Raw genomic sequence first — 144,179 nt, 5'->3', positions numbered from 1 at the left:
TAATTAAGTTCTCCTTGAATATTGCCCTGCTCCTGTCAATTACTGTGATTTATTTATTTTGTGTCAGATGTCCAATTGAATTGCGCCTGCTTCATGCATTCCAAGACTGCCATCCAGGTGTGATAATTTATTGACTGAAACAATATAAGAATAAAGCTGGCTGTGTAACAGAAAATGAGGTCACTGGAGCACATTCTGCTCTAATCCAAATGCCATTATGTGCCAATGAAGGCACTCAGGGGTCCTGCAGGGAATGTTTTGAGGTCATCTCTCAATCTTGCTGGGAGCTGATCAAGCTCCAGCAAAGAGAAAAGGTCCTAGCTTGCGCAACATGTCCACCAATCACTGAGAAGGTAGTCAAGAAGGCATACGGCATGCTTGCCTTCATCGGTCGGGGCATTGAGTATAAAAATTCGCAGGTCATGCTGCAGCTGTACAGAACCTTAGTTAGGCCCCTCATTTAGAATATTGTGTACAATTCTGATCGCCACACTACCAGAAGGATATGGATGCTTTGGAGAGGGTACAGAAGAGGTTTACTGGGATGTTGCCTGGTCTGGAGGGTACTAACTATGAGGAGAGGTTGGATAAACTCGGTTTGTTCTCACTGGAACGACAGAGGTTGAGGGGCAACCTGATAGAGGTTTACTAGATTATGAGTGGCATGGACAGAATGGATAGTCAGATGCTGTTTCCTAGGGTAGAAAAGTCAAATATTTGGGGACATAGGTTTAAGGTGTGCAGGGAAAAGTTTAGAGGAGATGTGCGAGGCAAGCTTTTTACACAAAGGGTGGTGAATGTCTGGAACGCGCTGCCCGGGAAGGTGGTGAGAGCAGGTGCGATAGCGGCATTTAAGGGGCAACGAGACGAGTACATGAATAAAATGGGAATGGAAGGATACAGACTCCGTAAGTGCAGACGGTTTTAGTTTAGGCAGGCATCAGGGTTGGAGGGCCGAAGGGCCGGTTCCTGTGCTGTGTTTTTCTTTGTTCAGTTGGTTTTAATTCAGGAAATCTGCTCAGAGATAGTGCAGAGAGAAGGCAGGAAACGGGAATGTCACAGGAATGATGGGCGGTTGTTCTGAGGTTTGAGTTCAGACCCTACTTTTTTGCTGTAGTGTGGGAGGAGATGTGTATTGTATTATTCCCTGACATTTGCGGTAAATAAAACCTCAGAACTCGCCTGGCATGTTAGTCCCTCAAACCACTCATATTTTGAAGGAAGGATCTTTTTTTAAAAAAAAAAGTTACAATGCAACCTCCTTGCCACAAACGCCTGGAGGAGGAGCAGTTCTTATCATGACTGGATCTCATCTAGATTTTGAGCTCCTACATGAACTTTAGCAGAGTTTTTTTTTAAATTGCATATTAGGCAGCATAACAGAGTACCATTCAAGTCAATTGTAATTTGTTAGGCAACTTCAGCAATCAAAGAACACACATTGTGATGGATGGTGTGATCTCTTTCTAGTTATGAACAGAGGAAGATAAAACACAGAGACAGTCAAGCTCTTTGATAGGAAAAAGCCGTAAGAATTCTAGGTCCAACAAAGACTTTGCGAGGGTTAGAATGCAAGACAGGATCGTTATTCTGTTTAAGTCAAACAAGACAACTGCGGCAGTTGGAAATCTGAAATAAAAACAGAAAATGCTGGAAATACTCAACATTTGGACATCAGGGTTCTGATGAATGACCATCAACCTGAATTGTTCACTGCATTTCTGTTGAGCATTTCCAGATTTTCTGTTTCTATTTCAGACAACCTACTGATGTGCGGGAAGCATGGTGTCTTCATTATGTTGTGCTAAAAGCAAATGGCAATCATTGAAATAAGTCATTAATCTCATCATGAAATACTCCGGATGCTGGAATCTGAAACTGGCAGAATTAGGCCATTCAGCCCATCAAGTCCATTCCAGCATTCGATCATGGCTGATATGCTCCTCATCCCCATTTTCCTGCCTTCTCCCCATAACCCTTCAACCCATTACCGATTAAAAATCTGTCTAACTCCTCCTTAAATTTACTCACTGTCCCAGCAACCACCGCACTTTGGGATAGCGAATTTCACAGATTCACAATCCTTTGGGAGAAATAGTTTTTCCTCAACTCTGTTTTAAATTTGCTACCTCTTATTCTAAGACTATGACCTCTCATCCTAGAATGACCCACCAGTGGAAGCATCCATGCTATGTCTACTTTATCCATACTTTTTACCATCTTGAATACCTCAGTTTGATCTCCCCGCATTCTTCTAAATTCCAGAGCGTATCGGCCTAAACTGTTCAATCTCTCTTCATACGACAAACCCCTCATCCCTGGAATCAATCTATTGAACCTCCTTTGAACTGCCTCCAATGCCACCACACCGTTTCTCAAATACAGGGACCAAAACAGTGCACAATACTCCAGGTGTGGCCTCACCAATTGTGGTGGACCTCAGTTGTGCCTTTGTCCTATATGGACCACCGTTGTGTGTGTTTGTCATACCTGGACACATCCCCTTCCAGTTTGGTTCCTCCCCTCAGCACCTAGTATAAAGGTGGCTGTCTCCTCCCCCTTGTTCAGTCCAGGTCGGTTAATTGTTGGGATCTGCTCCTGATTCTGTTGTGAATAAAAGCCTACACTTATATTGGCATATCGGTAGTCTTTCGCCTTATTGATAGTGCATCACCAATACCCTGTAACGTTTGAGTCTGGATGACTCTTCATCATAGCTGAAAGCAAAGAAAATCAAACAAGATTTAGACCATGAGGGTGGGGGGTAGGGAAGCGGTGAGAGGGGGCGGGAGGGGGGGGGGGGGGGCGGTGTGGAAGCAGGTGTTGGTGGGGGTTCTGCATTAGGGGGGGGGGATGTAATTGGAAATATGGCTGTGAAAGCCAGTTTTGATCGAACACCAGGAAAGAAAAATGGAAATCAATGAAGATGGACAGGGTGAAAGAGACAAACAAATTCTGTCGGAGAGAAGAGCAGTACTTCTTCAGAAAAGGCATTGGTGGAAGAGAAATGGCAGTGAGATTAATCTAATCATTACATGCTTAAATCTTGAGAAACAAAGCAGCTTAACAAATACTGTCTGGTTTGAGGAAACACCCATATTCAGCTCAGATGACAGGAGGATACTATTATTGGTCATAAGTGGCCACCACTCTCAATCCACCACCATTGATGAGGAGATCCAACAGCAGATCAGCTGGGCTACCCTAACCTTCTTGAAACTACAGCAATGAGTGTTTGACAATAAAGACCCACTCAGGTCAACAAAGGTCCTAATGTGCAGAGTAATTGTCATCACCACATCCCTGTACTGCAGTGTGACTTGAACTGTATCTCAGCGACTCATAAGAGCATGAGAGAAGTTCCATCAGCAATGCCTCTCTGCCGCAACCTCTGGATTTCATAGAATTCCTACAGTACAGAAGGAGGCCATTCGGCCCATCGAGTCTGCACCAACTACAATCCCACCCAGGCCCCATCCACGTAACTCCACATATTTACCCCATTAATCCCACTAATTTACACATCCCGCGACACTAAGGGGCAATTTAGCATGGCCAATCAGCCTAACCCACTGGACTGTGGGAGGAAACCAGAGCACCTGGAGGAAATCCACGACAACACGGGGAGAACATGCAAACTCCACACAGGCAGTGACCCAAGCTGGGAATCGAACCCAGGTCCCTGGTGCTGTGAGGCAGCAGTGTTAACCATTGTGCCACCATGCCGTCCATCTTCAATGGGACGATTTTCGAATGAATGTGACTGTCCTTCTTGAAGGCAGTTCCGCCAACATTCAGGCAAAGCGCCTTCAAAGTCAACCTCCATGGAGTGAACCCTCTGTTCAAAATGCCCGAAAACCACCAGGTCCTGTTTGTTCAATTCGCCAATGGCCAACATTCCAGGGGAGAAGAAAAAAACCACTAAAAGACATTCTTAAGCTCCCCGCGAAGTGCAGCAGTACTGACATTAATGACTGACAAGACCTTGTTACCAATTGTTCAAAATGGCAACAACATATTCATCATGTTTTGAGTCGCTTGTCTTAATGATTAGGCAGTGCGGCAGCAGAGAAGGAAGCAAATACTGCACACCAGATCCCAATGCCTCGTGGGACTTACTGCTCCATGAGCCCAAAGATATGGAGGTCATTGAAAGACCTGTAGAAGAAACTTGTGACCCTGAGTAGACGTCATATTGAGGGACAGCCATGACTGACAAAGATTATTACACTTCTAGGCTACACAAGATCGACACTGGACAGTCTGAATACAGCTTTACTGTACCCAGGTAGCAACAACAAATTCCATTTGTATACCGAATGGCCTCCTTCTGCACTGTAGGATTCTAAATATATTCTAAATAAATATAGCGCCTTTAACATAATAAGCACCCCCAAGGAACTTCACAGGAACATTATAAAGCAAAATTTGACAGTGATTCACATATGATAGTGTTAAGGAAACTGGCAAAACGTTTGACCAAGATTTTATGGTGTGTCGTAAAGGAGGAAAGCGAGGTGGAGAGGTGTAGGGATTGGGATTTTCAGAGCTTAAGAGCACAAACAGCTGAAAGCATGGCCGCCTCTGGTGATTGTGGAATGTTCAGGAGGCCAGAATGAGATGTGCATAGATATCATGGAGGGTGTAGGGCTATAGAGGAAGTTATGGAGTTTTGAGTAGGGCAAGACTGTGGAGAAATTTGAAAATAAGGGCTTTAAAATCAAGATCACTTGTAGGAATGGATAACGATGCTGTATCCAAGAGAATAAAATGTTTAAACATTTATTTATTCGTCGCAAGTAGGCTTACATTAACACTGCAATGAAGTTACCGTGAAAATCCCCTAGTCGCCACACTCCGGCGCCTGTTCGGGTACACTGAGGGAGAATTTGTACCTAACCAGCACGTCTTTTGGGGGAAACGAGAGCACCTGGAGGAAACTCGGGTGCTCCTGATGAAACAGAGCGCTCCGGATGAAGGGACAGCACTCTGAAAGCTCGCGATTCCAAATAAACCTGTTGGACCTTAACCTGGTGTTGTGAGACTTCTTACTGTGCAAACTCCATACAGGCATTGACCTAAGCCAGGAATCGAACCCGGGTCCCTGGTGCTGTGAGGCAGCAATGCTATCCACCGTGCCACCATGCCACCCCCTATCTAATATATAATCATATCCAATACCTAAAGCAATGCCCTATTTGTAACAGTCTCACAGTTTAGCTTGAAGTCAAGACTATTTCAAACATAATTAAGGGAAAAAGATACAAAAGTCTGAGGTCACGTACCAATCGACTCAAGAACAGCTTCTTCCCTGCTGCTGTCAGACTTTTGAATGGACTTACCTTGCATTAAGTTGATCTTTCTCTACACCCTAGCTATGACTGTAACACTACATTCTGCACTCTCTTGTTTCCTTCTCTATGAACAGTATGTTTTGTCTGTATAGCACGCAAGAAACAATACTTTTCACTGTATGTTAATACATGTGACAAGAATAAATCAAATCAAATCAAAGTCATTTTATTCACTATGTCAGTCTCGGAGCAGTGCTGGCATTTTTCTTTCTGAGTCAGAAGGTGGTGAATTGTGAGTAATTTTGACCACTCTCTGAAGGCTCACCAGTGCCTGACAATGCTACCATAAAGGACAGAAGTATTTGCAGGCACCAGCTATTATTCATTCACAGGGCCTGAAAGTAGCTATTGTGACAACCAACTTTTCGGGAAGAAAAAGATTTGTTCTTGCTAATGCGACATGGAAGTATGATATAAAGAATCCTGTAAAACAAGGCAGAGCTGCAGAACACCTTACACACCATAATAGTCAATGTGCACTCATGCGAGCAAAGTTTGCATGGTCTACTGAACTCATTCTACTATGTAGATCTACATCGACTGTGGCTCCACAGATATGAAAGCTGTCCCTCAATCCACATTAACGATGGTATTAATTGACGCAGATTGTATTGCAAAACGCTTTGCCCACAAGCTTAGCCAGCATTAGGTATAGCTTGTAGTCCTTGCTTTGTGGGAGATTGTCAGCAATTTGGGATATCATCTACCATTGTGTCAGCCAAGTAAATGGCTTCCCCGGATGTCTGGAGGCTACAGTGCGATTAAATGTTGAACATCGTAGTCAGGTCAAGAGCTTGTCAGTGGCGATGACAAATTCAAGTGATGAGGCACTTGCGAAAGATGACAGAAGTCATTCAGCGAGTCAGCCAAAGGCTTTAGTGTCTTTGAGGAAAGGCTTCAGCCCAATGGTACAATGCCATACATCACTCTGGTTTGAAATTAGATTTGTCTAGATTGCGTATTAACAGTATTACGTAAAATGAGACAGAAGAACAGAAATACATCCAACTGTGCACACACTGAGGAAGGTTACAGGTCGTCATGGGAATGAGAAAAAACACAAAATACCACAAACAGAATTCCCCATGCAAGACAAGTTTGAAATGCGTGTAGTTTTACTAAATCAGAGAATCCCTACAGTGCAGAAGAAGGCCATTCAGCCCATCGAGCCTGCACCAAAAACAATCCCAGTGATGCGCGATTAAATCACTCGGGAGGCTGCATCGTACCTGGGAAATAAAGGCTTTTATTACTAACAAGAATGGAGCATAATATATACAATACAATCCCAGACTAAAGGGTCACCAGGCAGTGCAGTGATCTTTATACTCCTCCAGTTAGGCGGAGCCAACTGGAGTGTACCACAGAACAATATCAACAGGTAGAACAGCCCAACCCTAACCCCAACAGTGACAACAGTAACATATCTACAAGTACCCATAGTGCTGACCATCTATGGTTCAGTACTCATAGTGGTAACCATCTATGGTTCACCACACTCAGCAACCCCATGTATTTAACCTGCTAATCACCTGGACGCTAAGGGGCAATTTAGCATGGCCAGTCAAACTAACCCACGCATCTTTGGAGTGTGGGAAGAAACCGGAGCACCCGGAGGAAACCCTCGCAAACACGGGGAGAATGTACAAACTCCACACAGACAGTGACCCAAGCCGGGAATCGAACCCGGGTCCCTGGTGCTGTGAGGCAGCAGTGCTAAGCACTGTACCACCATGCCACCAGGTAAATGCTAATTATGAAGCAATGTTCTTAAAGAAACCACCTTTACCGCAAATCATTGTAATCTTTAAAATGAAAATTCCGATTTCAAACTAGTTCAGCCGGAGTTGTCTTGCTTAGAGACATTGAAACAAGAGGAGGCCATTTTACTAGTCTGGCAACTGTTTGTTTTAAATATGCCCAGATCAAGTCGGCATGAATTCCCCTGACAGCTGACATATCAGGTTGAATCCTATGGGGGTGCCGAGGGCTGCCTTTGTTCAGAATGGGTTAACAGACCTTCCAATTAAGTACTAATTTGATGTCAATTAGTCAATAGAAATCACTAATATATAAAGGGGCCACAGGTGGCATTCAGTTGCTGGTGGAGAATTGTATTTATGTTGGATCAAAGAAATAAAGGTAGTTTATGAAGAAGCAGAACTCCTTTACTGAACTGCAACCGGCAAGGCTCAAACAACCTTCTCTCACAAGAAGGGTGGGGCTGTGGCATCGCCAATGAGAAGTTCAAATCCTGAGTCATCTCTTGGCCACTTACTGTGCCTCAGTGAGGCCTGTGTCCATTTTGACAAGCAACTGTCATGTTTGCACAGACATGTCTAATCATAATGTTCTTCACTGACCTATTCTGTTCTCCCTCCTCATGTGTGGCTGACCCCGAGATATCTATCTTGACACCCACGTAGGAACCACTGAGTGATGCACCTATGTCACATCTGCCTTCTGCATCAAGCACAGCACAGATACAGGCACGCCGGTGAGTTATATTGGCTCCGCTTGGAGTGCACTGTGGTGAGGGCACATCACGCTCACACGAGGAGTTGGTGGAGGCAGAGAGTGCCTAGCGCATCGGCAGGCGGAGGGCTGCTGGAGGTAAAGACCATGCTGAGTCCCAGGTGGAAGTTGAGCCTGTGGAGACATCTGTCAGGCGGCAGATGCCAGATGCTCAGCGAGATGTCAGGGGAATATGGCAGAGATTTCAGAGCATCTGCATGCCATGATCTCTGTCATGGAGGAGTCTGTGTGGAGTGTGAGCACTGTGTTTGACCCCAAGCACAGGACACACAGCCTCCTCCATTGATACAGTGGCACCTCTCACAGAAAGCAGCACCAGAAACGGATTCAAAAGTTGCTCGGACCTACAAAGCCACACATCAGCTGTGACCTCCAGAGGTCGCTGCCAATGTGAGAGTTGGATGCGGCTCCAGTGTCCCTGTGAGGCACCTGTCCATCAATGATGAGCAGCGAGGTCCAGATATACCTCACGCTGGCGGGAAACCCACCTATCATGATCTCTTCTATCAGTGCTTCTGATGAGGGTGGCTACTCTTCTGCCCCTCTGCCAGTGACTGGCACCTTCTGAGGCCGCAACAACTGAGGAGTGCCCAGCCATGTCGCTGGTCACACTTTGCAAGGCGGAGCTTTCGCAAGCCCGGCCGGCTAGAGGATGACCGCCAAGGTCATCAGGGTCATCATGACACCAAAGCCAGCAATCTACATCCAATGTTGCTGTCAATGAGTGGGAGCACCATGTTAGCACTGCTACCTCACAACGCCGGCGACCCAGGTTCAGTTCCAGCCTTGGCTGACTGTCTGTGTGGTGTTTACACGTTCTCCCCGTGTCTGCGTGGGTTTCCTCCGGGTGCTCCAGTTTCCTCTCACAATCCAAAGATGTGCAGGTTAGGTTGATTGGCCATGCTAAGTTGTCTCAGAATTTGTAGGTGAGGGGGATTAGTGCAGTAAATGCGTGGGTTTAGGGGACAGGGTGGAGGGTGGGCCTCGGTAAGATGCTCTGTCAGAGAGTCGATACAGACTCATTGGGCCAAGTGACCTCCTTCTGCACTGTAGGGATTCTATGAGAACTAAGACGTAGCAGTTGCAGGTATAACTTTAAGGCAGAATGAACACAAGCCGGAATGTTCATAGATGCATCCAATGTATTAGCGAGGGTTTCAAAGCCTTCATTTTATTAGGAAGGTTTAGAGACCTCAGACAGAATCACAGAAACCCTACAGTGCAGAAGGAGGCCATTCAGCCCTCAAGTCTGCGCCAACAACAATCCCACCCAGGACATATCCCTGTAACCCCACATATTTACCCCGCTAATCGCTCTAACCTATGCATCCTGGGATACTAAGGGGCAATTTAGCATGGCCAATGCACCTATCCCGCACATCTTTGAACTGTGGGAGGAAACGGGAGCACTTGAAGGAAACCCACGCAGACACAGGGAGAACGTGCAAACCCCACACAGGCAGCGACCCAAGCTGGGAATCGAACCCTGGTCTCTGGAGCTGTGAGGCAGCAGTGCTAACCACTCAACCACCATGCCGCCCAAATTAAAGTTGTGTGAATGCACTGGGGTTGAGTGCACAGCTGTGGAGACCCCAGCTTCTCCCTCCTGGTGAAATTGACATCTCCTCTGTTAGGGGACTCCAAAAGGGTCTGCTCACACCTGCAGCTTCTGTCAGGGAGAGAGGGATATCCTTGCTACAGAATGGAGTACTGCAATGATTTAAAATCCTGCCGGGTGACCAGGGGACATGAAGGCTAAAGGGACCCTGGCTGTTTCAAAATTTTCACAGCTGACAAGTAGGAATGTAGATGTTGATCACAGGGCTGCCTGAGCTCACCATGGTAGGGGTAATCTTCAGGTCTGTCAGGGCTGGAAGAGGCAGTCCAGCCATGAGACCCCCATCCTGGGGCAGAGTGGCAAGGTCAACCGCTGAACCTTAGCCTGAGCTGACCCAACCCGGACCTTTGGGGGGTCCCTCCAACTGCAGCATGAGGGGAAAATGCCCACTGGACCTACATCCTGACCACCCTCAGTGTCAGTGCCAGGAGGAAATTCCCGGTATGTGCTGTCCCTTTCCTGGAGTGGGAAATCCCGGATTTAGGGCCTACGCCAGGCCGTGCCTCACTGCAGGTGTGGATTATTCACACTAAGCGGCAAATTGCAAAGCTGTTTTATTCTCCGCACTGCCATCTCATGATGATCCCCATTTTAAACCACAGAAGGGAAAAGTTGGATGGCGGCATTGTATAAGGGCAATCTTGTGTGAACAGCTTAAAGGAGGATTGTTTAAAGCTTGCTCCTAACATCTCTGAAATCATTTTTTTTTCCTCCCCTCCTGTAGGATATCTTGTCAAACATTATCTCTTTCTAATTAAACCACAGAAGCCGAAATGAGAAATCACGTGAAAACTCAGCCAGCAATGCGATTTCCTTGAAGAGGGTTTAATCTTTACATATGTTAATTCGGACTATCTTCGAAATGCACTGGTAACCGGCAAGAAAAAAAAATGCTGGAACTCACCAAAGAACAGAAATAAAATGCAGCAGTAATATCGAGCAACGGGGAACAAAAATGCCTCTGAACTATTCATGAATTGAGTGCCTTCTACTGGGGTAACCTTTTCGAATGTTGGAGACCGAAGGAGTTTTAAAATTCCCTTTTGCGTGTGGTTTAAAGTTAAGTGCGCTGTGGCCTATTTTGCTTCAGTATATTGAATCTGCAACAGTGCTCCGCGGCAGCAAGGGGTTTCTTCCCAATACTTCTCCTCATCCTCACTCCATCCCTGGTCTGTCGTGAGGTAGCTCATCCCTGCCAAAGCAACACTGGAATGCTAAGGTTTCCAATCCTGACTGCTGGAAAAGTTTAAAGTCTATTTATTATTGTCACAAGTAGGCTTACACTAACACTGTGAGGGATCCTATATATGTTTCGCTCTGTTTGCTTCAGTCTATGCAAAGAATCATAGAATCCCGACAATGCAGAAGGAGGCCATTCGGCCCATCGAGTCTGCACCAACCACAATCCCACCCAGGCCCTACTCCCTGTAATCCCACATATTTAGCCCGCTAATCCCTCTAACCTACGCATCCGGGGACACTAAGGGGCAATTTAGCATGGTCAATGCACCTAACCTGCACATCTTTGAACTGTGGGAGGAAACCGGAGCACCCAGAGGAAACCCACGCAGACACGGGGAGAACGTGCCACCAAAGACTTCATTTTAAGATATTCCTGCCCATGTAACTAACTCTGCTAAGCTTAAAAAAAAATTGACTGCTAAACTTGACTACATATTAAAACTCAGAAGGCATGCTAGGTTGGCTAAAAACTAACCGCATTCCTAAGAAATACATAGCAAGCAAAACAAGCTTTGATAATGCAGTTGCAAAACCTGTTTTTGCCAGACAGAGACAGGCTGCAAGGACACTCACAATAACACGATAAGAATTAAGATATAATTTGGAACTGTGTGTTTAGTAGACAGTTTGTTTCTTTTCAAGATCCTGTCCAGTACAGTGCAGGGACTGGCTTAGCAGCCAGTCTTGAGCTGTTCTCTCTCTTTTCGCTTTTGTAATGATTTAATTTTAAGTTTTGTTTAATAAAAGAAATTCATCGTCCCAATGCTGTCATCCTTTGTTCAAAGGAATGAATGGACCCGACACACTGCAATGAAGTTATTGTGAAAATCCCCTAGTCGCCACACTCCGGCGCCTGTTCGGGTACACTGAGGGAGAATTTAGAATGGCCAATGCACCTAACCAACATCGCTTCGAGACTGTGGGAGGAAACCGGAGCACCCAGAGGAAACCCACGCAGACACGGGGAGAATGTGCAGACTCCGCACAGACACTCGGTGAATGGTCACTTGGGCAGTGCAGCACAGACCCAAGCCGGGAATTGAACCTGGGTCCCTGGCACTGTGAGGCAGCAGTGCTAACCTCTGTGCCACCATACCAGAAAAGGTATGGGTGAGGAAGGGAATCAAGTTTAACTACAGTGTCCAACAATCTCCGTCACATTTCTTTTTCCTTCAGTGTTGTTGGAACACCCATGAAAGCTGCAACACGCTTAAAACAAAACAGCAGTAATGAGGATTTCTTTCCAATTTCTCCTTCCTGCTCGGTGCTTCATCACCCATAGCTGTTACCTAGTGATCAGTCCCTTTGAGGAGTTGAAAAACATTTTAAAAATGACAGGAATTCGTGTTTTCTTTTAATTCGTTGAATTAAATGTTCTGTGGTTGCGTGCATTTATGGAGCTTTTACTTCACAATATTCATCACCATGAATTTACAGAAAATAATTACATAACAATCATTTTTAATAGCTGCTAAATTGCTTTATATTCAGAAAGCTTGAAGGAAATTATTCCTGAGCAATCGGCTGTTGTAGAGAAATGTTAATGAGCTGATTTGTGCGAGAATCTGCTTCAGCGAAGATTGAGGACGGGGAAACTTTTTTCTTCCTTTTGAGTTCTTTATTTCGCCCCCTTCCTTCTCTTGAACTGGAAATTTGGCAGAGTAATTCTGGGGCGGCTGTTAAAACTTGCTGCACTGCCCAAGTGACCATTCATCGAGTGTCAGCCTAACTGGTGGCAGGTAACTTAGACCATAAGACCATAAGATATTGGAGCAGAGTTAGGCCATTCAGCTTATCGAGTCTGCTCCCGCCATTCCATCATGGCTGATAAGTTTCTCAACCCCATTCTCCCACTTTTTCCCCGTAAACTTTGATCCCCTTACCAATCAAGAACCTATCTATCTCTGTCCTAAGTACACTCAATGACCTGGCCTCTGCAGCCTTCTGTGGCAATAAATTCCATAGATTCGCCACCCTCTGGCTGAAGATATTCCTCCTTATCTCGGTTCTAAAGGGTCGTCCCTTTACTCTGAGGCTGTGCCCTCGGATCCTAGTCTCTCCCACTAATGGAAACATCTTCCCCACGTCCTCTCTATCCAGGCCTTTCACTATTCTGTAAGTTTCAATGAGCTCCCCCCCTCATCCTTCTAAACTCCATCGAGTACAGATGCAGAGTACTCAGACGCTCCTCATACATCAAGCTTTACATTCTCGGGACTTGGCCAGGCTGAACCTCAGAAGCTGCATGGGATCTGCAGGAATGGTGCAGCAAACAAGGCACAGTGGTTAGCACTGCTGCCTCACAGCGCCAGGGACCCAGGTTCGATTCCCAGCTTGGGTCACTGTCTATTTGGAACTTGCACATTCTCCCTCTGTCTATGTGGGTTTCCTCGGGTGCTCCGGTTTCTTCCCACGGTCCAAAGATGTGCAGGTTAGGGTGGATTGGCCACGCTAAATTGCCCCTTAATGTCCAAAGATGTGTAGGTGAGGTGGATTAGCCATGATAAATGCGCAGAGTTACGGGAATAAGGCAGAAGGGAGGTTCTGGGTAGGATGCTCTTTCAGAGAGTCACATCCACTTTCCTGCCCTTTCCCCATTAATCTTGATTCCCTTACTGATCAAATATCTATCTATCTCAGCCTTAAATATACACAAGGACTTTGCCCCCATAACTCTCCATGGCAAGGGCTTCCAAAGACTCACAACCCTCTGAGAGAAGAGATTCCTTCTCATCTCAATCCTAAAATGGTGCCCCTTTATTCTAAGACTATGCCCTCTGGTCCTAGACTCTTTCATGGGGGGCAACATCCTCTCAGCATTTACCCTGTCAAGCCCCTTAAGAATCCTGCATGTTTCAATGACATCACCTCTCATTCTTCTAAATTGCAACGAGTAGAGTCCCAACCTGTTACCTTTCCTCATAAGATAATCCCTCCATACTGAGAATCATCTCAGTGAACCTTCTCTGAACTGCCTCCAATGAAATAATACCTTTCCTTAAATAAGGGCACCAAAACTGCTCACAGTGCTCTAGATGTGGTCACACCAGTACCTTGTACAGTTGCAGCAAGACTTCCTTACTCTTATAATCCCACCCCTTTGAAATAAGGGCCAACATTCCATTTACCTTTCTGATTACCTGCTGTACCTGTGTGCTAGCTTTCTGTGTTTTGTGCACAAGTCCCTTTGTGTTGCAACTTTCTCAATTTAAATAATGCTCTGTTCCTTTGTTTACCCTTCAAAAATGAACAACTTCACATTTTTCCCACATTATACTTCATTTGCCAACTTTTTAATCCAAGCCTGGGGTTGGTCATGCAAAGACATATGTAAATAAAATGATTGGAGGAAAAAAGATTGAAGACTGCAAAGCAATAGTGAAAATACAATGTCGAGGGCATTTTGTATCTTTTGGCTTTTGAACCCTTTTGTAAAGTTCTCTCCAGCTGCTGGGTTTGAAAGTTTCGCTGTTCGAATTCACAGACACTTCACAAACATGCTTTTCTTTGATTTCTGCATTGTATTTTCTTTGAATTAATTTGCCATGTGTTTGTGCCTGTCTGTGTGATTCTGGGTTTATACATCCATCTCTTCCCCCTGCATCACAATTTTCCCTGCTTTCTTAGGAGAAAATGTATTTTTAGGATTTTTGCTGTTTGGGAAGGGAGGAAGCCTGAAAAAAGTATGATACAGGCATCTAGTCCCTGTATCCTGGAAGGTCAGCTCCGGAAGTGTATCAGATTTTTTGATTTGATTTGATTTGATTTATTATCGTCACACGTATTAGTATACAGTGAAAAGTATTGTTTCTTGTGTGCTATACAGACAAAGCATACTGTACATAGAGAGGGAAATGAGATAATGCAGGATGTAGTGCTACAGTCATAGCTAGGGTGCAGAGAAAGATCAACTAAATATATGGTAGGTCTATTTAAAAGAATAAACAATTCAAATTGCCGGATGTCAGCTTCGAATGTAGCCGGTTTTTGGGTCCTTCCAGGTCCAGTATCTGTATTGCACAATGCAATATTTCTGAAAGAGAAAAAGAAAATCTTTCATTTATGTTTTGCACATTGTCCCCATGTCTGCGTGAGTTTCCTCTGGGTGCTCCAGTTTCCTCCCATGGTCCAAAGATGTGCAGGTCAGGTGGATTGGCCATGCTAAATTGCCCCTCAGTGTAGAAAGTTATGTAGGTTAGGTGGATTGGCCATCCAAAATTGCCCCTCAGTGTCCAAAGATGTGCAGGTAAGGTGGATTAGGGGTTTATAGGGATCATGCAGGCAGGGTTTGGACCTGGTTAAGATTCTGAGTCAGTGCAGACTCAATGGGCCAAATGGCCTCCTTATCCACTGCAGGGATTCTATGATTTATAAAGCTCCTTTCCCAGCCATCTCAAAGAGCGTTACAATCTATGAAGTAATTTTGAAGTATTGTAGTAGAAGAAATGCAGCCACCAATTTGCCCACAGCAAACTCCCACAAACAACAACGTGATCATGACCAGATCATCTATCCTTTTTGATTGAGGGATTAATATCGGCCAGAGCATTGGGCATAACTCCCCCTGCTTCCCTCAAAATAGTGTCAAGGACAAGATCCAAGGTATAGAAATTCCAAGGTATAATATGAAGTTAGCCTAGACCCTACCTTTTCCTTTTGATTTTGGCATTAGGGTGAGCATAACATGCTTCGTTCCAGGTATGATTCCAGTGACCCACTCAGAAGCTTCCGTCAAAAAAAAGTTTATTTAAGAACACAGTTAAAATATAGCAAAAAGAATTAGCATAATTTTTACCAATTGGAAAATACTTAACCATGACAAGGTATAATTCTTAACAGCTAGCAATCTCTATAGTTCCAATATAAGCGACATGCCCCCATAGACATAAATCCTTTCTTAAGAACCAATTAGCAGCAAAAACAGATATGCACTTCTGGATTCTCGATTTCCAGCCTTTTAAGACCACTGGACAGACATCCAGACAGACATTTGTTTACTAATTCTCATACAGCAAACTCCAGAAATAGATTCAGCCCCAAACAGTAGAATCTCAGAGAAAGAGACTTATTTTCTGGCAGATTCCAGAATTTAAATCCAGAGAGAGAAAGAGAGACTGGGAAACCAAACTCTCTCTAAATATCCCAAATAGCCGACCTTGAGAGAAATAAACCTAATCCCTGGCAGATCCCAGTCTCCAGACCTCAGATACTAAGAGCTGCTTCTTCTTTCTACAGCGCCCCAAAAAGCAAATGAACCTGCTGATACTACTGTCAATCAACCCAATCAAGTCCGACTCTGCAAAACCTCGGGGGGGGGAAACACTTAAAACAGCAGAACAACATTAGTTCAGATTAAAACAAACATTCAAGCAATTAGAAGCAATTATGCTGCTGCAGGAACAATAGGGGATGCTAGTTGCAGACCCAATGGCACCAATATTTTTTTTCAAAACTACATAAACAGATCCTACACAACTAAAATGCATTTCTTAAAGGCACAGTGTCATCACAATAATAACATGGGATTGATTGCATCCACCCTTGCAGGCAACTAGAACCTGAGATTAACATCTAATTGCAAAGGCAATGCTTCCAACCATGTAAACACTCCCTCAGTACTGCACTTGAATGTTGTCCTTGCTTCTTATGCTCAAGCCCAGGAGTAGAACTTGTGCTCAGAACCTCAGAAACAAGAATGTGACAAAAGGCTGACTGACATCGTGACACAAATGCTGATCAACAAAAAAAAACCACCGGCGGATTCCTGTAATAGTCAAAAATCATTTGTGTTCCAGGTGAATCTTATTTTCTTTGCGATAAAACCCTCGTAGGGAACGGCCAGAATTTTAAGAAAAACAGAAGAAGCGAAGAATGCTGTGACCCCTGACACTTTTCAGGCGAAGCCAATAATTTCTTACCTGCCAGAATGGCAAGAAAAATTTAATGTGATTGGCAAAAGGACCAGAGGCAACATACCTAAACGTTGGTGTTGTGCAGTGAGGTGTGACCTGGAATTCACTGCCTGAAAGGGCACTGTGAGCAGATTCAACGGTAACTTTCTAAAGGGAATTGCATCACAATTCAAAAGGAAAAATTTCAATGCCTCGGGGAAGAGCCTGTGGAGTCTGTATTGGAGGCCTACCAAAAAACCGGAACATGCACAATGGACCAAGCTGCTTTCTTTGACGTCGTATCATTCTGACATTCTCTGAGCTTACAGGATGAGTCAGTGCCACCCCAGGAAGACACTCCACACTGATTACCAACACTGATCCAAATACAACATAATTACGTACGCCGGCATCACAGAGTGTGAGTTCTGCTCCCACCCGACCCTGACCATGACGTGGAAAGGCTGCTGTTGAGATTTTAACTGGATTGTCATTTTCCAGTTGGCCACAGGGCCGCTATGTTTTTCCATTTTGGTCAGAACTTTCTCCTTCAATGAGGTGTAAAATTGCCAGTAGCTGATTGGGCTGATTGTCGACACGGTGGCACAGTGGTTAGCACTGCTGCCTCACAACGCCAGGTCCCAGGTTCAATTCCCGGCTTGGGTCACAGTCTGTGCAGAGTCTGCAGATTTTCCGTGTCTACGTGGGTTTCCTCCAAGTGATCTGGTTTCTTCCCATAGTCTGAAAGATGTGCTGGTTAGGTGCATTGGCCATGCTAAATTCTCCCTCAGTGTACCCGAACAGGCGCCGGAGTGTAGCGACTGGGGGATTTTCACAGTAATTTCATTGCAGTGTTAATGTAAGCTTACTTGTGACACTAATAAATAAACTTAAAATCATGCCCTTTACTATCCAATTGGCCAATTTATTTGATCATCTTTTGTATGTTCAGTGCTTAATGATGCCTCATGTTCCAAGAATGATTTATTTTTTTAGAATCATAGAGTCCTGCAGTGCAGAAGGAGGCTATTCGGCCCATCAAGTCTGCGCTGACCATAATCCCACCCAGGCCCTATCCCCATAACCCCATGCATTTACCCTAGCTAGTCCCCCATGCCAGTCAGGAGCAATTTAGCATGGCCAATCCACCAAATCTTTGGACTGTGGGAGGAAACCGGAGCACCCGGAGGAAACCCATGCAGACACGGGATGGACGTGCAGACTCCGCACAGACAGTGACCCAAGCCAGGAATCGAACCCGGGTCCCTGGCGATGTGAGGCAACAGTGCTAACCACCGTGCCACCATGCCACCCTTTCAAATAGTCTTTGATGGGATGTGAGTAATTGTTGGCAACGCCTGGCATTTGTTGCCCATCTCTCACTGCCCTCGCGAGGGTAGTGGTGAACCTGATGTAACATTTGTCCTGGAGGTGCTGGCAAGAGATCATCCTCGCCCCTCCAACTTCTGACAGGGCTGGAGTGATGTAGAGAACCACAGCTCCGACGGAGAAACACTGCGGGGATGGAACGAAAGGACATTTTTAAAAAATGATGGCAGAGAAATTTCTGAAGTTACACTGCAGGAAGTGGAGCTAAATTGTGTTTTGTGTAATTAGACACAGAAACAGTTCATCAAACAAAAACACTGCAATCAAATAATCAGAGTAACTCTTGGAATAGTGGCAAAAAAAAAGGCAAATTATATGAGTTAATGGGAGCACTGCACACAATTACATTGTGCATGGCGTTTTGTCGGCAGTCTCCACTGGTACACACTTACTGGGCACAATTAATTGAGTGTAAAAGTCTGTAATTGTTGCAGCTGTAATGTGCTACATTTGATAGAATATAGGAAATATCCCAGAAATCAGATTCCCACAGGAGACTGCAGCAGATACATCCGAATCTGTCACTTCTGGTAACCAGCTGTTCCCTGACTAACAGCATTGTGGCAGAGTAAAGTCGTGTGATTACCTGAATGTCCTTCATCAAAAAGAAAACATCTGCTTCTCATTTAGTTTCCATTGCCGGGGAAAGGGGCGGAGGCAGATTATTGCAGGTGCATTTCTTCAGAGCGCAGAGGAAAAGTGTGACAATTTTCCATTCTTTGGGGCGGCATGGTGGCACAGTGGGTTAGCACTGCTGCCTCACAGCGCCAGGGACCCGGGTTCGATTCCTGGCTTGGGTGACTGTCTGTGTGGAGTTTGTACATTCTCCCCGTGTCTGCGTGGGTTTCCTCCGGGTACTCCGGTTTCCTCCCACAGTCCAAAGATGTGTGGGTTAGGTTAACTGGTCATCCTAATTTGATTTGATTTATTGTTGTCATATGTATCAGTATACAGTGAAAAGTATTGTTTCTTGCATGCTATACAGAGAAAGCATACTGTTCATAGAGAAGGAAAGGAGAGAGTGCAGAATGCAGTGTTACAATCATAGCTAGGGTGTAGAGAAAGATCAACTTAATGCAAGGTAAGCCCATTCAAAAGTCTGACAGCAGCAGGGAAGAAGCTGTTCTTGAGTCGATTGGTATGTGACCTCAGACATTTGTACCTTTTTCCCGACAGAAGAGGGTAGAAGAGAGAATGTCCAGGGTATGTGGGGCCCTTAATTATGCTGGCTACTTTGCCGAGGCAGCGGGAAGTGTAGACAGAGTCAGTGGATGGGAGGCTGGTTTGCGTGATGGATTGGGCTACATTTGTAGTTTCTTGCAGTCTAGTGTCAAGGGGATCGACAGGGGAAATACGTGGGGTTACGGGGATTGGGCCTGGGTGGGATTGTGGTCAGTGCAGACTCAATGGGCCAAATGGCCTCCTTCTCCAGTGTAGGGAGTCTATGATTCTGTTGAATGAAATTGGTAAGATGTACAGTGAATGAACGGTTTTCATGGAATGGGGTGTCCGTGCTATCGAACTAAAGCTGAAGGACTTCTTCCGTCCTCCAGAATGTGACTGCACTTTCCTTTCACGTCATAACTCTGCAACCATTTGCTTTTTTTTCTTTGAAAGTCGGAGGCTACAAAGTAGAATCAGAAAACAAAAAGCTACTGAATTTCACAACCTTTCCTAATTCATAGTAATCTCGGATAAAGTATTTTCTTACAGTTTTCATACAGTTCAGCAACGAATGGTGCAGATTCTGGGTATTAACCCAGTGATTACTGAGTCACCCTTTTTGGGTGGGAGGTAGGTGGTTGATGGTAGGGGAGGCTGAAGATAACCCTCTCTGCCACGTTTCTGTTTGGCTGAAGAGATTGGACTGCACCAAGTGAGTTCGCAATGTCGCATCCCCGATCTGTATGCTAGTTTCCAATGTGGTCCCGCCACCCAGTGATTTTGGCAGAGGTGGTGGGACCTGTATAGCCATAGAACCATTGAATGCCTATAGTGCAGAAAGAGGCCATTCAGCCCATCGAGTCTGCACTGACCCTCCGAAAGAACATCTTATCCAGGCCCTCCACCCCCGCCCTATCCCCATAACCCTGTGCATTTACCATGGCTAATCCACCTACCCTACACATCTTTGGACACTAAGGGGCAATTTAACATGGCCAATCCACCTAACTTGCATATCTTTGTATAGATAGGGTATAGATAGGGTGAACAGTGGGAAGCTTTTTCCCAGGTCGGAGGTGACGATCACGAGGGGTCACGGGCTCAAGCTGAGAGGGGCGAAGTATAACTCAGACATCAGAGGGACGTTTTTTACACAGAGGGTGGTGGGGGCCTGGAATGCGCTGCCAAGTAGGGTGGTGGAGGCGGGCACGCTGACATCGTTTAAGACTTACCTGGATAGTCACATGAGCAGCCTGGGAATGGAGGGATACAAACGATTGGTCTAGTTGGACCAAGGAGCGGCACAGGCTTGGAGGGTCGAAGGGCCTGTTTCCTGTGCTGTACTGTTCTTTGTTCTTTGTTCTTTGGAGTGTGGGAGGAAACCGGAGCGTCCAGAGGAAAGCCACGCAGACACGGAGAGAACATACAAACTCCACACAGTCACCCAAGACTGGAATTGAACCCGGGTCCTTGGTGCTGTGAGGCAGCAGAGTTAACCACTGTGCCACCATGTCACCCACAAAGCTGCCCCCCCTCCCCCACCCACAAGCCCCCACACAAACATGAAGGCAAACGAATTAAGCCCCTCTATTTCCAATCCAGCACACAGTGTATCCATTGAGTCAGGAGGCCACCTGTGAACGTGTGGTGTCCCCAGTGGGTAGACATCAGATCCAGAGGTTCCAATCTATTTGAAAGGTGCAGGTATAAAGATTGACCACAAACACGTCCCATTACTGTGGGGCGCTTTCCCACTGCTTTCTGAAAGCCCTGACCCGCCAGGCTTCATACTGAGCTGAGTTATGGCTGGCGGCCAGGAATGAAGGCAGCCTAGCCTCGCCTCGCCCTATAGGCATCTTACGCACCAACCTCTCACGGTGGGCCTGCCGATCAGTTAATGCCAGAAGGTCTCCTACTGGCTTTTGAGTCCATCACCGGTGCTTAATTGGACAGGTTTTCCTGAGGTGGTCACTTCATTGGCCAAGTCCTTCAAAATTGACCTCCCGGTCTCACCATCAGCATCTGTAGATTACCAACCCGCAATTAAACCCGATGACAGAATTGGAACTGGGAACAAAACTTCTTTCTTTTTTATTTCATGGGAATTGGGCACTGTTGGCATGACCAGCAATTGTTGCCCATCCCTAATTGTCCTTGAGAAGGTGGTGGCGTTGAACCATCTTCTTGAACCGCTGTAGTCCATATAGTGTAGGCACACCCATCGTACTATTTCCGTAACAGTTTTATAGAACAGAGTGGCTTGTTAGGCCATTTCAGAGAGCAGTTAAGAGTCAACCACTGGGTCTGGAGTCACATGTAAACCAGTGTCGCTAAGGATGGCAAATTTCCTGCCTTGAAGAGGATTAAGCCTCAGTTTGCATTGCAAGTCCAGGTTTTCATAACAATCCAATAGTTTTAAATAATTATAAATGAGACCAGTATTCTGCCTTGGTGAGCTCTGAATTTACTCTGGGGGGGGGGGGGGGATGATGGGGTACTGGTAACATCACTGGATTAATAATCCAGAGGCTCTGATTAATGCTCTGGGGACATAGATTCAAATCCCACCATGGGTAAAATTTTGCATTCGATTAGTAAAATCTGGAATTGAAAATTAGTAGCAGGGGACAGAAAAGTTATTGTTAATTGTTGTAATTCTTTAGGGAAGGAAATCTGCCCAGTTAGTTTATTTGTGACTCTAACCCGCCCTCTGAAAGGGCCTAGCAAGCTATTCAGTTCAAGGAGAATTAAGGATGGGGAACCAATGCTGGCCCACATCCTCGGAAAGAATAAATTTAAATAAAGGACATTAGTCCTGGCTTTAGGATTATGAAATGCTATCATTCCCCTGGTCAATGATCCAAGCTCTCTGCAACCTGGATACATAGGAGTTACTCCACAATCCCACCGAAACACAGGAAAAAGCACACTGAAATGTGCTTTTTCCAATTCCAATACTCCTTCTTGTTCACTGGCACCAAACATTTTAAGTGAAAGAGTTAATTTCAGGTTACAAAAAAATTAAACAGCTCATCACCTGATCCAAACAGTTCTGAACTGGCCGCTTGAAAGCTCTGGCTCTCCCCGCTCCCCTCCGCCCCAACCCACCCCCCCCCCCCCCACCGCCATTCCCAACAAGCCCACCGCACCGATCCCCCGTTGGAGAATGTGCAGAATCCACACACACACAGTGACCCAAGCTGGGAAGCAAACTCAGGTCCCTCGGGCTGTGAGGCAGCAGTGCTAACCACTGTGCCACCGTCCCGCCCACGGGATGCCCCACAGGGGATGCGCCACAGAAGCTGGGACCACACAGAATGTCTCAGAGAAGCTGGGACCATAGGGAATGCCCCACAGAAGGCAGGGTACAGCACTCAGGTCCATATAGCAGTCCAGGGTTGGGAAGACAACACAACTCCCCCACTACTCTCCCTGCAGAGAGTCACGATTAGATGGAGAATGGGTTAGATATGTGTCTACAACATAAGTTCCCAGAAACTCCAAGCCCCTACTTCTTGTGGGTGGGGCTGCTGGGACTCCTTTTGTCACAGAATTACCCCTTACAGATCCTCAGCTATCTCCACAAGAGTTATCTTTTGAGAAATTATACCATTTAGTTCTTCATTCCACTTTCCAGAACACAGTAAGCTGCTCTCGCAGTCATTCTAACTGTTGTATTTATTTCCATAATGAATTGATAAGAGTTTATGCCATAATTATTCACCTTCCCACTCACAGCAGGGAATTCCACTCTCTGGGAGCCCATTCTGGGAACTTGGCACACAGACACTGCACAAACTTTATCCAATTATTTACAATTAATCGCCAGTAAATTGTATGCAGTAAATAGCTAAAGTTTCCATCCACTCTCCCTGTTGGCAAGGTTCCCCATTGACAATAACTCCTTAGGTGCCAAATGTATATTTTACGAAGCCCTGGTACATTTTGATTATAAAGGAAATGAACCAAGTATGTAGATGCATTAAAGTTCTTGGTACAAAAGCACTTGTGAGACCATCGTTGGTCTAAAGGCTCAGGGAATCAAGTCGGTTCTTGCTCGCTGGGTCAGCTCCTGCAGTGAGTTACCCATCACCGTGCTGGTTCACATTCTCCTTTCCAATCAATCCCTGAGTGATTGTAAATATGCAAATCTGTCAAAAATGCATTGATCATCGAAGACCTACAGTGCAGAAGGAGGCCATTCGGCCCATCGAGTCTGCACGATCACAATCCCACACAGGCCCTATCCCCATAACCCCATGCATTTACGCTAGCTCGTCCCCCTGACATCAAGGGGCAATTTAGCATGGCCAATCCACCTAACCCGCACATCTTTGGACTGTGAGAGGAAACTGGAGCACCTGGAGGAAACCCACGCAGACACGGGGAGAATGTGCAAACTCCACACAGACAGTGACCCGAGGCCAGAATTGAACCCGGGTCTCTGGCGCAGTGCTAACAACTGTGCCACCATGCCGTCCTGGAGTGATAGGAGTTGCCATGTAATTTGTCAAAGATCTCTGGGATCTGCAATCTACTCAAAATGTCTAAATCATGGATGCTTCCTGGATATCTGGCACAAACCTGCAGGGCTTGTTTGTTATGGTTCCACACCAGTTGTACATTCAGGGATTGGAAGCCTTTCCTGTTTGTATATTGCAGTGCTGGCTGCCAGGGAGCTTTGATCACTGCACGAGTACAGTCGATGGCATCCCATACCTGTGAATACCAAGAAATCTCAGCAAAAGCCAGTGCCCTGGCATCCTGGCATGCTTGATTTCTGACAAAGTTCATGTGATTGTGGACCTTGGCAAAAATGCATTTGTATATGGATGTCAGAGAGATCTCACAGAGGTCCCTGGTCAAGCCCTGGAAGGAACCAGGAGAAGTGAGTGCTGCTGTTCCTTTGCTAGTGACTGTGAGAGCATATCCTCCGAGTCCACGTGGCACCAATTCATGGAGAATATGGCAAATGTGAATTACCAGATACCTGGACATGAGGAGGCATCAGCAACACTTGTTCTTAGTCAGCTGCAGATAAGACAGGCAATGTCGGTATGGGCTCAGTGTAGTGAGGCACCTACGCAAAATGTTTCTATTTCCCTGAACCTCTGATGGACCTTCGTCTTCAGGGTTTTCTAAGTTCACTCAAGGGTGGGCATTGTTGGCTAGGCCAGCATTCAGTGCCCATCCCTAATTGCCATTATAGGAAGGATGTGGAAGTGTTGGAAAGGGTGCAGAGGAGATTTACCAGGATGTTGCCTGGTATGGTGGGAAAATCATATGAGGAAAGGCTGAGGGGCTTGAGGTTGTTTTCGTTAGAGAGAAGAAGGTTAAGAGGTGACTTAATAGAGGCATACAAGATGATCAGAGGATTAGATAGGGTGGATAGTGAGAGCCTTTTTCCTCGGATGGTGATGGCTAACACTAGGGGACATAGCTTTAAATTGAGGGGTGATAGATATAGGACAGATGTTAGAGGTAGGTTCTTTACTCAGAGAGTAGTAAGGGCGTGGAAAGCCCTGCCTGCAACAGTAGTGGACTCGTCAACATTAAGAGCATTCAAATGGTTATTGGATAAACATATGGATGACATTGGAATAGTGTAGGTTAGATGGGCTTTAGATTGGTTTCACTGGTCGGCGCAACATCGAGGGCCGAAGGGCCTGTACTGCGCTGTAATGTTCTATGTTCTATGTTCTAATGAGAAGGTGGTGAGCTGCCTTCTCGGTCCACCGCAGTCCATGTCACGTAGGTACACCCACAGTGCTGTTCGGAAGGGAGTTGCAAGAGTTGCAAGGGGGCGGCACGGTAGCACAGTGGTTAGCACTGCTGCTTCACAGCTCCAGGGTCCCGGGTTCGATTCCCGGCTCGGGTCACTGTCTGTGTGGAGTTTGCACATTCTCCTCGTGTCTGCGTGGGTTTCCTCCGGGTGCTCCGGTTTCCTCCCACAGTCCAAAGATGTGCGGGTTAGGTTGATTGGCCAGGTTAAAAAAATTGCCCCTTAGAGTCCTGGGATTCGTAGGTTAGAGGGATTAGCGGATAAAATATGTGGGGGTAGGGCCTGGGTGGGATTGTGGTCGGTGCAGACTCGATGGGCCGAATGGCCTCCTTCTGCACTGTAGGGTTTCTATGATTTCTATGATTCTATGATTTTGACCCAGTGATAGTGAAGGAACGGTGATATATTTCCAAGTCAGGATGGTGAGTGGCTTGGAGGGGAATTCCCAGGTGGTGGTGTTCCCATGTATAGGCTATTCTTATCCTGGATGGTAGTGGTGGTGGGTTTGGAAGGTGCTGTCTAAGGAGCCTTGCTGAGTTTCTGCAGTGCGTCTTGTATTTTGTACACATTGCTGCTACTGTGCATCGATGATGGAGGGAGTGAATGTTTGTGGATGAGATGCCAATCAAGCTCCTGATTTGGCAAGCCAGTCTCCTCCGTCACAATCATCTCCCTGTTTTCTTATTTCTGTCTGCAATTATGCAGCACCCATCTGCCCTGTGGCCTATTCCCTGCGGTATAAATGAGAAACATACGGGAGTCAGAACTCATCTGTAACACTAATCTTGATGTTGTCCCAATGGCGGCACGGTAGCACAGTGGTTAGCACTGCTGCTTCACAGCTCCAGGGTCCCGGGTTCGATTCCTGGCTCGGGTCACTGTCTGTGTGGAGTTTGCACATTCTCCTCGTGTCTGCGTGGGTTTCCTCCGGGTGCTCCGGTTTCCTCCCACAGTCCAAAGATGTGCGGGTTAGGTTGATTGGCCAGCTTAAAAATTGCCCCTTAGAGTCCTGAGATGCGTGGGTTAGAGGGATTAGCGGGTAAAATATGTGGGAGTAGGGCCTGGGTGGGATTGTGGTCAGTGCAGACTCGATGGGCCGAATGGCCTCCTTCTGCACTGTAGGGCTTCTATGATTCTTCTATGATTCAGGAACAGGAAATTAGAATTGGTGGCACTTGAACCCACAACCTTCTGACTTAATTAAAAGTCCCACTTTGGGAATTGAGCCCAAATACCAAGGCTGACACTCCAATGTAAAACCTAGGAAGTGCTGCACTGTCAGAGATGCTGTCTTTCAAGAACAAAGAACAAAGAACAATACAGCACAGGAACAGGCCCTTCGGCCCTCCAAGCTCGCGCCGCTCCCTGGTCCAAACTAGACCATTCTTTTGTATCCCTCCATTCCCACACCGTTCATGTGGCTATCTAGATAAGTCTTAAACGTTCCCAGTGTGTCCGCCTCCACCAACTTGCCCGGCAGCGCATTCCAGACCCCCACCACCCTCTGTGTAAAATACGCCCTTCTGATATCCGTGTTAAACCTCCCCCCCCCCTCACCTTGAACCTATGACCCCTCGTGAACGTCACCACCAATCTGGGAAAAAGCTTCCCACCGTTCATCCTATCTATGCCTTTCATAATTTTATACACCTCTATTAGGTCACCCCTCATCCCCCGTCTTTCCAGTGAGAACAACCCCAGTTTACCCAATCTCTCCTCATAACTAAGCCCTTCCATAGCAGGCAACATCCTGGTAAACCTCCTCTGCACTCTCTCTAAAGCCTCCACGTCCTTCTGGTAGTGTTGCGACCAGAACTGGGCGCAGTATTCCAAATGTGGCCAAACCAACGTTCTAAACAACTGCAACATCAGACCCCAACTTTTATACTCTATGCCCCATCCTATAAAGGCAAGCATGCCATATGCCTTATTCACTACCTTCTCCACCTGTGACGTCACCTTCAAGGATCTGTGGACTTGCACACCCAGGTCCCTCTGCATATCTACACCCTTTATGGTTCTGCCATTTATCGTATAGCTCCCCCCTACGTTAGTTCTACCAAAATGCATCACTTCGCATTTATCTGGATTGAACTCCATCTGCCATTTCTTTGCCCAAATTTCCAGCCTATCTATATCCTTCTGTAGCCTCTGACAATGTTCCTCACTATCTGCAAGTCCAGCCATTTTCGTGTCGTCAGCAAACTTACTGATCACCCCAGTTACACCTTCTTCCAGATCATTTATATAAATCACAAACAGCAGAGGTCCCAATACAGAGCCCTGCAGAACACCACTAGTCACAGGCATCCAGCCGGAAAAAGACCCTTCCACTACCACCTTCTGTCTTCTGTGACCAAGCCAGTTCTCCACCCATCTAGCCACCTCCCCCTTTATCCCATGAGATCCAACCTTTTGCACCAACCTACCATGAGGGACTTTGTCAAATGCTTTACTAAAGTCCATATAGACGACATCCACGGCCCTTCCCTCGTCAACCATTCTAGTCACTTCTTCAAAGAACTCCACCAGGTTAGTGAGGCATGACCTCCCTCTCACAAAACCATGCTGACTATCGTGAATGAGTTTATTCCTTTCTAAATGCGCATACATCCTATCTCTAAGAATCCTCTCCAACAACTTCCCGACCACGGACGTCAAGCTCACCGGCCTATAATTTCCCAGGTTATCCTTCCTACCCTTCTTAAATAACGGGACCACATTAGCTATCCCCCAGTCCTCTGGGACCTCACCTGTGTCCAATGACGAGACAAAGATTTGCGTCAGAGGCCCAACGATTTCATCTCTCGTCTCCCTGAGCAGCCTGGGATAGATTTCATCAGGCCCTGGGGATTTGTCAGTCTTTATATTCCCTAAAAAACCTAACACTTCCTCCTTTGTAATGGAGATTTTCTCTAACGGGTCAACACTTCCTTCCGAGACACTCCCAGTCAACACATCCCTCTTCTTTGTGAATACCGACGCAAAGTATTCATTTAGGATCTCCCCTACTTCTTTGGGCTCTCAGCATAATTCTCCACTTTTGTCCCTGAGAGGTCCGATTTTTTCCCTGACACCCCTTTTGTTCCTAATGTATGAATAAAATGCCTTGGGATTCTCCTTAATCCTGTCTGCCAAGGACATTTCGTGACCCCTTTTTGCCCTTCTAATTCCTCATTTGAGTTCTTTCCTACTTTCTTTGTATTCCTCCAGAACTCCCTCCGTTTTTAGCTGCCTGGACCTAACGTACGCCACTCTTTTCTTTTTGACCAATACCTCAATTTCCCTGGTTATCCACAGTTCTCGAATCCTACCCTTCTTATCCTACTTTTTTACAGGCACATGCCTATCCTGCAGCCCTAACAACTGTTCCTTAAAAGACCCCGACACGCCAGGTGTGGATTTACCCTCAAACAGCCTCTCCCAATCAACAGCTGCCAATTTCTGCCTAATCCCATTAAAGTTAGCCTTCCCCCAATCCAACACCTTACCCTTGGGACACCACTCATCCTTTTCCATCACTATCCTAAAGCTAACAGAATTGTGGTCAGTATTTGCCACATGTTCCCCTACCGAAACTTTGAAGACCTGACCGGGCTCATTCCGCAGTATTAGGTCCAGTACAGCCCCCTCTCTAGTCGGGCTATCTACATATTGTTCCAAAGAACCTTCCTGTATGCATTTTACAAATGCCTCCCCATTCAGACTCCCAGCCCTACACGATTTCCAGTCTATACCAGGGAAATTGAAGTCTTCCACTATAACAACCCTATTTTTCCTGCACCTATCCATTATCTCCTGACATATCCGTTCTTCCACTTCCCTTGGGCTGTTGGGGGGCCTGTAGTATACCCCCAACATAGTGACTGCGCCCTTCCTGTTTCTGAGCTCCACCCACAGTGACTCATTACATGACCCCTCTGAATTTTCCTCTCTGTGCACCGCTGTAATATGCTCTCTAACTAATACTGTTACTCCCCCACCTCTTTTGGCCCCTCCTCTGTCTCGCCTAAAACACTTGTATCCCGGAATATTCAGCTGCCAGTCCTGTCCCTCTTTCAACCAAGTCTCTGTCACCGCAACCACATCCAAATTCCTCGTAAGCATTAAGGCCCTAAGTTCGTCTGTCTTTCAAATGAGATGCTCAGCTCTCTCCATATCCTTCCCAGGTGGGCATGGAAGATACCTTGGAATTATTTCAAAGAAAAGCAAGAGAGTTAATCCCAACATCCGGGCCAATATTTATCCCACAATCAGCATCACATAAACATTATCTGGAGTTTACCACATTGCTATATTCGGAGCTTGCTGTGTGTAAATTGGCTGCCACATTTCTTATATTACAACAGTGACTGCAATCTAAAGTCCTTCATTGGCTGCAAAGTGCTTTGGGATGCCTTGAGATCATGAAAGGAGCTATACAAATTCAAGCTTTTCTATCCTTCAATTAGCGTACAGCTGTGCTTGTGCGTCGATCGGGTGCGTATGTGTATGGGGCGGCACAGTGGTTAGCACTGCTGCCTCACAGCGCCAGGGACCCAGGTTCGATTCCCAGCTTGGGTCTGTGCAGAGTCTCCATATTCTATGTTTGCGTGGGCTTCCCCCGGGTGCTCCGGTTTCCTCCCACAGTCCAAAAGACCTGCTGGTTAGGTGCATTGGCCGTGCTAAATTCTCCCTCAGTGTACCTGAACGGGTGCCAGAGTGTGGCGACTAGGGGATTTTCACAGTTACTTGATTGCAGTGTTAATGCAAGCCTACTTGTGACACTAATAAATAAAGTTTAAACTTATTCACCATGTATAATGGAAGGTAAATAAGTTTATTTTTTAGTGTCACAAGTAGGCTTACATTAACACTGCAATGAAATTATGTTTTGGTCTCAGCTACTTTCTGCAGTAGTGAATTCCACACATTCACCACTCTCTGGGTGAAGAAAAATCTCCTCACCTCAGTCCTAAAAGGTTTGCCCCTTATCCTTAAACTGTGACCTCTGGGCTTGGGTCACGGCCTGTGTGAAGTCTGCACGTTCTCCCCGTGTCTGCATGGATTTCTTCCATGTGTTCCGGTTTCTTCCCACAGTCCGAAAGACAGTCACCACATTCCAGCGACTGTCCTAAGTGGTCTTTTGTGTTATAAAGTGAGGCAGTTTACTGTTTAGTTTAACTACTGCTGCTCAAAACAAGCTTCAGACACTGTTCCAACAACTCTTTTAGGCCCCAGCCTATGCACCAGGAGTCCAGCTTCTTTTATCCAGATCAGCAAACACACACAAACATCCATAAACTAATGACTCAGCCTCCCTACCCCTCTGCTGCTTCAAGCCACAGTTGCAAAAAAAAATGCGCCATTCCTATCTCTCCAACTATTTACATTCATCTGGAGCCATCGCTTAATTCTATTGAGTTCCTAATTCCTGCAGGAGCCATTTTATATCAATGTGAAGTTAATTGTTTCTGGATTGAATATTTTCACGGAATATCAGTCTTGGCATTTCCTGAATAACCATGCTCACTGAAGGATTGAAGATGGTTATTAAGGCTGACAGTTTTAGTGTCACTGGGATCTATGACAGCATCAGCAGATTACAGCGAGCCTGTGACAGTATTTATTTATGTAGAATTGAGACATATGGTCAGAATCATTCCATCTCTCTCCTCTGTAATTAAAACATCTGGGATCACAAAAGACCTGTAAAATCTCCCTGCTAAATAATGCAAGGCTTGGCTCTACCAGGCTGGTACAAAGAAGGAATATTTTTTTACAAGAATGTCAAAAATGCAGTGCACAAGGAACATGTCTCCTTAGCTTGGGCCCCTTGCCCAAATGAACTGATGTACGAAGGATTATAAGTCTATGGGACAACTGAACTTGTTGTGCAGTTCTGCGCACTGATACATGTCCAGACTGAGACATGATTCTCTGCAAAGGATTACCATTCTTTTTGAAAGATAAAGATTTCTTTGTGAAGTTACTTGCCTTTAACATTACACATTGTTTGATCATTGGTTCTATACATTGATGGGGGAGTCCAGAACTAAGTTTAAGTTTATTTATTAGTATCAGAAGCTGGCTTACATTAACAGTTCAATGAAGTTACTTTGAAAATCCCCTAGTCACCACACTCCAGCGCCTGTTCGGGTACACTGAGGGAGAATTTAGCATGACCAATGCACCTAACCACTATGTCTTTCGGACTGTGGGAAGAAACCGGAACACATGGAGGAAACCCATGCAGACACGGGGAGAACGTGCAGACTTCACACAGGCCGTGACCCAAGCCTAGAGGTCACAGTTTAAGGATAAGGGGTAAACCTTTTAGGACTGAGGTGAGGAGAAATTTCTTCACCCAGAGAGTGGTGAATGTGTGGAATTCATTACTGCAGAAAGTAGCTGAGGCCAAAACATATGATTTCAAGAAGAAATTAGATACCGCTCTTGGGACTAAAGGGATCAAGGGATATGGGGGGAAGGGAGGGATCAGGATATTGAATTTGATGATCAGCCACGATCAAACTGAATGGGCAGAGCAAGCTCAAAGGGCCGAATGGCCTCCTCCAGTTCTATTTTCTATGATTCTATGTTTCTGTTGCCAAACGTGGCAGGGCAAGTCTTATTCATTGTTAGGGATGTCCAATGGCTGCTGCAGGGAAGATGCAAGCTTCCAGCCAACAGCAGTATGCGAAGTCCCAGAGCAGGATTTTCCGGCCGCACACACCATAAAACCGGAAAATCCCACCTGAGGTGTCTCCCCACCTCCAACCCCCCCCCCCCCCCCGCCCCCCCCCCCCCACCCTCCATGCCCTTTCATCCGGTGGGGTTTCTTCTATATACGGCCTTCACTCTCGAAGGTGGTGAGTGCTGCTGGGGAACAGGTCCAAAGATGTGCGGGTTAGGTTGATTGGCCATGCTAAATTGACCCTGGTTTCAGGGGGATTGGCAGGGTAAATGAGGGTTATGGAAATAGGGCCTGGGTGGGATTGTGGTTGGTACAGACTCGATGGGCTGAATGATCTCCTTCTGTACTGTTGGGATTCTATGAACAGTCTACAGTTCTGAGAGCTCTGTTACAGCTCGCCCAAGGGGTCACATTAACTGTGCTAGTTTAGACAATCTGTTCCACAATGCGAGGCAAAACTACAAAGCCATTATTGGGCATTCATTTTCATCCATAGTCATTGAACAATGATTCCTGACTGACGATTGTGGATGACTTCCGTTCAAACTAACCCAACAGAATTGAGGCCAATGCAGTAATCCCACAGTGTTCAGCAGATCAGACCAAGAGCTGCATGTTATTTGAACCAGGATGGAGTCCTGAATACAACATTATACACAATTACATCTAGTCCATTTTTGCTGAAGTCTCCTCAAGACGACCTTGTTGCAGGGACATCGCTTCTGGGGGTGGCGGGGGGGGGGGGGGGGGGGGGGGCGGAGGGGGGGGACATCCTCCCCCCACTCCTCCGTTAAATCCTGTCCCAGAGATGCACTTGTATTAAAATGAACTAACTCCCATCATCATCAATAAGCATCGATAAAAAAGTCAGTATCTTTAGTATTTGGAGTTCAGGTTGGACTTCAACAGGGTGACAGCGATGTCACTTGGTAACACGCTCCCCTCTGTGTTAACAGGTGGTGTACTGAGGAAGTGCTGCACTGTCAGAGGCACTGTCTTTGCTATGAAATGCTGGCTGTCTCTCATGAGGACCCATAACACGACTGGAAGAAGAGTAGGTGAGCTACCCTCTGCCCCTGACCAATATCGAACCCTGAACCTGGTCACCGTAGCAATGCTGTTTGTGAGAGTTTGCAGCGTGCAATCTTGCCCCTGCGTTTTCTGCAATCTAAGTGTAACTATATTTCAAAATTACTTCAATGGCTGTAAAAGCTTTGGGATGTCTCAAGGTCATGAAAGATGCCACATAAATGGAAGCCATTTTTTCTTTAAAATGACTGCAAGTGCTTATGTTTCCCAGAGCTGTCAATGTTTATCCCTTTCACCTACAGTCTGTTCCATTACCAGATAGTCAGACGTTGCTTTCTACCAAGTTGCTCACTCTAAGATTAGTTATTTTAATGGCAGGTTTATCTATGTATCTGTTAATCTGGGCGTGGTGGAGTGGAGGAAAGGAAGCAATCTCCAGTCTCAAGAGAGACACTCCTCACTTTCAGTTGGCAAATGTATAGCAATTTCATTAACATTCAATTACATCCATATGACCCATACCCCTCAGCATTGAAGGGATGTGGATCATATCGCTTTCATTCTTAACAGTGGAAACAATGTTCATTACAATCAGTCCATCCTCACAAAATAGCTTTCAAAAGTTTCTGTAATACTCAAGTGTCCAGTCAGGGGTAAGTGCTCAGGGTTGCACACAATATTCAGATTGTGGCATTACTGGAGATTTAGGAGCATTTGAAAGAACTAAATTCATGGATTTATGATAACCAAATAAGTTACATTCCATGGGACTTGAAGGACTTTTTGGGGGAATCGTGTACCTTCCATCTGGGGCGGCACGGTGACACAGTGGTTAGCACTGCTGCCTCGCAGCACCAAGGACCCCAGGTTCAATTCTGGCCTTGGGTGACTGTCCGTGTGGAGTTTGCACATTCTCCCCGTCTCTGTGTGGGTTTCCTCTGGGTGCTTCGGTTTCCTCCCACAGTCCAAAGGTGTGTAGGTTAGGTGGATTGGCCATGCTAAATTGCGCCTTAGTGTCCAACGACGTGTAGGTTAGGGGGATTAAATACGTGGGGTTACACGGATAGGGTCTGGGTACGATGCTCTGTCGTAGAGTCGGTGCAGATTCAGATGGACCGCATGGCCTCCTTCTGCACTGGAAGGAATCTATGAAATCCTTCTCTGGTTTTCCAAAGGGAAGCTATACTAAACCACGTAGGAGTGAACCACTCCTGGTGGGGAGTGCGGTGGGGGGGGGGGGCAGATGCTACTAGGCCCAGAGATTTCAGTCCTGGGCCTGCTAATGATATTTAAATAGTATGGAAATGATAATTTTAAATAAATAAATCATGCAGCTCCATGTCAATATCTGGTGTGGAGCTGGTGGTTCCGGAAATCCATCCAGTTGAGTCCCCCGGCTCGGTGTGCTACAAAAGCAGCGCAGTGGGCTGGGGGAATCAGCCTAACATCTGAACTGATTGAACAAAAGATCGTCGACTTTTAACTCGGCTTTAATCTCCACAGATGCTGTCAGACTCGCTGAACAGCTTCTGTTTTTAATTTCAGATTTCCAGCATCTGCAGTACCTTGCAGTAAATAACTCGGTTTGACTCACAATCTAATGATCTTGCGATATAAATCTATTTGATGAGCTTTGCTAAGAACAACCTCAAATTGACTGGATATTCTCAGATAGCAATTATTAATCATATCAAAACCCTTTTTTGTTGTCTTTCTTTGCTAATGGTGTCCATGTATTTTCTGTATTAAAGTGCATTACAGTAATTTTTTCCAGACCAAGCATCATCTCCCATTCTTTAGAATCTCGACTTAGTTTGTCCAGGCCCCTTTCAAATGTAATAAATCACCTTCCCCGTCACATTCTTGGTTTGTTATCAGTACATTTGATATTAAAACCAGAATTATTGTCCTTGCTGTATATCAAAGTGTACAGGGAAAATAGCCACAAGTTCAGAGTTAGCTCTTGCCAAGTTGCACCCCAGCAGCTTGGTTCATTTATAATCGTCGGTTGCTCTCTCCCATCCGGCCAATTTTCAATCCAGCTGAGTAGTTTATCAGTCATTCTGCATGCTTTTATCTTTGACAAAATTAGCAGAAGTGAACTCCTTTAAATGCCTTCCAAACGTCCAATCCTATTATGTTCCTTGCTTCAAAGAGTTCCAGTGAGTTTATTAGGCATAGCAGGTTGATTCCAAAACCATGTTAAGTACCCTTACTGTTTATTTCCTTGGGGATGCTAGGGTGCTGACCGTCTGGTCTAGGTGCCATGTACGTCTTTAATGATTCCATTCTCTTCACGACATATGGATTACTCAGTGACATGTGTCCGTAGGTTCCTCAGGCAGTTTGACAGCATCTGAATCCAGGGTTCCTTCTTCATGAAGACAAATGTGGAGTATTGAGCACATCTGCCTTTTTTTTTAATTCACGTAGTTTTAACCAGTCTATCCCTTCAATCTTTTGAAGCATAGATGGGACAATTAAAGTGGGAAATGTAGGTCTGTGGCCTAGGAAAATCTATCTGACCTTTAACATGATGGCACTGTGGCACAGTGGTTAGCATTGCTGCGTCACAGCTCCAGGGACCCGGGTTCAATTCTGGCCTCAGGTCACTGCCTGTGTGGAGTTTGCACATTCTCCCTGTGTCTGCATGGGTTTCCTCTGGGTGCTCCGGTGTCCTCCCACAGTCCAAAGGTGTGTGGGTTAGGTGCATTGGCCATGCTAAATTGCCCCTTAGTGTCCTGGGATATGTAGATTAGCGGGGTATATATGTGTGGTTACAGCGATGGGGCCTGGGTGGGGATTGTGGTCGGTGCAGACTTGATGGGCCAAATGGCCTCCTTCTGGACTGTTGGGATTCTATGAAATCTATGTTTATTTCATGGAAAACATTTATTTTCAATAGATATTCATTCTTACCTCCTTTTATATCCATTACTTATTCTTAACTGACGGCACAGTGGCACTACTGCCTCACAGTGCCAGGGACCTGGGTTCAATTCCCGGCTTGGGTCACTGCCTGTGTGGAGTCTGCACAGTCTCTCTCTGTCTGCGTGGGCTTTCTCCGGGGGGTCCGGTTTCCTCCCACAGTCCGAAAGACGAATTGGTTGGGTGCATTGGCTATGCTAAATTCTCCCTCTGTGTACCTGAATAGGCATCGGAGTGTGGCGACTAGGGGATTTTCACAGGAACTTCATTGCAGTGTTAATATAAGCCTACTTGTGACACTAATAAATAAACTTCAAAAAATCATTCCACCACTGATAATTAACTTGGACAAAGTCAATCTTCATATTATGTTGATATTGTACAGAGAGAAACTCCCCTTACAGTCAGCAATTTCAGTGCAATTGCACTGCCACTCCTATTATCCTAAAAATATTTGCGACTTCATTAAATCTAATGTAAATCTTGTATCACTGCATGAACAAAAAGGAGCAAAAGGATAGCTCCTTACAGTTGAATGGGAGGCTATACCCTTGGGATAAATTTTTCTTTTGCAAAAATATACCTTATTCATATAAAATCTGAAAGACACATTACAAAACATTTCAACTCATTATAACACTAAAGTGCAATGATATTCACATTTCCTCCAGAGATCAGGATGCACTCGGAGGTGCTTCAGTTCAGTAATGAGAACATTCCAAACATTTCAATATCTTCATCGCAGGGAGTACAATTCTTTTCAAACTGTACACATCGGTCATGCTGCACTGGGAGATGCTTCAATACAGTTACGTTCATTTGGATAAAATGTGGGCAATCTCAGTCCAATGGCGATTAAACTCTTATCCACAGTCAGTGGCTAAGCAAGGGAGCTTGCCTTCCACTATCGAAGCCATTCTTGCTGGGAATCTAGTGACCCCTCTGGTGGGGATTTCTGCTCTATCAGCATGCAGTGAGACTGCGAACTGATTGCAGCATTCTCTGCTGATTTCCAGCAGGAAGCTAGGGTGATATCATCAGGCTGTGCAAGGGATTTTCTGTCACACTGATAGATGCTTAACTCGGAAACTAAGCACTTTTAAACATTTTTGCATGGAGCTAGTTGGAGATTAGGACATACATAGGAGATGGGTGTGGATGCTAAAATATTCTGAAAAATCTTTTAAATTGAGTTTATTTGATAGTTTAACAGCACTCCGTGGACAGGAAGATTTTTTTTCCAGGGCCCATTCTGTTGGTTGACAAGTTTTATTAATCACATCAACCTTTGAAAATCCCAACTAAACCCGACTGAACATGGGGAAACTTTTTATGAGGTTTCTAATAGTGATGTGGGAGTGGGAAAGTTGAAATCTTGTGGCACGGTGACACAGTGGTTAGCACTGTTGCCTCACAGTGCCAGGGACCCGGGTTCGATTCCCGGCTTGGGTCACTGTGTGGAGTCTGCATGTTCTCCCCGTGTCTGCGTGGGTTTCCTCCGGGTGCTCTGGTTTCCTCCCACAGTCCAAAGACCTGCTGGTTAGGTGCGTTGGCCATGCTAAATTCTCCCTCAGTGTACCCAAACAGGTGCCGAAGTGTGGTGACTTGGGCATTTTCACAGTAACTTCATTGCAGTGTTAATGTAAGCCTACTTGTGACAAATAAATAAACATAACATAAAACATCCTGGATAATTTTTGTGATTTCCAAGTCTGCGGTGTTCACAGCACAACCTGTATAGCGTCCATACAGTGCATAATGAGACCATTTGGCCCATCAAGTCTGCAGTGACTCTCTGACAGAGCATCCTACCCAGCACCCACGCATGGTAGCCCCATACCATGGCTAGTCCACCTAACGCTGGACACTGAGGGACAATTTAGCATGGCCAATCCACCTAACCTGCACACCTGCATGACAGATTGCCACTTCAGGATTCCTGCACTGCTTATGCCCAACATCTTGAGGTCGTGGCCAAGTTCAGAGTGGCAATGGTCACTCACTATCCATCTGCCCTCCTCCACCCCCTTGCGAAAGTTATAGAATCATAGAATCCTGCAGCGCAGAAGTAGGCCATTCGGCCCATCAAGTCTGCACCGACCACAATCCCACCCAAGTCCCATGCCCATAACCACATGCATTTACCCTAGCTAGTTCCCCTGACACTAAGGAGCAATTTAGCATGGCTAATCCACCTAACCCACACATCTTTGGACTTTGTCCGACCTTTGCTGCACATATATAAAAATTTTCACCCACCCTGCACTGATCGGTATCAGGATCACAGTCCTTTTTAAAAAGTATGCACTGAGAGATGAACTGAATGAAGTGCCGGAACACTGAGGCAGTTTTTCTGAATAGCTCGGCTCCACAATGGGCAGCTTTGGCACTGGTTCTAGCAGGCAGCAGGCCTGACATTTAATCCAGCCTGTGCTCCTCTCACCAAAACAGAAACCAGAACTGTGGGCAGCCATTTTTGCAGAGCCAGGAATTTTCACATCCTTGTGCACCCACTCAGGAGTGTAATTCGGGGCCAGGGTATCTATTGCAGACTTTAATTTTTCTTTAAAATATACTCCCATTTTTTAAAATCCATTCACTATATATAATCATACAATGCAAAAGGAGGCCATTTGGCCCTTCGAGTCTGCACCGACCACAATCCCACCCAGGCTCCATCACCATAACCCCATGCATTTACCCTAGTTTATCCCCCAACACTAAGGGGCAATATAGCATGGCCAATTCAGCTAACCCGCACATCTTTGGACTGTGGGAGGAAACTGGAGCACCCGGAGGAAACCCAAGCAGACACGGGGAGAATGTGCAAACTCCACACAGACAGTGACCCAAGCCGAGAATTGAACCCTGGCGCTGTGAGCCAACAGTGCTAACCACTGTGCCACCGTGCCACCCATTTTTACATTTCTTTAATGGCGGGGGATGCAGCAGGCCAGCCAAATGTCCATTGACTTTTGAAGGGACTGGAAATTCCCAGCAGAAGGTAAGATTGGAAAATCCCAGCCAGAATCCCTTATAAAAACACACAATCCATTCAAGTATTTAATCCCTTATAAAACAAACATGGGAATTTATAGTCCTATCTCAAAGAGTCTATAACCATTTGGAACTATCATTCAAACTGTGAAATAAAAGGCACCTTACTCCAATAATGGAAGGTAGTGAACTCGGTCACATAGTTCAAATCCAATAACAATAACCTTCAGGCTTCTGTGAGCAAGCAGAGTGAAATAGCAGGAAAAGATTTTTTTGTAACCCTCCACACAGTTTATTCAAAAATTTAAAGGGCAGGAGTTTTGACTGTTCTGACAGCTTGACAATTGGTTTTGACACTTTTGACAGATTCAATGTCCCTGATTTTACCGGCACGCCCGCCCCAAAATCGGGTGAGGCTCGCAGAACGGCATTCTCCTCTGAGCTCTGGCATGATCTTACGAAGCTCGGGCGGGCGGGCCAGTAAAATTCTGGCCATTGAATCTATGCAATTTTAAATGTCCACTCAGGTCCACTTTTTAACAATTCCAAGGGCAACTGACCTCAACCAAAGGTTTCCCAGACCATATCCAAAGGAGCACCATACCCACCTCACCAAAGTACTCCACAAATTTTAGGCCTGCTCCAATCAGATCTACCCTGCACATGCCATATTTTCCAGTCCAGTCTAATAAAAGATCATGATGTGGAGATGCCGGCATTGGACTGGGGTAAACACAGTGAGAGTTTTAACAACACCAGGTTAAAGTCCAACAGGTTTATTTGGTAGCAAATGCCATTAGCTTTTAGAGCGCTCCGAAAGCTAATGGCATTTGCTGCCAAATAAACGTGTTGGACTTTAACCTGGTGTTGTTGAAACTCTTACTGTAATAAAAGATCAGACATGATTGGAGGTAGCTGCTGTTTTTATATGGGCAATTTCCTCTGCGAAACACACATGTATGATACGTGAAACAGTGATTGGCACTGCTGCCTCAGAGCACCAGGGACCCGAGTTCAATTCCAGCCTTGGGTGACTGTGTGGAGTTTGCACGTTCTCCTTGAGTCTGCGTGGGTTTCCTCCGGATGTTCTGGTTTCCTCTCGCAGTCCAAAGATGTGCAGCTTAACTGGATTGGCCATGCTAAATTGCCCCTTAGTATCCAAAGGTGTGTAGATTAGAGGGATTAGAGGTAAAATTCCACACAGTTTATTCAAAAATTTAAAGGACAGGAGATTGACTTCTTTGACAGCTTGACCAACTTGGTCTGGCTCCTGCTCTGCCCAAGATTACAAGGAACTACAGAAGATCGTGAATGTAGCCCAATCCATCACGCTAATAAGCCTCCCATTCATTGACTCTGTCTACACTCCCCGCTGCCTCGGCAAAGCAGCCAGCATAATTAAGGACCCCACGCAACCCGGGACATTCTCTCTTCCACCTTCTTCCGTCGGGAAAAAGATACAAAAGTCTGAGGTCACGTATCAAGCGACTCAAGAACAGCTTCTTCCCTGCTGCTGTCAGACTTTTGAATGGACTTACCTCGCATTAAGTTGATCTTTCTCTACACCCTAGCTATGACTGTAACACTACATTCTGCACTCTCTCATTTCCTTCTCTATGAAAGGTATGCTTTGTTTGTATAGCATGCAAGAAACAATACTTTTCACTGTATGTTAATACATGTGACAATAATAAATCAAGTCAAAACCTTCAGATTTTGACCTCCTCCTCCTATTCAGCAGTGATGGAGACTTTCTCTGTCATTGCGAATATCCAGGCTCTTGTCCTTCTTTATTTCATGGCAGTAAATTATTAATTTTCTCTTGGAATAGTGGCAGCAGTGTTATTTGTTTACAGAGAATAGTAATCAAATCGTGCACGCTTATGTTATGAATCAGAAAGCTGTATGAAAGCACATCCACATTCTGCGACAGAATGAATGGTTTGACAAATAATTAACTCAATGAAACAGGAGTACATATTTTGCCTTTTAGGTTAATTACTGCTTAAACCCCACTGAGCTTGTTTTGTACTTAAATGGGTTGTAACACATCATAATTGGGGTTAATGGTCGGGCAGTTATCGAAAGGCTTCTCCGCAATGCCCATCACAGAAGCTAGAGCACACCTCAGCCTGGAGGCTACGGGCCCTATTAGGGAGATGCAGGTCCAGTTCTCATGGAGAAACCACAGACATTTCATAGTTACCATAGCATAAAGGCATAAAACACGGGAGCACTGGTGCTGAGGCCTTCCATACACAACAGCTTCTTCCAAAAAAAAAGCTGCCTTTAAAGAAGTTTAAGTCTTAAGTTTATTTATTAGTGTCACAAGCAAGCATCTCCTAGTCGCCAGACCCCGGCGCCTGTTCGGGTACACTGAGGGAGAATTTAGTATGGCCAATGCACCTAACCAGCACATCTTTCAGACTGCGGGAGGAAACCGGAGCACCCGGAGGAAAAGCACACAGACAGGGGGGGGAACACGCAGACTCCGTACAGACAGGGACCCAAGCCGGGAATCGAACCCAGGTCCCTGGAGCTATGAGGCTAACCACTGTGCCACCACGCCGTCCAGATATAAACAGGAGATGAAGCTGGCTTACGTCAGTGGCAGAGAATAGGCTTGTATCCAATCAGCAGCCTGTCATAAACAGTGCCAGTTCTATTCACCATTGACATGGAAAACATTGACAAGATTTATAATTTCAGCAAGCGAAAGTCAGAGTGAGATTAGGAAATGAATCTCCAAGAAGTGTTTGAACTATCATCTGGCAAACTTTACTGGAAAGAATATCAGAGTAAGGAGTCTAACAACACCAGGTTAAAGTCCAACAGGTTTATTTGGTAGCAAACGCCACTAGCTTTCGGAGCGCTGCTCCTTTGTCAGGTGAGTGGGAGATCTGCAGATCTGCAGGCGTTTCCCGCCCAGCCCCAGGGGGAAACAGTGATTGTCATAATGATGCCCCTTAATTGGCAAAACGGGCCTTCAGGGGCCTTCTGACTTAAAAGGAACAACAGACTGCAGTAAGTCGGAGAGAGGGCTTCAATGGGGACACCTTCTCTTCAGCTTTTTAATGTCAAAATTAATAGTCTATCTTGCAGCCGGCCAACCTTTGTGTGAAAAGTGGCGAGGAGCTCTTCAGCAGAGCCGCCTATGGCTGTGCCAGACAGGCAGTGAAGGCCCCCAGTACAGTAAATGACCAGACACTGGAATCTGAAACAAAAACAGAAAATGCTGGAAAATCTCAGCAGGTTTGACAGCATCTGTGGAGAGAGAACAGAGCCAACGTTTCAAGCCTAGTAGAGCCATCCAGACTCAAAACATTGGCTCTATTTTCTCTCCACAGATGCTGTCAGACCTGCAGAGATTTTCCAACATTTTCTGTTTTGGTTGTGAAGGGCTCCGGGCCTGGCTGAAGCATTGTCCCTCTGACCTGCTGCCAGGAGGTCAGCTCCAGACACCAAAACTGGCCTCTGCCATCTGTGGGCAACTGGATATCAACTGGAAAATCCCATTCAGCCTCCTTTACCAATTTCTACTGATGCACCATAGAAAACATCCTTTCCGGATGTATCACAGCCTGGAATGGTTTCTGCTCTGACCAAGACCGCAAGAAACTACAAAGGGTTGTGAACATAGCCCAGTCCATCACGCAAACCAGCCTCCCATCCATTGACTCTGTCTACATTTCCCGCTGCCTTGGAAAAGCAGCCAGCATAATCAAGGACCCCGCGCGCCCCAGACATACTCTCTTCCACCTTCTTCTGTCAGGAAGAAGATACAAAAGTCTGAGGACACGTACCAACTGACTCAAGAACAGCTTCTTCCCTGCTGCAATCAGAATTTTGATTGGCCCTATCGCATATTGAGCTGATCTTTCTCTTCACCCTATCAGCAAATGTAACACAACATTCTGCAGCCTCTCCTTTCCTTCCCCCTATATACTTTATGAATGGTATGTTTTGTCTGTATGGTGCGTAAGGAACAATACTTTTCACTGTATCCCAGTACATGTGACAATAATAAATCAAATTTACTTGGCCTCAGTTGATTCTTAATGAGCTATAATGGCTACCCATGTCTGGTGGCCCTGCTCCCCACCTCCCACCAAATTCCACCTCCACAAAAATGGCCCAGAGCCAAGATGAACCCGTGGAGTTGGAACACCGGCTAGGAGGCTGTTTCTGGCTCCCATCCACTTTCATGGGGGTGAGTGAGTGTGCATCACTAACTAATAGAAATAGCTGCGTTTTTTAATATCCGTTGATATATAAGTTTGACTCCCACAGCCATAGGAGCAGTACATAGTGGAACCAACTTGTGATCATTTGATTATTTGAATAAAAACAATGTGCAGGGATAAGGGAAAAGCCAGGGGATGGCATTAAGTCATGATGCGTCATTGAAGAGCCGGTGAGGAGGGTCAAATGGCCTCCTTCTGTGTCATAACAATTCTGTGATTCTGTTTAATGGAAGGAAAACAGAGCGTTATCATAAAAACGGCCTTTTCAAGTTGGCAGGCAGTGAATAGTGGTGCTCCACTACAATGCGTCTGGGGCCTCTGCTCTTTAGAATCTGTATCTAAGTACAGTGACGTTGCTATGCTTGCTGATGATGCCAAGCTAGGTGGGAAGGTAAGCTGTCGGGAGGACAATTTCAGAGAGGCTGCAAAGGATTGTAGACAGGTTAAGTGAGTGGGGAATAAAATGGCAGATGGTGAAATAGGGAAATGTGAGGTTATTCACTTTGGCCATAAGAATAAAAAAACAGAATTTTAAAAAAAAGATGAGGGACTAGTAAGAGTTGATGTTTAAAGGGTGCGCTGGTAAAGGAATGCAGAAAGTTGACATGCAGTTGCAATAAACAATTAGGAAGGCAAGTTGGCCTTTATTGCAATGGAATTGGGTACAAGAATAAAGATAATTTTCATAGAATCAACAGTGCAGATGGAGGCCATTTGGCCCATCGAGCCTTCACCGACAACAATCCCATCCAGGCCCTATTCCCGTAACCCAACGTATTTACCCTCCTAATCCCGCTGACTAAAAGGGACAATTTATCATGGCCAATCAACCTAACTTACACATCTTTGGAGTGTGGAAGGAAACCAGAGCACCCAGAGGAAACCCACGCAGTCACGGGAAGAATGTGCAAACTCCACACACAAAGTCACCCGAGGCCGGAATTGAACCTGGACCCCTGGCGCTGTGAGGCAGCAACGCTGACCACTGTGCCATCGGGCCGCCCAGAATCTTGCTGCAATTGTATAGGGTTTGGTGAGACTGCACCTGGAGTAGTTTGTACAGTTTTGGTCTCTACATTTAAGAAAGGATAGATTTGCACTGGAAGCAGTGCAACAAAGGTTCACTAAACTGATCCCTGGGGTGAGGGGGTTGTCCTATGATGAGGGACTGAGTAAATTGGGCACTGGAATTTAGGAAAATGAGAGGCATTCTCATTGTAACCTACAAAACTCCGAAGTGGCTTGATAGGGCAGACGCTGAGATTGTTTCCATTGCTGGTGGAATCTGGAACAAGAGGGCACAGGCTCACAATAAGGGGCAGTGGCATTTAGCACGGAGATTAGGAGAAATTTCTTCACTCGAAGGATTGTGAAGATTTGGAATTTTCTCCCGCAGTGGGTGCTCCATCACTGAATATATTGAGAGCTGGGACAGACACATTTTTGGCCTCACAGAAGAATGGGGAGCGGGTGGGAAAATGGCCAAGATCGGCCATGATCGATCATATTGAAAGGTGGAGCAGACTCGATGGGCAACGTGGTCTACTCAGAGCAAAGAAAAGTACAGCACAGGAACAGGCCCTTCGGCCCTCCAAGCCTGTGTCAATCTTGATGCTCTAACTAAACTGAAAAAAAACCTTCTGCCCTTACTTGGACCATATCCCGCTATTCCTTTCCTATTCATGTAGCCATCGAGATGTTGCTAATGTGCCTGCTTCCACCACCTCCTCTGGCAGCGCGTTCTCGGCACCCACCACTCTGTGTGAAGAACTTCCCCCACTACCCACTGTTCAGTCGTAGTGACAGAATCAACTTCCCTCAGAATTCTCCTCCACCGCCTCTGTTGGATGCTCTTCCTCCTGTTTATTACTGAAGGGAGGGGGAGAAAAACATAAGAACATAAGAAATAGGAGCAGGAGTAGGCCATCTAGCCCCTCGAGCCTGCCCCACCATTCAATAAGATCATGGCTGATCTGAAGTGAATCAGTTCCACTTACCCGCCCGTTCCCCATAACCCTTAATTCCCCTACCGATCAGAAATCGATCTATCCGTGACTTAAACATATTCAACGAGGTAGCTTCCACCACTTCAGTGGGCAGAGAATTCCAGAGTTTCACCACCCTCTGAGAGAAGAAGTTCCTCCTCAACTCTGTCCTAAACTGACCCCCCTTTATTTTGAGGCTGTGCCCTCTAGTTCTGGTTTCCTTTCTAAGTGGAAAGAATCTCTCCACTTCTACCCTATCTAGCCCCTTCATTATCTTATATGTCTCCATAAGATCACCCCTCAGCCTTCTAAACTCCAACGCGTACAAACCTAATCTGCTCAATCTCTCCTCATAATCTACACCCCTCATCTCCGGTATCAACCTGGTGAATCTTCTCTGTACTCCCTCCAAGGGAGGGGGGGGGGGTTTCTTCCACAACCCACTGTTCAGTCGTGGTGACTGAACCGACTTCTCCCAGAATGCTCCTCTGCCACCTCTGTTGGAGGCTCCTGCTCCTATTTCTTATGTTCCCCATCCAAAAAACCCGACTTGTCTTCAATCCAGCATCCATTGTTTCTTCTTCTCGGGGAACACGCTCATAGTCCCAGCAGCAGCTAGTACTGAGTTCTGGCACTGCTGGGACTACACAACTGCCAACCAATCGAATAGGCTGGCAATGCTGAGGACAAGACTTTCACCTTGTTAAGGCCACACCCGCAGTGCATTATCGCTGTAAGGCCTGAGGCCTACGACAGAGGTTGAGAGGCGATCTGATAAAAGTCTACAAGATTATGAGGGGCATGGACAGAGTAGATAGTCAGAAGTTTTTTCCCAGGGTCGAAGTGTCAATTACTAGTGGGCATAGATGTAAGATGCGAGGGGCAAAGTTTGAAGGAGATGTACGAGGCAAGTTTTTTGCAAAGAGAGTGGTGGGTGCCTGGAACACACTGCCGGGGAAAGTAGTGGAAGCAGATACAATAATGACTTTACAAATACATGAAATACATGTCTTGACAAATACATGAATAGGATGGGAATAGAGGGATATGGTCCCTGGAAGAGTAGGAGGTTTTAGTTCAGTCGGGCAGCATGGTCGGTGCAGGCTTGGAGGGCCGAAGGGCCTGTTCCTGTGCTGTAATTTTCTTTGTTCTTTGTTCGTTACTAATTTTAGCAATTTTATATTTTCACATCTTATTTCTGCCTTGCTCTTGATTTTAAGAGATCCTGCATTAGGTCTGCACTGAATATGTAAAAGTTACTTGGTCGATTTTGATTTAAAACTTAAGTGTGGTTATGCTTTCATTCAGTTAAATAATCGATCAATAGCAATGAGTGGTGATATTATTAACTACGGATTTGTTTTTCCCAAGGCTTTGTTTTCGTGCTGCTCAAGGCAGCACATGTTCGCAGCTGTTATTTTGTTGAATGCATTGTTTTTCCTTGACTCGCTAAAATAAAAATTGTTGTGGTTTGACAGGAATTAGTTCCTTGCTGCTTTCGATGACCCTTGAACTACAAGCCAAGGCAGTGGATAACCTTGCACATGAGGTGGTAAACTGGAATCAAGAGGTGGAGTTTAATTGTTTGATCACATCACCCTATTGATGGTAGATGGGAGATACCATCAAAGAGTTGCACAAGCAGCTTTAATAGTGCAATGACTCCAAGCCTTTCGGTGCCTCTGAGAGGAATTTGATACGGACTCATGGTTACCGGAGTCTCGTTTTGAGAAAGTCTGGATAGAAGCCTCAAAAGGCTGGAATGGAGACAGGAATTGGTTTCTAAGGGCGTGCAACATCCAACTTTCAGGGCCAAAACCAGAGTGGATTAGTCTACCACTGACCTCCTAGCCACTGGACCACTAAAATTCAGCAATGGGAGTCCCACCAGCGGAGTTGTTGATGATCCGTCGTCTCAGAATAAGGCTCAGGTTTCCAAATTTGCCGGGAAGAACAGAGGCCAGCCAAAGCAGTCAGAAGGCAAGTCATGATTCATGTCAGTCGACACGCTCGTTTGTGGTTTGTGGTGTGAGGAATGTTGTAGCGAGCCAGTTGGGTCCCTGGAACCGTTCTCTAAAATTGGACTCCTGTCTTATCAAGTGTATGTAGAATGAGAGATCATCCAGAAACACAGAGACCATTTGGGAAAAAAGAGAGAGATCCGAGTGGCCAGTTTTTCCATCAGGAAGTATATTACCATCAGGAAATGTCGCCGACTCTCTCAGCACTGAAGTACCTGGTCGTCCTGTAGCAGGCACAACCGACGTCTCCATGGAAACAGACAGAACTGAACTGCATGTACCTGAAGAGGCACCTGTCATTGACGTTTTGGTTGACAGCAATCCTGTGGAAGCATCCCAGACCGAGGAGTTACACCTCATCACAAGGATTCGGAAACCCCCTTGAAAGACATAATTCATAACTGGCTAAATTTGTGTCCTAAATGTTTACTTATCTTAGTCTGTGTAAATGGAGTATTGGCATCTGTATGAAAGGACTTAGAGGGGGAGGGGTGTGGTGATTGTCCCTTTAAGGGTTAATCTGTAGAGTAAGGGTCACATGACCTGGGGAACCATTTGGGGAGCAGGATGGGAGAATGACCTTCGTAAGCATAGGCTCCTGTACTCAGAGTCATCTCGGCGGCTGATCGCAACCATATGGTTGTAAGTCGCTATATAGTTTTGACCTGTAAATAAAGGAGTTGTGTTTTCCCTAAACTGGTGAATGAGCATCTTTACACTATTTCTGATTTGATTTGATTTGATTCATTATTGCCACATATATTGGGATACAGTGAAAAGTATTGTTTCTTGCGTGCTATACAGACAAAGCATATCATTGATATAGTACATAGGGGAGTAGGACAGAGGAGGGTGTAGTGTTACTCAGTCATAGCTGGGGTTGAATTGATTTTATTTGATTTATTATTGTCACATGTATTAGTATACAGCGAAAGTATTGTTTCTTGCATGCTATACAGACAAAGCATACCGTTCATAGAGAAGGAAAGGAGAGGGTGCAGAATGTAGTGTTACACTCATAGCTCGGGTGTAAAGAAAGATCAACTTAGTGCGAGGTAGGTCCATCAAAAGTCTGATGGCAGCAGGGAAGAAGCTGTTCTTGAGTTGGTTGATACGTGACTTCAGACTTTTGTATCTTTTTTCCAACAGAAGAAGGTGGAAGAGAGTATGTCGGGGATGCGTGTGCTGGCTGCTTTTCCGAGACAGTAGGAAGTGTAGACAGAGTCAATGGATGGGAGGCTGGTTTGCACGATGGACTGGGCTTCGTTTAGGGAAAACACAACTCCTTTCACAACACTATGTAGTTTCTTGCGGTCTTGGTCAGAGCAGGAGCCGTACCAAGCTGTGATACATCCGGAAAGGATGCTTACTATGGTGCATCTGTAAAAGTTGGTGAGAGTCATAGTGGGCATGCCAAATTTCCTTTGCCCCCTGAGAAAGTTGGTGGGCTTTCTTAACTATAGTGTCTATAGGTCAATAACTATAGCGTCACTGAGGTGTTTTCCCACTTCCATTAGAGTGTACCTACTTGTCAAAGACATATACCCCAGAGGGCTGTTTGGGCCTGCCAGTTCTTCCTAAGAAAAAAAAAAGAGCTCTGGCAGTTCTTTTGAAGCTATTGGTCATCTTTTGCTCATTTCACAGTTTGGCAGAGATGCAAGTGCAGCTGTGTATCTATTTTGCAAAGATAATTTTATGAGTCAGTGTTCCCAACGGGGAGCCTCGCCTGCTGGGAGTTCATAGCTAAACTTGGGTATGCATTGCCCACAGTTTTTCAATCATTAACCTGAAATTCCAATATATGTTCCCAGCAGGTGCTGTTTCCTGCCAGAAGTGCAAACTTACAACGCGACTCCCAAATATTTATTCAGACCTTTGAAGTGAACACCAATGTTTCCATTTCTTAGTCTTTCGCTAAGACACAAAGCGAAGGCAATTGAAAATCATGTTGAAGTAAGTTTGAGCAGACTCCGCTGTGTGGAACAGGTATAGGCTGGCCCACAGCAGAAAGCTGCACAGAATTTGGAATCGTTCTGGCACTGCAGTGGTTAAGATACAGGACGACTGAAGTTGGAGAGTTCAAAGCCCTGCTTGCAAATTCGAGCGGAACGCTACAAAACCTGAAAACAAAACGCTGGCATTTAAAGTTTTATAAAAAATTTATTAGTGTCACAAGTAAGCTTACATTAACACTGCAATGAAGTTACTGTGGAAAATCTCCCAGTTGTCACACTCCGGCGCCTGTTCGGGAAGAACTATGTTCTCACTGAGGGAGAATTAAGCATGGCCAATGCACCTAACCAGCACACCTTTCGGACTGTGGGAGGAAACCCACGCAGACACGGGGAGAACGTGCAGACTCCGCACAGACAGTGACCCAAGTCGGGAATCAAATCCGGGTTCCTGGTACTGTGAGGCAGTGGTGCTAACCGCTGTGACACCGTGCCGCCCGAGTGCGTGATGATTGTTTTAACACTGTAACAGCTTTATTCACGATCATGTTCTTTTAGGAAGGAGAGCTGCTAACCTTACCCATTCTTGTCCAGCGTTTCTCAAACTTTCTCACCGGTGGACAACAGGCAAAAGGCCCTTTGGAGCAGCGACATGTCCTACACCATTCACTTCCGGTTACTACCAGCTAAAGAAAACATTAGAGTCAATCGGAACTTATGGAAGCAATAAATATTTCACTGCTCTTTTGCTACCAAATGTAATGAGTTTGTGTGCATTAATTCTTCTTTACTAAATATCATAGAGAAATTATTAATTCATGCCAGAAACTAAAGTGTATTTTCATATTGTAAATATTAATAACCTCATGGGAACGAGTGGAACTTGGGGTATCCCATTTAAGATGAAGGTGGGGAGATTTTTCTTTCTCCCAAGAGGGTCATTAGTCTGTAGTCATTAGTCTCTTCCCCAGACAGCAGCGGAGGTAGAGTCGTAGGAATGTAGGAACAGGAGTAGGCCATTCAGCCCATTGAGCCTGTTGCACCATTTAATGAAATCATAGCTGATCTGTGGCCCAACTCCATATACCTGCCTTTGGCCCGTACCTTTGCTGAACAATTCCTGGCTTGGGTCACTGTCTGTGTGGAGTTTGCACATTCTCCTCGTGTCTGCGTGGGTTTTCTCCGGGTGCTCCGGTTTCCTCCCACCGTCCAAAGATGTGCAGGTTAGGTTGATTGGCCATGCTAAAATTGCCCCTTCGAGTCCTGAGATGTCTAGGTTAGAGGGATTAGTGGGTGGGATATGGGGATAGGGCCTGGGTGGGATTGTGGTCGGTGCAGACTCGATGGGCCGAAGGGCTTCTTTCTGCACTGTAGGGTATCTATCTATCTAAAAACTTTTGGGTCAGATTTAAAGATAGTAACTGATCTAGCATCAACAGCCATTTGAGGACGAAAGTTCCAAACCTCTACCACCCCTTGTGAGCAGGAGTCCTTCCGAACATCTCTCCTGAAGTCTCTGACCCTAATTGGTAGACTATGCCCCCTAGTTCTAGAAAGTCCAACCAGTGGAAATAGATTATCTTTATCTACCCTGTCTTTCCCTGTTAGATTTCAATCAGATCACCCCTTCTAAATTCTTCCTCAGTGTACGCGAACAGGCTTCGGAGTGTGGCGACTAGGGGATTTTCACAGTAACTTCACTGCAGTGTTAATGTAAGCTTACCTGTGACGCTAATCATTAAATTTTAAATTCTAGAGAGAACAGGTCCAATTTGTATAATCTCTGGATATTTTTAAGGCTAAGTCAGGTTGATTTTTGATTGACAAAGGATATAAGGGGTAGGCAGGAAGGTAGAGTCAACAATCCAATCATCAGGATCCTATCAAATGATGGTGCAGACTTGAGGGGCCGAATAGCCTACTCCTGATCCACATACATGTGTGTTTGTGTGTAATGCGACAAGAGGAATGCATGTATCTGATATATGTTTTAAAATGATCACAATAATCTTCTTCTGAGAAACTAATACTTATTTACATCTGTGTCGCCAGGACCCAAGATGGAATAAAATAATGTGGAAATCCTACCCAGTTAGACAACTAGAATGGAGACCATTTTGGAGTCATCCTGCAGCAGTGGATGCTGAGGCACCTGTCTGGGGCACAGACGATGGGCCATACTTGTTCTATACTGTGTTCAACCAGGATGATTATCCTCTTCAATGATTCCAGAAAAAAAACCGGCTAACCCCTATTTTGTTGGGGTCGACAGATGCAACTCCAGAGCACTTTAATTATAGGATCTCTACAGTGCAGAAGGAGGCCATTTGGCCCATTGAGCCTGCCTCGACAACAATCCCGCCCAGGGCCTATCCCCGTAACAGTGCATATTTACCCTGCTAATGCCCCTGACAGTGAGGGGCCATTTAGCATGACCAATCAACCTAACCTGCACCTCTTTGGACTGTGGGAGGAAACCAGATCACCCAAGCGGTGACCCAGGCAGGCACAGGAAGAATGTGCAAACTCCACACAGACAGTCACCCAAGGCCGGAATCAAACCCGGGCCTCTGGCACTGTGAGGCAGCAGTGCTAACCACTGTGCCAACATGCCGCCCTACATTGGACACTGCAGGAAGTTGATCACTTGCAAAGCAGAGCAGGCTGGACGCTTGTTAAATTCCCTTTCATCCTCCCCAATGAGAGGCAAATAATAAAATTTGTCACTAAAAATAGTATCTTCTGAACAGGGTTCCTAGTGTTAAGGCTCAAGGGATGTCGAGTCATTAACAATTTAACTGATCTTTATCCACTGTGACAGACAAAATAGAAGGTGTTCCCCACCATGGGAAAATCATTATGCAGGAATCGGATATAGAATGGAGGGAGTGGGTTGGGAATTCAAATCGAGCCGATTAAAACGATTTTCTACTTGACCAGGTAATTCTGCCACTTACAAAAAGGTGACGAAATCCAGATGGACTGTTGTGGCCCAGACATCACCAGCGACAGTAATCTCTACTGTGTTGTGTGAGGGTGACTCCGTCTGTCAGTAAAAATATAGCAAGTACTCCATGTCTTCCATAACCTGCAGGCAAACCAAGCGGCTTCTCGCGACCTAACTCCGACATTGTGATGGATGCAATGTTCCTGGTAAACTGTGGGCAGCTGCTCAGAATATTGTGGACCAATAACTTCAGGCCTGAGGGTAAGCGTGCAGCCGAGCGTAATGCAATGTTTTTTTTTTCAGGACTGACGGCAGTAATGTTGCCAACTTCTCACTGATGTGTAGCAACGCTCGAGACCTTAATTGCATCTGTCCAAATTCTCGTCTTTATGCTTCACTTCTCTGTGAAGGATATGTTGGAGAACTCAGAGTTATACAGTAACGTCCCAGAGTTGGGTACTTAGAGAAGTAACTCACCTTCCTTCACAGAACTGTGACAATACTGTCTGAAACACTCTGCAACTGTTCATTATTTTAAGTCTTTTTTTTCCCCCATTGTGCATTGTCCATTATACGAATAGTGACTTGGCACATCAGCACTCAAGAAAATCATCTAAAGTTTTTTTTTGTCTATTGTGTACCTCGAACTGACAGAACTTGGTTATCTTTATCTCAAAAAACCTTTCATTTCCGACAGTATTAACGTTAAGAACAGATCTCTTGTTAATGCTGCCAGAGTCAATCGACATACTGTGCCTCAGAGACTTACTGCTACCAAGTGTGACTGCAATCTCTGATCTCAATTCACTCAATAATTTTCCTTTCCACTTACACCCACACAGCTCTGTGCCAACCCACATCTTACTCAGTACAATGCAAGAGGCATTATTCCTTGGAACAAAAAAAAGAAAATACTGGAAAATCTCAGCAGGTCTGACAGCATTCGCCAATCTGATGAAAGGTCACCCAGACTCGAAACGTTGGCTCTATTCTCTCTCCACAGATGCTGTCAGACCTGCTGAGATTTTCCAGCATTTTCTGTTTTGGTTTCAGATACCAGCATCCACAGTATTTTACTTTTATATTATTCCGTGGAATATCACCATGGAGATACCTTTCAAAGTCTTCATCAAACTTGTTCTCTAAATTAGCATCATTGGTTCAATCTTTTTTCAGTTCCAAAGGGTAAGTTGAGCAAAATTCTGAGTTTTTATCAAATTTCCGCTCTGCCCAAGACCGCAAGAAACTACAAAGGGTTGTGAACGAAGCCCAGTCCATCACACAAACCAACGCCTCATCCATTGACTCTGTCTACACTTCCTACTGTCTCAGAAAAGCAGCCAGCATTATCAAGGACTCCGCGCACCCCGGACATGCTCTCTTCCACCTTCTTCTGTCGGGGAAAAGATACAAAAGTCTGAGGTCACGTACCAACCAACTCAAGAACAGCTTCTTCCCTACTGCCATCAGACGTTTGAATGGACCTACCACATATTAAGTTGATCTTTCTCTGCACCCTAGCTATGACTGTAACACTACATTCTGCATTCTCTCCTTTCCATCTCTATGTACGGCATGCTGTATCTGTATAGCGCGCAAGAAACAATACTTTTCACTGTATACCAATACATGTGACGATCAAATCAAATCATTTGGGAAAAAATAATTGTCTGCATAGATTGATAATTTGGACTATTTGAGGAGACAAAGCCTATAAAGCAGGGAGTTCTTAAATCAGCCGTGACCCAGTCTATTGCCCTGTGTCTGAAAGTCAGAGCAACGTAGACACTCATAAGTTCATAGAAACATAGAAACATAGAAGATAGGAGCAGGAGGCCATATTACCCTTCGCGCCTCCTCCACCATTCGTTACGATCACGGCTGATCGTCCAACTCAATAGCCTAATCCCGCTTTCTCCCACCATGAACCCTATAGTTCTGCCCCCTAGTAACAGCTACATCCACCCACGGAAATTGTCTCTGAATGTCCACTCTATCTATCCCCCTCATCATCTTATAAACCTCTATTAAGTCGCCTCTCAACCTCCTCCGCTCTAAAAAGAAAAGCCCTCGCTCCCTCAACCTTTCCTCATAAGACCTATCCTCCAAACCAGGCAGCATCCTGGTAGGTGCAGAGGCACCTCTGTAGAAACGTCTCCTCATCTCTGTTCAGAAACTTAAGAGGCAATGTGGGGAATTTTAATCTCAATTGTGATTTGTAAATACTTTTCCTTCCTTCGTCGCCAATGTTCATTGCGATGAACCCCTAACCCAACGCACAGTGCTGCACATCGAGGGGTTAAAGTAAAATGCACAAACCACTCTATGTAGGAATGCTTTTGAGCCTTGTGCATTAAGCTACAACAAACAATCACGCTCTTGTCAAACTCTTTCATCAAACTGGCGATAATCCAATCCCGTCTATTTAGTGACGGCATCACAGCATTTAGTTGACCTACAGGGCTGGGGATGTAATTATAAATCATGCAATATTCTTGCTGTGAGCAATCACTGTGGTTTGTCCAGAGTCTTAGATGCACGATGCAACTTGTAGATACAAATGTTGCCATGTTTGCAACACAACAGGGTGATGAGAGCCGATATCACGTGGGGATTCCCTATCCCTCTATAGCAATTACATGAACAATACTTGGTCTGTTTAGAATTTCACTGTTATTATCTGAACTAACCAATGATCAAAATAGTTCTTCACATCAGTAACATGATACTGTAAGTGGAGGAGTCGGGTTTTTCTGGATTGCTGAGGGCAGGATTCTCCAATCTCACCCGTTCCTGCCCCGCAGCCAGTGAAAAGGGGAGAACTTGGTGCTCAGCCGAAGCTCCATTCATTGCAGAGGCACCGGAGAATCCCAGACGCGGTTGAGGTCGGTGGTTTTCTGCACCGAACTAGGAAACATTGCTATCAAAATTCTGAGGGATTCTTTCAGTCTCCAACTAGTCTTCCCAGCGACCATCTCTCTGACATAGAAACATGGAAACATAGAAGATAGGAGCAGGAGGAGGCCATTCAGCCCTTGGAGCCTGCTCCGCCATTCATCACGATCGTGGCTGATCGTCCAACTCAATAGCCTAATCCTGCTTTCTCCCCATAACCTTTGATCCGATTCACCCCCAAGTGCTATATCCAGCCGCCTCTTAAATACATTCAATGTTTTGGCATCAACTACTTCCTGTGGTAATGAATTCCACAGGCTCACCACTCTTTGGGTGAAGAAATGTCTCCTCAATTCCGTCCTAAATGGTCTATCCCGAATCTTCAGACTGTGACCCCTGGTTCTGGACTCACCCACCATCGAACATCCTCTCTGCATCTACCCTGTCTAGCCCTGTTAGAATTTTATAAATCTCTACAAGATACCCCTTCATTCATCTGAACTCCAGCGAAAACAATCCTAACCTCGTCAATCTCTCCTCTCTTGGTGGTTCTGCTGAAACTGCTCAGTTGCTAACCCTCTGATTGGGCCGTCAGCTCTTCGGGGCATTACTGCCATCTTTGATAGGGTTGCCAGCCCCAGCAGGAGCCATTTAATAGGTGAGTGCCTTTAGAATGAAGTTCAGGGCCCCACATAAATGCTGCAGTAATGTTGGTACTTGGTGAGGCAAGGTTCAGCTTAAGGCTTCACAGACGTTGAGCTCCATCATTTAGCTGTCACAATTCCCAATTGGCAAAATTAAATATTTGCATTCATATTTGCATTCCTGCCTTCATGTTCATCTTGCCAATTAACCTTTATAGAATCACTGAATCCCTACAGTGCAGGAAGAAGCCATTCAGCCTATTTGAACCTGCACTGACAACACCCACCCAGGCCCTATCCCTGTAACCCCATGTATTTACCCTGATAATCTCCCTGACATTAAGGGGCAATTTAGCATGGCCAATCAACCTGACCTGCATATCCAAAGATGTGCCAGGGAGACTAGCTAGAGTAAATGCCTGGGGTTATGGGGAAAGGGCCTGGGTGGGATTGTGCTCGGTGCAGACCCGATGGGCTGAATGGCCTCCTTCTGCACTGTATGATTCTATTCTGTTCTATCTTTGGACTGTGGGAGGAAACCAGGGCATCTGGAGGAAACCCATGCAGACACAAGGAGAACGTACAAACTCCACACAGTCACCCAAGGCCGGAATTGAACCTGGATCCTTGGCACCATGAGGCGTCAGTGCTAACCACTGTGCAACTGTGCCACCTGCAGAATAAGTCTTAAGTAGCTAGGCAAATGTCATTTTCAAGTTTATAATGGTCTATGAATGGTATGCTTTGTCTGGATAGCGCGCAAGAAACAATACTTTTCACTGTCTGCTAATACATGTGACAATAATAAATCAAATCAAAATCAAATCGAATCAATTTTAACAAATTTATTCTTCCTTTACACATGAGTACACAGTCACAAAATTTACCTTTCATTGTCAAAAATGTGACAGTTTAGATGAAAAAACTGGATGGCTGAATGACTCATAGAAACATAGAAAACAGAGCAGAAGTAGGCCATTCGGCTCTTCAAGCCTGCTTCACCATTCAGTATGATATTGGCTGATCATCCAACTCAGTAACCTGTTCCTGCTTTCCCCCACATCTTTGATCCCTTTAGCCCCAAGTGCTATATCTAACTCTATCTTGAAAATATAGGATGTTTTGGCCTCAATTGCTTTCTGTGGTAGAGAATTCCACCGGCTCATCACTCTCTGGGTGAAGAGATTACTCCTCAACTCAGTTCCAAATGGTCAACCTCATATCCTCAGGCTGTGACTGCTGTTTCTAGACTCCCTCACCATCAGGAACATCCTTTCCGCATCTAGGCTGTCTAGTCCTGTTAGAATTTTATGGGTTTCTATGAGGTCCACCCTTCATTCTTCTAAACTCCTGCAAATATAAACCTAAATGACTCAATTTCCCCTCATACACCTAACCAGCACGGCTTTCAGGCTGTGGGAGGAAACTGGAGCACCCAGAGGAAACCCATGCAGACATGGGCAGAACGTGCAAACTCCACACTGACAATGACCCAAGCCAAGAATCGAACCCAGGTCCCTGGTGTTGTAAGACAGCAATGCTAACCACTGTGCCAACGTGCTGTTAAAGAGGGGTTGGGGTCATTTCTGAGTACGCTTTGAAATGTGGGCGTTAGGCTCATCTGAATTGACATATGAAGCAACAATCTTTATTCTTTGAAAGAGTAAACATGGCGTGGAGAAAAAAAAATCCAACACTGCTTCATGAAGTGATCTCATTCTGGCAGGAGAGAAAGTGACAGAACACTGCAGGGTCCAGGTCAAGTGGTTATTCATTTAGAAAATCCTTTCGCTTCAGGTTATCCAGGCATTGAAAACCTGCTGTGAAAACATCTGTATATGATGTAGTTATGTTCTGAGTAACTCTGACACTCCTGCAGATTGTACCTGGACAAAGTTCCAGCAGTTGTGCAGCTGTATTCAATGGATGCGCAACCCTAGCCAAAATATGAAGCTATCTTTCCCTTCCAAATTATGATTACAAGCATTTTCTGCTTTTGGTTGAACTGCAACAGTAAACAGAATCGGTTTACCGCCTGAGAGTTTGACCTGAATTCAGGGAAAGGCAAATTGAATGTTAACGTAGCACATGTTTAGAATCAGCATGCTTAACATTACAAAAGACAGGGAGTAGTCAATGAACTTTCTAATTCAAAAGGTATTTGCTTCTTGCATATAAAACATTTAATACTGTAGAATTTGCAGTCAGAATTCTCCTGTTTTCTGTTTTTTGCAATAACCTAAATTTCTGCTAATTTGTCTTCAAGGTTTAGTTTATTTATTAGTGTGACAAGTAGGTTTACATTAACACTGCAATGAAGTTACTGTGAAAATCCCCTAGTCGCCACACTCCGGCACCTGTTCGGGTACACTGAGGGAAAATTTAGCATGGCCAATGCACCTAACCAACACATTTAAGTTTAAGTTTATTTATTAATGTCACAAGTAGGCTTATACTAACACTGCAATGAAGTTACTGTGAAAATCCCCGAGTCACCACACTCCGACAATGCCTGTTCGGGTACACTGAGGCAAAACTTAGCACGGCCAATGCACCTAACCAGCACATCTTTGGGACTGTAGGAGGAATACAGAGAGTGTAGGAAAGAACTTAAACGGGGAGTTAGAAGGGCAAAAAGAGGTCACGAAATGTTCTTGGCAGACAGGATTAAGGAGAATCCTAAGGCATTTTATTCATATGTTAGGAACAAAAGAGTTGTCAGGGAAAAAGTCGGACATCTCAGGGACAAAGGAAGGGAATTATGCTCAGAACCCAAGGGAATAGGGGAGATCCTAAATGAATACTTTGCATCGGTATTCACAAAGGAGAGGGACTTGTTGACTGGGAGTGTCTCAGAGGGAGGTGTTGACCCGTTAGAGAGAATCTCCATTACAAGGGAGGAAGTGTTAGGTTTTTTAGATAACATCAAAACTGACAAATCCCCAGGGCCTGATGGCATCTATCCTAGACTGCTCAGGGAGACAAGAGATGTAATTGCTGAGCCTCTAACGGAAATCTTTGTCTCTTCATTGGACACAGGTGAGGTCCCTGAGGATTGGAGGATAGCGAATGTGGTGCCATTATTTAAGAAGGGTAGCAGGGATAACCTGGATAATTATAGGCCAGTGAGCTTGACGTCTGTGGTAGGGAAGTTGTTGGAGAGAATTCTTTGAGACAGGATGTATGCGCATTTAGAACGGAGCAATCTCATTAGTGACAGACAGCATGGTTTTGTAAGAGGGAGGTCGTGCCTTACAAATTTGGTGGAGTTTTTTGAGGAAGTGACAAAAACGGTTGACGAAGGAAGGGCCGTGGATGTCGTCTATATGGATTTCAGTAAGGCTTTTGACAAAGTCCCTCATGGCAGGTTGGTTAAGAAGGTTAAGGCTCATGGGATACAAGGAGAGGTGGCTAGATGGATAGAGAACTGGCTTGGCCACAGGAGACAGAGGGTAGCAGTCGAAGGGTCTTTTTCTGGCTGGAGGTCTGTGACCAGTGGTGTTCCGCAGGGCTCTGTACTGGGACCTCTGCTATTTGTGATATATATAAATGATTTGGAAGAAGATGTAACTGGTGTTATCAACAAGTTTGTGGATGACACGAAGATGACTGGACTTGCGGATAGCGATGAACATTGTCGGACAATACAGCAGGATATAGATAGGCTGGAAAATTGGGCGGAGAAATGGCAGATGGAATTTAATCCGGATAAATGTGAAGTGATGCATTTTGGAAGAACTAATGTAGGGGGGAGTTATACAATAAATGGCAGAGCCATCAAGAGTATAGAAACACAGAGGGACCTAGGTGTGCAAGTCCACAAATCCTTGAAGGTGGCAGCACAGGTGGAGAAGGTGGTGAAGAAGGCATATGGTATGCTTGTCTTTATAGGATGGGGTATAGAGTATAAAAGCCGGATGCTGATGTTGCAGCTGTATAGAATGCTGGTTAGGCCACATTTGGAATACTGCGTCCAGTTCTGGTCGCTGCACTACCAGAAGGACGTGGAGGCTTTAGAGAGAGTGCAGAGAAGGTTTACCAGGATGTTGCCTGGTATGGAGGGTCTTAGCCATGAGGAGAGATTGGGTAAACTGGGGTTGTTCTCCCTGGAAAGACGGAGAATGAGGGGAGGCCTAATAGAGGTGTACAAAATTATGAAGGGTATAGATAGGGTGAACAGTAGGAAGCTTTTTCCCAGGTCGGAGGTGACGATCACGAGGGGTCACGGGCTCAAGGTGAGAGGGGCGAGGTATAACTCAGATATCAGAGGGATGTTTTTTACACAGAGAGTGGTGGGGGTCTGGAATGTGCCGCCAAGTAGAGTGGTGGAGGCAGACACGCTGGCATCGTTTAAGACTTACCTGGATAGTCACATGAGCAGTCTGGGAATGGAGGGATACAAACGAATGGTCTAGTTGGACCAATGAGCGGCACAGGCTTGGAGGGCCGAAGGGCCTGTTTCCTGTGCTGTACTGTTCTTTGTTCTTTGTTCTTTGAAACCGGAACACCCAGAGGAAAACCACACAAGCACAGGGAGAATGTGCAGACTCTGCACAGACAGTAACCCAAGCCGGGAATTGAACCCAGGTCCCTGGCGCTGTGAGGCAGCAGTGCTAACCACTGTGCCACCAGGTGGAGTTCCGCTGAAGGAGGTAGAGGACAGATTTATTTTCTACGTTATTTATTGTGGAGCAATCTGTTGTTTAAAAAAAGTTGTCCTGCTTGGTGCTCAGTTTTAAAACAACTCAAGACGAATTGAGCTTTTAAATGGATGTCGAGGCCTGATACTGATGTCACATAGACAGCAAACTGCTTCCATTCCATTACAGCACAGAAACATGCCATTTGGAGTATTGTGAGCAATTTTGGGTCCCATATCTAAGGGCGGATGTGCTGGCCCTGGAGAGGGTCCAGAGGAGCTTCACGAGAATGATCCCAGGAATGAAAAGCTTGACATATGAGGAGCGTTTGAGGACTCTGGGTCTGTACTCGAAGGAGTTTAGAAGGATGAGACAGATTCTCATTGAAATTTACAGAATAATGAAAGGCCTGGATAGAGTGGACGTCAGGAAGATGTTTCCATTAGTGGGAAAGACTAGGATCAGAGGGCACAGCCTCAGAGTAAAGGAACGTCCCTTTTGAACCGAGATGCGGAGGAATTTCTTCAGCCAGAGGGTGGTGAATCTATGGAATTCATTGCCACAGAAGGAGGTGGAGGCCAGATCATTGAGTGTATTTAAGACAGAGATAGATAGGTTCTTGATTGGTAAGGGGATCAAAGGTTATGGGGAAAAGGTGAGAAAATGGGGTTGGGAAACTTATCAGCCATGATTGAATTGTAGAGCAGAGTCGATGGGCCGAATGGTCTAATTCTGGTCCTATATCTTATGGTCTTATGGCCATTTGGCTGAAAGGGTGTATGATGGGTGTTTATGTTCAACAACGGCCTCCTCTCATCCTCATCAACTGATCCTTCTTTCACCTCCTCTCTTGCATACTAATCTAACTTCCTAAATGCACCTATGGTCACAATTGAGGAACAGACAATTGTTGATTGGTTTTAAGATGTGATTGGGTGACTGTGCAATTCCAGTGGGGAAACCTTGCTTGCAGCCTATTCACCCAACTCAACATTGGAGCCTAAGACTATGAAATCAGCCCTTAAACAACGCCCTACCTTTGTTTTCAAATCCCTCCATGACATCACCCCTGTCCTTCTCTAATTTTCTCCTCCAACACCAAGATTTGTGGCACAGTGGACAGTGAAGAAGGTTATCTAGGATTGCAATGGTATCTTGTTCAATTGGACCAATGGGCTGACGAATGGCAGATGGAGTTTAATTTAAATAAATGTGAGGTGTTACATTTTGGTCGATCGAACCAGGGCAGGACTTATTCAGTTAATGGTAGGGCGTTGGGGAGAGCTATAGAACAAAGATATCTAGGGGTACAGATTCATAGTTCCTTGAAAGTGGAGTCACAGGTGGACAGAGTGGTGAAGAAGACATTCGGCATGCGTCGTTTAATTGGTCAGAACATTGAATACAGGAGTTGGGACGTCTTGTTGAAGTTGTACAAGACATTGGTAAGGCCACACTTGGAATACCATGTACAGTTCTGGTCACCCTATTATAGAAGGGATATTATTCAACTAGAAAGAGTGCAGAAAAGATTTACTAGGATGTTATCTGGACTTGGTGGTTTGAGTTATAAGGAGAGGCTGGATAGACTGGGACTTTTTCTCTGGAGCATAGGAGGCTTAGGGGTGATCTTGTAGAGGTTTATAAAATAATGAGGGGTATGGATCAGCTAGATAGTCAATATCTTTTCCCAAAGGTAGGGGAGTCTAAAACTAGAGGGCATAGGTTTACAGTGAGAGGGGAAGATACAAAAGGGTCTAGAGAGACAATTTTTTCGCACAGAGGGTGGTGAGTGTCTGGAACAAGCTGCCAGATTTAGTAGTAGTGACGGGTACAATTTTGTCTTTTAAAAAGTGTTTAGCCAGTTTCATGGGTAAGACGGGTATAGAGGGATATGGGCCAAATGCGGGCAATTGGGACTAGCTTAGGGGTTTAAAAAAAGGGGCGGCATGGACAAGCTGGGCCAAAGGGTCTGTTTCCATGCTGTAAACCTCTATGACTCTATGACTCTAATTCTGGCATCTTGAGCATACATGATATCAATCAATCCTCCATAGGCGGTTGTGCCTAATGGACTGGAATACTCTCTCCACCCCTCTCTACCTCATTTTTTTCCTTTAAGACTCTCCTTAAAACCTACCTTTATCATCAAGCTCTAGGTCAGATATCCTTGGGTCAAATATCCAAATATGCCTGCCTTGGAAGCAATGGATGTGGGTTAGTTACCATGATGATACCCACACCCATTCTCCTAGTTCCCGCACTTCACAACTATTGGCCAGTCCCTGTGGAGATTGTCATCAACTTCAGGAAGTGTAGTGGAGAACATGCCCCTGTCTACATCAAAGGGGTCAAAGTAGAAATGGTCAAAAGCTTCATGTTTTTAGGTGTCCAGATCATCAGCAACCTGTCCTGATCCCCCCATGCCAATACTATAGTTAAGAAAGCCCACCAACGCCTCTACTTTCTCAGAAGACTCAGGAAATTTGACATGTTAGCTATGACTATCACCAACTTTTACAGATGCACCATAGAAAGCATTCTTTCTGGCTGTATCATAGCTTGGTATGGCTCTTCCACTGCCCAACACCGCAATAAACTACAAAAGGTTGTGAATGTAGCCCAATCCATCGTGCAAACAAGCCTCTCAACCATTGACTCTGTCTACACTTCCTGCTGTCTTGGCAAAATAGCCAGCATAATTAAGGACCCCAAGCACCCCGGACATTCCCTCTTCCACCTTCTTCCGTCGGGAAGAGATACAAAAGTCTGAGGTCAACCGACTCAAGAACAGCTTCTTCCCTGCTGCTGTCAGACTTTTGAATGGACCTACCTCGCATTAAGTTGATCTTTCTCTACACCCTAGCTATGACTGTAACACTACAATCCGCACGCTCTCGTTTCCTTCCCTGTGAACAGCATGTTTTGTCTGTATAGCACGCAAGAAACAATACTTTTCACTGTATGTTAACACATGTGACAATTATAAATCAAATCAAATCAAATCATTCATTCATCATTGGAACCGTATAGTAACTTTTCAGAAGTATTTAATGTTTCTCCAGCATCTGCTGGCATTCCTTACCCAGGAACTACTCAAACTAAATGACGTGAGTCCCGGGTATTGTTACTGTGTAAAATTACCTGGGCCACTTCTGACATTGGTGTCTTTTTCACCAGCAAGAGAAGCATCTGAAGCCCAATACCATGAGAAAAACAGCATCCCCCTTTCGCAGAAAGTGAGGTCTGACAATCTGTTTTACCCAAGAGAAGTTTTATTACTCACTGTTTTGTACTAGTTTAGACGCTTATTATCACAGAAAACAACTTGTATTTATATAGCACCTTTAATGTAGTGAAACATCACAAGGAACATTTTAAACCAAAGTGTGACATTTCAGCCACACAAGGCCATGTGGGGCCAGATGACAAAAAGTTTTTCTTTATTTATTAGTGTGACAAGTAGGCTTACATTAGCACTGCAATGAAGCCACTATGAAGAGTGGTGCACATTTTGAATGCCATCTTTCTATTGAGGCACTGAGCCCACAATCAGACTGAGTGTTCTGGTGGATGATAATGGTCCCATTGCACTGTTCATAGATGAGAGGGGAGTTCTCAAACAATCTTAGCCAAATTCGTCTCTTAACAAACATCAAAAACAAATGATCCACTTATTAATGTGTCCTCATTTTGTGGAATCTTGCTGTGCACAAATAGTTTAAGTTGATGTATTAGTGTTACAAGTAGGCTTACATTAGCACTGCAATGAAGTTACTGTGAAAATCCCCTAGTCGCCGCACTCCAGTGCTTGTTTGGGTACACTGAGGGAGAATTTAGCACGGCCAATGCACCTAACCAGCACGTCTCTCGGACTGTGGGAAGAAACCGGAGCGCCCGGAGGAAACCCACGCAGGCACGCGCAGACTCCGCAGAGACAGTGACCCAAGCCGGGAATCGAAGCACTATGCTATCGTGCCACATGTAGGTAGGTTTTAAGGAGTGTCTCACAGGAGTAAAGCAGCCGGAGAGGCTGAGGGAGGGAATTCCAGAGTTTGGGGCTGAGGCAACTGGAGGCATAGCCACTGTGAGGTGATTAAAATTGGGGATGCATGTGAGACTAGAATGAGATATCTCAGAGGGTTGCAGGGAGTAACATGAACTGCTTTGAGCAGCCCTGACTGCCCATGGGCAACTTGTTTTGCAAGATCCCGCTGACAACAATGAGATGTATAAACTAGTTGAGGGAGGGATAGCACTCGGAACACCTTGAGCTTTTTAAAATGATGCCAAGAAAATTTGACATCCAACTGATTCCCTGGAACAGATACACTGCCCTTAGATCTTCGATTAATAATTCATCTAAGGTGAAGCATCTCTAGCAAAGCAGCATTCCCTCAGCATCACATTGAAGTGTCCGCCTAATTATATGCTTCAATCCTAAGATGTGGTTTGAATCCACAATGTGATTCAGAGTGCTATCAACCAGTATAGTGAGATATTTTATTTCCCGTCCGCATTCAATGTCATATCTTATATGTGAATCACATCTATCAAGTAGGCTACACCCTAATAAATGCCAAAGCTCAAGGTGCTACAGTTCTGAAATGTTACATCAAAGGGTGGCACGGTGGCACAGTGGTTAGCACTGCTGCCTCACAGCACCAGGGACCCGGGTTCGATTCCTGGCTTGGGCCACTGTCTGCGCGGAGTCTGCACATTCTCCCCATGCCTGTATGGGTTTCTGATGCGCGACAATTAAGCACGTGGAACCAAGGCTTCGATATTGAAGGCTTTTATTGTGTAACAATGGAACTACTAACACGAATACACCAGTTCAGACTGAAGGGGTCCTGCCGGAGCAGAGGGTCTTATACCTCGCCACCGGAGGCGGGACCCCACTGGGATGTGCCATGATAACACTTATAACAGGTAAACACCCTAACCCAACAACATAGTACAACCCCCACAGTAACAACACCCTAGCCCAACAGTAACATAATAACAACCCCCAGTGGTAACCAACGATGGTTCACCACATTCACCCCTCCTTTAAAAACAAAAGGTGGCGGGGTGCAAGAAAAAACAGGTCATATATACAGAATTCACAAGTCCAGACGGTCTGGAGGACCGCACCGACGCTGTGATCTCAACACCGGTTGCGAAACCGGAGCAGGTGCTTGCGGTGGCGTTCTCTCCAAAACAACGTCCGGCTGTCCCCTCAAGGACTCCTGGGCCGGTTGGCCCTGGTGAGGCGATGGTGCAGGGGATCCTGGAACCTTCGGTGGTGGCGCCGATCTCCAAGTCTCAGGCAAGCTGTACATGGGAGTAAAACTGTTATGCACTGGTCCCGGTGCTGACCGCGCCACGTCTGGGGAAGCAATGAGGAGTAGTGGATTCGTGACTGGGGGAATAGGAGCGACAGGAGTTGCTACGTCCCCTGCGGGTGCCAGGTCTCTAATGGAGACAGTGTCCTCTCGCCCGTCAGGATATGCCACATAGGCATACTGAGGGTTGGCGTGGAGGAGTTGGACCGGTTCGACCAAGGGGTCGGACCTGCGAGCCCTCACATGTCGCCGCAGAAGGACGGGTCCTGGGTACGTCAACCAGGCTGGCAATGAGATCCCCGAGGACGACTTCCGAGGGAATGAGAACATCCTCTCATGGGGAGTAGCATTGGTTGCCGTACATAGGAGGGAGCGGATAGAATGGAGCGCATTTGGAAGGACCTCCTGCCAACGGGAGACTGGAAGGCCCCTGGATTTCAGTGCCAGTAGGACAGCCTTCCAGACTGTAGCATTCTCCCTTTCCACCTGTCCGTTACCTCTAGGGTTGTAGCTCGTGGTTCTACTAGAGGCAATCCCGAATGAGAGCAGGAATTGCCTCAAGTCGTTGCTCATGAACGACGAGCCCCTGTCGCTATGAATATAGCAGGGGTACCCGAACAGGGTAAAAAGCTCACTGAATGCCTTGATGACGGTGGCAGTCGACGTGTCCGCACAGGGGACAACAAACGGGAACCGGGAGTACTCGTCTATTATGTTGAGGAAATAGACATTCCGGTCCGTTGAGGGAAGGGGGCCCTTAAAATCCACACTCAGCCTCTCAAAAGGGCGAGTGGCCTTGACCAATTGTGCCCGGTCTGGTCGATAAAAGTGTGGTTTGCATTCTGCGCAAATCCGACAGCTTCTCGTCACTGACCTGACATCCTCCACCGAGTAGGGCAGGTTGCGGGCTTTGACGAAATGGTAGAGTCTGGTGACTCCAGGATGACACAGATCATTGTGGAGGGCCTTCAAGCGGTCCTCCTGCATGATGGCACATGTTCCGCGCGAGAGGGCATCCGAGGGCTCATTGAGCTTCTCTGGACGATACATAATATCGTAATTATAGGTGGAGAGCTCAATTCTCCACCGCAAGATCTTATCGTTCTTGATCTTGCCCCTCTGCGTGTTGCTGAACATAAACGCCACGGATCGTTGATCCGTGATCAGGGTGAACCGCTTCCCTGCCAGGTAATGGCGCCAGTGTCTGACTGCCTCCACAATGGCCTGAGCCTCCTTCTCCACCGCTGAGTGCCGAATTTCGGGGCCTTGAAGGGTGCGGGAAAAGAACGCGACGGGCCTGCCTGCCTGGTTTAGTGTGGCGGCTAGGGCGAAATCAGATGCATCACTCTCCACCTGGAAAGGGATGGATTCATCCACCGCGTGCATCGTGGCTTTTGAGATGTCGCTTTTCAAAGCCTTGAAGGCCAATTGGGCCTCCGGCGTAAGTGGGAAGGTCGTGGACTTGATGAGCGGACGAGCTTTGTCCGCGTAGTTGGGGACCCACTGTGCATAGTACGAAAAGAACCCGAGGCATCTCCTCAGTGCTTTCGTGCTAGCGGGCAAGGGAAGTTCAGTAAGTGGGCGCATACGGTCTGGATCAGGGCCAATGACCCCGTTTTCCACCACGTATCTGAGGATGGCTAACCTGCGCGTACGGAATACGCACTTCTCCCTGTTATAGGTCAGATTCAGGCGAGATGCGGTGCGCAGAAAGTGTTGGAGATTCGTGTCGTGGTCCTGCTGGTCATGGCCGCAGATGGTGACGTTATCCAGGTACGGGAAGGTAGCCCGCAACCCGTTCTGGTCCACCATTCGGTCCATAGACGCTGGAAGACCGAGACCCCATTGGTGACACCAAATGGAACCCTGAGGAATTGGTATAGACGACCATCCGCCTCAAAAGCCGTATATTGTCGGTCCTCTGGGCGGATGGGGAGTTGATGGTAGGCGGACTTAAGGTCTATGGTAGAGAACACTCGGTACTGCGCAATCTGATTGACCATATCAGAAATGCGCGGGAGAGGATACGCATCCAGCTGCGTATAACGATTAATGGTCTGACTATAGTCAATGACCATCCGAGGTTTGTTCCCGCTTTTGACTACCACGACCTGCGCTCTCCACGGACTAGCACTGGCCTGTATGATCCCTTCCTTGAGGAGCCGCTGAACCTCAGATCTAATAAAGATCCGGTCCTCAGCGCTGTGACGCCTACTTGTAGTAGCGATGGGCTTGCAGCCTGGTACCAGATTCTTAAAGAGGGATGGTGTAGTGATTTTCAGAGTGGAAAGATTGCATGCGGGGCGCTTTGGGCAATTTGGAGGCTGCGGCTGATTCCCTCCTGCCAGTGAAGGGAGTGGCCCACCGTACTGTAGGATCACACTCTTCATGTGGACCATAAAATTTAGTCCGAGGAGAATTGGCGCACAAAGGTGAGGTAACACAAGGAGCCTGTATTGCTCGTAAATTGTGCCCTGTACCTCAAGAGTTACCATACATCGTCCTTGGATCGGTACAGACCGGGACCGTGATGCCATGGAAATTGTCTGCTTGGCAGGGAGAACCCGGAGTCCACACCTTTTAGCAGTTTCAGGGTGTATGAAACTTTCGGTGCTCCCACTGTCAAACAGACAATTCACAGTTCGACCATTTACCTTTATATCCATCATGGAATTCTCAAGCCTGTGGTGCTTAGTCTGGTCCAGGGAGATCGACGCCACCATTGGCCCCTGGGCGTCACTGCATGCAGCTGATGTTGATGCTGAGGACCCCTGCTGGTCGCTCCTAGTCGTCGTGGACCATGATGGCCGCCCCCATGAATCGCACGTGGGCGAGGGCGCCAAACGCAGCGACTCCTGGTGGTCTTCCTCCTCCTCCGTCAGCCACGATGGCGCCGTCCTGGGTTCGCACGTGGTCGGACCTCGTGGGTACTGCAACGCCGAAGGAGATTGTCTCCGTTCTGGAGGGTTACAAGCTGCACTGCCGTTTTTAGACTTTGACCTGCAGACTTTACCGTAGTGGCCTTTTTTACCGCACTGGCTGCAGATTGCCGTTCTTGCCGGACACTGTTGCCGTGGATGCTTGGCTCCACCACAAAAATAGCATCGCTGGCCACCTGGAGCTGCCGCCGTCGTCGGATCGATCTGGGAGCGCGGGTTAGCGGGGCGAGGAGGGAGCTGAGCTTGCTCCTGCCACGTTGACTGCACGTGGTCCTCGGGGTACAGCGCCAAGCTCTTCGACGCCGCTTCCAGCATCCCAGCCATCTCCATTGCTTGGGTCACGTCGAGGTTCCCCTTTTCCAGCAATTTAAGCCTGATGTACGAGGACCCTACCCCTGCTACGAACGCGTCTCGGGCGAGGTCGTACATATATTGTTCGGCTGATACGTCTTTACAATCGCAACCCCTGGCAAGCTGCAGGAGCTCATTGGCGTAGTCCTCCATGGTTTCACCCGACTGCCGACGTCGTGTAGCGAGGAGGTAACGAGCGTGTATCTCGTTGGGTGGTTTTGTGTATCGTTTCTTCAGGAGCTCGACGACCCTCGGGTAAGTGGGAGCCGCACGAATGGCGAGATAAATCGTGTCGCTTACCCTTGCGTGGAGGACTTGGAGTTTATCACTATCTGTAGTGATAGCTACAGAGGCTGCCAGGTAGTCTTCGAAACACTTCCACCAGTGGTCGAAGGTGTTAGCGGCACCGACCGCATGTGGGTCCAGTGCCAGACGATCTGGTTTTAAGATCTGTTCCATACTCTTTTTTTTGTACAGCTGAGAGTTTTCTGTTACACAATAAAATTGATGCGCGACAATTAAGCACGTGGAACCAAGGCTTCGATATTGAAGGCTTTTATTGTGTAACAATGGAACTACTAACACGAATACACCAGTTCAGACTGAAGGGGTCCTGCCGGAGCAGAGGGTCTTATACCTCGCCACCGGAGGCGGGGCCCCACTGGGATGTGCCATGATAACACTTATAACAGGTAAACACCCTAACCCAACAACATTGTACAACCCCCACAGTAATAACACCCTAGCCCAACAGTAACATAGGAACAACCCCCAGTGGTAACCAACGATGGTTCACCACAGTTTCCTCCGGGCGCTCTGGTTTCCTCCCACAGTCTGAAAGATGTGCTGGCTAGGTGCATTGGCCATGCTAAATTCTCCCTCAGTGTACCCGAACAGTCGCTGGAGTGTGGCGACTAGGGGATTTTCACAGTCACTCTATTGCAGTGTTAATGTAAGCCTACTTGTGTCAATAATAAATAAATAACATGCAATGAGCTGAAGGGAACTATTCGTGGCAATGAATGGAATGTGACAAACAGTACTGATGATGAATGAGGAACCAACAATAAACTGCTTAATTAAGTATTTCATTTTGAAACAAAGAAAATCAGAGCAGCCAGTAACAAGCTCAATTAACAACTCAATTAGCACAATAAACCAAATCAAATTCATAAATGCTCTGGTGAAGGATCATTCAGACTCGAATCGTTGGCTCTATTCTCTCTCCACAGATGCTGTCAGACTTGTTGAGATTTTCCAGCATTTTCTGTTTTTGTTTCAAATTCATAAATGGTTGCTCCAAACTGCCATTTTCTATCTTCACTCAAACCAATACAACAGAGTTCGAAATAACGTTTATAAACAAGTGTTTCATTTGCTGCAACCCCCCTTGTAAGTGACCTGAGGGCATGGTGGACACTGTGTAAATGTTTAAGTCTTTCTTTGTTTCGTCACAGAAAACTCATGAAAGCTCCACATCTCTGGAAAGTTAAGCTCACTCGTGGATTCTGATTTTCGTTGGAAGTTTCTCCCACGTTGGCTTAGAGTCATAGAGGTTTACAGCATGGATATGGCCCAACTTGTCCATGCAGCCCAGTTTTTACCACTAAGCTTGTCCCAATTACCCGTATTTGGCCCATATCGCTCTATACCCATCTTACACATGTACTGTCTAAATGCTTTTTAAAAGACAAAATTGTACCCGCCTCTACTACTTCCTCTGACAGCTCATTCCAGACACTCACCACCCTCTGTGTGAACAAATTGCCCCTCTGGATCCTTTTGTATCTTCCCCCTCTCACCTCAAACCTGTGCCCTTCAGTTTTAGACTCCCCTACCTTTGGGAAAAGATGTTGACTATCTACCTTATCTATGCTTCTTATTATTTTATAGACCTCTATAAGATCACCCCTAGGTCTCCTGCGCTCCAGGGAAAAAAGTCCCGGTCTATCCAGCCTCTCCTTATAACTCAAACCATCAAGTCCCGGTAGTAAATCTTTTCTGCATTCTTTCTAGTTTAATAATATCCTTTCTATATTCGGGTGACCGGAACTGTACACAGTATTCCAAGTGCGGCCTTACCAATGTCTTGTACAACTTCAACAAGACGTCCCAACTCCTGTATTCAATGTTCTGACCAATGAAACCAAGCATGCCGAATGCTTGCCATTCTACCTGGTACCTGGGACTTGAGTTGGAGATTGCATCCGGGAGTTGGGCGGGGGCTGAGGATTTTCAGCTGTGGTGAAAAATTGTTTTGTGATGCATTCTGGGCATTGCCATGTTTACCTTGGGTCTGGGGAACTACAGAATATGTTATGACAACCAGTTACAAAAGAAAGGTGGATTTTTCACTCCTGTGGGCAAATTTCTTGCACAAGAGTGAGTTATAAGTTTCACCTTACTGCTACACAATTCATCATGTTGTTCAAAAACAGATGTAGAGAGAGTGTCATTCATCGCTGGAGAAACTTTGCCTGTGTTTAATAGGAAAGGGGGCAGGGAGGGGCGGGTCTACCATTAAAAATGCATTACCTAAATGAGGCCTTTCTGGAAGGTTTTTGGCCCACTACCTTTTCAAACCAAAATGTTCTTTAATTACTGAAACAAAAGCATTATGTACACAAGAACGTGTTTACAAAGAAAACAATCCAAACATGGGGAAGGAAGGAGTAATCCATATATTGCTGAATGAACACCAACTTCACATTGTCAGCAGAGATATAATGAATTTAGTACTCTCAGGATAATGCTTTGCCTATTAGACTGTATATTAGACACGGAGATTAGCAGCAGCAGCAGCAGCATTTTCCATCTAGTCATTTTAATAGACATCAAATCCTGCAGGATCATGGAAGCATAGAAAATAGGAGCAGGAGGAGGTCACTTGGCCCTCCGAGCCTGCTCCGCCACTCATTATAACCATGGCTGAGCATCCAACTCAATAATCTGATCCTGCTTTCCCCCAGCACAGCGGCACAGTGGGTTAGCACTACTGCCTCACAGCGCCAGGGACCCCGGTCCAATTCCCGGCTTGGGTCACTCTCTGTGCGGAGTCTGCATGTTCTCCCCATGTCTGCGTGGGTTTCCTCCGGGTGCTCCGGTTTCCTCCCACAGTCCAAAAGGCGTGCTGGCTAGGTGCATTGGCCATGCTAAATTCTCCCTCAGTGTACCCGAAGGGGCGCCGGGGTGTGGTGACTCGGCGATTTTCACAGTAACTTAATGTAAGCCTACTTGTGACACTAATAAATAAACTTTAAACCAATATTGTTTGATCCCCTTCTCCTCAAGTGCTGTAAATAATTGCTTCTTGAAAACAATGACCTCGATGTCCAAACCCCTGATCTGTGCCCCTTGTGCATAAAGCCCCTCACTGGAAAACCAATAATTATATAAGCAATCTTTATCCTGCTGAACAAACAAGAACTCGCAAGATAATTACAATTGAATTCAACCATTTGGCCCATATTAGTTCACCTATTCAAAAGCAGTTTTCACTACACCATTGTAGCACTATTTTGATTTGATTTATTATTGTCACATGTATTGGGATAGAGTGAAAAGTATTTTTTCTTGTGCGCTATACAGACAAAGCATACACTTCATAGAGTACATGGGGAGCAGGAAAGGAGAGGGTGCAGAATGTAGTGTTATAGTCATAGCAAAAGATCAACTTAATATAAAATAGGTCCATTCAAAATCTGATGGCAGCAGGGAAGAAGCTGTTCTTGAGACAGTTGGTACGTGCTCTCAGACTTTTGTATGTTTGTCCCGACAGAAAAAGTTGGAAGAGAGTATGTCTGGGGTGCATGGGGTCCTTGATTATGTCGGCTGCTTTTCCAAGGCAGCGCGAAGTATAGACGGAGTCAATGGATGGGAGGCTGGTTTGCGTGATGGACTGGGCTACCTTCACAACCCTTTGTAGTTGTCATTTATCTCAAGAGGCTTGGAATACAAAAGCAGGGATGTACTTCTGAGGCTTTATAAAGCACTGGTTAGGCCCCATTTGGAGTACTGTGAGCAATTTTGGGCCCCACACCTTAGGAAGGACATACTGGCACTGGAGCGGGTCCAGCGGAGATTCACACGGATGATCCCAGGAATGGTAGGCCTGACATACGATGAACGTCTGAGGATCTTGGGATTATATTCATTGGAGTTTAGGAGGTTGAGGGGAGATCTGATAGAAACTTACAAGATAATGAACGGCTTAGATAGGATGGACGTAGGGAAGTTGTTTCCATTAACAGGGGAGACTAGGACGCGGGGGCACAGCCTTAGAATAAAAGGGAGTCACTTTAGAACAGAGATGAGGAGAAATTTCTTCAGCCAGAGAGTGGTGGGTCTGTGGAATTCATTGCCACAGAGGGCTGTGGAGGCCGAGACGTTGAGCGTCTTCAAGACAGAAATTGATAAATTCTTGATTTCTCGAGGAATTAAGGGCTATGGGGAGAGAGCGGGTAAATGGAGTTGAAATCAACCATGATTGAATGGTGGAGTGGACTCGATGGGCCGAATGGCCTTACTTCCGCTCCTATGTCTTATGGTCTTATGGTCTTATGTAGTCTTGGGCAGAGCAGGAGCCATACCAAGCTGTGATACATCCAGAAAGGATGCTTTCTATGGTACTTCTGTAAAAATTGGTGCGAGTCGGAGCGGACATGCCAAATTTCCTTAACCTCCTGAGAAAGTAAAAATTGGTGGGCTTTCTTAACTATAGCGTTGGCGTGGAGGGATCAGGGCAGATTGTTGGTAAACTGGACACCTAGAATCTTGAAGCTCTCGACCATTTCCACTTCATCGCCTTTGATGTCGACAGGGGCATGTCCTCCACTACACTTGCTGAAGTCGATGACAATCTCCTTCATTTTATTAACATTGAGGGGGAGATAATTGTCATTGCACCATCTCAATAAATTGTTTCTGAATGCATTTGGTGTTTTCACCTGCACCGCGCTGCCTGCAAGTCCATTCCTAATGTTGATTACCCCTTTACATGAAGAACGATGTCCGGATATTTGTCCCAGTGATTGAACCTTTGTTCCCTCATCCTACTTCCACCATGTAATTCTTGATTTACCAATTTCCGTACAGTTCACTATTCTCAATACCACCACAAAGTCACTTCTCAGAAAAGTTGGAGTTTCTCCAATTTTTCCTCATATCTTGAACCTCTGACTGAATTAGATCCATTTTTGAATAAACAAGAACCCTACCCGGTGACCACAATGCAATACCTCTTATTCTGCTACATAAACAGTTCCTACAAATGGAGTGCCTGTTTTTCTTAGGATTAAGGGTTTATTTTTGACAGAGCAAAACATCTGGCAAAAGAAAACACAGCAAAGGGGTAGGAAGAATGAAGAACAGAAGTATCGTACTGCAACGCCAATTAAGAAGAATCTGGTTATGAAGCTTGGAATTATTTTCTTTTTCAAGTTATTTCTTTGGCACCGAGAGCTGGGGTTTGTTGCTTTACTCGTGAGCTGTTACAACTGTAACCAACTAAATAAACATGACATGATGGAATACATCAAAATGCACTCTAGGTACGATGCACAGGTCAAGGCATAAATACTCATGAAAATGAATAGATAAATAGTGGAATGATGCCATTAGATGACATGCAGTGCACAGATTGGGAAAATTATGTGGGTGATCTCATCGCACTCATTAAATCTCCATTGGAACATGTGAATGTGAGTCAGACCACAAGAACAGACTGATAGTCAACACTTAAGAAAAAACAGTTGTTCCAGCTCTTTTAACCTCTCACATCTCCCTCTCGAAAAACATGCTCACTTACTGAAAGAGACCAAAACTTTACGAAGTAGCAGCACAGGTTCCGTGGTACCATCAGCGTGCCGAGTGGTGTATCTAACAGAAGAGGTCCTGTGTCCATTTCCCATTGGCCTTCAGTTCTGTGGAAGTGCTGCATTGGTTAACTAACAGGCCTAGCCTCCTTGAGACCTTTGAAAGCAAAATATTGAATTGAACATTTAGGTTTTTCCTGGTTGTTGTGTTCAGTTTCTCTCCCCCCCCCCCCCCCCCCCCCACCCACCCCCACTTTCCCCTACCCTTCAGCATGCATTTGAATTGGGAACAACAGGGCATGATCCCTGAGATTTATAAACAGGGCAAGAGGATGGGGCAGAATCTTCCAGTCCTGTCGGCAGCTAGTTGGGGGCACGTAATTTGGCTGAAAGCAAAAGATCTGTTTTCCAACAGTGGAGTAAACTGTGTGAAATTTGTTCTCCCAAATTCCAGTGCGGGTTAAAGGTGGGTGAAGCTCCCTGACAAGCAATGTCGGGAACCCAACTGCATCTTATGGTGCTCATTAGAAGGCCACCTCACCGGAATTAAGTTTGTCCTCCAAATAGCATTCCCTGCCAGCGAGGATTTAGAATGTTCAGTTGTACAACTGTATGTAAGTGGCGTGTACCTGGCGAGCTTCACCTCTTCCACGACATTGGGGCCAGTAAGATGTTGCTTGCATGTTCTTTAAGGACTGTGCATAACTTCACTCACATTGAGTGCTGGTAGCAAGCACCGCGCCAACGGTTGGACACAGGAGGCAGGTGAAGGTTAGAAGAAAGGGGGAGGGTGGGAGGGCGGAGTGAAGGCTGGTCAGGGGAGGCAAGCTAGGCTGAGGGGAAGGGGTAATTAGAGAGCGGGATCAGTGATTCTGGCTGTTGAGTCCTGGAGGTTGAATTTGATTTGATTTGATTTATTATTGTCACTTGTATTAGTATACAGTGAAAAGTATTGTTTCTTGCTTGCTATGTGGACAAAGCATACCGTTCATAGAGAAGGAAAGGAGAGAGTGCAGAATGTAGTGTTACAGTCATAGCTAGGGTGTAGAGAAAATCAACTTAATGCGAGGTAGGTCCATTCAAAAGTCTGATGGCAGCAGGGAAGAAGCTGTTCTTGAGTTGGTTGGTACGCGTCCTCAGGCTTTTGTATCTTTTTCCCGACGGAAGAAGGTGGAAGAGAGAATGGAGAGAATGAAAGCATGAACTGGACGCAATCTGGGCAATGAGGTCAAGCAGGTGGACCTTAAACCACTTTCTGGCCTGATTCCTAAGGGGTATGATTTTCCAGTGGGGATTTTAAATAGGATACGAACCCTCTGTCAGGAAACACATGCGAATCTGAGTCAGTCTCTGAAATGTGTGCAAGTTAGTAAGGTCAACACTGAAGGAAATGTTAATCGGTTGGTTTGGAGACACTCAAATATGGCGATGGCTTCTTTTCATCAGCTGCTGGATCAAGAAATTGTGTGGAACTTGGGAAATGAACTGACAGGTGTCAATATGTATCAGAAGAACCCTGAGTGAAAACCAATTTAAGGAGCGTTTGCTTAATGTAAAGGTATTAATTAATGGAGTAGGCTGCCATCTAGTGAATCAAATGTGTTAAGAATTCAAAAAAGAAATGCACAGACTCCTCATTCAGTGGGGAAGCATTCAGTGAAAGAGAGACATGAGGGTTAGATTTTCAGCAGAGGCAATGCCCATTCTTAGCCAGTTTCTGGGTGGCCTAGAACTGTGAATGTAGAGTTTGTCCTTCTGAGATTTTTCCATTGGAAATGACATTAGACGGTAAATTTGTTTGCCCGTCTTTGGGTGCCATATCCAAACGAAACCTTAATGACAGCAATATGCAAACCTATGTGTTGTCCACTGTTAATGCCTTACCAACACTGTGTGTTATTGTTGCAGAGATAGATATTAAATTTAAATGGCAATAATAAATGATGCTGCACAACACAGGGAATTTATAAACAATGTTAGTTTTTGTTCCGAGTTGATCCCCTTGTCCTCGCATTATTCTTGTTATTACATTATTTTCTCTGAACACTTTGAGTGTACAAATTGCTGCCGTGTTTCCTCCATTACAACCGTGTCTACACTTCAAAAACCCTTCTGCTGTCAAGTTCTTTGGGACATCCTGAGGTCTGAGGAACAAAGGGACCATGGCACATTTGTCCATAGATCTCTGAAGACGACAGGGCATGTTAGTAGGGCGGTGAAAAAGTCATATGGGACACTTGCCTTTATCCATCGAGAGATTACAAAAGCAGGAGGTCATGATGGATTGTATAGAACTTTGGTGAGGCCACAGCTAGAGTAATGTGTGCTGTTCTGGTCACCACATTATCAGAAGGATGTGATTGCACTGGAGGAGGTGCAGAGGAGATTCACCAGGATGCTGCATGAAACATTTCAGTTATGAAGAGAGGTTGGATAAGCTTGGATTGTTTTTGTTGGAGCAAAGAAGATAGAAGGATGACCTGATCAAGGTGTACAAGATAGGAGGGGCAGTGACAGGGTGGATTGGGAGCAACTGTTCCCCTTAGTTGAAGGGTCAGTCACGAGGGGACACAAGTTCAATGTGAGGAGCAGGAGGTTTGGGAGGATGTGAGGAAAAACCTTTTTACCCAGAGAGTGGTGACGGTCTGGAATGTGCTGCCTGGGAGGGTGGTGGAGGCGAGATGCTTCACATCCTTTAAAAAGTACCCGGATGAGCACTTGGCGCGTCATAACATTCAAGGCTATGGGCCAAGTTTTGGTAAATGGGGTTATGTGGGTAGGTCAGATGTTTCTCACATGTCCGTGCAGACTCGATGAGCCAATGGGCCTCTTCTGTATTACGTGGTGCTGTGATTCATGAAGGCGCTATACGAATGCATATTTACTTGTGGTGTTGCGTAAACAGAAAGGTTCGGTATCAACTAATGCTTGTATGAAAATTCCATTATTTTTCTGCTTTGAATTCACCAACTAATTGGTGATGGCTGCAGTATAGTACCTCAGGCAGTGAACATTCCTCCCCTGAGCGGACTGGAGAGTATTGAAGTTTGATTCCCTCTCCTATCTGCACATTTTCCAGAGGAAGTCATGAGCGAACAGTCAGTGAATTTGACCTGACTCGAACCCGGGTCCTTGGCGCAGTGAGGCAGCAGTGCTAACTGTGCCACCGTGCCGCCAGCTTGGGAGGTGGTGGGGGCTTGGAGGGGAAGAGATAGATGGGTCTGTATTGATGGGTACCAGAATGGTACAAGTAAGGGTGCAAGTATCCTGCAACAGAATGGTGAGGTCCAAGGCTCTCCAGATATTGGGCTTTGAACATCATTATAATGGAACTGTCCATCACAGCTGCCTGCCTGTGAAACTGGAGAATAAATGATCATCTGCTGCTATCACAGTGGCCCTGAGGTTTGAAGGTCCAGTCAGGGGTGAGGTGGGGATGACATGTGGTTGGGGATGTAGACCAGGAGACCTGTGTTCATGGTGGGCGAAGCATGGGGAGCTTGGCAGATTAGGGGCTGAATTTTCCCAAGGCTGAATTCTACGTCATCGCAATTCCGTCATCAGCCTCGATTCTGGGTCAGGAACCCGGAAGTGGCTGTAGCAGGTCATCAATCGCGATCCCAAACCGAGGCAGTTCTGATGTGGCCTCTCTGGGAATCTTGCCCAATTAGGTACAGTGAGCAAACTGGGGAAGTGGGGACTCCAATCAGAGAGCCTACAGCCACGTGTGGCCAGCAGTCTCACCGACAGGCACTGCCAAGATCAGTAAGAGAATACGAGGTCACCCCAAGATGGCAGCATCCTCTGAAGATGTGTAAAATAAGTGTGGCCTTTATTGTAGAAGGGAAACCCTACCACTCAATGGAATGTGAGGGCATCAAGTGGAGACTTAATTGAACCCAGTAAGGTACCCACTGTTGTCAAAGGGGTGGCTGGTGCCAGTCAGATCTCACCTTTGGCAAAATAGCTCAGGGTTGGGACTGCATTGGGAAGCCACCTCACCTTGAGATTCTCTAATTGTGCTCCCAGCCCCACCTCCAGGGCCTGGAAATTGCACCCCCGGGGTGTCAGAGCTTAAGTGAGGGGTCGGGAGTGTCAGCATCAGGTGGTCTGTGATCAGGTGTCGACAGCGGAGGCTAGAAGCGGATAGGGTTGGAGATCGGAAGGGTTGATGATTAGGATGGAGCGGTAGATGTGAGGTTGGAAGGAGATGGAGTATCTATAATCTGGTAAGTTACTTACTTTCTTAAAGCGATCCCTTGGACTGGTTTTCCTCAGCACGGCACATAATGGTGCAATCTGCATCAGAACAAACCAATCTTGGGGAAGGGGCTGCAAAAAGGCATTATTTGCATATGCAAAGGCCCGAATGACTTCTCAGGACTGGATAGAGGACGCCTCTTGGGTTTCCTTATCCAGTAAGGCAGACTGCACATTTCCAGCCGATAGAGTACACACAATTTCTGCTCCCTACTTTGGGGTTTGAGGTTCTGCGCATTGCAACTGTTATGTCACATGCCAGAATTTTACCAGCACGCCCGCCCCGATTGCACAGAACGGCATTCTCTGTTGGCATCGGGCAGGATTTTACGAGCCTCGGGCGGGCGAGGCGGTAAAATTTCAACAATTGTCTTTACGTTGCCCCACTCTGAATAACAGTGTCAAAAATTGCTCAATGCCTTGCGAAGACAGGAACATCCAAAGTGCCATCAAAAAACTGAAATGAAAGAAATCTCTCAAATGGGAGCAGGAAACAGAATCATGAGAAAATGATGGAGCAGTTTCATGATTCAGTGCAAAGGCTGGGTTAATAGGAGAATTAATATGAGGAAGGATGAACACAGTCGATGGGCGGCGATGACCTAGTGGTACTATCGGTGGACTATCAATCCAGAAACTCAGCTAATATTCTGGGAGACCTGGGTTTGAATCCCGCCACGGCAGATGGTGGAATTTGAATTCAATAAAAAATAATCTGGAATTAAGAGTCTGCTGATGACCATGAAACCATTGTCAATTGTCGGAAAAATCATCTGGTTCACTAATGTCCTTTAGGGAAGGAAATCTATCGTCCTTATGGTCTGGCCTCCAGAACCACAGCAATGTGGTTGACTCTCGACTGCCCTCGGGCAACCAGGGATGGGCAATAAATGGTGGCCAACCAGCGATACTCATGGCCCATGAATGAATAAAAGAAAGAAAGCATTCTTGAACGTCCCTCAGCTTGTAGTGTAAACAAATTGATAACTAACTGGTGTCTTTCAACCCTGCACAGCACCTTCTCAGGAGGTACAGCGGAGGTTATGCTATTGCCAATCAGTCGCCCCATCACCAGCAGTCTCATTATTTAAACACAGAACCTGAACGAGTTGATCAATGTCATCACGACAACTGGTGTAACTTAACTTTAAATTTTAATATATGCCCTCGCCTCTGTGTCAACATGCCTGAGTATACACATTTGTAATTTAAGATTTACAGAAATGCACAAGACATTTTTCCTCCATAATGAGCAATATTTCACAACATGAAATCAGTAATCATGATTGAGGTGACTAATCATGTGCACTGTGTTTGAATGGAAGCAGAGATTTAATTCGGAATGGAGATGCAGAGGGAGGCAAACGTTCCGGAGGGAATGTTACCGTGTGCTTGGTGTTTGAGATCACGGCTCGCCAGCAAGGTCATGATTTAAATGTCAGCATAAAAGGGAAAATTGCAAACCGTATAACAGTAAAATAAAATCAGATGCTGGAAACACGTGGCACATCTGAATAGCGTCAGTTGAGAATCCTGATTCAGGAAGATCATTCATTCCTCTCTGAAATTCAGACAGCCTTGCTCTGTGATTCTCATTCTACGTCAGTAAAATGATGTCTAATGATCAAATACAATGGAAATACAACATTTCCCATTCACCCTTGTTGATTTTCTTTCAATCTCTTTTGACATTTATTTCACTTTCTTCAAGTAGACATCTTGGACTCCAAGGACTGGATTTTGTTTCAAGGTTGCAACCCTCGAATTTCCAGGATCTGGCCCTTAACCCCACCCCTGACTGATCATCAAATTCACTATCCTGATTCCCCCCTTCTCCCCCACATCCCTTGATCCCTTTAGCCCCAGTAGCAATTATACAAGGTATAATTTCTTCTTGAAATCGGACAATGTTTTGGCCTCAACTACTTTCTGTGGTAGTGAATTCCACACATTCACCACCCTCTGGGTGAAGAAATTTCTCCTCACCTCAGTCCTAAAAGGTTTATCCCTTTATCCTCAGAAATATGATCCCCAGTTCTGGATTCCCCCACCGTCGGAAAGAGAACATAGGTGAATTTTTTGCAGGTGCAAGGGCCTACCTTACTCTTTTTAATCACCCAAATGTGCCTCAAAATGGCCAGTAATGCGAGGAAGAATTATCCTCCCCTCTGCTTACGTCTATGAGGTAAGAAGTCTCACAACACCAGGTTAAAGTCCAACAGGTTTATTTGGTAGCAAATACCATAAGCTTTCGGAGCACTGCTCCTTCGTCAGATGGAGTGGAAATGTGCTCTCAAACAGGGCACGGAGACACAAAAATCAAGTTACAGAATACTGATTAGAATGCGAATCCCTACAGCCAGCCAGATCTTAAAGGTACAGACAATGTGGGTGGAGAGAACATTAAACACAGGCTAAAGAAATGTGTATTGTCTCCAGACAGAACAGCTAGGGAGATTCTACAAGCCCAGGAGGCAAGCTGTGGGGGTTACTGATAATGTGACATAAATCCAACATCCCGGTTTAGGCCGTCCTCATGTGTGCGGAACTTGGCTATCAATTTCTGCTCAGCGACTCTGCGCTGTCGTGTGTCGTGAAGGCCACCTTGGAGAACGCTTATCTGAAGATCCAAGGCTGAATGCCCGTGACTGCTGAAGTGCTCACCCACAGGAAGAGAACAGTCTTGCCTGGTGATTGTCGAGCGGTGTTCATTCATCCGTTGTCGTAGTGTCTGCATGGTTTCCCCAATGTACCATGCCTCGGAACATCCTTTCCTGCAGCATATCAGGTAGACAATGTTGGCCGAGTGGCAAGAGTAGGTACCGTGTACCTGGTAGATGGTGTCCCACATTACGTCTATGAGAGCAGATGGAGTGGGTGTACTCAATTCAGATTTTTAATCATTCCTGTTAAAGGAGTTTCTCAACTTTTAAGTCCCCACGGAAAAAGGACACTCTTGCCACAAAAGTACCTTGAAAGGAAACTACAGCCATTTAATTGTATTTATGACCCGATTGATTGCCAATCAGGAATCAACATTCCAAATCACCATAGGATGAGATTGTCCCTTAACCACGAATACGAGACTGTTAATATGAGATGGATTTTCACCACCGAATTGGTGTCTCCCATCATTTAACATTAATGTCCCAAAGCTCTTGGAGGCATCGTTCACAAGAAAACTCAGAATTTCTTCTTTAATAAAAAAGAAGATGATGAACATTGTACATGTTGCAGTTTAAACCTAATAGCGAAGCGATTTCCCTAAATGTTGGGAGGATTAATAGCTCAGCTAAAGGATCCAAATTCCTTGCATTTTTAAACGGGGAAATGTGATATCACTCATTTACAGGAGAGTCAATTGACATCCAAAAACTGAAAAGATGAGTCAGGAGACTGGTAGAGGTCAACTGCGACTCACAAAGTCGTCGGGCAACAATACTCTTTCAGAAAACCAGTAAGAATTCATTTTCTTTAAGCTTATTTATTAGTGTCACAAGTAGGCTTACATCAACACTGCATTGAAGTTCCTGTGAAAATCCCCTAGTCGTCACACTCCGGCGCCTGTTCGGGTACATTGAGGGAGAATTTAGCAAGGCCAATGCACCTAACCAGCGCGTCTTTCGGACTGTGGGAGGAAACCAGAGCACCCGGAGGAAACCCACGCAGACACGGGGAGAATGTGCAGACTCCGCACAGACAGTGACCCAAGCCGAGAATTGAAGCCAGGTTCCTGGCCCTGTGAGGCAGCAATGCTAACCATTGTGCCACCATGCTGCCATGGCATTTACTAACTTTACCATCAATCCCACAGATGCTTTAATGCCGCTTACTTTTTGGCAAACTTCCTATGCCAGACCTACAAATTCGCCAACAAGAAGGAAGGTATTTATATTCCTTAAATTATCAACCAATTGCTGCAGAACAGCTTAAAATAACAGATGTAGCATTTGCCACCGTGCTGCCCAACTCTAGAATCATAGAATCATAGAACCATGCAGCACAGAAGAGGCCTTTCAGCCCTTCGAGTCCACACCGAAACACCTGAACTCCCACCTAATCCCATCTGCCAGTACTTGGCCCATAGCCTTGAATGTTACGATATGCCAAGTGTTCATCCAGATACTTTTTAAAGGATGTGGGGCAACCCAACTCTACCACCCTCCCAGGCAGCACATTCCAGACCATCACCACCCTCTGGGTAAAAAATGTTTTTCCTCACATCCCCCCCCCTAAACCTCCTGCCCCTCACCTTGGAACCTATGATTTTTAAAATTAATTTATGAGATGTGAGCCTCGCTGGCTAGACCAGCATTTATTGCCAATCCCTAGTTATCCTTGAAGAGGTGGTGGTGAGTCACCTTCTTGAACTACAGTAGTGTGGGTTTGTAAGGTGTTGTCTAAGGGAGCCTCGGTGAGTTCCTCTGCCTATCCTTCCAGAAGCAGTCACTTCCTCCCCAGTGTTGCTGCTGAGCCCAAGACCAGTCGGCCCCTTGATTGTTGTGCAGCCTTCGGTAAGCAGGGCTTTCACCCCGGGACCTCGATTCTAGGAGATGGACCGCCACCGGTGGCCTCACCTCTGCCTGATTACTTTGTGGCACGCCAGGTCTTCCTGAAAAGACTCACCTGATGAAGGAGCGGCGCTCCGAAAGCTCGTGATTCCAAATAAACCTGTTGGGCTTTAACCTGGCGTTGTGAGACTTCCTACCGTGCCCACCCCAACGCCAGCATCTCCACATCATTCCTGAAAATAAGCAGCGCGAAGGGTCTCTCACCGACACTCCAACCGGCAGTCGTGACCTCCCCCTGACTCCTCAACCAGATTCTGTTCCACATGTGGGTAACAACTGGAGGGGCTGAACTGTGGCACTTTATATATCAAAGAGAAACAAAATGTAATAGTAAGTAAGCAAGGGGTTTTGTGGAGTAGAACTGAAAACTAATCGATAAATGGTTAATTATGAATCCAGATTAATTGAGTAGAAATCAAGGTATTTATTGCATTTCTTAATTAAGGAGTTTATCATCTTGAATGTGTTGCTTTTAGTGCTGCAAACAGCACTAAGATCTTAAATTCCCTCAAATGGTTCAATAGCTTCCACAGAGCATAGCTACAAATTGTGACTCTTACAATTTCTGTTATTTGACAGGTACATAATATTTCTTTTTCCAGACATTTGTTTATCTGGGAATCGACTGCAGCAGCCTATTTGCATCACAGGAATACATTTAGTTTAGAAATCCGAGCTTCAAATAATTTAATTACACTTTCTGACACATTTAAAGACTGCCAAACCGTTTATTTATGTATTTTGCCCAAGCTCCCAGTCTTTAATTAGTTCCAAAATGTAAATGCCTTTTCTTTCTTTTTTTTTCTAATCTCTTTATATTTAAACCAATAAATGTGTATATAAAATGCTTATTTCTTTCTTTTCACTCTTCAGGCTAACTTTATTAAAGTGCCGCAGCCTGGCTGGCAAACAGGGCTGTTTAATACTGTTCCCCTGAATAAATATCAGTTCAGAATCTTCTGCTAAACTAATGATTGTTAAAACTTTTATTAACAGCGAAAATGTCTCTGATGTAATCAGTAGCAAAACAGCTTCTCCACCGTGCATCTTTGATAGCAGCTATTAGTTTATGACAGTGCTTGTAATAAAACGGAAGAGGCACTAAAATCTAAAGGTTAGACATAAAGAGTAGAAATATCCCAAACCAGCTGTGCATCTGCTACCTTAGGATCTATAATAAGCAGCTAATGTGACAGCAAGGGGGTTTCAGGTAACATATCAAACTGTCTGGGGCAGGAGATAGTCCATTTCAGTTATAATTTCCCTTGAATATTAGACCAGTAAAACATTCTTGTTTGAAAATTGCACACCCCACCAAAAAAGTCCATTCGCAGCGGAAGATCCACAGTGATCTTTTGTTTCTTAAAACGGCACCGTCTTCAGAAAATATTGCAACACTTGGAATGTAATCCCTTGCCTCTCAGTTTTACCTTCCCATAGTGACATAAGTTTAAAGTTTATCTATCAGTTTCACAAGTAGGCTTGCATTAACACTGCAATGAAGTTACTGTGAAAATCCCACACTCTGGCACCTGTTCAGGTACATTGAAGGAGAATTTAGCATGGCCAATGCATCTAAACTGCATGTCTTTTGGACTGTGGGAGGAGCACCCAAAGGAAACCCACGCAGACATGGGGACAATGTGCAGACTCTGCAATGACAGTGACCCAAGCCGGAATCAAACCCGGATCCCTGGCGCAGTGAGACAGTAGTGCCACCATGCATTGATGGTTATGAACTGCATCAAGGGGTGGCCCTTTTATATTTAAAAACAGCGGCTGTGGACGATATAGGACAGGGCTTGCATTCTTATTGTGCCAATGGGTTGTGCATGAGCTGGCTTTATTCTCCTAACTCCTTACAAGGGAAAGTTCTTAACAGGATTGTCTGGGGATAGAGGAGAAGGAGAGACCGAGGGAATTGTTTCCCCATAGAAGAGGAAAAAAAAATAGATGAGTAACACTCGCCCAAATATACATAGCCAGGCACATCAGTCAGGTACGGGTCATCTACCTGCCTCAGTTGCAATCCCACTATGGGCGGCACAGCGGTTAGCACTGCTGCCTGACAGCACCAGGGACCCGGGTTTGATTCCCAGCTTGGGTCACTGTCTGTGTGGAGTTTGCACGTTCTCCCCGTGTCTGCGTGGGTTTCCTCCGGGTGCTCTGGTTTCCTCCCACAGTCTGAAAGACATGCTGGTTAGGTGCATTGGCCATGCTAAATTCTCCCTCAGTGTACACAAACAGGTGCTGGAGTGTGGCGACTAGGGGATTTTCACAGTAACTTCATTGCAGTGTTAATGTAAGGCTATTTGTGACACTGATAAATAAACTTCGGAGAGTTATTAGAAAAATACAATGTAGGGATTGAACACATGCAGGCACAGAAAGTAGAGAGAAGGCAGGGCAGGATTTTCCTGCCCTGGACAAGAGGGAGATACCTCGATAGTCTCCACACTATGATTTATCTCCCTTCCCGAAGCTAATTATAATTGTCACATTCCTGAAGTGAGGGGTAGGGAAGAGTTATTTTTCCTCCCAGGTCCATAAGATGAAGCAAGTGGGCAAAAGCTGACCAGCTTTAAAGACCTCAGCTGGAATACCATTAGAGTCGCAGGATTGTTTTATTTCCATTCACTTGTTTGCTTGTCGTCGCTCTCCCAGTAATGGTGGTTCACCCATGGCTTCTACCATAAGGTTAGCCCGGAGAGTATCAGTTAGCACTGTGGATTCATGGTTAAGAAATTGTTAAAAATATCTTTTTTCAGTGTTGATGGATGCCATTGTCATCCTTAAGAAGAGAAACACCCTCATGTGAGCGAAACAGATTTTGTCCATTTGGTTTTCGTCAAGAGTTGGCCCTGGTGGTCTCCAAAAAAACTTCACATGACAAGATGATCAGTACATTCATAGAATCAGAGAATCCTTACAGTGCAGAAGGAGGCCATTGACCCATTGAGTCTGCATGGACTCTCCGACAGCGCATCTTAACCAGGCCCACATATTTACCTCACTAATCCCCTTGCTTACACATCTTGGGACACTAGGGGACAATTTAGCATGGTCACTCCATCTAACATACATATCCTTTGACTTTGGATCATTGTTGGATCTCTCAGACTTTCTCTTGCCACCACATTTCCTTTATCTTCTGGAGTTTTCTTTGGGTGTCAGACTTTAGCTGTTGGAATTCTGCCTCAGACCTGCTGTACCCTTGATCTGAATGGTATTTGTTTTGGAGCTTGCCCCTGTGATTTAGCTCCTAAGTCAACGCAGCTCTTCAGTTGATCCAGTGAAACTCACCCACACATTGTTCCAACTTTTTTATCCATAGATAAAACATTTTTAACTAACCTGGCACTTTTGGAAAGAGCAATTTTAACTGGAGTACTGTGTACAGGCTTGGTGTCCTTATCTGAGGAAAGATGTCCTTGCTATTGAGGGAGTGCAGTGAAGGTTTGCCAGGCTGATTTCTGGGATGGCAAGTCTGTCATACGAGGAGAGATTGGAGTTTAGAAGAGTGAGAGGGTATCTCATAGAAACATAAAATTCCAACAGAATTAGACAGGGTAGATTTAGAAAGAATGCTCCAGGTGGTGGGGGAGTCCAGAACTAGAGAGCATAGTTTGAGGAAAAGTGGTAAACCATTTAGGACTGAGGTGAGAAGAATTTCTTCATCCAGAGAGTGCTGAATGAGTGGAATTCACTACCACAGAAAGTAGTTGAAACCAAAATGTGTGAGTTCAAGAAGAAATTAGATATATCTCTTGGGGTTAAAAGGGATCAAGGGATATGGGGGCAAGCCAGGATCAGGCTATTGATTTGAATGATCAGCCATGATCAAAATGAAAGGTGAAGCAATCACGATGGGCCGCATAGCTTCCTCCTGCTTCTAGTTTCTATGTTTTTGGCGGCACGGTAGCACAGTGGTTAGCACTGCTGCCTCACAGTGCCAGGACCTGGGTTTGATTCCCGGCTTGGGTCGCTGTCTGTGTGGAGTTTGCACGTTCTCCCCGTGTCTGTGTGCGTTTCCTCCGGATGTTCCGGTTTCCTCCCACATTCTGAAAGACGTGCTGGTTAGGGTGCATTGACCCGAACAGGCGCTGGAATGTGGTGACTAGGGGAATTTCACAGTAACTTCATTGCAGTGTTAATGTAAGCCTTACTTGTGACTAATAAATAAGCTTTAATCTTTTCTATGCCTATGTTTCTAACTTGGAACCTCTCTTGACGGACAAGTCTAATAACACCTACGGGAAATGGAAGTCTCAGGTTGCATGTCCTATTGTTCGTGTTACAGTTTCTCACACCACAGATTGCAAATATATTGCAAGCAACATTTGGGAAGTAGATTTTACGGGTGGAAAAATGCCCTTGAACTTAAAATACAAAATGCTAGATAACTGAAGCGTCAGTTGGAAGCTAAACACCGCACGTACCTTTAAACAGTTAAAAGAAGCACTTACTTATTGTGTGGAAATTGCAAATAAGTAGGATGTCGTAAAGATTGTATCTTGTAACAGCATTAGGGTGTAGGTGTAATTTGGCTCTAAAACTGAGCATTAAAAACATGCAGACACAGCAGGGAAGATGTGCCAAATGGAAAGGAAGCAAAAGTGATAACCATTTAAAACTCACCAATGAAACAATTAAGATCTAATCATCTTTGAACAGAAAGTGCAGCTATTTGAAGAGAAATTATCCCTCTTTAGTGAAGCTTGACAATACTCTTTATTAATCCCCAAACATCAGTCCATCTGTCTGTCTCTGTGAACACCCATCGGGGATGGATAACAACTATGGAGCCTCAGCGATATGGATACAGTTAGGTGATCTGATAGATGATTGCAAGTTTAAGCTCCTGCTTTTTATTTTCCAAGGCATTAAGGCTATTTATGCCCAGGGAATTCATGAAAAAAACTTGTCTTTTTTTTCTTAAATCAGACCTCACGATATCTACCAGTAATCCAATTCTGAGAAAGAAATTGCAGCTTTGGGTGGCACAGTGGTTAGCGCTGCTGCCTCACAGCGCCAGGGAACCGGATTCGATTCTGACCTTGGGTCACTGTCTGTGTGGAGTTTCATAGGTCCTTCGGCCCAACTTGCCCGTGCCGCCCTTTTTTTTAAACCCCTAAGCTAGTCCCAATTGCCCGCATTTAGTTTGCACATTACATTCTCCCTGTGTCTCTGAGGGTTTCCTCCCACAGTCCAATGATATGCGGGGTAGATTGACTGGCCATGCTAAATTGCCCCTGAGAACCAGGGGGATTAGCTGGGTAAATACGTGATCTTATGGGGATAGGGTCTGGGTGGGGTTGTGGTCAATGCCTTGGTGGTGATGGTCTGGAATGCGCTGCCTGGGAGGGTGTTGGAGGCGGGATACCTCACATCCTTTAAAAAGTACCTGGATGAGTGCTTGGCACGTCATAACATTCAAGGCTATGGGCCAAGTGTTGGCAAGTGGGATTAGGTGGGCAGGCAAGGACCTTTCGTGTGTTGGTGGGCTGTGTCGATGGGCCAAAGGGCCTCTTCTGCACTGTAGTATTCTGTGATTCTGTAAATACAGACTTGATGGGCTGAATGGCCTCCTCCTGCACTGCAGGGATTCTATGATTCTTAATTTTGTGCCGAATAACAAGAACTTGCGTCTACACATATAGCACCATTAACATAGAGAGAGTATTATCAAACAAATGTATCATTGAGAATATAACATAATAATATATTCGGACAAATGCCCAGAAGCTTACTCAAAGAGGTAGATGGTAAGGAGCATCTTAAAGGAGAGAGTAGTCAAGAGGTAGGGACTCTTAATGAGTAAATTCCAAAGCTTGGGGCTTAGGCAGCTGGAGACACAGCGGGCAAGGCTGGGGCCAGTTAATTTAATTTGAGGAAAGATTTTGTAACATACAGATTTCAAACATTGTACTTTCAATTCTTGGAATGCCGGTTCCCAATCAGAATGCAATGGTTTGCTCTTTCTAATAACAGAATAACACATTGGCTCAGATTTTGCAGTCTCTGGATTGTCAGAGATTGGACATATGAACCAAGATGTGTGTCAGGATCCTGCGGACATCTCGACGCATTGACCCCATGAGAATTTTTTGGAAAATCTAAACTTCTAATGAACAATTCAACTGCTGACTGGGACCCTCGGAAATGTCTTTGCATCAGATACTTTATTCAGTTTCAACTTGCGCACCTGGATAGTTACCCAGGAAATGTTTGATGGAAAAATCAGAGTCTAACTCCTGGGTAGCTATGATACTGATGGCCCATTAAGTCCACTGAACCCTACCCCCCTACTCTCCCCTCACCCACCTACACACCTTCCCTCCCCACCTACCACCCTACCCAGGTGCCACCCCAGCAACTTACCTCACCCACCAACACACTCACTTATTCTCTCACCCATACTGAGAAGCTTGGGAAGCTTTAAACATATACAGCAATCAGAGATTGATAGAGATTCTATTCAGGTGAGTAGGTAGTTTTCTGTCGGATCTGTGTCAGACATGGAGAGGGGATTTTCTGCCCCATTTTCAGGAGGCGAGGTTGATGGAGGGGGTGGAGTCCCAAAACAGACTTTAAGCCAACGGGATTTCCCTGTTAATTGTTCCTGGCTTCCACCAATGACATAATGGTAATCTCAACATTAATAATCAGGATTTCAATTTGCATCAATTTAAATATCATAGAATCATACAGTGCAGAAGGAGGCCATTCAGCCCATCAAGTCTGCACCGACCACAATCCCACCCAGGCCCTATCCCCATAACCCCATGCATTTACCCTAGCTAGTCGCTCTGACACTAGGGGGCCCTCTGACACTCGGGGGCAATTTAGCATGGCCAATCAACCTAACCCACACATCTTCGGACTGTGGGAGGAAACCGGAGCACCCGGAGGAAACCCACGCAGACACGGGGAGAATGTGCAAACTCCACACAGACAGTGACCCGAGGCCGGAATTGAACCCGGGTCGCTGGAGCTGTGAGGTAGCAGTGCTCACCACTGTGCCACCGTGCCTCGGTGCTCTTTAACCTCTTAATGTCTTAGGTTTATTTCTGTCCAAATTGAAGAAATGTAGGTCCCATCCTCTCGGTACCAAGAGATAAATACATCGTCCTTTTAATTCTGTAATTTGAGTTTAAATCACATCGAGAGAATGCAAAGTCTCCTTTCTCTGACAGATAGCGATAAGTTTGAGCTGTTGATCTTGGAGGTTTTTCAGACAAATGCACTTCTTTAAACAACCTGCTAAGAAGCTCCTCCGTGCTGGCAAATTAAGAAAATTCAAGGTCAAATGAATGTTTTATCTAATCCAGTTAGAACTTTCTCCTGACATGTCTTCATTTTACTTGGACACCCCCATACTTATCTTGGCACATACACAGAAGTCAGGGATATGATATGTTCATCTACTAACAACATAATTGAGTTCATTTTATGTTTATAAATCAATACAGTTGTCTCGTGGCATTTTTTGCCAAAGATATCTTCTCCCTTGATTAGGTGAAGTAATTTGGGACAGTCTGAACTTGGTCTCTACGAGGCATTGAGCTGACAGCATAAAACTGATAAATCAACACTAAACAAAACAATCTCCTTCAGGATCCGAGCTCTTGCTGTCGGTTTTAAGCTGAACATTAGCACTAAACGTGCAGTGGTCAGCAAAGGCTGCATCATGCTCACTCATCACCTGCTTCCCCAACTTGAGAATTGCTCTAAAGAATTTTGACTTGGAGCAACATCATGTTGAATTCATGCGGAACAGCAATTAAACCAACAGTTGGGTATTTGAGAGTGGAGTGCCCATATTGCAGCAAACTATTGTCGGTCTGGTGTGTTAATCTCTCTCTAAAGAAACAGGTGTTGCTGGAGAGGCCGCAGAGAGAGAAATGAGTTCTTTTTAAAATCTGAGCGGAGACTCCCCCAGGTAAGTGGGGAAGAGTGGGGGCGGGGGGGGCGGGGGGGGGAGGGTGTGCAGGGAGGGTGGGAAGGTGATATCTGCAGCGTCAACCAATTTACTTTCTACAAATACCTCACAGATGCCAAGGGTACTTTATTCAGTAGGACCAATGATATAATCAAGGACCCCACACACCCCAGACATACTGTCTTCCACATTCTTCCGTCGGGATAGCAGGTGGCACAGTGGTTAGCCCTGCTGTCTCAGCACTCCAGGGACCTGGATTTGATTCCCAGCTGGTGTCAGTCTGTGTGGAGTCAGCACGTTCTCCCCAGGTCTTTGTGAGTTTCCTCCGAGTGCTCCAGTTTCCTCCCACAGTCCAAGAGACATGCTAGTTAGGGGCATTGGCCATGCTCAATTCTCGAACAGTATGTTACAGAACCTACGAGGGAGCGAGTTATCTTGGATCTGGTCCTGTGTGATGAGACAGGTAAAATTAATGATCTTCTTGTGAGGGATCCTCTTGGAATGAGTGATCACAATATGGTTGAATTTCTAATACAAATGGAGGGTGAGAAAGTAGGGTCCCAAACCAGTGTCCTCTGCTTGAACAGAGGGGAGTACAATAGGATGAGGGCAGAATTGGCTAATGTAGACTGGGAGCGCAGACTAGTTGGTAGGACAGCTGAGCAACAGTGGCGGATTTTTAAGGAGATTTTTCTCAGTACTCAGCAAAAATATATTCCTGTGTTAAAGAAGGAATATAAGAAAAGGGATAACCAGCCGTGGATAACTAAGGAAATAAAGGAGAGTATTAAATTAAAAACCGATGCGTACAGAGTGGCCAAAACTAGTGGGGAATTAGAAGATTGGGAAAGCTTTAAAAAACAACAAAGAACTACGAAGAAAGCGATAAAGAAAGGAAAGATAGATTAGGAAACTAAACTAGCACAAAATATAAAAACTGATAGTAAAAGTTTTTAGAAATATATAAAAAGGAAAAGAGTAGCTAAAGTAAATGTTGGACCCTTAGAAGACAAGAAGGGGGATTTAATAATGGGAAACGAGGAAATGGCCGAGGCCTTAAACAAGTTTTTTGTGTCAGTCTTCACGGTCGAGGACACAAATAGCTTATCGAAAATTGACGGTCGTGGGACTGTCGGGGGTGAGGTCCTTAAAACAATTACTATTACTAAGGAGGTAGTGCTTGGTAGGCTAATGGGGCTAAAGGTAGACAAGTCCCCAGGCCCAGATGGAATACATCCCAGGGTACTGAAAGAAATGGCAGAAGTAATAGCAGATGCGTTGGCTGTAATTTATCAAAATTCGCTGGACTCTGGGGAAGTGCCGGCTGATTGGAAAACAGCAAATGCGATGCCACTGTTTAAAAAAGGAGGTAGACAAAAGGCGGGTAACTACATGCCGGTTAGCTTAACGTCCGTAGTTGGGAAATTGCTGGAATCCATCATTAAAGAAGAAATAGCAGGACACCTGGAAAAAATGGTTCGATCAAGCAGACGCAGCATGGATTCATGAAGGGAAAGTCGTGTTTGACAAATTTACTGGATTTTTATGCAGATGTAACGAGTGCAGTTGACAGAGGGGAACCGGTGGATGTGGTGTTTTTAGATTTCCAGAAGGCGTTCGATAAGGTGCCTCACAAAAGGTTGCTGCAGAAGATTAAGGTACGTGGAGTTGGGGGTAAAGTGTTAGCGTGGATTGAGGATTGGCTATCTAACAGGAAGCAGAGAGTTGGAATAAATGGGTGCTTTTCTGGTTGGCAGTTGGTGACTAGTGGCGTGCCGCAGGGATCGGTGCTGGGCCTCAACTGTTTACCAGATACATAGACGATCTGGAGGAGGGGACCGAGTGTAGGGTAACAAAGTTTGCGGATGACACAAAGATGAGTGGGAAAGCGAATTGCGTGGAGGATGCGGAAAGTCTGCAGAGAGATTTGGATAGGCTAAGTGAGTGGGTGAGGATCTGGCAGATGGAGTATAACGTTGACAAGTGTGAAGTTATCCACTTTGGAAGGAATAATAGTAAAATGGACTATTATTTAAATGGTGAAAAATTACAACATGCTACTGTGCAGAGGGACCTGGGGGTCCTTGTGCATGAATCGCAAAAACTCAGTTTGCAGGTGCAGCAGGTGATCAAGAAGGCAAATGGAATGTTGGCCTTTATCGCGAGAGGAATGGAGTATAAAAGCAGGGAGGTCTTGCTGCAGTTGTACAAGGTACTGGTGAGGCCCCAACTAGAGTACTGTGTGCAATTTTGGTCCCCTTATTTGCAGAAGGATATATTGGCCTTGGAGGGAGTACAGAGAAGGTTCACCAGGTTGATTCCGGAGATGAGGGGGTTAGTTTATGAGGAGAGATTGAGTAGATTGGGCCTGTACTCGTTGGAGTTCAGAAGGCTGAGGGGAGATCTTATAGAGACATATAAGATAATGAAGGGGCTAGACAGGGTAGAGGCAGAGAGATTCTTTCCACTTAGAAAGGAAACAAGAACTAGAGGACACAGCCTCAAAATAAGGGGGAGTCAGTTTAGAACAGAGTTGAGGAGGAACTTCTTCTCTCAGAGGGTAGTGAATCTCTGGAATTCTCTGCCCATTGAAGCAGTGGAGGCTACCGCGTTAAATATGTTTAAGTCACAGGTAGATAGATTTCTGATCAATAAGGGAATTAAGGGTTATGGGGAGCGGGCGGGTAAGTGGAACTAAACCACTATCAGATCAACCATGATCTTATTGAATGGTGGGGCAGGCTCGAGGGGCTAGATGGCCTACTCCTGCTCCTATTTCTTATGTTCTTATGTTCCCTCAGTGTACCCAAACAGGTGCCGGAGTGTGGCGACTAGGGGATTTTCACAGTAACTTCATTGCAGTGTTAATGTAAGCCTACTTGTGACACTAATAAATAAACTTTTAAACAAAAGTCTGAGATCACGTACCAACTGACTCAAGATCAGCTCCTTCTCTGCTGCCATCAGATTTTTGAATGGACCTGCCTTATATTAAACTGATCTTTCTCTGCACCCTAGCCATGATTGTAACACTATATTCTGCACCCTCTTCTTTCCTTCTCCCCTATGTATTCTATGGATGGTATGTTTTGTCTGTGTAGTGCGCAAGAAGCAATACTTTTCCCAATACATGAGACAATAATATATCAAGTCAAATTATGTATTCTGCCATTAACCAACACTGCAATATAAAGGGTTAAAGTTAAATATATAAACAGACAATCTACTTCATCAGTAATGGAAGATCACATGACCAGAGTAGACTGAGAAATAGTTCTCTGTGAAGCCTCGTTCTAAGCCTTGTGCTGTATACAGCTGGTAGAATGTTGAATAAAAAGGTCAACTTTACCAACAGCCTAGGACAGCATGGTGGCACAGTGATTAGCATTGCTGCCTGACAGCACCAGGGACCCAGGTTCAATTCCTGGCTTAGGTCACGATCTGTGTGGAGTTTGCACATTCTCCCCGTGTCTGCATGGGTTTCCTCCAGGTGCTCCAGTTTCCTCCCACAGTCTGAAAGACGCGCTGGTTAGGTGCATTGACCATGCTAAATTCTCCCTCAGTGTACCCGAACAGGCACCGGAGTGTGGCAGCTATGGGATTTTCACAGTAACTTCATTGCAGTGTTCAGATAAGCCTACTTGTGACCCTTGTCAATAAACTTTGAAAAAAAATCCTGAACAAGGAACACCTCAACTAATCCCCACAATGATGATAACAGATATTGACAATGGAATATGCGATGGAAAAAGCACCAAATAAAGAGTCCAGCGACTGGAAGATGCAGCAAGATAAATAACTGCAGGACATGGACAGCATAGAAGAACTGGAGTGAATGAAAGCCACAGAGAAAATCTTACCCCTGCCAAAGTGCATCAACCACTTGGAAGGCATGAATCAAGGTGAGAAGGTAGAACTGGTGTCACAGGTTAGCAAAGGATAGGTCAGTACCTTTCTCTACACCATAGGCAGTAGTGCCAATGATCTAATGCTCAGATAGGACACAAATGAAGAGGTGGCAACATATGAGGAAGTTATGGAAGCCTTTGACACATTTTTCAGTCTTAGAAAAAACCCACAATCTAATGGAGGGGCCAAAAGAGGGATATAAAAGATGAAGGCTTTGTTGAATGAAAATCATGATACCAACTTGATATTGTTGTGCATTTCACACCATTCCAGAATGGTTTGGATCCATCAGAACATCCAATGGGAAGATGACAATGGACTTAAATTCCTGTTCTTTCGCGCAAGCTTATGGCATGTCTGAAAGCAGCTGACATGGAGAGAGCAAGAGAAAAAGAGAATGCGTATTGTGCAAATCAAACCAGAAACAACAATCAATGCCAGAGAGTGCAAGAGTTAACAGAATTCAAACCAAGTGAAACAGTCTGGATTCATGACCAGAATCATGAAGGCCAAATCTTGGCGAAAAAAAATGCTGCGTCTGTAATCTTATCTTGTAGAGACTAAAAATAGAACAGTGAGAAGAAACAGAAGTGCACTTTCATCCGCATGGAGCAAAACATTATTGGAATGGACCAACCATTCAGATGATCAGGAAGTCAGCTGGCCACACTCCGAGACCTGTTCGGGTACACTGAGGGAAAATTTAGCATGGCCAATGCACCCTAACCAGCACGTCTTTCGACTGTGGGAGGAAATTTATGCAGACATAGGGAGAACGTGCAGACTCCGTACCGACAGTGACCCAAACCGGAAATCGAACCTGGGTTCCTGGCATTGTGAGGCAGCAGTGCTAACCACTGTGCCACCATGCCGCCCCCTATCTGTTTGTAAGATGGTTGTTATAGTTAAACCAAGCAGGGTGAAGGGGCTGCAAATTATGAGGCGGGTGGATGGCTCATTCTCCTCCTCCTACCCCGCCCGCCTTAGGTCAACGTGGAGCCGACTCCCTTCAGGCCAGATCTGTGGCAGGTTTAAGTTGCGGGTGGTCTATGTTGTCGGCCAATGGAACTTCTGGCCGTGACTGGGGAAGAGGTCCCGCCTTCAGAAGCTGCTGACTAATCCAATTGGCTGGCAGCTCCAGCAGTATCGGCAACGTCAAGAAGGCATTAGAGGACTTTGCCGGGACTGCAACCAGACCCAAGAGGAAGGCCCAATTGATTCTGGAGCAAGATAATCCGGGATATTAGGTGGTGAGTCTTTGGAAAGCTTGAGAAGGTTGTGTGGAAGTATTTGGTTTTAGAGAGTGGGTGGGGAGGAAGAAAGGGAAAACTATCTTAGGGACAGCTGCCCCTCAATGCGCAAAGGGCATCCTCCAAGGTTAGCACCCACTTTCGTCCCCACCTTTTAAACCTTCTTTAAAAAACAGCCTGCTCACTCCCGCCCAATTCCCAAGTATTCATGTGTGGGCTGCATATTATCAAGATGAACTGGCTTGTTAGAAAGAGGCCATTTGGCCCATCGAGTCTGCACCGACCACAATCCCACCCAGGCCCTACCCCCATATCCCTACATATTTACCCACTAATCCCTCTAACCTACACATCTCAGGACACTAAGGGGCAATTTTAGCATGGCCAATCAACCTAACCCGCACATCTTTGGACTGTGGGAGGAAACCGGAGCACCCGGAGAAAACCCACGCAGACACGAGGAGAATGTGCAAACTCCACACAGACAGTGACCCAAGGCGGGAATCGAACCCGGGTCCCTGGAGCTATGAAGCAGCAGTGCTAACCACTGTGCTACCGTGCCGCCCTTGTTAACAAGCTGAACAAGCTTAACAAGCTTAATTGATTCTTAATTGTTATTTAAATTTTGGCACCCACCTACATACCGTTGGGGGTGAGCTCAGGGATGGACAGCCACCACCTTCCTATTTTACATGCACTGTGCCCACTGAAAACACGCCCGGTGGGGGAGCATGAAATCCAACCTACGGTCCTGTATTGGTTGCAAATACTCTTGGCATGCTGAGGGCAATGGGACATTTGGGACCTTAGTGATTAATGGGGCCAATTGACTACCTTCCCGAATCGATTAGATTTAAGGAACGTTACTTAGACAGAGGAATGGGAGGAAAAGACAGTGAATTAGAGTCAAATTAGGAACAAATAGACATAAAGGGAGGGGGAAACTGTTCGGACGGAGCGATAAAAGAAACAGCAAGGGAAAGTAAGAAAAATTGAAACATTTTAAGTTTAGCTTTTTAAAAATTGCTCAGAAAAATTGACATTTAGGAATGAGACATAATAATTTAAATGTTACCCTTCTGTGCGCGAGGGATTGACTGACGTTGCATTGACAATTATATTGTTAAAAGGTACTTGTGCTGGGAATTATAAATCCGAACTTTCTGCAGTGAGTTTAATGGTCAATTAATGTGCAAATCTAGCAAGCTCTTAAAACTAAAGTGGAAGGGAAGGCCAAGTTGCAATCGGTGTGTAACAAGAGTGGCACGGTGGTACAGTGGCTAGCACTGCTGCCTCACAGCGCCAGAGACCCAGGCTCAAATCTGGCCTCGGGTCACTGTCTGTGTGGAGTTTGCACATTCTCCCCGTGTCTGCGTGGGTTTCCTCCGGGTGCTCCAGTTTTCTCCCACACTCCAAAGATGTGCGGGTTAGGTTGATTGGCCATGCTAAATTGCCCCTTAGTGTCAGGGGATTCGCAGGGTAAATACATGGGGTTATGGGGATAGGGTCTGTCGGTGGAATTGTTGTTGGTGCAGACTCAATGGGCTGAATGGCACTCCTTCGGCACTGTAGGGATTCTTATCTATCGTTCACGCCACGCTGCAGTGAGGTTGGAAAATCTCGCCAGCGTGAATGGTGACAAGCTTGTGGCCTATGATTCTAAGAGTGAAGAGGTGTAAATCAACCAGCAAGTTCACAACTCCTGGTGGACCTCTTCATCCCTTGCACTTGCTGGCAGGCTCGTGCATTGCAAACAGCTTGCATCGTTGACACGGAGGTTACTTTTCCAGGATGAAATGGGTTTGTGACTGCACCAATTCTTTTCCGATGACACTTTATTATGCCACTGCAGCTAAGTGTATTTTTTGAAGCATCTGATGGCAGCATTCCAGACACAGAAGCACAGTTGCAGATGTTTTCAACCAACCATCCAAAGCTTGACCATACTTTGGATTTAATTTTGATTCAGGCTATATATCTAACCAGCCAACTTCAGAACATTGCCACAATCTTCAACTTATTGATGCCGACCACTGCAAGGCCATTTACTTTACAACGTCAGAATTGTTTCTGGAAGAAAGGCAGGCGGCACTATGTTAAACCACAAAGAAATTCCTTCCTAAACGGGAAGAGTTAGTTGGTAAGGTGAAGCAGGAAATCTGACTCAGACTCAGAACTTGAACAATCCGTTCACTCGTTCAATACTCGCAGACGTTCCACTGCTACTTTTCAAACTCCCCTGACATTTTTAATCACACAAAACCATGTGATTTCCTAAATCATAAGTGACCATTAACAGTCAACAAATGTCAGATGAACTTAATGAATTTTGATACAAATTAAATTAATCGATAATTGCCCAGGTCAAACTCATTTTGCTTTGAAATGAACCAGCGGACATGCTGGAGGGGATTGGTGTATTTTTGTGACATGGTGGCTTCAGTCTACCCACTGGAAACGGAGAATCATAGAATCCCTACAGTGCAGAAGGTGGCCATTCTGCCCATCGAGCCTGCACCGACAAAAATCTCACCCAGGCCCTATCTCTGTAACCCCATGTAACCCCCTGACATTAAGGGACAATTTAGCATGGCCAATCAACCTAACCTGCACATCTTTGGTCTGTAGGAGGAAACCGGAGCACCCGGAGGAAACCCACACAGATGCGAGGAAACGTACAAACTTCACACAGACAGTGACCTGAGGCCAGAATTGAACCTGGGTCCCTGGCGTTGTGAGGCAGCAGTACTAACCACTGTGCCACCATGCCGCCCATCATTATCTGGCCCAGAATCATCCGGCGAAATGGTGCAACGACAATAAACTCTCCCTCAATGTCAGTAAAGCGCAGTGGAGGACAAGCCCCTGTCTACATCCACAGGGATGAACTGGAAATGGTTATGAGCTTCCGGTTTCTAGTTGTCCAGATCACCAACAACCTGTCCTGGTCCCCCCACGCCGACGCTATAGTTAAGAAAACCCACCAACGCCTCTACTTCCTCAGGAGACTAAGAAAATTAGGCATATCCGCTACGACTCTCACCAATCTTGACAGATACAACATAGAAATCATCCCTTCCAGATGTATCACAGCTTGGTATGGCTCCTGCTCTGACCAAGATGACAAGAAACTACAAAGGGTTGTGAACGTAGCCCAGTCCATCACGCAAACCAGCCTCTCATCCATTGACTACACTTCCCGCTGCCTCAGAAAAGCAGGCAGCATAATCGAGGTCCCGCGCACCCCGGACATTCTCTCTTCCACCTTCTTCCATCGGGAAAAAGATACATAAGTCTGAGATCACATACTAATCAACTTAAGAACAGCCTCATCCCTGCTGCCATCAGACTTTCAAATGGATCTACCAAATATTAAGTTGATCTTTCTCTGCACCCTAGACTGTAACACGATATTCTGCACCCTCTCCTTTCCTTCTCCCATATGTAATCTATGAATGGTATGTTTTGTCTGTATAGCGTGCAAGAAACAATACCTTTCACTGTGTCCCAGTACATGTGACAATAATAAATCAAATCAAATAAAATCAAAAATCTGCCCCATTCCTTGAATAGAATTCCTGCAGGTGATGTACATTTTGTACAAACTGCAAGCCAAATTTAAGAACAAGTGTATCCACTCTGTTGCCAGTGCAGGCCATGTTGGGGCCATGGGGAGATACATGAGAAGGACATTGTGTGTACCAGAAGTAGATGACAATAAGGTCATGAAAAGGATAGAAGCAGTTTCATGTGTAGGTCATGAACAGCTCATGCAGATGCTTTGTGTAGATCGCAAGATCTTAATTGAGAACATAACAAATACAGAATGAGAAAAGATCTTTATCTGACCCCAAGCCTATTTCTCCATGGGCCAAGTTTTGTTTTATAATACGGAATGATAAAACGATGTTGATGTTCATATTCCCAGGTGTAGAGAGCCCTGTATGATGCTTGCGTTATGACAAAGGTGTCTCAATGTGACCACTCAGCATTAACTGTCCTAGGCATCAACTGCCACTACTGTAGGGGAGACACATTATCATCCACATAATAGCCGGGAAATTCCGCTCCGGGCTGAAGTCCGATGGCAGGAGCGGGAAGTCGGAGGGATTCCCGCGGGAGAGTAGGCCGGGTGAGCATATTGAATCATGCGCTGTTCACCTAATGAATAATGCCAGTCGGGGTGTGACTGGCAGCAAGTGAGGTGCCCCGCCATCTTATCCGAGCGCTATATTTAAAAGACACCTGGACAGCAAGTAGTTCACCGCACCAGGATATCGAGACTGCTTCCAGAAAGCAGCAAGCACCAGCCCCACGATTCAGTGATGCCTCACCCTGGAGACTGTCCAGGCCACGGACGATGGAAAGGACATCCTCTTTCCAGGAGATGGGAGGAGGAGGCCCACCCGTCTCACCACGGAGGCCTGGGAGGAGGTCGCCAGGGTGGCCAGTGCCACAGGGGTACTCACCTCACCATTTTCTGGATCTGTCATGGAATGTGGGCCTCAATGGTAAGGGCAGCATTTATGTTTACCATCCCAAAAGGCCTTTTGGAAAGTGCTGGGGTGCGGCTTCATTGCTCCATTGCAGCCTGTGTGGTCGGCTGGGAAGGATACAACTGCGGGTTGCTGACCCAGGCACACAGAAGGCACAGCCATTGGGGGGAGGTTGACGTTTGGAGTAGACGGCAACTTGAAGATGCTACTCATGCCATGTTGCTCTTGTTCCTCTCGCTGCTGCAGCTCACAGGACCTGAGGGGGGTTGCTAAAACAGACGTGGGGATTGGTGGCAGTGCATCATAGTGCACACACCTGCCAATGGGTGGGAGGTGGAGGGGTTGAACCTTGAGGATGCTGGATGTGATGTCAATAAAGTGGCTTGCAGAGTCCTGGATGGTGTCCAGCTTTCTGAGTGCTATTGGAGCGACATTTAGAACCATAGAATCCCTACAATACAGACGGAGGCCATTTGGCCCATCAAATCATAAAATCCCTACAGTACAGAAGGAGGCAATTTGGCCCATCAAATCTGCACCAACTCTCCAAAAGAACATCTTGCCCAGGCCCTCCTCCTGTTCTATCCCTATAATCCCACACATTTATCCCGCTAATCCCCCAATCCTACGGATCTTTGGACACTAAGGGGCAATTTAGCGTGACCAATCCACCTGATCTGCACATCTTTGGATTGTGGAAGGAAAGCAGAGCACCTGGAGGAAACCCACGCAGACACAGGGAGAATGTGCAAACTCCGCACAGACAGTGACCCAAGGCTAGAATCGAACGCGTGTCCCTGGCGCATGCGAGGCAGCAGTGCTAACCACAGTGCCACTTTAAAAAATAACCTATTCACCTATGGGGGGGGAGGCGGTGATGAGTCAGAGCATTACAGTGCTTGCGAATCATGTCTTGACAGAATTTGATTTGATTTGATTTATTATTGTCACATGTATTAGCATACAGCGAAAAACTTGCGTGCTATACAGACGAAGCATACCATTCATAGAGAAGGAAAGGAGAGAGTGCAGAATGTAGCGTTACAATCATAGCTAGGGTGTAGAGAAAGATCAACTTAATGCAAGGGAAGTCCATTCAAAAGTCTGATGGCAGCAGAGAAGTTGTTCTTGAGCTGGTTGGTACGTGACCTCAGGCTTTTGTATCTTTTTCCCGACAGAAGATGGTGGAAGAGAGAATGTCCGGGGCGCCACAGGGCAGAGCTGCACTCCTGATGAATCCCCAATCCCACCCAGTATCCTGTAGGACTTTGCTGATTGGCGAGGAGGAAGGGAAAATCTGGGAAGAACAATGCCCTGAAACACTGGTGGGAAACATTGTTCATCTGGGGCAAATCAGAGGGGCAGGGGAGGAGTTAACTTCACACGTTGAATATTTATAATCACTTGTTTTATTTTAATTACTTAGCTGCTGTGAAGCATGAATATATAAGGCATGGTGAGGAGCTGTGAAATGTAATATATACCGATTGCTCGTGTTGTCTACAATGTTGCTGTTTGTGAGTTATTGGGTCAGTCTACTCAAAGGATATAAATCCTAAGCCCCAGGCTTTCACTCAGCGCCCTCTCTATTCCTCATATTTTCTCTTTCTCTCGACCCATTCAGCAAATTGAGGCAGCGTAATGAGATGCAGCAATGAAATATGTATAAAATGTTCTTGCAGGAAATTTATTGTACTAAAGTTTTCCAGCATTTATTGAATATGGATTGATTTTTCTTTTAAAATAGAAATGCACTTTAAGATTAAAAGGAGTTTAGCATTATAGACTGCAGTGTTAAAAAACTCATCAGTGCACACTCCAGTCTGCTTCACAGATTGCACTGTGCAGTGCACAACTGGACACACTCAGGTGGGGTCTGCAGAGTGCAATATTAGCACTTAGACCAGAATCTTAACAGGCCTTTGGCAATGGGCAGGGAAGTCGGAAAATGACAAAATGACGCAGAAAATTGTCAGGGTGATGTGCCCAACTTTGCCAGCAAAGAAATTGGCAGACGTGCCACCAGCTGGGATCTCAAGTGACTCACTTCAGTGGCCAATCGAGGGTCTCTTACCACCTATGCATTATCTGTATTGAAGGAACACGCCACCAAGTGGGGAGATCGCCCAGTAAAAACCCGGCTGTCTCTGGTTGCTTTCTCTGTTTTCGCTTCCAATTTTTAAAAATTCATTAGTGAGATGTGAACATCATTGGCTAAGCCAGCATTTATTGACCTTGGGAAGGTGGTGATGAGCTGCCTTCTTGAACCGCTGCAGTCCATGTTGTGTAGGTATACCCACAATGCTGTCAGGGAGGTAGTTCCAGGATCTTGACCCAGCGACAGTGAAGGCACGGTTATACATTTCCAAGGAGAGGTGATGGCCCAGTGGTACTATCGCTAGACTATTTATCCAAAAACTCAGCTAATGTTCTGGGGACCGGGTTTGAATCTCGCCACGGCAGCTGGTGGAATTGGAACTCAATAAAAAATTTCTGGGATTAAGAATCTAATGATGATCATGGAGCCATTGTCGATGTTGGAAAAACCCATCTGGTTCACTAATGTTCTTACCTGGTCTGGCCTACATGTGACTCCAGAGCCACAGCAATGTGATTGACTCTCAACTGTTCTCTGAACAAGGGCAACTAGGGATGGGCAATAAATGTTGGTGAGCCAGCAATGCTCATGTCCAATGAGTTTTTAAAAAAGGTCAGGAGGGTGAAGGGAATTTCCAGGCAGTGGTGTTCCCATGTGTCTGCTGCCCTTATCTTCCTGGATGGTTGTGGTCCTGGGTTTGGAAGGTGCTACCTAAGCAGCCCTGGTAAGTTCCTGCAGTGCATCTTGTGGATGACACTCTAGCCTTGGAGGGAGTGCAGAGAAGGTTCACCAGGTTGATACCAGAGATGAAGGGTGTTGATTATAAGGAGAGACTGAGCAGATTGGGTTTGTACTCGTTGGAATTTAGAAGGCTGAGGGGGGATCTTATAGAGACCTATAAGATAATGAAGGGGCTGGATAGGGTAGAGATGGAGAGATTCTTTCCACTTAGAAAGGAAACTAGAACTAGAGGGCACAGCCTCAAAATAAAGGGGGGTCGGTTTAGGACAGAGTTGAGGAGGAACTTCTTCTCTCAGAGAGTGGTGAATCTCTGGAATTCTCTGCCCACTGAGGTGGTGGAGGCTACCTCGTTGAATATGTTTAAATCACGGATAGATGGATTCCTGATCGGTAAGGCAATTAGGGGTTATGGGGATCAGGCGGGTAAGTGGAACTGATCCTCTTCAGATCAGCCATGATCTTATTGAATGGCGGGGCAGGCTCGAGGGGCTAGATGGCCTACTCCTGCTCCTATTTCTTATGTTCTTATGTTCTTATGCTGCCTCTGTGCATCAATGGCAGGGGAGTGAATATTTGTGGACAGGGTGCCAGTCATGCAGCCTGTTTTGTCCTGGGTGGTGTCAAACTCCAAATGAGTACCTTGCATCTGTCTTCACTAAAGAAGAGGGAGCTGCCAATGTCACAAAAAAGAAGAGGCATGAGCTGGAGTTCTCCCGTCCTGCCCGCCACTGTAATTCTAGCGGGCAGGGGGTGAGGGGGGACCATGTAAAGGTCCATTGCAGTCGGGCAGGAATCTCCGGTTTTCAGCCGAGCGCAGCTGGAGAATCCCAATTGTGTAGAGATAGAAATAAATAATGAAATGGTTGGCAATGCTCCAAGTATAAGAGTCAGATGGTCCGGATGGGATGGATCCTCAGTAGTTGAGGGAAGTAAGGGCGGATATTGTGGAGGCTCCAACCACAAACTTCCAACCCTTCTTAGATATGGGGGTAGTGCCGGAGAACTGGAAGATTACACCAAAAGGAGAGAGGGGGAATAAACTTTCCAAGAACTTCCCAGTCAGTTTAACATCAGGAAACATTAATCCAGAACAAAAATTAACAAGTATTTGAAAAAATATGGATGAATAAACATATTTAAAATTTACGAGCAAACCTGACTTATTTTGTTCTTGAGAACTACAGCACTGAAGGGTTAAAACATTTTCCCAGTTTAAAACACATCTCTCTCCAGAGGTGCAAAAAAGGGAGAACCACCCTGCCATCTCTTCCCTGTCTGTAACACCACCACGTAATAATCTGGAGGCAAGATAAGCTGACATTTAAACATTTTGACCCCTTTGGCCAGCGATTGTAAATACAGAGCTCGGGGTACTTTAATCCTTCCACTGATGAATAAACAGGCACTCCAGCTGCTTAGGGCAAGAAATCCTATGACCTGCACTTTGAAGGTCAAAACAACCCTCTGTAAACGCAAGGAATGAATATTTGATGATAAACTGTTCCATTCCGTAGTACGGCTCAGGCAATCACACTGCACAGAATAAGTTGATTGTCCAAAACGGAGAACAGCCTCTTTTATCTTAGCCACTCAATCTTTGCAGTCAATAAGGCTGATGACAACTCGTCTCTTCTTGGTTGCAAACAACTGCCCCCATTTAAATGATGTCACAGATAATGGATGAAGCCATTTGTCATAATTATGTGCAAATCTCTATTAATTGGAGGGTCAAGGATCTAATCACATGCGTATCAAGGTCAGTGGAATGCACTGGAGAATACCACGGCAGTAGTGTATGAGACAGAGAACATCACAGGAGCTGCTTTGCCACTTCTTGGCAAGGGAAAACATTTCACTCTTAGTACTTTCCAGGACTTAATCTTTAGACTTGAGAGGTAATCGCTTTAATACATGTATTCTCTTCAAACAATGCTCACTTCATATTTTGTGGTCTTACTCTCAAGAGTTAGATTGTGTTTTCCTTCCTGTGTTGAGTTTATGTTTACTCAGCGTGCATTGGGTTTGCATTGAACCCTGGCCATCGACCAGCTTCTGACTGACTTGCAATGTGCAATCAGAGGTTAAAAAAGGATCTAAAAGGAGCAAAAGTGTCCTCAAAGTCAAAGCATGGAGCCAAGAAACCATGTGTAAATAAATCCCTGAGGAGACATCAGAATCCCTATCCCTTCTCCTCCAGTGTAATTTGAGTGTATGATATAAAACCACTGCGCTAATCAAATATCACGGACAACAATTTATAATTAAACTGTGCCTTAAAAGTCGTAACATCAAGGTACATCACAGAAATGTCGTCAAACACAGTGAGTGGCACGGTGGCACAGTGGTTAGCACCGCTGCCTCGCAGCTCCAGGGACCCGGGTTCAATCCCGGCCTCAGGTCACCGTCTGTGTGGAGTTTGCACATTCTCCCCATGTCTGCGTGGCTTTCCTCCAGGTGCTCCGGTTTCCTCCCAAAGTCCAAGGGTGTGCGGGTTAGGTTGATTGGCCATGCTAAATTGACCCTAGTGTCTGGGGGATTAGCAGAGTAAACATGTGGGGTTATGGGAGTAGGGCCTGGGTGGGATTGTGGTTGGTGCAGACTCGATGGACCGAATGGCCTCTTACTGCACTGTAGGGATTCTATGACAATTTGACTCCAAGCCACATAAGGAGATAGGGAAAATGACTCAAAGTTGGTCAAAAACTTAGTCCGGAATCTTACCTCTGTTCATGCTGGTAGGATTTTCCCATCCTGCCGCAGTGAAAGGAGATTTGGCTGGCCGCCAAGTTCTCCAACTTTGCTGCAGCGTGAGTGTGGCTTGAACAGCCGGTAAGATTGTGCCCTTAGGTTTTAAGGAGCATCTTAAAGGATGAAAGAATGTTAGAGAGATGGCGAGGTTTAGAGAGGGCCTGTTTGGGGATGGTCAAGGGGCCAGAATGGGAGTGAACATATCTTTGAGGATTATGTGGCTGGAAAAGGTTATAGAGATAGGCAAAGAGGAAATCAGAGAGGGATTTGAGAATTTTAAAATTGAGATCTTATTTTCCCTGCAAGTCAGTGATCACAGCAATGGGAATGGTACTTGGGGCAAGACATATGCAGCAGAGTTTTGGTGACCCAAAGCGGATTACAGAGGATAGTAAATAGGAGAGACCAAGAGTGTGTTGGAATAGTCAATTCTAGAAGTAACAAAAGCATGGGTGAGGACTTCAACAGCAAATGAGCTGAGACCAGGGTGGAGTCAATCAATGTTATGGAGGTGGTCTTTGTGATGACATGGATATCATTTATTAGTCACAAGTAGGCTTAGATTAACACTGCAATAAAGTTACTGTGAAAAATCCCCTAGTCGCCACACTCCGGCGCCTGTTCGAGAATTTAGCACAGCCAATGCACCTAACCAGCACGTCTTTCGGACTGTGGGAGGAAACCGGAGCACCCGGAGGAAACCCGCGCAGACACGGGGAGAATGTGCAAACTCCACACAGGCGGTGACCCAAGCCAGGAATCGAACCCAGGTCCCTGTGAGACAGCAGTGCTAACCATTGTGCCACCGTGCCATCCCGGGCATCTCAACTCAAAATGCAGGAGATCAGATTGCATTTTGCAATGCGGGTTACAAGACTTGTGAGGGAGTTCAGCAGGGTGAGGGCTACTCACTGTGCAACTGCACAGTGGCTGTTCATTTTGCAGCTTAGTGTTCCTGTTTATTTGACAGGACAAGGATTCCTTTGCAGTCGAACGCCGCGACCGTTCCTGTTTATTCACCTAAGTCGCCTGTTATGTAATTGTGTGAGAGTTCCTGTTCACTCGGCAGAGCAAAAGGTAACCCCCGCTCGCTTTGTTCCTGTTTTATTTGGCAGGATAAAGAGGCGACACCACTTGACTCGTGTTCGTTCATTGTGGTGGGCATATGCTTAGCCTGGCTGCTGCACTTTACAGCATCACCCTTTTGCTCCATTGTATCTTGTTCACTGAAGCGAGTTAATTGATATGTCCTGATAAGCTAATCAGTGGCTGTAACCACCCGAAGCGTGCTTTCAACTTGCTGATAATAGCAGCCTGCAACGTCCGTGAATCTGCTTCCCATTCACTCCAGCTAAAACAGGGGAACGTGGGGGGATCATGGTGAAAAGACAATGCATTTATCTGCTGGTTATTATGGTGCCAGGCTCCAGGAAGTCTATGGATGCTCGAACCAAATGTAAATATTGAAACCATTTTGAATCCTGCACATCCCTTCGTGTGTTCAGATGGCTGGAAGTTGGATTATTTGGAACTGCATGTGCTGGTGTCCTAATAATAATCACCAGCACAATACTGGCATTGCAATAGGAAGCTTGATCTCAAAGCAGATTATGTTACAGCAAGGGAGAAAATAATATTTAGTATGAGCAGCAGGATTTTGAACAAGCGTGATTATTGATATATATGGACATACAATAAAAATGTAGAAAATAATGTCTTTTTATTTATTACAGATGATTGTTTTTGCTCCTTTCTAATCTTCCTAACATAAACATTGATCACTTTAATTTATCAGTGTATCTCTGGCTGAGAGTTACCCTGCAATCAACACATCTTTTATTTTAAAGTTTAAAAAGGCATCAGTCAGGGATTATTAACCCGTGTGAGACAAGCTGAACGCACTTGAATACATTTCAGTAAAATGACTGCTTGGGACTATCTATTTAAGATGTAGAGAAATAAAAGTTTACAGAAATTAAATAAGACTATTATTAGGATGGGAACCAACACCCTGCCCCTGCAAAAATACAAAACCACAGATGACATTGCAACGAGGTAACTCGGGGTGACTGGCGTCAAGGAGCCTCACATGTCCTCAGGCTTTCTCTCCAGCTGCCTTTCCAGATGTTCACAGCACCCATGTGTTCTTGCCATTTACAGAACCAAAGTGTGTTGTGTGTGTATTTGTTTGGAAATCCAACTTGCCATAGTGGGGGGAGCGTCGTGGCTCTGAGCACCGACTTGTCCTGCACTCCCTCCCCACCGAATAAAATAAAACTCCTTGGATTCATTGCAAAGTTCCCCTGTGCCTTTTTCTTCCCGTTAGTCGAGTTGAAACCTACCACGCATAGTGAGTTGTAAAGTGCACAGTTCATAGATGAAATGTGACATTTGTTTACACTCCTGGGGTTGACTGTAATTCACCCTCAGACATAAAAATCCCCCCGCAAGCTATGTCTGTGAACTATCCTCTAATCATTTTTTTTGCGTGGAGGGTACAGACCGCAAAGCGAGAAAAATGAATTGCCCCGACCATTTTAATCATTGTGGCTTCTCGGCCTGCAAGCAATTGGGAGTTGCAGCCATTTCACGAATTAAAACCGATTCTCCTTATGTGCCTTAACTTAACTCTTCAGCAATGAACATCTCTGGCAGCTCCTGCAGTGGCCTGCTTTATTTCCTAACAAGGGTGCAACGCTTCGATTAATAATCAATTGTGGCGCAATTTAATTTAATCACTGAAAATCGCAAGAGTATTTCCTTAACTGGATTTTCTTGGCAAAACAGCAGATACCATATTTCAACAAACTATCTTGGTCGCATGTTCCATTCCGCTAATGGAATTGCAAAGTGTTAACTCCTTCTCCTCGGGAATGGTTATATTTTATTAATACAGGAAGGGGAAGAGTTGCCCTGTATATCTCTGATAGGGGTATAGAAAATACTAAAAGGGATTGAAAGAAGTAAATGTAGACCATGGGTGTGCTCGCCCCAATAATCATATTTTGATTTGATTTATTATTGTCACATGTATTAGCATACAGTGAAAAATATTGTTTTTTGCACGCTATACAGACAAAACATACCGTTCATAGAGAAGGAAACGAGAGAGTGCAGAATATAGAGTTACAGTTATAGCTGGGGTGTAGAGAAAGATCAACTTAATGCGAGGTAGGTCCATTCAAAAGTCTGATGGCAGCAGGGAAGAAGCTGTTCTTGTGTCGGTTGGTACGTGACTTCAGACTTTTTTATCTTTTTCCCAAAGGAAGAAGGTGGAAGAGACAATGTCCAGGGTGCATGAGGTCCTTAATTATGCTGGCTGCTTTGCCGAGGCAGCAGGAAGTGTAGACAGAGTCAATGGATGGGAGGCTGGTTTGCGTGATGGATTGGGCTACTTTTACAACCTTTTGTAGTTTCTTGCGGTCTTGGGCAGAGCAGGAGCCATACCAAGCTGTGATACAACCAGAAAGAATGCTTTCTATGATGTATCTGTAAAGGTTGGTGAGAGTCATAGTTGACATGCTAACATTCCTTAGTCGTCTGAGAAAGTAGAGGCATTGGTTGGCTTTCTTAACTATGGTATCAACATTTGATCCCTACAGTGCAGATGGAGGCCCATTGAGCCTACACCAACAACAATCCCATCCGGGCCCTATCCCCGTAATCCCACGTAATTACCTTGCCAATCTCCCTGACACTAAGGGGTGATTTAGCATGGCCAAGCAACATAACCTGCACACCTTTGGATTGTGGGAGGAAACCGGAGCACCCGGAGGAAACCCACACAGACATGGGGAGAACGTGCAAACTCTACACAGTGACCCAAGGCCAGAGTTGAACCCAAGTCCCTGGAGCTGTGAATAACAGTGCTAACCACCGTGCCACCGTGCCACCCTTAGACCGGAAAATCCCGGCTGAGTCAACGGAGCTTTGCATGTCTGTGCCTGCCTGTTACTATTCCTGTGACGGGCGGGATGGGAAAATTCCACCCCAAATGTTTCCCCTTGTGGGGCAAGCTAGAACAAGAGGTCACAGGTATAGATTGCGAGGCGGTAGATTTAAAACTGAGATGAGGAGGAACTATTTCCCGCAGAGGGTGGTGAATTTGTGCTCCTCATTATCCCATAGCGCGGTGGAGACTGAATCATTAAATGGTTCAAGAAGCAGATCGATATATTTCTGATTTTAAAAACATGGGATAAAGGGATATGGGAACAAATAGGGAGGTGGATTTGAGACCAGGAAGAGATCAACGAGGATCTGATTGAATGGCGGAGCAGGCTCAAAGGCCTGAATTGTCTACTTCTGCTTTTAATTTCTCTGTTCCTATATGAATGCCAGCATTTTCTATATTTTCCCGTTTTTTTCCCTCTATTCTTCAATGGGGTGTGAGCATTGTTGGCAAAGTCAACATTAATTGTCCATCTCTAATTGCCCTTGAAATTGAGTGGCTGGCTAGGCCATTTCAGAGGGTGAAGAGTCAACCACATTGCTGTGGCTCTGGAGTCACTTGTAGACCAGACCAGGTAAGGATGGCGGATTTCCTTCCCGACAAGACATTAGTGAACCAGATGGGTTTTTATGAAATCAATGGTGAATTCATGGTCAACATTGTGGAGAGTGCAGCTTAATGTTCCAGATTTATTAATTGGATTCAAGTTCCACCAGCTGCCATATGTGGGATTTGAACCCGTGTCTCCAGAGCATTAAAACCAATCTGACAGCAGGGGAGTTCTCTCCAAGCCACAATCTCAAAACCAACATCACTAAAGCTACTAAAGCCAGGTACTGACCATCTCCACCATGAGAGAAAACATAACCATCTCCCTTGGCATTCAATGGCATTACCATCACTTGAGTGTCAACATCCTGGGGGCTACCATTAACCAGGACCAAGCAGAAAAGATAATGAGACTACAGGAGCAGGTCAGGCTGGGAATTCTGTGGTAAGTCACTCACCTCCTGACTACCCAAAGCTTGTCCACCATCTACATGGCACAAGTCAGGAGTATGATGGAATACTCTACACTTGTCTGGATAGGTACAGCTCCAACAGCATTCAAGAAGCTCAACACTATCCCGGACAAAGCAGCCCACTTGATTGCCCCTATCCATCACAATAAACATCCATTACCTCCACAACCGTGGCAGCAGTTTATACCATCTACAAGATACAGTGCAGCAACCCACCAAGATTCCTTTGACAGCACCTTCCAAACCCATGACCTCTACTCCCTAAAACAACAAGTCATTCACCATCCTGACTTCATAGAATAACATCACAGAACCCCTACAGTGCAGGAGGAGACCATTCAGCCCATTGAGTCAACACCGACAGCAATCCCACCCAAGTCCTGTCCCCATAACCCCATGTATCTACCCTACTAATCTCCCTGAGACTAAGGGGCAATTTGGCATGGCCAATCAACCTAACCCACACATCTTTGGACTGTGGGAGAAAACTGGAGCACCCGGAGGAAACCCACGGAGAAAACATCCATTTGCAAACCATATCAGCACTCCTTCACTGTCACTGGGTCAAAATCCTGGAACTTCATCCCTAACAGCATTGTGGGTGTATGTATATCACAGGGACTGCAGCGGTTCAAGAACATGGCTTACCACCACCTTCTCATGGGCAGTTAATAATGGGCAATAAATGTTGGCCTAGCCAATGTTGCCAACGTTATTTTGAAAGAACATTTTAAAAATTAAATTATCTGGTCAGTATCACATTGTTGTTGTTGGGATCGTGCTGTGCAAAAAATGGCTGCCATATTCCCTTCATTAGAATGGTGACTACATTTCAAAAGTAAAATAAAGGTGCTATATAAATGCAAATCTTTCTTTTGTGCCTTCATTTTGGAGAAGATGCCCAATGACCGTGGGCGAGATTTTCCAGCCACACTTGCCCAAGACTGGAAAATCCCGCCCGAAGTCATTGGACCCTTTGCATGTTCCGTCCCCGCCTGCTATGATTTCCGTGGCTGGTGGGATGGGAAAATTCCGCCCTATGACTGGGATTTTCCAGCCATTCACGCCGGTGAGATTCTCTGGTTCTGCTGCAGTGAACGAAGATGTGGCTGAGCGCCAGATTCTCCACTGGCAGCGGTGGCGAGGCGTCAATGGCCGGACCATTCCAGCCTATATTAATGATGTGATTGCTTGGGCTGGGAAAGCGCCCTAAAAATGGGTACCTGAGTGATAACTTTTGTTTCATTTATTTGTGTCACAAGTAAGGCTCACATTAACACGGCAATGAAGCTACTGTGAAAATCCCCTAGTTGCCACAGTCGGGCGCCTGTTCGGGTTACACTGAGGGAGAATTTAGCGTGGCTAATGCACCCTCACCAGCACGTCTTTTGGACTGTGGGAGAAAACCGGAACAGCCGAAGGCATGGGGAGAATGTGCAGACTCTGCACAGACAGTGACCCAAGCCGGGAATTGAACCCGGGTCCCTGTGAGGCAGCAGTGCTAACCACCGTGCCACTGTGCCGCAGCAAAAAGATGAATTCCCGTGAAAATTCCTTTTAGACAATACTACATCCACTCCTACTTTGGACTCTGGGTGCAATCAGAACTAAACAAAAGGATCACTATGGAACTCATTTATATTTTAATTTTACACCATTTTAATATATGCATGGTACTAAATCAATAGACCTCATCAATTGATTCTGTACATCACTGGCCTGTACAGGCTTCATCTATCTTATCTGCGGCACCACACATCATAGTCACTAAAGTTTAGTGTGCAATTATCATTTACGTAATGAGATTTTGTGCAAGGAGGGGACGGGGGAGGGTGAACAGCCAGTTGTCGTGGTACACATTGGTACAAGTGACATAGGTAAAAAGAAAAGGATGAGGCAGAATATAGGGAGCTAGGAAGCAAGTTGTAAAGTAGGACCTCAAAGGTAGTAATTTCAGGATCACTACCAGTTCTACGCGCTTAGTCAGAGTAGAAACAGTAGGATAAAAACGATGAAAAGATGGTGTGAGGAGGAGGATTTTGAGATTCCTGGGGCATTGGGACCGGTTCGAGGGGAGGTGAGACCTGTACAAACTGGACGGGTTACACCTGGGCAGGACCGGGACTGATTGATGTCCTTTTGGGGGGGGGGAGGGGGTTCTTGCTAGAGTGGTTGGGGAGGGTTTAAACTAATATGGCAGGGGGATGGGAACCTATTTCAGGGTTCAGAGCAGGGGGAATCAAGAACAAGAGAAAAAGACAATAAGGAGAATAAGAAAAGTGATAGGCAGAGAAATCAAGGGCCAGAATCAGATAAGGATACAGTAAAAAAAATAGTAGGAATAGGACAAGGAATTTCAAAAGGACTAGCCTTAAGATTTTGTACCTGAATGCTCAAAGCATTCAAAATAACTTGGATGAAATAGTTGCGCCAATAGATGTAAAGGGGTGTGATATATTTGGGATTACAGAGACGCGGCTCCAAGGTGACCAAGGATGGGAACTAAACATTGAGGACTATTCAGTGTTTAGGAAGGATAGATAGGAAGGAAAAGGTGGTGGAGTTACATTATTGATTAAAGAAAATATTGATGCAATATTGAGGAAAGATATTAGCACGAACAATGTGTAATCTATATGGGTCGAGGAAGACAGATCATTAGTTGAATGAGTGTAAATTAAGAGAGGTGGATACTCAGCAAGACGTTGGTGTCCTCGTGCATCAGTTGCTGAAATTAGACATGCAGAGATAGCAGTCAGTAAGGAAGGCAAGTGGTATGTTGGCCTTCATAGTGAGTGGATTTAAGTATGGGAATAAGGATGTTTTACTGCAACTGAACAGGGTGTTGGTGCGGCCACAGCTGGAGTATTGTGCGCAGTTTTGGTGTCCTTATCTGAGGAAGGATGTCCTTGCTGTAGAGGGAGTACAGCAAGGGTTTACCAGGCTGATTCCTGGGATGACAGGTCTGTCATATGAGGAGAGGCAAAATCGGTTAGGATTGTATTGATTGGAGTTTAGAAGAGTGAGAGGGGATCTCATAGAAACTTATAACATTCTATACACCTGGCCCAAGTTTCTGATGCTGAAACTGGTGCCAGCGGCTTTTGCACGGGCTCCAGGGCAGCGCAAATCAGCCCCTTGGAATTTCCGGGGCAATTTCAGCACATGTGCTGAGCATCCACAGGATCCCAACGCATAATAGTCCAGACATGGAAAAATTGAAGCCAATATTTCATATATGTCACTGGCTTGTGCGTCATGAAAAAAAAAATTATTCATAGCAAACAAATTAATTTTTACTAAAGTTTATTTGTTAGTCACAAGTAAGGCTTACATTAACACTGCAATGAAGTTACTGTGAAATTGCTCTGGTTGCCACAGTCCAGCGCCTGTTCAGCTCAATGCACCTAACCAGCACATCTTTCATGATGTGGGAGGAAACCCACACAGACACGGGGAGAACGTGCAAACCCCGTACAGACAGTGACCTAAGCCGGGAATCAAACCCGGGTCCCTGGCCTATTAAGCAGCAATTCTAGCCACTGTGCTACTGTGCCACTCACTTTCCTTTCTCTCTCCATCGCAGGTAAAGGCATTTCTGCCACGATTTGACTGGCAAAATGTCCACGTTCAACATGCTGTACCAGTTTTACTGAAGGAATTTAGAGAGAGCGTTACTGGTGTCTGTTGTGTTATAACTAACATACGACTGTATGGTGGGGCAGTTTGAAAGATGATTGACTTGGCATCCATCTGAGGGCACAGCTGGTCTGAGAACCAGACGGAAGAAGCTGCCAAAAGTTGAAACTATTCAAGTCTCTAGCAATGAGTTGCTGCTCTTGCCTCTCTGGGGCAGGATATGTGGACACAAATTGCAAATCCCCACCCCGACCCTAAGCAAATTGCAGGTGGGCACTCGTTGTTGGTAAACCTGGGGCTTTTGTCCCAGTGGTGTGAATAGACTAGCCATGGTACCCAGAGACTCCGAGACATTCGGCCGGACTTTACAGTCTCGCTGTTCCCAAAACCGTAAAATCCCATCCGAGGTCAACGATCCTTCCCACGTTGCGCCTCTTGCCCGCTCCAATTCCAGTGGCGGGCAGAATGGCTAAATTCCAGCCATTGTTACAGAGCATTGTTATTGGACTTGCTCCTTCCTGTCCCACCACCAATTGCAAGTGACAGCACTTCCATCTGGACCCGATAAGCAAGTATTTCACGCAGGCGTACACTGTGACAGCGGCAAATGAGGCAGAAATGGCAAGAATCTTAGCAGATGACACAAACCCACCAGTTTCTTCTCTTCCAGTGAAGTATACACAGAAGGGGCTGGGTGCAAGGAGTGCCAATCCCTCGCTGTCCAACAAAATTTTTAAAAAACATACAAAGAAAGGAAGCAGAAACTTAATGGTACCAGGCCCGCCTTCAAATTCTTTCCCCATCTGCTCCAAGACAGAGGAATTTTAAGGCTTTAAACTGCAGTGAAAATAAAGCATGACTGAAAATGTAAATGATCCTTTACATACCTGACAAGACAGAGTTGACCTTGGCATCAGATCACAACGCATCCGATTTCTAGTTTTTCTGACGGGATGTATATATATATATATATATATATATACATTCAGAATGTCTTTCCTTGAAAAGCAATTGAAACACTTTAAAGAAGTATTAAAGGAATGAATAGCCACCTCTGAAAAAGAGTCGGAACCCATTTTTAATATTAGAATGTTTTTGCTTTTGCACATTTGTAGTGATTGCTGAGTGTTAGGTGCAGATCTTTTGCCATATATATTTACTGTATGAAATGCTTTTATTAATCTCTGTTACTTCTTTACTTGTGTCCAAGATGTTAAAATTATAAACCGGGAAATTTTACCATTTAAACCCAACCTCCTCTACCTATTGACAAGCTAATCCCATCTGTTTCCAGTGCTATTATTTTAATGAATCTATATTTCCAAAGTATCAGTCTATTTGCTGAATCTATCCTAACATGTATTGACCCATCGAATCTATCTGTATGTCTACCTATTCAATCTCTCCACAAATCTACCCCAAATGTCCATCCTCTGTCCCCTTTCAATCCATCTACATGTCCACCCGTCAATCAATGTATTGATCGACTTAATGTTTTTCTGTCTCCCTCTGCTAGTTTGTCTATATAGTCTCCCGTTTGCATATGCAGTGTTGCACACCCATCTATCTATATATCTCTATCCTTCTGTCACCTTAACTTCCACTTCCTACAAACTATTCTTTCTGGGTCTACCAGGTCATGCATTTTTAATGCAGAAAATACAGCCAGAGGCTTGATTTCACTGCATTGCGATTTTACTAAAACAATAACGATCAATCACATAAATTTCTTGCCTAAGACATAAAAGGCTGTTCTTGCCTAATTATTTTCCAGAATATTACTGCCAAGCCTTGTGATGGTTGAGTTTGTCCGACAAATACCAAGAAACAGTTCAGCGTGTTGAAGAATGAAACCATGAAGCTTTTTTTTTGACATCAGTGAGGAGAGAATAAAAGAACATTTCTTTGTTTCTCGCAGCTCTGAACGGTAAGCCAAACTTTCCTGAGGAAAAAAAATGCTCATGACTAAAAGGATCAGATGCTAATGTGTCTGCTTCCACCACCTCACCTGGCAGCACGCTCCAGGCACCTACCACTCTCTGCGTGAAAAACCTTCCCCCGTACATCTCCCTTAAACTTTCCCCCTCTCACCTTGAAATTGTGTCCCCAAGGTGCCGTGCCCAAGAGACACCTCATGTCATTTTGTTCCAGGGAAATGAATTTGGAACCAGCTCTAATTGAAGGGATGGTTGACTCCTTTCAGCTGGATATATAGGGCAGCACGGCAGCACAGTGGTTAGCACTGCTGCTTCACGGCTCCAGGGACCTGGGTTCGATTCCCGGCTTGGGTCACTGTCTGTGTGGAGTTTGCACATTCTCCTCGTGTCTGCGTGGGTTTCCTCCGGGTTCTCCGGTTTCCTCCCACAGTCCAAAGATGTGCGGGTTGGGTTGATTGGCCATGCTAAAATTGCCCTTAGTGTCATGAGATGCGTAGGTTAGAGAGATTAGAACATAGAACATAGAACAGTACAGCACAGAACAGGCCCTTCGGCCCACGATGTTGTGCCGACCTTCATCTGAAACCAAGATCAAGCTATCCCACTCCCTACCATCCTGGTGTGCTCCATGTGCCTATCCAATAACCGCTTAAATGTTCCTAAAGTGTCTGACTCCACTATCACTGCAGGCAGTCCATTCCACACCCCAACCACTCTCTGCGTGAAGAACCTACCTCTGATATCCTTCCTATATCTCCCACCATGAACCCTATAGTTATGCCCCCTCGTAATAGCTCCATCCACCCGAGGAAATAGTCTTTGAACGTTCACTCGATCTATCCCCTTCATCATTTTATAAACCTCTATTAAGTCTCCCCTCAATCTCCTCCGCTCTTGGAAATATTAGTGGGTAAATATGTAGGGATATGGGGGTAGGGCCTGGGTGAGATTGTGGTCAGTGCAGACTCGATGGGCCGAATGGCCTCTTTCTGTACTGTAAGGTTTCTATGATTTCTATATGTTGCAGCTATATAAAACCTTGTTTAGGCCGCATTTGGAGTATTGCGTGCAGTTCTGATCGCCACACTAGCAGAAGGACTTGGAAGCTTTGGAGAGAATGCAAAGAAGGTTCACCAGGATGTTGCCTGGTCTCGAGTGTGCTGGCTGTGGGAAGAGGTTGCATGAAGTTGGGTTGCTTTACTGGGAAGACAGAGGCTGAGGAGAGAACTGATAAAGGGTGGCATAGTGGCAGTGTGGTTAGCACTGCTGCCTCACAGTGCCAGGGACACGAGTTTGATTCCTGGCTTGGGTCACTGTCTGTGTGGAGTTTGTCATTCTCCCCGTGTCTGCGTGGGTTTCCTCCGTGCTCTGGCTTCCTCCCACAGTCCAAAGATGTACTGGTTAGGTGCATTGGCCATGCTAAATTCTCCCTCAATGTACCCGAACAGGTACCGGAGTGTGGCGACTATGGGATTTTCACAGTAACTTCACGTGGTGAACCACAGATGGTTACCACTATGGGTACTGAACCATAGATGGTTATTACTATGGGTACTTGTAGATATGTTACTCTTGTTGCTGTTGGGGTTAGGGTTGGGGTGTTCCACCTGTTGGTATTGTTCTGTGGTACACTCCGGTTGGCTCCGCCTTCCTATAGGGGTATAAAGGTCACTGCACTTCCTAGTGACCCTTTAGTCTGGGATTGTATTGTTAAGCAGTGTGCTCTATTCTTGTTGCTAATAAAAGCCTTTATTTCACGAGTACGATCTAGCCTCTCGAGTGAATTAATCGCGCATTACTTCATTGCAGTGTTAATGTTAGCCTACTTGTGACTAATAAATAAGCTTTTAGAGGGCTACAAAATTATGAGAGGCATAGACAGGGTGGATAGTCAGAGGCTTTTTCCAAGGGTGGAAGTGTCAATTACAAGGGGGCACAGGTTCAAGCTGAGAGGGCGAAAGTTTGAGGGAGCTGTGTGGGGGAGGTTTTTCATGCAGAGGGTGGTGGGTGCCTGGAACACGCTGCCAGAGGAGGTGGTGAAAGCAGGCACATTTGTAACATTTAAGGAGCACCCGGATGGGTACGCGAATAGGGAAGGAATAGAGGGATGTGGACCCAGTAAGGGCAGAAGGTTGTATTTTTAGTTTAGTTAGGGCATGCTTGGAGGGCCAAAGGGCCTATTCGTGTGCCGTACTTTTCTTTGCTCCTTATTCTAGAACATTACGGTGTCTGATCTGGGATTGCCCAAAAGTGGGGGAAATTCTCTGTGCTGCCATACTGACCAGGAGAATAAAACATTTTCAAGACGATAGGGAATGGAATTAACTGGATTGTGCTTTCAAAGAACTGACACAGGCACAATGGGCTGAATGTCCAGCTGTATCATTTTATGATTCGATGGTTCTATCCTCCCAAGCACAAAGATTTACCAGAAGGAAATAAATTAAAAAGGATATTCTCTGCAGAGCCTTCGGGAGATGTTGGTGCCAGCAAGGATAAGGACTGAAATGCCCGATAAGGTACAAAACTGGCAAAAACTTGAGGCATGCCTGGCACTCCCATTAACAATCGGAGACCTGCAAGTGAACATTTTTTAACATCCTTTGCCATAATGAGAGAAATTTATTCCATTATTCCCCATTGCATATTTTTTACTTTTTAAATCCGGTATTAAACATTTATGTAAAGAGCTAGCATTAGGGCTGTCGTTTTATTTATTGCGTTAAACTGATTTAGTTTAAGTCTAGACTAGTTTAAGTAAAGCAGCTCCTTGCTGTCCTTTTCATATTTCTCATGACCCAATGAATAATGCAATGTTTGCAATCTTTGCATTCACTGGGGAAAGGCTCCCTAATTGGAACATTACACCCACGTACTTTTGAAATGGAGCAGGACTGAGTACATCATCAGTTACTGCCCTTTTACCACCCCTTCATTGGCCAGACCATGCTCAGCGAGGAGGGATTGGGTAAAAGTCCCTCCAACTGCTGCCAGGATTCTATGTGAAGCGAGGCTCACTCAACTTCAACCTGATTTAGAACAGTGCGGATTCACGGCATAAATCTGCCAATAATCAATGCTGCTTGGGATTAAATTGTCACTCTCATTCAAAGATAGCTCTCCCTCACCATGCTCTATCTGACTTGCATGTTGCAGCATTGTATATGGGATTGGTAGGGGAGGGAGTGGTGGGGGGCGGGGTTTGATCACCTTAACTCAAGGCTTAGCATATTTACGAGTGCTTTATTAAGTAATGTTGAGGAAGCTTACAATTGTAATGTAAGATCTAAACAAAAATGTTTTACTGATTACAATCATCGAATCCCTACAGTGTAGGAGGAGGCCATTTGGCCCATCGAGCCTGCACCAACGACAAATCACAGAACCCCACGTATTTACCCTGCTGGCCCCCCCTTTTACCCTAGCTAGTTCCCCTCACACTAAGGGGCAATTTAACATGGCCAATCAACCTAACGTGCGCATCTTTGAAGTGTGGGAGGAAACCAGAGCTCTCAGAGGAAACAGACATGGGGAGAGTGCGCAAACTCCACACAGTCATCCAAGGCAGGAATTGAACCCGGGTCCCTGGCGCTGTGGGGCAACAGTGCCAAGCACTGTTCCACTGTGCCGTCCTAGGTTTATCTGATTAGGTCAGATCCTACAAAGTTTTGGTCCTCCCATGGAGCTTTGAGTCCAGGGATTCAGGTACATGGTGTGCAAGGGACAGAAAATACTATGGATCACTAAGCCCTCCACCCAAATCCCTCTCCCTTCAGTATCTGAGTCAAGAATGAAAACTTGTAAGGTGTGCTCCCATCATACATGGTTTGTAGAGCTTGCAGAGAACTGGCAGAAGCTGTACTCAGCAGCTAACCCATGCAACCCCTAATCTGGGAATACTTGACTCAGAGTGAAAAGGGTGCCTCTCTCATCATGACATCTCTTTCCTTAATTAAACACAAAAAAAATTAAGTAAAATAAGGTAATGCCAAAAATTTAAATACCATTTTGCATATCTACTGAACATAACGATGATATTCATAAAAATAGTAGCCATCTGGTAAACTTTGACATTTGTTCCTTAAAATGATCGAAACCATCCTCTCTATATTTTACCCGAGCTACACACATTGTAAACCTAAGAAGAATTAAAGAACTTAATACCAAGCGTATCAGCAAAAATAATGATGTGCACAGCAATCTTTGGCAACCACAGTGGGCAAAGGTACTCCTGTTTATACACAATTGCTAAGCGTCGCAGAATCAGTTCTCCAAAGAATTCCCTTTTGGTGGCCTTTGTAAACCAGAATTGTAATCATAACAATTCTGCCAAATTAAAACCACTTCCTTCACAGAAAAAGCTGCAGAGGTTTGAGAAGCTTTTCCTTCAGAGAGCTGGAGACTCTCGGCTTGTCGATTGACATTAACAGTTTCATCATTTCTGGTTTAACCTTCACTGAATTTGGGTGTGAAGAAGGAACTTTGGAAAAGGTGCACTGGAAGCCCAATGGATTTACGTACGTAATTAAATAGCAGTGCAGGATAATCATTCCAATCACCCAGATGTTTAAGCTTCAGTTTCATCAGTTAAAAATCTGGAATTAAGAATCGACTGATGACCATGAAAACCATTGTCGATTGTCGGAAAAACCTAACTGGTTCACTAATGTCCTTTAGGGGAGGAAATCTGCCGTCCTTACCTGGTCTGGCCTACATGTGACTCCAGGGCCGCAGCAACATGCTTGATTCTCAACTGCCCTCCAAGGGCAACGAGGGATGGGCAATAAATGCTGGCCAGCCAGCGACGTCCATGTCCCAAATGAATAAAAAAAAGTATCAAAGCCTTCGAAAATTTATTATGGGCGAGATCTTCCAGCTCTTCACACTGGCACGATCTTCCGATGGCACGCCTGCCGTGGGTTTCCCGGCAACGTGGAGTCGATTCAATGGGAAATCCCGCCCTCTAGGTCACTGGCAAAATACTGTAAGCTAAAACAATGGTGATATGAGAAAGATAATTGTAATACCCAGAGGAGAAAAAAAAACAATACAAATAAAAATACTGGTCCAAATTGGTCTTGTATACCCTAAAATGGAACACCCGTAACAGCTGGGAAATAAGAATACTGGTCCAAACTTGTCTTAGAATCAGTATAGTGCAGAAGGAGGCCATTCGGCCCATCGAGCCTGCACTGACAACAATCCCACCCAGGTCCTATCCCCATCACCCCATTCCTTTTCCCTGCTATGCCCCCTGACACTAATGGACAATCCACCTAATCCGCACATCTTTGGACTGTAGGAAACCGGAGCACCCGGAGGAAACCTACGCAGGCACAAGGAGAACGTGCAAACTCACACAGACGGTGACCTGAGGCCAGAATTGAACCTGGGTCCCTGGCGGCAGTGCTAACCACTGTGCCACCCTTTGCATACCTTAAAATGGAATACCAGTAACAACTGGGAAATCAGAATACTGGTCCAAACTGTTTTTTCTTCCTGGGAGCCCAGCAAAAATTTTGCTTGTGAAGTGAAGGTTATTGTTCTTTCTCTGTGGTTAATGTCCATTTTGACCTTTGGGATTCTTTTCGGGTTGTTCTTTGTATCAGATCATAGAAAAATAGAGCTGGAATTAAGATACTGATCTAATTGAATGCTGGACAGCTAAGAGGGGCTGAATGGCCTACACCTCTTCCTATTTTCTGTACTGATCTGCTTAATAGAAATGCAGCCCAGCTCTGATTCCTGTGCTTGATGTACAGTAGGATAGAGACAATAGGGTGGATAAGTCAATAACTGGCCATGTACCCATCCACATCCAAATACCTGAAACCAATTTTCTTTTTGCTGCTGACTCACTCGCCAACTTGTTGAACATTGAACATGTATAAAAGAGAGCTAAATGATACAATTTTGTTATGTATCATTTACACTAGTAAAAGGCCATTTCTTCACAGCAGCAGCTTATGCCTGTAGCTCTTCTGTAGCCCAATACCTGAATGGTGGTGCAGGATGAAGGTTCATGTCATGACATAAGGCAGAATAGCCTCAGGGTCTCGCTCCAATTCCTCCCGATTTCATTGCGTGCCGGCCAAGATGTTTCATTACAGAAGAAACCAGCCATGAGCTGGAGGAGACCACAAAGCATCCAGCATTTGACTGCACTCGAAGAATTCAATTTGTGCGTCAGTTCGAGGATGTAAGAGGAGCAGTGGAGATTGAACCGTAGGGAATTGTGGGACCATATTCTCCCACGTGAAACAGTGCCTTCATGTGAGGACAGGAGGAAATTTGAGAGGTTGCAGGGATGAAGGCAGGTTCCTCTGCATGGCTCAGACTTAGGCTAATGTTAATTTGAACTCAATTCCCAATAGTTGCATAGTCAGGTTATTCAGAATTATTCACAAGAGGTTGTGTACATCAATAATTGCATGACCTCTCATAACATCTTACAAAATATCTAGGTCAAAGTTTAAGTAGGAGTATAGATTTCTAAGCAGTTATTTGCACTCTTTACTTTTGGGCAGAATAACATATATTAAAGGGGCACAGCAATTCCGTTGCATATTAGCATTTACTTAAAACTATAGCCAAATGGCTAGGATGTCAGCAAGGAAAAGGCAATCCTCCGGCACTGGAGACATTTTGATTCCTGTTTGTCTTTCTCAGTTGAACACAATAATCCCGTCAACTGAAGGTAAAGCAGGGGTTGTACAGCACACTGTGCCCCTTCTTGGGATAGTGTAACTCCAAAGTAAGTGTGAGCAACAAACCAATAAGTAATAAATGTATTCTTTAAAATCTCCAATGCGCTCTCACACTGGGCCTTGTGACTGCTGCAAAGCATAATTACTAATGGAGCTGACTACACAGATATAAACCCAGACATTGCAATATTTGCTTATGAATGCTGGATGAGTTGACAAGTTATTTATTTGTCCGCTCTGTTAACTAAGGTATTAACCTTTTATAAACAAGGCGATGCCTCTATTACAATATCCGATCAATGCCCACATCACAAACCGCAATTTTAGACCACAAAATGTGCAGCTGTAATGCACCAAGCCAGAACACATTCATACAATAGTGGGCGATATTCTCCAGCCGCCCAGCCGCATGTTTCCCACGGGCAGAAGGTGGCGCATTGTTTGCTAGTGGCAGGATTCTCCCACCACTGTCAATGGGAATTCCCATTGATGTCACTCCATGCCGGTGGGGGTGTGCTGCCAGCGGGACTGGAGAATCCCGCCAGTGTGAACGGCCGGAGAATTCCAGCCATTATCTTTCAGCTTTTATCCCATGTGGTAATTCTTCAGGTGTTGGGAAATCACTTGCCCATGAGGGACTGGAAAGTCAGTATCAGTACTTATCCAGGAGGGAGGGAGCCGTGTGTGTGTGTATGGCTAATTAGGAGAGGTTCAGATGATCTATAATATCCTCACCAATCTTACATACCTGTAAGCATTTCAGCAAGATAAAATGGCAGTATTTTCCAATGGCAGGCCAAGTTATGCTGTGGTTGTCCAGCACAACTGTCTGGTCCTCTACTGCAGCTATATTCGTGGCCAAGTGTCCCTGGAGAGGGAGCATGCAGTGCCCAAGGACACCATCAAGGTCTTCCATGCCCATTGGGCACTGCAGGGACTGGGGTTTATTATTGACCCCTTTAATCACATTTTGATTTGGTGTTTTAAGTTTCCTTCCTGCTTTGTCTTTTGTTTCGGGCAGTTGTTTTCTTTTGGGGGGCTGCCTTTCTTTCTTTGTCCCTGAGTTTGTTTGATTTAGTTTATTTAATTTGTCCATGAAGAAATGCTCCTTGGACCGAGACTGCCCAAAATCCATTGGGCTGATGACCGTCACAGTTGGGGGAGACAAGAGATTCTTCTCCCACCAAAGGAGAAACCGCTGGAAAACCTCAGCAGGTCTGGCAGCATCTGAAAAGAGCTGACGTTTCAAGTCCAGATGACCCTTTGTCAAAGCTAAAAGGCATAGAAAGTGGGAGATATTTATACTGCAGAGGGAGGGAATGAAGGCTGAGTTATAGCCATAGAAACCAGAAAAGACTGCTAATAGCTGTCCACAGAGAGAATAAAGGGTGTGAATGGTCAAACGGCAGAGAAGCTGTAAGCTGTGGCAGATAAAGATGTTGGCGGGGGGAGGGGGGGGGGAATGGGACAGAGATAGAATGTAGAAAAGGGGAAGCAGGGGGAGAAAAGATAAGGGAAGGGGGATGAAGTAGGGGGAAGGAGTGGGGAGGGAAAGAAAAATGAAGAAAGACAATAAAGAAATAAAAGGTAGAGAAATGAAAGGTATTTATAAAAGCTTTTAATAAATAAATAATAAAAGCTTTTATCCAGATTCTTCTCCCATTTGTTTGGGATGGATTCAAGCCTGGTTTCAGAAGTTAAAGGACACTATCATATTGGCTATAGCACAATTACAACTTGTATTCCTTGATGTAATAAACACTCACTGGGCACTTCACAAGGGTGTAATCAGACAAAACAATTGCTGCCAAGCCAAAGGATGTCTCAAAGCACTTCACAGACAATGAAGCACTTTTCAATTTGTAGTCATTTTGTAACATAGAAAAGATGACTGACAATTTACACACACACAGCACGCCACAAGCAGCAATTTAACAATGACCAGATAATCATAGAACCCTAAAGTGCAGCAGGGGCCATTCGGCCCATCGAGCCTGCACTTACAACAATCCCACCCAGGCCCTGTCCCCGTAACCCCACATATTTACTCCACTAATCTCCTTGACACTAAGGGGCAATTTACCATGGTCAATCAATCTAACCTGCACATCTTTGGTCTGTGGGAGGAAACTGAAACACCCGGAGGAAACCCACGCAGACATGGGGAAAACCTACAAACTCCACACAGTCCCCCACGGCTGGAATTAAACCCAGGTCCCTGGCGCTGTGAGGCAGAAATGCTAACCAGTGCGCCACCAATCTGTGATGCTGATTGAAGGATAAATATTTGTCAGGACCCCAGTGATAGTACCTCTGCTCTTCTTAAGAGTGCCACAGCATCTTTTGTTTCCATGTGACTGGACTAGAGAAGGCCTTAGTTTAACATAACCAAACATCAGCAGTTCTACCAATGCAGCCCTCCCTCATGTACTACACTGGAGCGTCAGCCTTGGTCTTTGTGCTCAGATCCCACAACCATCTGACACACTGCTACTAACTGAGTCATAGCTGCTCCTGAGGGGGCACTAGAACCAGGCTTGGTCAAAGAAATAGGTCTTAAGAAGATTATTTGAGGTAGAAAAAGAGGTTGAAGGGCAGGAAAGTTTTGTCATGGGAACCATAGCTCAGAGCACGACCATAAGGTTACCTGAGAGTTAGCAAAAAATTGCAATGATGTTAGGCTTGAGAAATATTAGAAGGAAGCAAAGCAAAAGAAGCCGGAAATAGTATCTGGGACTCCAGTAGGGTTACCAAACCGTTAGGATAGTCCTGAAACCACCAGACATTAAAGGTTAATCTCCCGGATAGTCCTATGAGAAACCCAGCAGGAAAATCATGGAGGTATTACCAGAAGAAATTTCATTTTTATTTAAATTTTCTTCATACAGCTTTTTAGCTGGAAAATATTGGAAATGAGGAGAAAGAAAGGTTGTTTGACAAGGTGAGATGGTTTCAAGCCTCCAGAAATATGTCTTGGCAATGCTAGGCTCTAAGTTGTAGAGGAGGAAGGTAAAGTTACCACAGTCCCAGATGACTCTCTTTGAAGGGGGAAGAGCTGACTGGTGGTGATTTTAATCTCAGGATCACCAATCCTCAGGTGAGGTTGAGAAGGCAGGGTCTTCAAGGATAACTTCAGCAGGTACAGGAATTGAACCCATGCTGTTGGTGTCACTCTGCATCACAAACCAGCTGTCCAGCTAACTGAGCTATAGATTGAGGTTCTCTCAGAGGCTTAAATGCCTCCCTGTTCATCCTGTGACCAGTTTTAATCACCTTTCACATTTGAAGACACAACTTGAAACATAGCAAACGTCCAGGTTTATCCTAGTCCTTCTTAAATACGGACCAGGACTAATGATCAGTTAAACCAGCAGTAATGAGGTGGCATGGTGGCCCAGTGGTTAGCACTGATGCCTCACCGCTCCAGGGACCCGTGTTCAATTCTGATCTTGGGCCACTGTCTGTGTGAAGTTTGCATATTGTCTGCATGGGTTTCCTCCGGGTGCTCCAGTTTCCTCCCACACTCCAAAGATGTGCGGGTTAGGTGGATTGGCCATGCTAAATTGTCCCTCAGTGTCAGGGGAATTAGTAGGGTAAATACGTGGGGTTACGGGGATAGGGCCTGGGTGGGATTGTTGTTGGTGCAAGCTCAATGGGCCAAATGGCCTCCTTCTGTACTATTCTAATGCCAGTCTGTTACCATACTTTTACAGTATACCCCCCACTGCCATGGCATCTTATATATACTTACGCCAATGGCTAAACTGGTTGGACTTACATTTCACATTGCCACTGACACTATATTTTTAGCCTGATGACAAATGCATTAACGGCCGTCCACATTTAGCCATTCACTGGAGCCTGATACTAAGTGCTGCGGAGAGAAAAAGAGATTTTTCTTTTGCTTGTCCTCCTTCTTAAATCATGTTCGGGTTGCCCAGTCTAATGCAAAGATCTATAATCTATGATTAAATTAGACTAAGTAATAAGATATCATCCAGTTGATTGATTTCCCCGGCCACAGCACTGCTTGACTTGCTGTGCAGGAAACTGCGCCATTATTTTTAATGTTGATCCCTGTAAAAGGTATTTCCTTTACTACGAAAGCTGCTCCAATAATCTATTCAATTTAACATACATGTTCACCTTTTGCAGCCAAGATATTGCAACCTTTCTGGAATTCCAAATGCAAGTTATTACATTTTTATTTTAACTTTAGAAAGTGTGCCTAAGGGACTAAACTCGGTTATTTGTCTGAAAGCAATAGATTTTCTTTTCAATTTATATGCACTATGGTAATTCAAGACACAAATCTTCAAGACTATTGATCAATATAATAAACTTCTCAATGAACAGGACATTCAGTATTCTGATGTTGGCATAACATGATCTATTACATTAACAATTATGTTAACTAAAGTTTAACCATTATTACCTTTAGATTACATATCATCATCGCCTCACAGACTGGCTTTAGAAAAGGTTACGGCTGATAAGCCGTCACAGGGTTTTAATATCAATCTAAAAAGTCCCAGGCGGAAAAGCAATTGAATTCACTTGGATTTATTTGAGCTTTCTGAGCCTTAGAAGCAGCAAGAGCTAAGCGATGGCGGATCGACTTCTTCTCGCCAGAAGTAATCATCATTTTGCGCAGAGATTTGTAAATTTTCAAATAAGCCCACTCGCCACCACAAATGGATTTGGCCCTAAACTCGAGTCCCACCAATTGAGGAACAAGCTGCTACTTTTCCTCCTTACACCGTGTGAATTTGCAGGAGCAGTATGTTCGGAAGAGATTAATCTGTGTTAGCAAACCAAAGCTTTGTTATCCACAGGTTTCGATTCTCCATTCACTTTCATTGGGAATTGTAACGTGTTAGAAGTTCATGTTTTCTCTTTATCGTGTGGTGATACAGCACGTTGGAGTTCCAGCGAGATGTGCTATGGGGTGATAGAACACAATTTCATCACCATATTCCGCGCACTGTGAATGGTTTGATCTCTGTTGTGTTGTCGTGGGGATGTGATGAGTAGCTAAGTCCAAGCACTTGCACACAGGGTGGAAGGGTAAAAAAAAGGTAGAGTTATCCGAACACTTCTTTGTAGTCAGCTTAGTGGGTGGCACAGTGGTTACCATTACTACCATTGTCAGAGACCTGGGTTCAATTCCAGCCTTGGGTGACTGTCTGTGTGGACTTTGCACATTCTCCCCGTGTCTGCATGGGTTTCCTCCGGGTGCTCCGGTTTCCTCCCACAGTCCAAAGATGTGTAGGTTAGGTGGATTGGCCATGTGTGGGGTTACTGAGTATGGTGGGGGAATGGGCCTAGGTAGAGTGCTCTTTCGGAGGGTTGGTGCAGACTTGATGAGCCGAATGCCTTCTTCTGCATGGTCCATCTGTTACATGGTCCATCTTTGACACTTCCCTTTCCTTGCTCAACTTCTCGGTCTCCATTGCTGGGTGTTGGCTATCAACCAATATTCACCATGAACCCACTGACCCACTTGGCTATCTTGAATACATTTCCTCTTACTCCGCTTCCTGTAAGGACCCTATTCCATTCTTCCAGTTTTGCATTTGTATCTGTCCTTCTCGATGTAATCTTCCAAACCAATGCTTTTGAAATGTTTTCCTCATCAAAGATTCCTCCCCACCATGTTTTATGGGACCCTCGATCATGTCCTTTCCATTTCACATACTTCTGCTCTCATCCCTTTCCCTCCATCCCATAACTATGGGAGGGTTTCCCTTGCCCTCACTACTACTCCACCAGACTCTGAAATCAACAGATCATCCTCCAGCAGTTGGTTCCACCTCCAACAGGTTTCCACATGAACGATATCTTCCTCTCCCCTCAGCGTTCAGCATTCCGAAGGGATCATTCCCCTTGCAAGACCCGCCTCCTCTCCTCAATCACCCACAATTCCCTCTCTCTCCTTCTCATAGCATCTTACCTTGCAAGCACAGGAGATGCAACAACTGCCCTTTAACCTCCTCCCTTCTATTTTTCCAGGCCCCAAACAGTCCTTCAATTTAGTGCATTGAATTCATTTCTTACTTCACTGGGAACCAAATGCAGGATAGATGACCACTTTGAGGAACAACACAGTTCAATCTGCAGGTGTCTCCCAAGCTTCCTGCCATTTTAATTTTCCACCTTGGTTCCATTCAACCCTGTGAGTTCCTGGCCTCTTGTAGTATTCCTATACTAAATCTGATGCTCGGACCAAGATTTATAGGATGGCGGGGTTTCCCCTCCTGCTGTCCAAAGGGTCAGCGGAGAACACATCCCTGTCTCGCAGCAATTTCACGCCCCAACAAATGTTCATTGGCTACAGGCAGCACCTCTGCCCCTTACTCAAGGGAAAGTCCCCCTGAGAGAACTACAAGCCAATCTGATTGGCCAGCAGCTTTCGAGCGACTGCAGCGCCAGGAGTTGCAGTGGACAGGATTGGGACCGCAGGCTGTCCCCAGAGCCTAAATCAAAGGATTCCAGGGAGAGGTAAGTTTTGGAGGGTGTCGGGTCGAGAAGGGTAGAAGATGCCTCTGGGGTTCATAGAATCGCTACAGAGCAGAAACCATTTGTCCTATTGATTCCACACCGACTCTCCGACAGAGCATCTTACCCAGGCCCTCTCCCCTGCCCTATCCCTGTAATCCCACATATTAACCATGGCTAATCCCATCTAACTACACATCTTGGGACACTAAGGGGCAATTTAGCATGTCCAATCCGCCTAACCCACACATCTTTGGACTGTGGGAGGAAACCGGAGCACCCAAAGGAAACCCACGCAGACACAGGGAGAATGTGCAAACTCGACTCAGGCAGTCACCCAAGGCCGGAATTGAACCCGGGTCCCTGGTGCTGTGAGGCAGCAGTGCTAACCACTGTGCCATTGTACTGCCCACTGTGCCGCCAGGGCTGGACAGTGGGGGGGTTGAGGGGTTGGGGAAAAGGCTGCTGTATGTTGGCGGGTTGAGGGGGTGGTGGGGGGGAAGAGGAGTGGGGGATTGGGGTGATTATTGGACCTTTAGGGAAGGCACACAAAGTTAAGGGAGGGTTTCTAATAGCCCACTCTTCCCACCGAAGGCCTGCACCTGATCATTTTCATGCTTTCTCTTACCTGGGAACTCCTCTCACCAACGCGAAAATTGATTTGGGCCTGAAACAGCCCTCCCTTAAGTGATCAATAATTACCTCAGTTGGGGAAAGGGCGAATGGCCCATCCTAGGCCTCGTCTGCCCCAGTGTGAAATGATGTGGAGATGCTGGCGTTGGACTGGGGTAACTTACCCCAGTGTGAAATTACAGAGAGATCAGGGGGGACCAGGAATCCAGCAGGAAGCCCATCTGAGGAATTTTACACTCGCTCTGCCTATAAATGCACCAGCGGGGGAGCGTAAAATTCAGGCCGAAGTTTGAGAAACACCATCTTATCTTTTAATGAGGCACTTTACAGTCTTTTGGATTCAACACGGGCGGCACGGTAGCACAGTGGTTAGCACTGCTGCTTCACAGCTCCAGGGACCTGGGTTCGATTCCCGGCTTAGGTCACTGTCTGTGTGGAGTTTGCACATTCTCCTCGTGTCTGCGTGGGTTTCCTCCGGGTGCTCCGGTTTCCTCCCACAGTCCAAAGATGTGTGGGTTAGGTTGATTGGCCATGCTTAAAAAAAAAATGAGTGTCCTGAGATGCGGAGGTTAGAGGGATTAGTTGGTAAATATGTTGGGGTAAGGCCTGGGTGGGATTGTGGTCGGTGCAGACTCGATGGGCCGAATGGCCTCTTTCTGTACTGTAGGACTCTATGATTTCTATGAACACTGAGTTCAACAATTTCAGACTGTAATTTCCTATTGTAGGTCTGATCAAAGACATGTTAAAGTTTATTTATTCGTCACAAGTAAGGCTTACATTAACACTGCAATGAACTTTACTGTGAATTCCCCTAGTCACCACACTCCGGCGCCTGCTCGGGTCAATGCACCTATCCAGCACGTCTTTCAAACTGTGGGAGGAAACCAGAACACCTGGAGGAAACCCACGCAGACACGAGGAGAACGTGCAAACTCCACACAGACAGTGACCCAAGACGGGAATCGGACCCAGGTCCCTGGTGCTGTGAGGCAGCAGTGCTAACCACTGTGCTACCGTGCTGTCCCATGCTAGTTAGATGCATTGGCCATGCTAAATTCTCCCTCAGTGTACACGAACAGGCACTGGAGTGTGGTGACTAGGGGATTTTCACAGTATCTTCATTGCAGTAAGCCTACTTGTCACACTAATAAATAAAAAGAAACAAGCTCAAGCATTATCACTTTCATTTCTGAATCCAGACGTTGTGGCTTTTCTTCCCCATTGAAACTAAGCCAGTGCCAATTCATGATCGGGTGCAGTTCAAGGGCTCAAATTGAAACAATCATCAGGCAGGGCATGAGTTTTGCCCATTGCACTTGGGCTGTGCTGACGCCTGCGATGGTGGTTTTCATAGACTAGGGCAGAGTAAAAGATCAGGGTAGCTAATGAGATTAAACCGAACCTTTACCTGATGCAATTTTTCAAAGCCATCTTGGCCTTTTATCTAAGCTGAAACGTTAGATCAAACCCAGGATGGGGTGCAGTGCCTCATCCTGTCAGCTTGGATCTTGTTTGTCCCTCACCTGAGGACCATGGAAGACTGGTTAGGTGCATTGGCCGTGTTAAATTCTCCCTCAGTGTACCCGAATAGGCGCCGGAGTGTGGCGACTAGGGGATTTTCACAGTAAATTCATTGCAGTGTTAATGTCAGCCGACCTGTGACACTAATAAATAAACTTAAACATAAATTGTATTTCATTTGAATTGGGTTTTTTGATTGGAATAAACGTATTGAAAGGTACGCAAAACTAGACAGGGGATTGATGCAAGGAGGATGTTCCCGATGGTGGGGGAGTCCAGAACCAGTGGTCACATTCTGAGGATTCGGGGTAGGCCATTTAGGACGGATGTGCGGAGACATTTCTTCACCCAAAGAGTGGTGAGCCTGTGGAATTCATTACCACAGGAAGTAGTTGATGCCAAAACATTGAATGTATTCAAGAGGCGGTTGGATATTGCACTTGGGGCAAATGGGATCAAAGGTTATGGGGAGAAAGCGGGATTAGGCTGTTGAGTTGGATGATCAGCCGTGATCGTAATGAATGGCGGAGCAGGCTCGAAGGGCCAAATGGCCTCCTCCTGTTCCTATGTTTCTATGGGGGCGATTTTACCATTTTCATTCTAAATGCTGAATCTGGATGCAATTCAGGTCCGACTTGGAAACCTGTTCTCAGGCCCACACTCAACCTGAAAAAAAGGTTGCGGGTCTGAATCGCGCTGTGGGCGGGGCTTATCGTGCCCGAAATGCTGCAGCTCTGATCGGAGCTTTGAACTGCGCATGCTCAGTGAAAAAAAATTTGAAAAACACTCCCCTGTCACACCGCTCCCAGCCGCAAAAAGTGGATAAAGCGGCCCGGGAGCAATGGCCACCACAGATATCGCCCCACCCCTACAACATAACTGTCCCTGTTATCCACCCACCCACCCCCCACTACTCAGACCAATCACGATCCCCAGCCCTCTTTCCCCCCCACTGATTGCCCGCAGAGTGGCAGCGGACCCCCCCTTCCCCCCCACCGATCACCCACAGAGTGGCAGCGGTCCCCCCTGCCCCCCTGTCCTCCTCACCGGAGATCCATCTGGCCCACCTCCCTCGTCCTCCCCACCCTCCCCACCAGAGAACCATCTGGCCTCCATTCCCACCCCCCCCTCCCCCACCAGAGAAGAATGATCGGGCCTTCCTCCTACCACCCCCCCCCCCCCCCCACCAGAGATACATCTGACCCGTCTCCTCCTCCTTACCCCCCATCAGAGAACGATCTGGCCTCCACCCCCCCCCCCCCCTCCCCCACCACCCCCCCAGCCCTCCTCTCCGCCTCCTGCAAATGCATTTAAATTGACGTTTCGGGCACGGTTCCAATCGTGCCATTTCTGGGCCTTGGTAAAGTGGGCATCTGCGCGGGCATGGGCGCGGATCGCGCTAATCGTCTCACACCCAACTTTACCAAGTTTTCGAGCCCGAAAACGGGCACGATGCAATGGTAAAATCGGACCCTATGTTTCTAAAACAAAAAAATGGATGTTATAACTGGCTTGTCATTATTTCAGAAAAAAAGCACTGTTTTCCCATCAACACCTTTCAACCTACAGCCAAAAACTGGATCACCATCGCTTGACCTGATTGGTTGTAGGACTGCAGGCTTGTTGTTAGTGACTGTATATCTAAGTAATTCACTGGATCGGAAGCTATGACAGGGGGTAATATAAATGCAAACCTTTCTTATTCTGTTAGGTAATTTAAGTGATAAAGTCAACATGCAAATGAAGTTGGAATTTTTCATTAACATAACAGAAGGAGAAGTACCCCCCAGAATATCAGCTGCCCTTGAAATGTTATTGCTGAAAGATTTTTTGAATTTATCAGCACAGGCATAAATCTAACAGAGGTCTGCATTAGTGCCATCTGGAGTCTAGTCTGTTCCTCCTCTTTACAGTGTTGTAAATAAGCAATTTTTTTTTTCCGTACAGCACCTGCAAAGATAATTTTTGCGGACGTTTCCGATAGCTGAGGGTGGACCACATTCTCCTGAATTGTCACAGAATTCTGAAGGTCACCAGGGGCGTTGTCTCTGCACTTATTATTGCGACAGAGGTTTCTCCCCATCAAAAGTTTAAAGTTTATTTATGAGTGTCACAAGTAGGCTTACATTAACACTGCAATGAAGTTACTGTGAAAATCCCCGAGTCGCCACACTCCGGCGCCTGTTCAGCTACACTGAGGGAGAATTTGAGCACACCCAATGCTCCTAACCAGCTCGTCTTTCAGACTGTGAGAGGAAACCAGAGCACCCAGAGGTGCAGACATGGGGAGAACGTGCAGACTCCGCACAATCAGTGACTCAGGCCGGGAATCGAACCCGGGTCCCTGACGCTGTGAGGCAGCAGTGCTAACCACTGTGCCACCGTGCCACCCAAATTTGAAGCGAAACAATTACATTGCAACCTCTCCATTCCAGAATGCTTGGAACCAAGTCATCTAGAACCAAGTCAACTAGAAAGAGTGCTACCGGGACTTGATGGTTTGAGTAATAAGGAGAGGCTGGATAGACTGGGACTTTTTTCTCTGGAGCATAGAAGGCTGAGGGGTGATCTTATAGAGGTCTATAAAATAATGAGGGGCACAGATCAGCTAGATAGTCAATATTTTTTCCCAAAGGTAGGGGAGTCTAAAACGAGAGGGCATAGGTTTAAGCTGAGAGGGGAGAGATACAAAAGTGTCCAGAGGGGCAATTTTTTCACACAGAGGGTGGTGAGTGTCTGAAACAAGCTGCCAGAGGTAGTAGTAGAGGCGGGAAGAATTTTGTCTTTTAAAAAGCATTTAGACAGTTACATGGGTACGATGGGAATCGAGGGATATGGGCCAAATGCGGGCAATTGGGATTAGCTTAGGGGTTTGAAAAAAAAAGGGCAGCATGGACAAGTTGGGCCAAAGGGCCTGTTTCAATGCTGTAAACCTCTATGACTCTATGACTCTATCTCTGGATTTCGGAGTTTTTTGTGCTATAGAACAATGTTAGTGGGCCCAACCACAAGTGTGTGAACCAAAAAACCATAGACTTAAACATTTATCCAAAGCATAAAGCAACAATAAACATTACAGAGCAGTAATAAACATTGTTTTACCTATTCAAATACTTTGGGTGGATTTTTCCAGCCTTTCGCGCCGGCAGGATTTTCTGGCCCTGCTGCAGTGAATGGAGATTTGGCTGAGCGCCAAATTCTCCGTCCTTGCCTGCTGCGGCAGCGATGCGTGAATGGCCGGAGAGATCACTTTATCTTCTTTGTTTCTGCTTCCAAAATACTGTTTTGAAATGATGCTGTGAGCTACTCACATCTGCTGAAAGGTTTTCTGGACAACTGGTGTTTCCGAACAATGGATTTGGGAATTGGAGATGTTAATAGTGAGTTAGTAAACATTACTAAACCAGAGCAGATTCATGGAAAATCATTGGTGACCAGTGCCATTGAAATGGCACATCTGTGTCACTGGATCTTCTTCACACTGCAGAAGTCTCAGTAAATTTACTGATGAGGAAGTTTGGGACGAGAAAGATATGCAAGTCTGTCGTGTTTTTCCTGATGAGTCTCAAAGTACTTTACAGCCAGTGAAGTACTTTCCAAGTGTATTTAGAGCTGTTTTAACAGCAGCAGCCAATATGCGCACAGCAAACTCTTTCCGGCTGTATCACAGCTTGGTGTGGCTTCTGCTCTGTCCAAGACCAAAATAAACTACAAAGGGTCGTGGTTGAAGCCCAGTCCATCACTCAAACCAGCCTCCCACCCATTGACTCTGTCTACACTTCCCGCTGCCTCGGGAAAACAGCCAGCATAACCAAGGATCCCACACACCCCAGAGACATATTCTCTGCCACCTTCTTCCATCGGGAAAAAGATACAAGAGCCTGAGGACACGTACCAACTGACTCAAGAACAGCTCATTCACTGCTGCCATCAGACTTTTGAAGAGACCTACCTTATATTGATTTGATCTTTCTCTACACCCTAGCTATGACTGTAACACTACATTCTTCCCTCTTCTTTCCTTCTCTATGAGCGGTATACTTTGTCTGGATAGCATGCAAGAAACAATACTGTACACTAATACATGTGACAATAATAAATCTAATCAAACTCCCACAAATAGCTGTGCAAAAATGGGCAGATTACCTGCTTTTTGTCCCTTTGTTTTTCCATTAACGCATTCTGATCACTTAATGGACACTTTCAACACCTTCTCAGCTTCCTGCATGCACATTTACATTCCCTTTATCCAATTCCGCCATCTCTCCCTACCCTCATTGTATAAATCTCTGCTGACTCTGTTTCTTCTCAGCTCTGATGAAGGATCATCTAGACTTGGGATAACTGCTTCCCTCCTCTCGGCCTTATGGCTCAGATCAAGTGTAGTATCGACATGCTGTACTTGGTTGAAGTCATTAGGTTACATTTTAGCTTCACTTGAAGCAATTTTTAAAAGCAGCATCTCGGCCTTTTGGCTAAGATGCAAATGAGATCAAGCCTTGGAGAAGGTGCACTGCCTGCTCCAATCAGCTTGGATCATGTAGATCAAGCCCAAGACAGGAGGTGAGAGCCCTGTCTTGTCAGCTTGGATCGGGAATGTCTCAACTTGTTGAGACTCTGAATTGGACTTGATTTGATTGAATTGGATTTTTAAAAAACTGCTTCCCTCCATCCAAATGGTATCACGGGTTCTTTGACATCCACTGCAGATGGAGGCCTCAGTTTAACATCTCGTCTGAAAGACAGCCTCCAACTGTGCAGCACCTCTTCAGCAGTCTGCTGCCCAGCCTGGATTTTTGTTCTCAAGAGCTGGAGTGGGACTGGAACCCCGGAACGGTCAGTAACTTTGAGAAAGTAATTCAGGAGACAGGTTTAGGAAGCACTTCTTCACGCAGAGCGGGAGAAATATGAAACTCTCCCACAAAATTCAGTAGATATTATAGCTCGATTAATCATTTTAAATTGGAGATCAATAGGCTTTTAGCCAGAATTATTAAGGAATCCAGAGTTAAGACAGGTAAATGGAGTTGAGATGCAGTTATGATCTAATCGAATGGCAAAGCAGCTTGGGTTGGGGTGGGGGGAATTGTGGGGGGGGGGGGTGTGGCAGGGTGTCGGTGAATGGTCCACTGTTGTTGCGAATAATCCTACCTAGAATATCCAGATGCGCCTGCTTCTGTTTGACTAAATGTCAGCAAGTTGATATAAATAGATCAGCCCACTGCTCCTGTTCATTATGTCCTGCACACTGCTAAAAAAGAACCTTGGTAAACACAAATAAAGCAAAAACAAAATGTTTTTCTATCGTGACACATTGATGAATATGTTGACGCCGATGTTTCCATGTCTGTGGGGACTGTGCTTAGCGAGTTCCCACTCGTGACGTAGATGTACAATATCTGAATGCTACAGTGAACCATGTAATGATACACGTGCTTGAGGCCCCTTCCTACATTCCCTGTGGGAGATGCGCACTGCTGAATGTGCATTGCAGGACACTATAAGCACACAGATTGTGATCTTCTGTCTCTTAAAGGCTACACTCAATGTGCTCTCTGTGAGCTTCTTTCCCAGCTTGGAGCACAGGAACATGGAATGTGTTTTTAAACAGACAAGAGTTTAAAAACAAGGACGTTTTGCCTACCCTTCACAAGTCACTGAGCAGACCCCAGCTGGAGTATTGTGTCCAATGTATTAGATACCATTCTAAGGAGGCTCAGGAAATTCGGTATTTCTGCTACGACTCTCACCAATTTTTACAGCTGCACCATAGAAAGCATTCTTTCTGGTTATTTCACAGCTTGATATGGCTCCTGCTCTGTCCAAGACCGCAAGAAACTACAAAGGGTCGTAAACGAAGCCCAGTCCATCACTCAAACCAATCTCTCATCCATTGACTCTGTCCACACTTCCCGCTGTCTCAGAAAAGCAGCCAGCATAATCAAGGACCCCACACAATCCAGACATTCTCTCTTCCACCTTCTTCCATCAGGAGAAAGATACAAATGTCTGAGGTCATGTACCAACTGACTCAAGAACAGCTTTTTCCCTGCTGCTATCGGACTCTTGAATGGACCTACCTCGCATTAAGTTGATCTTTCTGTACACTCTTGCTATGACTGTAACACTACATTCTGCACCCTCTCCTTTCCTTCTCTATGAACGGTATGCTTTGTCTGTATAGTGCGCAAGAAACAGTACTTTTCACTGTATACTAATACATGTGACAATAATAAATCAAATCAAATCAAATACTTAAGGATGAATGTCAATGATTTGGAGTGGGCGGAGAGAATATTTGCTGGAATGGCATTGTGATGAGGGACTTCAGTTATGTGGAGAGGCTGGGATTGTTCTCCTTAGATCACAGAAAGCTAAAAATAAATATAACAGATATAACAAAATGACTGGAGGCTTTTGATAGGGTAAAAAAATCATAATGATTTCCAGTGGAAGAAAAGCTGATAACTGGACAACCCATGTTAACGGGAAGAGACTCAGAAGTGAGATGAGGAGGATTTTTTTACACAGTGGGTGAGATTCTCTGTCCTCCCCTCAGCATTGTTTTTGGTGGCGGGACGCAGCACGCCGTTCGCTGGTGGCGAGATCTTCTGGTCCCACCGCTGTCAATTGGATTTCCCATTGATTCCACCCCACACCGCCGCGAAACCCATGGCAGGGGTGCACCGGGAGTGGGACCAGAGAATCCCGCCAACGTGAACGGCCAGAGAATTCTGACCCTTGAGTTATTATGGAATGTACCATCTGAAAGTGTGATGGAAATGTTTCAATTTTAACTTCCCAAAAAGAAAAGGATAAATGAAGTTAAAAAGTTTATTTATTAGTCACAAGTAGGCTTACGTTCACACTGCAATGAAGTTACTGTGAATTGAAGGAAGGAGAATTGCAGTGATGGGGATATGGAGCAGGGTAAGGAGAAGGTTAGTGGTTAGCACTGTTGCCTCATAGCTCCAGGGACCTGGGATCGATTCCCGGCTTGGGTCCCTGTCTGTGTGGAGTCTGAATGTTCCCCTCGTGTCTGCATGGGTTTCCTTCGTGTGCTCCGATTTCCTCCCACAGTTCGAAAGACGCGTGGGTTAGGTGCATTGACCATGCTAAATTTTCCCTCAGGGTACCCGCGCAGGCGACTCGGGGATTTTCACAGTAACTTCATCACTGTGCTTACTTGTGACAATTAATATATAAAAATAATTTGATTGCTCTTTCAAAACAAACAGACCAAATAACATCTCTTCTGTGTTGTACAATTCTAAAACTCTATATCAAATTACTGTGTTAATTTAACAAATGGATTTAAAATAGATAAGTTCAGGACCCCACGCATCACGGACATTCTCTCTTCCATCTTCTTCGGTCAGGAAAAAGATACAAAAGTCTGAGTTCACGTATCATTAAAGTGACTCAGAGAGCTGCTTACATGAAACTGTCAAACATTCATATAAACTATTGACAGTAGCATCTCAGTTCATAATATATACTGTCCACAAAAGGCCTTCAGGAAAGTCATGGGTAAATTGTACAAATGCTTGCTCCCACTATGGAGTTTTTCCCCGCAGGAATTTCTATTGGAAGTAACATGTTCCACAAAACTTTCCAATTCAAATTCTGAAATGATTTGATTTGATTTATTATTGTCACATGTATTAACATACAGTGAAAAGTATTGTTTCTTGCACGCTATACAGACAAAGCATACCGTTCATAGAGAAGGAAATGAGACAGTGCAGAATGTGGTGGTACAGTCATAGCTAGGGTGTAGAGAAAAATCAACTTAATGCGAGCTAGGTCTATTCAAAAATCTGATAGCAGCAGGGAAGAAGCTGTTCTTGAGTCGGTTGATACGTGAACTCAGACTTTTGTATCTTTTTCCTGACCGAAGAAGATGGAAGAGAGAATGTCCGTGATGCGTGGGGTCCTTAATTATGCTGGCTGTTTTGCCGAGGCAGCGGGAAGTGTAGACAGAGTCAATGGATGGGAGGTTGGTTTGCGTGATGGATTGGGCTACATTCACGACCTTTTGTAGTTCCTTGCAGTCTTGGGCAGAGCAAGAGCCATACCAGGCTGTGATACAATTAGAAAAAATGCTTTCTATAGTGCATCTGTAAAAGTTGGTGAGAGTCGGAGCAGACATGCCAAATTTCCTTAGTCTTGGACTAATTTCCTTAGTCTTGGACTAATTTCCTTAGCCTCGGACTAATGCACATTAAGGGGACAGATAAATCCTGCAAGGCACAAAAGCCCTGGCAGGGATTCTTCAATCTCATTTGCCCTGCCACCGCTGCCAGCGAGAACAGAGAATTCAGGCAAAACTCCGTTCACTGCGGCGGGACTGGAGAATCCCAGCCACGGGTGAGGTCAGAGAATCCCAGACCCAGTATATGCTTCCAGCAGGTAGAGCTGGGCAGGGGGAGCAGAAGAACGGGAAACAGAGGCCGGAATTTTCCAGCTATTCACGCCCTGCTGCCGTTGCAAACGAGGATGGAGAATTTGGCGCTCAGTCGAATCTCCGTTCACTGCCAGCGGGACTGGAGAATCCCACCGGCATGAACGGCTGGAAAACTCTGACCATAATCCAAAGACTCTGACCAAAGTCCAAAGATGTGTGGGTTAGGTTGATTGGCCATGCTAAAATTGCCCCTTAGTGTCCTGAGATGCGTAGGTTAGAGGGATTAGCGGGTAAAATATGGAGGGATATGGGGGTAGGGCCTGGGTGGGATTGTGGTCGGTGCAGACTCGATGGGCCGAATGGCCTCTTTCTGCTCTGTAGGGTTTCTATGATTTCTATGGTTTCTATGAATCTTTAGTTGTCATTGCGTTTGGTCTCACTTTCCTTTCCATTGTCTTCAAAAGGACAGAAGAACTATTTATCGGAACTCAAGAGAGTTTAAAGTTTTTTTATTTATGAGTCACAAGAAAGGCTTACATTAACACTGCAATGAAGTTACTGTGAAATTCCCCTAGTTGTCACACTCCGGCGTCTGTTCAGGCCAATGCACCTAATCAGCATGTCTTTCAGACTGTGGGAGGAAACTGGAGCACCCGGAGGAAACCCACGCAGGCACGGGGAGAATGTGCAAATTCCACACAGACAGTGACATTCCCAAGCTGGGAATCGAACCCAGGTCCCTGGCACTGTGAGGCAGCAGTGCGAACCACTGCGCCACCGTGCCACCCACACCACTAAGTAGATTGAGCACCTGAAACAAGCCAGTTAGCTCCAGCAGCCACTTTGGAATAAAACAACTGCAAATCCATGTGGTCAAAGACATAATGTGTTAAACCTCTGATGACATAAGAATTATACATCTAACTTCCTTCCAATGTCTGGTCACTGGGGTACAATGACGCTTTGTTCAAAGGCAGCATAAACTGGAGGAGGGAAGAGAATGTTCACTCCTGTGGTTTGTGGTCACGTGTGTGACTGTTAGTCAGCCGAGCTCGTTCACATGAACAAAGCTTGGTGTGTCACTACTTTTTCCTTTTTTTTAGGAGGCAGGCATTTGTGAGTGGTTCATTTATGATTTTTTTTGTTCTTCCCGCTCCCTCTCCAATCTAACAACTCTTCCTCGACGGGCAAGGTGGGGCAAGCAAGCTAGCACTGGGGTTCTGCTAAATACCATTCTTAATGTAGCATGCAGTAAATTAAGCTTCCTGTTCCTCGACTGCAGCCATCATTTTATCCTCCTTTCTCCCCTCTCAGCATATTGGAGTAGCCTCTGCTCACTGCCTCCCCCTAATGTTAGGATCAAGCATGCAAGCTCATAGAATCATAGAATCCCAACAGTGCAGAAGGAGGCCATTCAGCACCGGTCAAAATCCCACCAATCCCACATATTTACCCTGCTATTCCCCCTGGCAATTTAGCATGGCCAATCAACCTAAGCCACACATCTTTGGACTCAGGGAGAAAACCGGAGCACCCAGAGGAAACCCACGGAGACACGGGGATAATGTGCAAACTCCACACAGACAGTGATCTGAGGCCGGAATTGAACCCGGTCCCTGGCGCTGTGAGGCAGCAGTGCTAACCACTGTGCCACCGTGCCGTCACACATTGGCATGGGAGGTGTCAGAGGTAACAAACCCTTTTCTATAACGCCACCAATTCACACACAATGACATCAGTTCCACTGTGTTCCCTGCGCATGTATGGATTTATCCGTTAAGTATTCACCATGGCGTGATTTGCCCATGGTACCCTGTGAAGGAATACTTTTATTCTGTCCACTTCCTAGCCAATTGGGCGACAATTAGCACACAACTCAACAGCCAGTTAAAACAGATCTGTAAAAATATCTGCTGAACCAATCATTTAATGCCCCAATAGCTGCACAATTGACAAAATAAATTATCAATGGAGTGCATAACTTTGAGGGAACACAGCGATTGCAAGAAGATCATTGCATTGAAGCAGCCCTAGATGTTTTGGTGGGAAAGGTGAACGAATGGTGAAATGTTCTCTCTAGGTCAGAAGGCAACCCACTGCTAAACATGAAACCCAACAGGTGTGGGAGGCAACTGTGCACAAAGTAAACACAGCCCTGCTATCGTCAGAAGGAGGAGCAGAATAAGATATGATGAACAAGTGACAAGATAAAGTAAATTAAGTAAAATAAAGCTTATTTATTAGTGTCACAGGTAGGCTTACATGAACACTGCAATGAAGTTACTGTGAAAATCTCCAGTCACCACACTCCGGTGCCTGTTCGGGTACACTGAGGGAGAATTTTAGCATGGCCAATGCACCTAAACAGTGCATCTTTTGGACTGTGAGACGAAACCAGAACACCCGAAGGAAACCCCAAATCCCATTCAGATATGCAATGAGGACCACCATCAATTACCTTATTGCTGCATATAGAATCATAGAATCCCTATAGAGCAGAAGAAGGCCATTCGGCCCATCAAGCCTGCACCGACAACAATCCCACCCAGACCTTATCCCCATAACCACACAAATTTACCCTGCTAATCCCCCTCAACTAAGGGTCAATTTAGCATGGCCAATCCACCTAACCCGCACATCGTTGGATTGTGGGAGGAAACCAGAGCACCCAGAGGAAGCCCACGCAGACACAGGGAGCATGTGCAAACTCCACACATTCAGTCATCTGAGGCTGGTACTGAACCCAGGCCCTTGGCGCTGTGAGGCAGCTGGACTAACCACTGTGCCGACTATGGATTTGACTTTTAACTAACTGGTAAAAAAATATCCAGAGTTTGCAGATATTTTCTGTATTTTCCAGAACCGTTTCAAATAAGAGTACCATTAACCTTGGTGACCAAACTGAATGGATTATTTAAGTGCAGACTAACCAGAGCAGTATATAACTTTACTATGTCTACTGATTGGACAATATAGCTAACACTGACATTTGCCTGGACATGACCAGTGTTGAGAAGCTATCATCAATCCCACTTCTCTTTAAGCCCATACTTGAATTAGTTTGTTATCGTTCATTCGATAAACATGCCTGCTGTTTTTAATTCCAATTCGCCATCTTTTGGATGAGATGTTGACCCGCCGTTTTGCCTCCCCGCTCAGGTGCCCAAAAAAGATTTTTCTGTAAATAGTGAATAATTTTTACAACTTTTACAGATGCACCATAGAAAGCATTCTTTCTGGTTGTATCACAGCTTGGTATGGCTCCTGCTCTGCCCAAGACCACAAGGAACTACAAAAGGTCATGAGTGTAGCCCAATCCATCACGCAAACCAGCCTTCCCATCCATTGACTCTGTCTGCACTTCCCGCTGCTTCGGAAAAGCAGCCAGTATAATTAAGGACCCCATGCACCCCGGACATTCTCTCTTCCACCTTCTCCCATCAGGAAAAAGATACAAAAGTCTGGGGTCACGTACCAACCGA

This window comes from Mustelus asterias, chromosome 20, assembly GCF_964213995.1.
Source record: "Mustelus asterias chromosome 20, sMusAst1.hap1.1, whole genome shotgun sequence".
Taxonomy (NCBI): Eukaryota; Metazoa; Chordata; class Chondrichthyes; order Carcharhiniformes; family Triakidae; genus Mustelus; species Mustelus asterias.
This window is presented reverse-complemented; position numbering follows the sequence as displayed.